Source organism: Gossypium hirsutum, chromosome A01 (genome assembly GCF_007990345.1).
Source record: "Gossypium hirsutum isolate 1008001.06 chromosome A01, Gossypium_hirsutum_v2.1, whole genome shotgun sequence".
NCBI lineage: Eukaryota > Viridiplantae > Streptophyta > Magnoliopsida > Malvales > Malvaceae > Gossypium > Gossypium hirsutum.
The window spans coordinates 25,286,116-25,430,294 of record NC_053424.1 but is presented as its reverse complement, the minus strand read 5'-3'; the positions used below and the strand labels follow the sequence as shown (position 1 = coordinate 25,430,294).

The 144,179-nt window shown below is 34.3% G+C and overlaps 2 protein-coding genes, 1 long non-coding RNA gene and 2 pseudogenes across 4 annotated transcripts; all 5 read right to left on the bottom strand.

Moving 5' to 3' along the window:
• Nucleotides 1–53,035: 53,035 nt before the first annotated feature.
• On the bottom strand, nt 53,036–86,448 carry LOC121211319 (protein LIKE COV 1-like; annotated as a pseudogene).
• A 3,089-nt stretch (nt 86,449–89,537) lies between these two features.
• Nucleotides 89,538–93,317, bottom strand: LOC107917596 (respiratory burst oxidase homolog protein D-like; annotated as a pseudogene).
• A 9,252-nt stretch (nt 93,318–102,569) lies between these two features.
• Nucleotides 102,570–104,914, bottom strand: LOC107917615 (uncharacterized). Its single transcript, XR_001689767.2, has 3 exons — nt 104,707–104,914; nt 103,557–103,677; nt 102,570–102,912 (listed from the first exon to the last, which is right to left on the bottom strand). It is a non-coding gene; the product is annotated as an uncharacterized lncRNA (long non-coding RNA).
• Nucleotides 104,915–105,906: 992 nt separating this feature from the next.
• On the bottom strand, nt 105,907–109,913 carry LOC107917904 (S-adenosyl-L-methionine-dependent tRNA 4-demethylwyosine synthase). The gene is made up of 8 exons (XM_016847313.2): nt 108,887–109,913; nt 108,643–108,758; nt 107,969–108,144; nt 107,511–107,701; nt 107,331–107,417; nt 106,762–106,919; nt 106,461–106,671; nt 105,907–106,371 (listed from the first exon to the last, which is right to left on the bottom strand). Exons 1-8 carry the CDS (start codon nt 109,721–109,723, stop codon nt 106,231–106,233), a joined length of 1,917 nt encoding a protein of 638 aa, XP_016702802.1. The 5' UTR covers nt 109,724–109,913; the 3' UTR covers nt 105,907–106,230.
• A 23,114-nt stretch (nt 109,914–133,027) lies between these two features.
• On the bottom strand, nt 133,028–135,145 carry LOC107916922 (uncharacterized). Of its 2 annotated transcripts, XR_005908965.1 has the most exons (7): nt 134,826–135,145; nt 134,627–134,734; nt 134,386–134,516; nt 134,076–134,176; nt 133,646–133,705; nt 133,179–133,362; nt 133,028–133,088 (listed from the first exon to the last, which is right to left on the bottom strand). XR_005908965.1 is itself a non-coding variant. In XM_016846297.2 (6 exons), exons 1-6 carry the CDS (start codon nt 135,133–135,135, stop codon nt 133,278–133,280), a joined length of 795 nt encoding a protein of 264 aa, XP_016701786.2. In that variant the 5' UTR covers nt 135,136–135,145; the 3' UTR covers nt 133,028–133,277. The 2 variants fall into 2 exon arrangements, 1 of the variants encoding a protein (XP_016701786.2); XM_016846297.2 differs by having other exon boundaries at nt 133,028–133,362.
• Between the last annotated feature and the right edge of the window lie 9,034 nt (nt 135,146–144,179).

Here is a 144,179-nt window from a genome sequence, read left to right as displayed (position 1 = left end):
TTCTATTTATTTGAACAATGAATAAATAAATAATTTTTATTTCACAATTCTCTGTTATGTCTTTTGTATTTTTTTCATATTTTAGATGCATGAAGAAATTGTGACAAGAAATATTAGCTCATTAATTGTCTAAGTTCAAACTGATGATAAGTGATATTGTAAGAACATTTACATTGTGAGAAAGACAACTTACTTCAATAGATAATCTAAACGAGTCCATAATCCCGTAAAAGAATCAAAATGATAATTTGATTCAAATATTGAGAAAGATTATTATGTTTTCTACAATTCCAATTGAGGAGATGACTAGTCTTGGCTATCGGAGCAGTTGACTCCACATGTAGAGGCATAGATGTATTCATTGGCAGAAGGATACATTGGACTGGACCCAAGATGAATTAATTCTGAATACGTTTGTGAATTAATTCACTTGTAACATTCATGGTGTGATTTGCCTAAATCCTAAGTTAGTCATTGTCCATGTGTATATAAATCATGTGTTTTGAGATAAGAGAAGGCTTGTGCTCTGAAGATGATCGAGTTGATAGTCGGTATGTGGGTATATGACTTGTGTATGGCATGACTTTACTAGCAATAGTGGAATTCATGGCTCAATTAAAGAGTTAATGATATCCTTTAATTAGCATTACGTGGATTGATAAATATGGAACGTTGCCATGAGTTACTTGTTCTCAGATTAACAATTTATCACAGTCATTTTTTTACAATGATCATATTAATTATCAAGAAGACATAATAGTGACAATGAGATAAAATAGGATTGTATTGAGTGAACAGATTTAACTCAAAGGAATCAATGATATTTTACGAGGGTAACACACACATGACGAGATCATGAGACAAAACAATAGGATGATTTGCTTTTGTAAAGAGTATACAATAAGGAGTTTTCAGTCATGGTACTTCTTGTGGACTGACTCCATGATTAAGTAATTGCAAATTATCGAAACGATACTTTTGGACATAATTGAAATTACTAGAGCCTAATTGTATATGTCCAATTGGTTCCTTCGCTAGCTCAACAAAAACTCGATCGGACAGCATGGGAATCAGAAGAAAATTCTACGACTTTAGAAATAATTTAATTGAGCCGATTTGTTTGATGTGGAATTAAATTGAGAGGTAGTAAGAATTGTTCAACTAGAGAATTTGATTGACAAATTTTCTTGAAAAATTAATTTGGAAAATTTAAATGATTTTTGGGAAAATTAATTTTGATAAAGTAAAATTAAATTAATCAAATTAATTAAAATTAATATAATATTTTTGAAAACTAATTTTCAAGTCAAACAATTGGCCTAATGGGTAATTGAACTTGAAAGTTGGACCTGAGATCGTAAATTAGGCTCGAGAGCCCAAAATCGAGACCAATGCCCCAAAACTGGTTGAATTGGGCTTGGTATATGAAACTGGACCGATGGTCCAGCCGGTGGTTGGATCGAACTGGTTGGACCTTCATTGGCTCGGACCGGACCGACAGCAACCGAACCAGCTCAGGGTGTAGGTGGCTACGATAGCGGTATTCCGGTGGTCGACAAATTGTCGGCGATGGCGGGTCTTCGACGGGTATTCCTGTAGCTGCCAAAAATAATATTATTTTAATAGATTTAATATTAAATTAAATTTAATACTTATCTTAATAGTATTTTATTAATTTAATATTAAAGTGATTCTCTTAATATTAAATTAATTTTAATATTTATCTTGTAAATAAATATTCTATTAATTTAATATTAAAATGATTAAGTTTAATTATAGTTGATATCTCTAAACTCTCCCTATATAAAGAGAGTTTTAGGTCATTACTTTTTATACACTTGAATTTAAGAGAAAGTTGTAGAGAGAAAATTCTCTGAAGAAATTATTTCAGAAAATTTCTAAAGATAATTTTCATATTTACAACTTGGTCCAAAAGTTTAATGAAATTACAAAATTACCCCACTAGTAATTTTTGTGAAAAATTTTCTGATTCGAAGCAAGTCCACACTCGGCAGATGTAAGCTTAAGGATATCGGAAGATACTTCTCGATCGAAGCGTTCATCCTAGACAAATTGAAAAGATATGATTTTGATTAAGTGTTTATTACTTTAAATATCACAATCAAGTTTTTTTGGAAAATTTTTTTAAAACTTTGGTTTTTCTCTAAATTTATTTTTCGAGACGTTTTTTAAAATTGATTTTCCAACAGATAGTGACAGATGAAATCTAGATGGATTCTTTCTTGGGTATTGTTTCGTTTCTTAGTTGTTAATTGGTTATTTTTGTGATTTGTTATTTGTCGTGTTCATTAGTTAATGAATTTAGTTAATTTTAGTTTTAATTAATCACTTGAATTATTTAGTTAAATAATAAAAAGACGGTAATTACTATTACTTTTAATCTTTGTGGGAACGATATCTTTGCTTACAGTAGCTATACTATTAATTGATAGGTACACCTGCCTTAGTCAAATTTTTAGTTAGTTCCGTGGACATCAGCGACATTACCTTCGGTTTTCTAACAGTTTGCTGATTTACTATTGCGATTGTCATTTTTATGGTCTGCTGATTTAGTATCGCGACCTTCAGTTTTCTAACAGTTTGTTAATTTACTATTATGACTGTCATTTTTACGGTCTGCTAATTTACTATCGCGACCTTCATTTTTCTAACAGTTCGTTGATTTACTATTGCGACTGTCATTTTTATGGTTCGTTGATTTATTATCGCCACCTTACATTCGATTTTCTAATCGTTCGTTAATTTATTATTGCGACTGTCAATTTTACAGTTTGCTGATTTAATATTGCAACTATTATTTTTATAGTCCGCTAATTTTCGATGATGACCTTCGATTTTCTAACAGTTCGCTGATTTATTATCGCGACTATCATTTTTACAATTCGTTAATATTTTATCACGACCTTCAGTTTTCTAACAGTTCGCTGATTTACTATCGCGACTGTCATTTTTGCAATCCGTTGATTTACTATCGCGACCTTTGATTTTCTAACAGTTAGTTGATTTCCTATTGCGATTGTCATTTTTATAGTTCGCTAATTTACTATCGTGACTTTCATTTTTACAATTCGTTGATTTACAATCGCGGCTGTCATTTTTACGGTCTGCTGATTTACTATCGCGACCTTCAGTTTTCTAACAGTTCATTGATTTACTATTGCAATTGCCATTTTTAAAGTTCGCTAATTTACTGTTGTGACTTTCATTTTACAATTCGCTGATTTACTATCACGACTGTTATTTTTACGGTCTGCTGATTTACCATCGCGACCTTTGGTTTTCTAACAATTTTATACCTATTAATTTTCGATCGCGACCTTCAAGTTTCTATCAGTTCATTGATTTACTATCGCAACTTTCATTTTTACGGTCCGCTAATTTACTATTGCAACCTTCGGTTTTCTAGCAGTTCACTGATTTATTATCGCGACTGTCATTTTTACAGTTCGCTAATTTAGTATTGCAATGGTCATTTTTACAATTCTCTGATTTACAAATTTCTATTTACGGGAAATATAGTTTGAAATATTTTGTAATACAATTCTTGACTTCTGTACCACACTATCTGATAACAAAATTTGCTTAGTAAAAACGTATATAGTAAGCCACAAATTACACACTTCATATGTGTAAGCATGTCTCGGAAGTCATTTTATAACTCTTCTTTGACAAGATAGGGGACAAATTATTATAGGTTTAAGGGTGTAAAAAGCCCTTAAAATTTTTCAAAAAAAAAGAAATTAAGGCCTTACTTTTTTTTTGCACTCATTTGGGTACTTAAACTTTCACAATGCATCAAAAAGATCCTCAAACTTTTTTAAAAAGAGCAATTAAACCTTTTTCTCTTTTTTTTGTGCTTAATTGGGTACTTGAACTTTCAAAATGAATTAAAAAGACTCTCAAACTTTTTCAAAAAGCAAGTAAGCCCCCTTTTTTTTTCACTCAATTGGGTATTTGAACCACCCCTAAATTTTTTCAGTTAAAGCCACCACGTGCCATAACTATAGCGTGATATGTGGTAAAAAATGATAAAAAATAAAAATCAATAAAAGTTATAAAAATGATTAAATTTTAATAAAAATATATAAAAAATTATAAAAATAGTAAAAGAAAATTTATAAAATATATAGAAATATAGAAAAAATTTATAAAATTTTATAAAGTCCTAAGAAAATTATAAAAAATGTAAAGAAATATAAAATTCATAAAAAAATTATAAAAATTATCGTACTAAAAGAAGCATTTTATAATTTTTATATAACTTTCATTGATTTTCATTTCTTTATATTTTTTGCCATATATCATATTGTGTTGTGACACATGATGGCTTTAACTGAAAAAATTTGGGGTCGTTAACTTTAACGGTCAACGATTAAAGTTAATGATTAAAGAGTCTTTTTGATATTAAAGAGTCTTTTTGATGTATTTTATAATTTTTTAATGATTTTTATAAAATTTTACAATATTTTATTTTTTTCTAATTATATATATTTTAAAAGTTAATAACTTTTATAAATTTTAATGATTTATTATTTTTTATAATTTTTATCACATGTCACGTCATGATTGTGACACATGGTGGCTTTAACTAAAAAAAATTAGAGGTAGTTAACTTTAATGGTAAACTGTTAAAGTTAACGGTTAAATAGCCTTTTTGATGCATTTTACAATTCAAATACCTAATTGAGTGCAAAAAAAATCATGGGCTTAATTGCTTTTTTTGAAAAAAATTGAGAGTCTTTTTAATGCATTTTGAAAGTTCAAGTTCCTAATTGAGTGAAAAAAAAAAAATGAACTTAATTGCTTTTTTGAAAAAAGTTTGAGGGGTTTCTTTATGTACTATAAAAGTTTAAGTACACAAGTAAGTGAAAAAAATTAACTTAATTACTTTTTTTGAAAAAGTTTAAAAGTTTTTTATACCCTTAAATCAATTGTTATACAATTATAATAAAAATAACCTAACCTAATAAAACCTTTTATTTATATATTTCTAAAGATTCCTCTCAGAAGGGGGCACTCAAGACTCTATTTTCTTTATCTTCTTTTCTTAACTTTTTCATCATTTCATTTCTTTTTCACTTCCGTTAATATTGCGTATCAATAAAATATATATTGAATTTTGATATTAAAGATTATAGATTATATATTTTTTGAAAAAAAACACGAAAGATTGGAGGAAGTTAGGTTTTGGGCGGATTGGTAGGGCTCAAGAGACGAAATTTCGGGCAGAGTTGCAGAGAAGTTTCCCCGCTACCATCTCCATAACCATAATTATGACAACCAAGTACCATGAAGTGCCGTGGGGTTTGGGTTCTTACACTTTTTCCAAACAAAATACAACAGAATCATATATAAAAACGACACCATTTTTTCCCAAAAATATTATTTACAATACAAAATTTAAAAGCCTTCAAAATCACGTGGTATTGATATATTTATCACTAGTTTATAGATGTCATTATGTTTTTTGTGTTTTTAATTTATTAAATAATAATATATTTTTATTTCAAGTAAAATAAGATTATTTTTAAATTATTGAATAAAATTAAAATATATTAATTATTTTGATAATTTAAAATTATTACAACAATAAAAAAAATTCTAACATATAATTAAAGTAGATATTTCAACATTTACTTTGGTATTTTAACTACCAATTCAATAAAAATATTTAATAGTTAAATGTTAATACATTTATTTTATAGTGGTAACTCTTATATATATATATATATAATGAAAATCCTCGGTGACTTGAACTTTATCAAGAGAAGGATGCGAATTGGTAATTAAAAATTTTCGCGCTAATGTGAGAAATAATAAAAAAATATTGACACAATAATTTATTGTGGTTTGGGCTTATTGATCTATTTCCACTATTTAGCTTCACTTGTTAAGAATTTTCCTAATTTATTCTCTTATATTGATAACTTTCAAGGATAATGTATAAATTTTTACAATCTTTATCTTTTTCTTAAAGCTAAAATTGAAACACCTTCACCTAATTTTCCAAGCTAAACTTGAGCCTCTAAATCCCCTTTGAGGTTTTCTACTAAAAAAAAACTTTAAGTACCTTAGGTTCACTCTTTAATATAAAAAAAGAAAAGAAAAAGACTTGAACAAACAAATGTTGAATCTCTAATAATGAGTGTTTGTAACTTAAGCTCTCAAAATTGTAATAAAACCTTTACAACCATTTTCAGTAAAGCTCAATAAATTATTTACATGAAAACAAAAAACATGCATTTTAAACATCAAAAACTTAAAAACTTTACAAGTTTTCCAAATTCATTTATTTAAGCAAATGAGAAAATGTTCAAAATATTTTACAATAATTATGTTGTAAAATAAATTTTCACAATTTAAAATTTCATTTTAAAAAACTATCTTAATGAAAAACTTTGGAATTTTAAAATCATTAAGGTTTTTTTATGCTCCACAAGAACGTGCATAAATGCAACTTAAACGTGCGATATATTAAAAAATACATTTAAGCATGATTCTATAAAAATCAATTAATTAAACCATAAATCATGTTTTAGCTAATGCTCCAATATCTTCGATCCAAACATATTATTAAGCACTAACATCACAATAATTAACTTAATGTCAACTGCATAAAATGTATTCTATTAAGCTCATTATTCTTGCACTAAAAAAATAAAATAAAAATATAACACCCCATACTCGATTCCATCACTGGATTCAAATTATAAGATGTTATATTTCATATTTCAATTTAACTAACACATTCTTTAATAAAATCTGCAATTTTTAAAACAGTACAAGAAAATAATATTTATAACAACGTTACTAACTGACTTCACAAAACTCAAGACTCCATTTCACTGATGAAAATAATCTTATTGATGAAGTATTCACATCACTCGATCTGGCTCACTTGTATTTGGCTCATTGTCTTCAATAACACCATTGCTTATTTACTTGCACATCTTGGAGAATAATTCATCTTATTTGATTGCATTTGATTTACTATTGACAATGCAATGACAGAAGATTACACCTTCGACTATATGTAAACTTAAAATTGTATAGGTTTTTTTCTAACAGTTTTTACAACCTTTTACTTAAAAATAATACTAATCCTGAGTATTTGTTAATTAATTAAGTGAATTTTGTTTGTATTCCGTTGATGGGCCTGAATTTATAAAAAGTGTAAATATGAGCTTTATTGTATTATTTTGGTGCATAAATTATATTATTTCATGTTATTTATTAATGTGTTATATTTTATTATGTAGGGGACTAGGAAATTGATTTGATAAAGAGCCTATCATAATGTTGCATGAACATGAGCTATTTTCTTCCTATGTTCGACGACAAAATCATGTTAAATGGGTCATCAAGATGTTACTTTGACCCAGGAAAAAAAAAGATGGTAAATGATGGATAAGTTTGACAAGTTTAGTGGGTCGTGAAACTGTCCCACCTAAAAGAAGAGAGGCCCAAATTCAGCATAGGTAATTAGGCAGCCAAAAATCAATTTTTGGGACAATTATTTGGAGGTCCCTGCATTTGGAGAATTATTGGAAATTAGCACACAAAGGTTGCCCTTGAAACGTTCCAACCCATGCCTAAATTTAGCATGATTCTATGCTCAAATAAAAGGAACCATCATCCACAAAATGTGGCTAGCCAAGCAATGGAGAAAATTGAGGGATTCCAATCCCTATTTTTAGTAAACCCTACCGTCTAATTCAAGTATAAATACCCCACTCATTCCCAATATCCAACATCCCTTACTCATTTCCCTCATCTTTCATTTCATTAGCATTCTTCCTCTCACGCATAACACCCCATATTTCCATTCTCCCTTAGCCAACAAAACCTTGAGAAGATCATCTCTTGGTCAGCCACCTTGAGGAGCCATAAGTAAAGAGGCAACACAAGGATCGAAGGAGAACATCTTCAATCAGAGTAACAAGACTGCTGATTCGATAGAGTTTATTCTTCCTTTACTTTGTTATTTTAATTTAATCATGTTTGCAATGTGCTTTGTTATCTTGTAATCAAAAAATGGTAGCTTAAATTTGTTTAGCTAGGATGATTGCATTAATTCAATGAAGTTTGTTTAAATCATGTTTATCCTGTTTGTACCTTAGTCGACCATGTTTTCAATTAAACTCAAGTATGTATATCATTCATATCATTCATACGTGATTGGTTGCATTAAAATTATTTTAGCTGTCCGAACTAGACGATGGCTAATAGACACAATAATTAAAATGTGCATGCTTAATTTATGTCTAACCCATAATAAATTAAGGTTCGTAATAACTTGATTGAGCACTATTACCTTGCATGGCTTTTAGGTTTATGTGATTAAATTGTTTCAAATTGACCCAGTCCCTGTTACTTCACATAAATACTAATAAACCCTTAGTTTAATATGATCAATAAAATGCATGTTTTACTAAGTAAAAGATTTCAAAAGAATTTAATTTGGTTTCAAGCCCATGAAAGATCGAGTTGCAATGGAGTATTTTCCAAACGCTGTTCAGCATGAGAAATATTAATTAAGTTGAATGATGTAATTATTCTAGCCTATTCATGTTATCGATTGTTGAATTTTGTATTTTTGCTGCTAAACTCATTTCATACATTTCATATCATACTTCGTATTTAGATTAAAATTGCATTAGGGATCATATTACATTTAGAAATTATTTCTACATCACACCACTTAGAAATATTATGTTTTTATCACCAGATTGTTAACTCTAATTTTACAATTAATTGATTAACATACATAGTCCCTGTGGAAGTGATAACTTTTTTACTTATTATTGAAACGACTGTGTACACTTGCACAAACCAAGCGTAAACTATACAAGCCTAGCACTAGAGCTGATCATGGGCAGAGTTCGGGTCGGGCCTAATTAAAATTCTAGGCCCATTTTCTAGGCTCAAGCCTGGCCTAGCCTAGCCCGAAATATGGGCTTAAAAATTGTCCAAGCCCAGCCCAAAATAAAATTGCTAAGGCCGAGCCTGACCCGGCCCAGCCCATATTAATTTTTTAGCTTATTTTATTAAATAAATTTTTTAAAATATAATAAATTAAATACATTTAGAAACATAAATGAGACTAAAACAATTCTTAAAATAATACACAAATTAAAAGTGAAAGTGAAAGTCAAATTAGAAAAGTAAAGTTAAAAATTTAAAATGATTAAAAATAAAATAAAATATTTATTATATAATTCGGGCTGGGCCGAGCTAGGCCCAGGCCAAAAAAAGCTTGCCCGAGGCCCGGCCTGTTTTCTAAACGGGCTTCTTTTTTTTCTAAGCCCATTTATTGAGCCTATATTTTTGCCCGAACCCTTCCATTTTTCGGGGAGCCCATGATCAGGTCTACCTTGCACACATAAGGCTTCCACTGATAAAATTTCATAGATGTAATATTAAAATGCCGATTCATATACATCTACTTCCTTGATAGAGATTTCTTGCTGATTCTCACTTGTGGAATTATTAAAGAAAACCTATAGATATTTCCCCTTACATATCTTGTACCGATAAATCCAAATAACCAAATAAGATAGACTTTGGCGAATAGTTCCTGTTGCGGACTTCTATTAGCAACTTGTTCTATGGACTCAAATTTGTAGTAAAATAAAATTCATGTTTTAGATCCACATATGCAGATTCACACTTTGCAAAACATATCGATGGATTCATAAAGAAGAACCCCATTATGGATTAATGAAGATCCACTAATCTCAATCAGATGATGAATCTAGCGGATCATCGTCACCTGCCTCTGTTCGCAACAACAGGTAACCCATTCATAGTGATCCACTTTAAGTAACAAAAAACTTGTAAGTGGGATTCTTAAGAGTGAATTCCCTTATTTTCAGAATCATACATATGAGATAGTCTTGAAGGACTGTCATATCTTTCATATATGGACTTGCATAAAAAGATAGCTTACAAGAGAATCCACTCATTCTTGGCGGAATTATCATGTAGGTTCCATAATTGCGTAGATACAATATATATATATATAGATTCGTATACTCGATTTTATCTTGCGGACCATCATTGGATTATGCCATCTAGGTGTAACAGCCCATTTTTAGTAAAATCAAAATAGTGGTTTCAAGACCACAAATTTGACATGATAATATTTTATTATTATTTTAATGTCTACAACATGTTATTAATATTTTATAAAAAATTCGTTAAGAAATTTTGTCGTTTGCATGCTTAATTTGATAAAAAGAACTAAATTGCAAAAGATGCAAAAGTAGAGTTCTAGTAGCCAAAGGTATCAAATGGCTATAGAACTTTAATATAAGAGTCCTTATGTGGTAATTATACCATTAATAAAGTTAGTGGATGTTTATGGCCTGGTGTTAAAGAAAATTTTAATGTATTAAAAGGTTAAATAAGTAATTTAGTAAATAAATGTTAAAATCATAAAAACAAAAAAAAGAAAAAAGGATATCATCTTCTAAAATTTATCTTCTTCAATCGAAATTATAAAACACCATAGCTAGGAAATTGCATTTGATTACATTGTATGTATTTCAATCCCGTTTTTAATGATTTCTATGTTTTTGAAGTCGTTGTAGCTTAATCTAGGTAGCCCAGGGACTAATTTGCAGAACTGTTAAAAGATTAAAGTTTTTCCATGAATGTATATTTGTTTTTTGTGAAGTTTTGTGATAGAAAATGAATCCTTGTTGTTAAATAAACCTTTTTTGTAAAGTGATTTTTGATGAATTTGTCAATTAGGAATTAAATTGAAAATTGAGAAATATTCATGGTGTAATTTCTGAAATAATGAAATGTATGCATTGCTACGAGCTTATATGAAATTTGGCTAGGCTTGGGTATGGATGAAATTGCTTGAATTTCGTTTTACTAGCTTAAGGACTAAATTGTAAAAAAATAAACATTAGAGGCAAAAGTGTAATTTTGTAAAAATATGAATTTGGATTGAATTGAATAGAATGGATATTAAATTGATTGAATTTATTCATTTAGATTAAGATAGACCCCGTACGGCTTTAGATCAAGACAAAGAAAAAGCTTCAAATTAATCGACTCTGTTTTTAGATTTTATCATCAAGGTAGGTTTTTACGTTTAAATTGTGTGCTAAATTATGTTTTAAATGCTATCATTTTAAAATATTAAATTATCTCTCGATGGAAAAATCCAACGGCGTATCGACAGTAAGAGCCCAAATTCGCCCGGGCCTTAAACTAAAATAAAAAAATAAAGTCCATTTATTTTATAAACCGTCCGTTTACAGTGCTAAAGCCCAAATCCAAACAGCCTAAACCTATTGGACTCATTTACACCCCAAAAATAACCCAACACCTTGACCCAGGCTTACACGGGGCCCAAAAGGCCCAAAAGGCCCAAAGCTGTAAAAACAGACAAGGAAACCCTAGGGTTTCCTGAGAATTCAGCACCGCAATGAAGTTTTGGAAGCTTCGGGCACTTTAACCGACGCGACCTTTCATCTCGCGCAGATTCAATAGCCCAATCGTCGCCACCAAGCGCGCCGTGATTTCTCGACTCTGCCATCGTACATCGCGCCACCATCGACGAGCAAATCACGCCAGAATCGTCAGATCTCCTCGCGCTACGATCTGACTTTGGCTCTATCAGCGTGCAGACATCAGTGATCGAGCGAGATCCTCGCGGTTTACCTGCGAACAAAAGAGGAAACAATGACAGAAAACCAAGGCAAACATGGAAAAAAATCTTAGATTTCATTCCTAAACCATAACAGCCTAAGGTTATAAGGCCTTTCTTCAAATTTGTAAAAAGGGACAGAGAGATTTTTTTTACACACAGAAGACACCCACAAAAACACTTACGATTTTGCACACGAACGCAGAGAGCAAAACACACGAAGGATAGAGAGAAACTTCAAACTTGTACACAAAGATTCTACGAACAATTGTAAAAGTTTACCACAGATATATACAAAAAATAGTTTTCTTTCTGAAAAAGGTGATTTTCCTCTTCAGTTTCGCTTTATTATTTATGGTTTTTACATGTAGTTTGCTTAGTTTACAGATAAAAATAAAGAAAGAGAGAAGATATACCGAAATCTGCATCGAAAAGGGCGAGGGTTTTAACCCTCCGACCACCGTGTATGATGGCGCGTAAGGCGCGTGAGCCTGAGTTGCTTGGAGGCCGAAGGCCGAGACCGGAACCCCTCTCTTCCCTTCTGCAGAGAGTTTCAAACTTTTTTTTAAAACCCAGTGTAAAATGAATTTTGGGCTTAAGTTTTAGTTTATATAGCCCTAATGAAACGGTGCCGTTTTGGTTTAATCCAATAAGCTTAAAACGACGTCGTTTCAAGGCTCAAGATCCTCGTGTTGACCCGATTACCCAGGGTGGATCCGCGTGTTTTCGTAAAGTGGGGTAATTTCCCAATTGGTCTTCTCGCAATTTTAATTTTTATAATTTCATTTTATTTATTTTTTAATTTAGCCCTAGTATTTTAATTGTGATTCAATTTGGTCCTCACAGTGGCTTTAAAACTGAATTCGTGGAAACGATGTCGTTTTGGGATTAGGGCAAATTGCCCCATGAGTCCCTCGGTTTTAATGCATTTTTTAAATAGGCCTAAAATTTTCTTTTATTTTTTAATTTTGCCCTAAAATTTTTAATTACTTTTAATTTTAGTCCCCTTTCACTTATAAATTTATTTATTTTGAATTTTATTATTTATTTAATATATATTATTATTTTATATTAAAATTGTATGTTATTATTATTAAATATGGAAAATCCATTATATTATATATTATTATATTGTTTTATATGGCATATGTATTATTTATATTGTATTAATTAAAATATTTTTAAACATATGTATTATATATTTTTTAAAATGTTAATTATGTATAAAAATAATAAATTTTTTATGAATATTATATTATTATATATGTTTCTTATAAATCTTATATACATTTTATATATTTCACTATATTTATATATTATTTGTTTTCATATTATTTTATTACATATTATATTTTACTCCATATGATATTTTTTATATATTATATTTATACATTTTATTATATATATATTATTTTGTTTATCATATGATTTGTATTGCTTGTAAATAATATTATACACTAAATATTTTATCATATTTCTTTACATTATCTTTATTTTATTATGAAATATACACTATTTTATTATTTATTAATTATGTACATTCTTAAATTATTTTTTATAAGTGTAATAGCAATATTTAGTACATTATTTTTCTTACATATTGAGTTATTATATTTTATAGTATAATTTATATATGTATATATCATTTTTTTTAAAAAAGGGCCTCTCTTTTATTATCCTTATATTATTTAGTATATTTCTAAATAGCTTATTTTTATTCAACTTATATTTTATACATTTTAATTTGCTTAGCTTTTGGTTTTCTTTCGTTGCTTAATAGGTTAAATTTTACATATCATTTATCTTTAATTGAATATTTTATATTGTTATATTTGCATGAAATATTATTATGTATGTTTAATTTGTATTAATTTATTTTGCCATTTTTGCGTATATTGCATGTAACGATAATGCATGTATATATATGTCATATATGACCATGCATAAGGTGATAACGTATATTGTGTAATTTATGTTATTATGTATTATTCTCTATACTATAAAATGATAAAGCATGCATTATGTAGCTAGGCTTATTTAATGTTAATTTTTTGTAAAATACATCATCATTTTCAAAACAAAAAATATCTCATTTCAAAAGGATTTTTTTTAAAAATAAGGCAATATTTTGATATTTAGGAATTCGAGAAGTAGTGCCCTAACATGCTGGGTTGCGATTTCTCATTTGTCTAAATATATAAAATATCCTTCTAAACGATTTTTTTTACGAATCACAAGATGATTTTAGTTACGAAAGTTTAAAGATATCGTGTCCAATCATGCTGGATGTGATGTTTGTACTCTTTTGAAACGAATGAATCTTGATACTTTTAATTTAAAATATTACGGTTTTAAGGAAATCTCATTTCTAAATTCTTTCAAATTTCTGACATTAAGACAAAATTATTCAATTTGGTACCAATTTTGGGCGTTACGAGGGTGCTAATCCTTCCTCGAACGTAACTGACTCCCGAACCTATTTTCTCGTAATTTCGTAGACCAAAACATTTTATAAAGTGATCCAATCACACTTTAAAAGATTGGTGGCGACTCCCATTTTCGTTAAAAAAATTCGTTTTAAGGAAGTTTCGACAGCTTGGCGACTCCACTAGGGAGTTAAGAGAGACAAGCCAAGAAATTGAGTATTTTCTGTCTTAATGTCGGAAGTTTGGAAAATTTAAAATTAGATCCTTTTTACATGTGTTTGCTGCATATGTTTGTTACATTATTGCTGTATATTGCATTTGCATAACCGTTGTGGTCACACCCTTAAGTGGGAGTGAGAAGCTACGCTTTCGTAAGGTTTTCACCTTCGTATGAGCTAGTGGATTGCTTCCTGGATACTGTACCTATGTCTTCATGAGATTTTCATCTCCGCATGGCCATAGGGAAATGTGTCCCCCTGAACTGAACTTGGTCTATATGAGCCTATAATGGGTGAGGACCAAGGAATCTACCGGTTCAGGTACCCTTACTTTAGAACTGAAACTCATATAGTGAACTTTAAGAGCTTACCCTAGGAAAGATAGTGATAGCCTTAGTAAGATACCCATATAAGTACTTGTTTATCATTTTTTTATATAATACTAACCTATCTTTATTTTGCTGTCATTGCATGTCATTTGGCATTTAAAGGTGTCGATTCAAGGCTCGATTTCTATATTAGAAAGTTTTGTAATGAGGAATGAATACCTTAATAAAGTGGAGGACAATGCTTCTGTCTGTACTTGGTCAGAGAAAACCCAGTTAGAGAAAGGAGATAGTGTCACCGAGGGGTATGCGTCAGAGTTATGGGACTTCACCCGTGTTAATTCAATGCAAAATGAGTTACAAGAGCTGAGGAACATTTGGGCCCAATAGAATGATGAGGCTAAGCAGCTCTTCTATCAGAATTACGGAGATCTTCCCTATCTGCTAGACGTTAAAGTAGATAGGCATTTGTTGTGAGCCATGGTACAGTTCTGGAACCCTGTTTATAGTTGCTTTACATTTGGTGATGTTGACCTGGTACCTACTTTGGAGGAGTATACGACTTTACTACGTTGCCCAAGGATTCAGGGTTACAAAGCTTATGTTAGGCCTGTTAGCTTACCAACTTTTACGAAAAAGTTTATAATGATTACTGGGATGAGTGAGCAGTGGGCTTTAGATCGTGTACAGCAAAAGGGTGACAGTAAGTGCATTCCAAGGGCTATTTTGAGGGATTTGATATCTACGCATCCAGACGTGAAGAAAAGGGTCGACGTCCTGGTTTTAAGTATTTACGGCATGGTGATTTTCCCAAAGGCGTTGGGGCATATAGATGAGGCGGTTGCAGATTTATTCGATTGACTTGGTAAACAGAACACACCTGTGCCCCAATTCTAGTTGAGACGATAAGATCCTTGAGTGCATGTCCAAGAGCTGGTGAAGGAAGGTTCATTGGATGTGCACAGTTGCTGTTGGTTTGGTTTCATAGCCACTTCTGGAAACTTGATAAGGTTCCTTGCTGAGTTTTCTTTGAGGGTTATTCTCTCTTAAGAGAAGTAGTGGACAAGCCTAGGAGAGATGACATTTCAGAAGAGAGGTGGATAGATATTCTGCAAAACCTTCGAGAGGAAGATGTTATGTGGAAGGCTCCTTGGTTGGTTCCTAGTGAAGTCCTTTACCGATGTGGCAGTTTTGATTGGGTCTCTTTGCCAGGAATTTGGGGAGTTGTTGGATATACACCATTGCTTGTTCTAAGGTAGTATCGATCGAGGTAGTTTATACTGGCTACACAGGGTTTAGCTCAGAGCGATTTCTCTTATAAGGGAGATCACTATAAGAAGAGGATGCGAGAAATTTCTGAGGCTTGGGAGAAGCCTTTCTGTATGAAGACCTTAGCTGAGGGCTCAATGTCAACCATTGAGTATAAAGGGTGGTTCAGTAGAAGAATCAATGATAATGTCCCTAGGCCAACCTTGGGAGTGACTCGATCAATAGAGGAGAGCTTACGAGTGATTCCATCAGAGTTGGAAGTTAAGAAACAAGAGTTTGAAAGAAAGAATTCAGAGCTTGAAAAAAGGATGGAGAGGCTCGAAGAGGAAAAATGTGTTTGAGTCTCGATGTCGATGTTTAAAAGATGAAAGTCGAGAAGGTGAAAAAGAAAAAGAGGAAGATCGAGATGACTTGAAGACACATTACAAGAAAGCCCAAGTAACGTTGAAAAGGGTTGGATTAGGGAGATCTTTAGAGCAGTGGCAACATGAGATCCAAGAGGAAAGAGCCAAGGCCGAGTATTGGGAGAAAAAGTTCCAAGAGATCCAGTCACATAATCAGGCCCTAGAAAAAGAAAATCAAGGATTAAAGGTTAAGGTGATAGAGCTTGGACGATCTCTTCATCATCATCAAAGTCGTAATTCCGTAGCCGAGTTACAAGCAAGTCTAAACAAGATCGAGGAAATGAAGCACAATATTGGAGGGTTAGAGGTAGCACTACAGGACTGTGAGCTACGAATTGAGCAGCTCGAGGTGAGAAAAGAACAGTGGAAGGGAGAACTTCACCATCTTCGGGATCAAGTGAGAAATAGAGATCATGCCATGGAACAGGCCCTAGTTTATATTCGAGAGGTTGCTGAACACTTGCAAGATTTGGCAATACAAGCTAGAACGCTGAGTATAATGTATGAGTCATCATCAGACAAAGGACGAGAGTTAGCACTATTACTGGATAGGGTTAAGACTCTAGGCCTATGGGCAAAAGTGTATTTGTAATCCGTTTTATGAAAAGATTTTTGTTCCTTAAATAACGTTTTCTAAAATGAAACTGAAGCTGAATCAACATCTTTTTGCATTCATGCATTTGCATCTCATCACATCATATGCATTCAAGTTTTTAGAAAGACCCTAATTAGTTAAAATTATTAGGGAGAAAGAGAGTGAGAGAAAGGAAATCTGGAAGCAACACGTCCTTACGGTACACGCGCTAAGTCAAAAAATATGGACCAAAGATTTGAACAGCTACAGAAAAACATGTAGGACCAATTGCAAGAGTAATTGGCAAAAATGTAAAATGATATGAGGGAGCAAATGATGGAGGCTCAAAGGAACATGATGGCTGAGATGGCTTAATTACTAAGAGCCACTGATAAGAGAAAGGCTCCCATGGTAATCACTGAAGAGGAGAATGAGGGTTACCCTCCTGGTTTTACACCACCTCACGTACAAACCCAACTTGAGGCATATGCCCGAAGGCCATCTGTCACTATAAGGCCTCAACAAGGGCCGACCGATGCTGGGATCCCCATAAACTTCCCAACTGGCTCGGGATTCAATTTGGGCTACAATCCTGCAAATCTTGTCATTCCTGACTTAGACATAGCTGAAAAAGAGGTTTAAGAACTGAGGCTGCAAGACATTTGGAAGAACGCTGCAAATGGTTGGAGGAAAAATTTAAAGCTTTAGAGAATGCTGATGGACATCATGGAGTTGATGCCAAAGATCTAAGCTTGGTCCCAGACTTGGTGCTTCCTCACAAATTCAAGATGCCGGAGTTCGAAAAGTACAATGGTACTACTTGCCCAGAGGCCCACATCATGATGTTCTGTAGAAGGATGACCGGGTACGTAAACAATGATTAGCTGTTAATCTATTGTTTCCAAGACAGTTTAGTGGGAGCGGCAGCTAGGTGGTATAATCAGTTGAGCCGGGCTAGAATAAATTCATGGAGGGATCTTGCGCAAGCCTTCATGCGGCAGTACAATCATATGATTGGCATGACTCCTGATAGGATTACTATGCAAAATATGGAGAAGAAGCCTAATGAGAATTTTAGGCAATATGCGCAGAGGTGGAGAGAGGTGGCAATGCAGGTTCAACCACCACTGCTAGAGAAGGAGACTACCATGTTATTCATCAACACTCTGAAAGATCCATTCATTACTCACATGATTGGAAGCACTACCAAAAGTTTTACGGACATTGTCATGGCGGGAGAGATGATTGAGAACGCCATAAGAGGTGGCAAAATTGAAAGTGAAAGGACCAAAATATCGGCCCCAAGGAGAAAGGATAATGAAGTGAATAACACAAGCACTTTCAATACAAGGGCAATCACAGTTGGTCAACCAAAAACAGTCGCGGTCGAGCAATAGAATTCTCAAAGGAAGGTGTCGAATGCAAGGCAGAATTCTGAAAGGATGCTATTCACACCTATCCCCGTGACGTATCGTGAGCTTTATCAAAGCTTATACGATGCGCATGCTATTGCTCCTTTCCACTTGAAACCACTAGAAATCCCATTAGAAATCGGGCCGAATATATACGAAGTAGATTTCTTGGTGATGGACATCAAACCTTCCTACAATTACTTATTGGGCAGGCCATGGATACATTCGGCAAGAGCGGTACCCTCATCGTTGTACCAGAAACTGAAGTTAGTGACGGATAGACGGTTAGTAACTATCAATGCGGGGGAGGATATTATAGCCGCAGTTACTAGCAATGGCCCTTATGTCGAGACAAATGAAGAATCTATTGAGTGTTCCTTTCGCTCTTTAGAATTCGTAAATGCAACCTTCATTTCAGAAGGGAGTGATGGCTCTACAAATGATGGCGGAAAAGGGAGCCTTACCAAGGAAAGGGTTAGGAAAATACCTACAAGGAGAGACTCAAATCCTAAAACTTAAAGAGAAGAGAGATCGCTTTGGTTTAGGTTTCAAACCAGATTATAAGCAAAGGAGGAAGGAAATTGAGAAGTGCCAAGAGGGGAGAAGGGCACGCCTTAATAGAAGAGAGGTGGAGTGGGAGCCGATGACATTCCCTCTAATATCCCAAACCTTCATATCAAGAGGGTTACTCATAGATGGAAGTCATCAGGTTAATGCTATACAAGAAGAAGGATCAAAGCAAGGAAACCTTGAGGGCATTCGTCATTATGAACCGGGAAGCTCTCTGAACAATTGGACTGTGGAGGAACTTCCTGTAGTCTTTAGGAATTTTTCAGAGTAATGTTCGAAACATTCTTGTTACTCTAGAGCCTAGGAGTAATAGAATTACATTTGTGAAATAGGCTTATGATCATCTATCATCTTTTTAATAAAACATAACTTTTATCAATTCAACGAGTATTGTTTCATTTTTATCAACTAATATTCCGTTAAAATTTTGACCATTCTTATTCTTTCATTCATAGTACATAAATAATCATTCTTAAATTCATTCATTCTTTGTATATTCTTTATACTTCACAGATCTCTAGATATCAATGACATGAGCACTGATATTACAAATCCTGATTTCTCTCGTGAGCAAGACATGTGTTTGGAGGAATCTCAAGATTTTGAAGATGTCCAGGATTGTGATGTGCCTCTAGATCTTTTGAGGATGGTGAAACAGGAGGAGAAACAAATCATGCCTCATGAGAAAGAGGCAATAGAGAATATAGCCCTAGAGGAGGGGAAAGAAGTGAAAATTGGCACGCATATTGCCGAAGACACAAGGCAAAGACTGATTGAGTTGTTACGTGAGTTCAAGGATATTTTTGCATGGTCCTATCAGGATATGCCAGGGTTAAATACTGATATTGTGGTGCATCGCCTCTCAATAAGACAGGATTGTAAGCCAGTCCAACAGAAGTTGCGAAGAATGAGGCCAGATATCGTGTTGAAAATAAAGGACGAAGTCAAGAAGCAGTTTGATGCAGGATTCTTACAGAAGGTGAAGTACACTGAATGGTTATCTAACATTGTACCAGTTCCTAAGAAAGATGGGAAGGTACGAATGTGTGTGATTATAGAGATCTGAACAAAGCTAGCCCGAAAGATAATTTCCCTTTGCCACACATAGACACTTTGGTAGATAATACAACGGGGTATTCGTTGTTCTCCTTTATGGATGGTTTCTCGGGGTACAACCAGATAAAGATGCATCCTGAAGACATGGATAAAACCACTTTCATAACATTGTGGGGTACCTTCTGTTATAAGGTAATGCCTTTTGGGTTGAAGAACGCAGGGGCAACATACCAGAGGGCTATGGTGACCTTATTTCACGATATGATGCACAAGGAAATTGAGGTGTATGTTGATGATATGATTGCCAAATCTTGAACAGAGGGGGAACATATTGAATTTTTAAGGAAATTATTCTTAAGATTAAGGAAGTTTCAGTTAAAACTTAATCCGGTAAAATGTACCTTTGGAGCTAGATCGGGAAAGTTATTAGGCTTCGTAGTCAGTGAAAAGGGAATTGAAGTTGACTTAGACAAGATCAGAGCCATACGAGAATTACCTCCACCCCAAACTTAGAAGGAAGTTCGAGGATTTTTAGGAAGACTGAATTACATTGCTCGATTTATTTCATAACTAACAGAGAAGTGTGATCCCATCTTTTGCCTCCTTAGAAAGCACAATCAAGGTACTTGGGATGAGGAATGCCAGAATGCTTTTGAAAAGGTCAAACAGTACTTGTTGAATGCTCCGGTGTTATCTCCGCCCAGTCTAAATAGACCACTAATACTGTACTTATCAATATTCAGCAATTCCATGGGATGTGTGCTTGGCCAACATGATGAGTCAGGAAGAAAGGAGAATGTGATATATTACCTCAGTAAGAAATTCACCGAATGTGAAATGAGATACTCGCCTATCGAAAAATTGTTTTACGCTCTGATTTGGACAACTTGGAGGTTAAGACAGTACATGCTATATCATACTACTTGGCTTATTTCAAAACTTGACCCTTTGAAGTATATGATGGAGTCAACAGAGTTGAATGGGAGAATGGCGAGATGGCAAATTTTGCTTTCAGAGTTTGACATAGTCTATGTGAGTTAGAAGGCTATAAAAGGAAGTGCGATAGCGGAATTTCTGGCTAGTAGAGCTCTAGAAGACTACGAGCTGTTGAATTTTGACTTCCCAAATGAGGAGTTGATGTGTGTAGCAGCTACAGAGGATCATCCTTGGAAGTTGAGCTTTGATGGGGCATCCAATGCAGTGGGAAATGGAATTGGGGCAGTCCTAATATCCCCAAATGGCGATTACGATCCATTCATGTGCAAGTTAGATTTTGATTGCACAAACAATATGGCCGAGTATGAGGCATGTATCATGGGACTCCGAGCGGCAATAGCGCGAGGAATAAGAACCTTGGAAGTATATGGAGACTCTACATTGGTAATTTACCAGCTTAGAGGTGAATGGGAGACAAGGGATCCTAAATTGATCAATTATCGAAAGATAGTTTTGGGGTTACTTGAGGAGTTCGATGACATCACTTTCAATTATATCCCGCAAGATGAAAACCAGATGACAGACGCTATAGCAACCTTGGCTTCAATGTTAGAGCTAATAAAGAGGAGGAGATGAGACCCATTCAGATGAGTATCTTTGAGGCTCCAGCTCACTGTTGTAACATTGAGGAATAAGAAAAGGATGATAACCCTTGGTATCAGGATATATTGCGATATGTGAGAGATCGTAAGTACTCAGAACAAGCAACTAAAAACGATAAGCTGAGATTAGCCTGTGATTACGTTTTAGACGGGGACATCTTGTATAAAAGAAGAAATGACCAAGTACTATTAAGATGTGTTGACGCTGTAGAAGCTAAGTTAATCTTAGAAGAAGTTCACGAGGGTGTTTGTGGGACACACGCCAACGGTTTCACGATGACTAGACAAATCATGAGGTTTGGATATTATTGGTCTATTATGGAAATGGATTGTATCAACTACGCCAAGAAATGCCATAAATGTCAGATCTATGGAGATAAGATTCATGTACCACCTTCACCTCTACATGTTATGACTTCTCCATGGCCTTTTTCCATGTGGGGCATGGATGTTATTGGGCCAATATCACCAAAAGCTTCAAATGGGAATCACTTTATTTTTGTGGTCATTGATTACTTCACGAAGTGGGTAGAGGCTGCTTCTTATGCGAATGTTACTAAGTCGGCTGTAAGTCATTTCTTGAAGAAAGAGATCATTTGTCGGTATGGGATGCCTGAGAGGATCATATCAGACAATGCACTGAACTTGAACAACAAAACGATAGCAGAAGTTTGCAGTCAGTTCAAGATTAAACATCATAATTCATCGCCGTATCGCCCAAAGATGAATGAGGCAGTGGAAGCTGCTAACAAAAACATCAAGAAGATAGTGGGGAAAATGACTGAAACTTACAAAGATTGGCATGAGAAGTTACCATTTGCACTTTTAGCCTATAGAACGTCTGTCAGAACCTCTACTGGGGCAACTCCTTTCTCGCTAGTTTATGGGATGGAAGCAATGTTACCCATTGAAGTTGAAATACCTTCTCTTTGAATTTTTTCAGAGATAAAGCTTGATGAGGCAGAGTGGATTCAATCGCGGTATGACCAGTTGAACTTGATCGAAGAAAAGAGGCTAAAAGCTATTTGCCATGGTCAGATGTATCAGAAGCGAATGATGCAAGCTTACGACAAGAAGGTTCGTCCAAGAGAGTTCCATGAGGGGGACCTTGTGCTAAAAAAGATCCTTCCCATTTAGAAGGACTTTAGAGGAAAATGGATGCCAAATTGGGAAGGGCCGTATGTCGTGAAGAAGGCTTTCTCTAGAGGTGCATTGATTTTGACAGAAATGGATGGGAAGAGTTTACCCAATCCAGTGAATTCAGACTCAGTCAAAAAGTATTTTGTCCAAAGGAGAGGAGAATCCAAGGTTAAAACCCGCAAAGGGCGTCTTGAGTTTTCGAAAAAAAAAAATTGGGAGACCAAGGTGAAAACCTGCAAAGGGTGCCTTGTGACCAAAGGGGTTTGGAATTGAAATCTCGAAAAGGCAGCTCAAATTTTGAAGAGCACACGGTAATCTTGCTATATCTAATTCAACGAAGAGTGAAGTGCATTGCATATCGGGGCATCAACAAAGTACTTTGGATCTTTTAAACACATGTTGAATTCAAGAAAGTCTTCATGGAGCTGGCATATAAACGATCAAGCGGCGATATCTAGGGCATCTAACTTTTGTCCTGTTTGTTATCTTTAGATTCTTTTTCTTCTCAAAGATAGGCTTTCAGATTAATTTCCTTTGTATTTTTGACAAATTTATTCAAATCTAATTATTCTCAAGATTAAATTCATCTTCCATTATTCTTAAAGTGTGTTGCATTAAATAATGATAGATGAACTAAATGATTTTTACAAATGAAATTTTTCTCATTACTCTGGAATTTTCTAAATAATACAAGAAACTAAAATAGAACAATTATTCGAGGAATTCATGTAAGTAAGGTTTGAAAGAACTCGAGGAAATTCCTTCTTTGGTCCAAAATGATAATTGGAGAAATCAAACGATTCGATCCTAAGAGAAGATCATCTTATAAACATTTTGATGGGTCATAGCATTTGAAGAAAGGTACAAACCCACGGGCTGAGTAAGAGTGATATTGCGTGAAAAATAAGGACGAGCTTTGACGAAGGAATGAGTAGTGACGTCTGGAATAGGGGTCATATTCATAAACATTTTGCATTATAATAGGTTAAATTAGGAGCATTTGACTCATTTCGATCATAGCATCCTAACCATTAGGCATGAACTCATACACATTTATACAGGTCATGTCCTTCAAGGGAAAATAAAGATTGGTACGCCTTAACCCCCTAAGCAGTAGGGTAATAGGCTAAAGCATAGCAGATCTGACCTTCAAGTATTTACACTGAAGTAGATCCAAGAAGATTTGGCATCTCTGTATTGTCAGAGAACAAATTGGAGAAACAGATTTGGCATCTCTGTATTCGACAGGGAGCAGATCGGAGATATAGCTGATTTGGCTTTCACGTGTTTATGTTGAAGCAAATCTAAGATGATTTGGCGTCTCTGTATTGTCAAAGAGCAGATCGATGATATAGCTGATTTGGCTTTCACGTGTTTACGTTGAAGCAAATCTAAGATGATTTGGCGTCTCTGTATTGTCAGATAGCAGATCGAAGACATAGCTGATTTAGCTTTCACGTGTTTACGTTGAAGCAAATCTAAGATGATTTGGCGTCTCTGTATTGTCAGAGAGCAGATCGAAGACATAGCTGATTTGGCTTTCACGTGTTTACGTTGAAGCAAATCTAAGATGATTTGGTGTCTCTATATTGTCAAAGAGCAGATCGAAGAATTAGCTGATTTGGCTTTCACGTGTTTATGTTGAAGCAAATTTAAGATGATTTGGCGTCTCTGTATCGTCAGAGAGCAGATCGAAGATATAGCTGATTTGGCTATCACGTATTTACGTTGAAGCAAATCTAAGATGATTTGGTGTCTCTGTATTGTCAGAGAGCAGATCGAAACATAGCTGATTTGGCGTCTCTGTATTGTCAGAGAGCAGATCGAAGATAGATGATTTGGCGTCTCTGTATTGTTAGAGAGCAGATCGAAGATAGTAGATTTGGTGTCTCTGCATTGTCAGAGAGTAGATCGAAGATAGTAGATTTGGCATCTTTGTGTTCGACAGAGAGCAGATAGAAGTATCAGCATGGCGGTCTTAAGTTTGCAAAGAGCAAATTGAAGATGAAGATCTGATAGGACCGGGAAAATTTGGTCTGTCTATAAGTCTTTGCTCGATTCCCGTTACACAACAATGAGCAAAGAGGGGCAGCTGTAAGAGCCCAAATTCGCCCGGGCCTTAAACTAAAATAAAAAAATAAAGTCCATTTATTTTATAAACCATCCATTTACAGTGCTAAAGCCCATATCTAAATAGCCTAAACCTATTGGACTCATTTACACCCCAAAAAATAACCCAACACCTTGACCCAGGCTTACACGGGGCCCAAAAGGCCCAAAGCTATAAAAACAGACAAGGAAACCCTAGGGTTTCCTGAGAAATCAGCGCCGCAATGAAGTTCTGAAAGCTTCAGGCACTCTAAGCAGATTCAATGGCCTGATCGTCGCCACCAAGCACGCTGTGATTTCTCGACTCTGCCATCGTACATCGCGCCACCATCGACGAGCAAATCACGCCAGAATCGTCAGATCTCCTCGCGCTACGATCCGACTTTGGCTCTATCAGCGTGCAGACATCAGTGATCGAGCGAGATCCTCGCGGTTTACCTGCGAACAAAAGAGGAAACAATGACAGAAAACCAAGGCAAACATGGAAAGAAATCTTAGATTTCATTCCTAAACCATAACAGCCTAAGGCTATAAGGCCTTTCTTCAAATTTGTAAAAAGGGACAGAGAGATTTTTTTTACACACAGAAGACACCCACAAAAACACTTACGATTTTGCACACGAACGCAGAGAGCAAAACACACGAAGGATAGAGAGAAACTTCAAACTTGTACACAAAGATTCTACGAACAATTGTAAAATTTTACCACAGATATATACAAAAAGTAGTTTTCTTTCTGAAAAAGGTGATTTTCCTCTTCAGTTTCGCTTTATTATTTATGGTTTTTACATGTAGTTTGCTTAGTTTACAGATAAAAATAAAGAAAGAGAGAAGATATACCGAAATCTGCATCGAAAAGGGCGAGGGTTTTAACCCTCCGACAACCGTGTATGGTGGTGCGTGAGGTGCGTGAGCCTGAGTTGCTCGAAGGCCGAAGGCCGAGACTGGAACCCCTCTCTTCCCCTTTGCAGAGAGTTTCAAACTTTTTTTTTAAAACCCAGTGTAAAATGAATTTTGGGCTTAAGTTTTGGTTTATATAGCCCTAACGAAACGGTGCCGTTTTGGTTTAATCCAATAAGCTTAAAACGACATCGTTTCAAGGCTCAGGATCCACGTGTTGACCCGATTACCCGGGGAGGATCCGCGTGTTTACGTAAAGTGGGATAATTTCCCAATTGGTCCTCTCGTAATTTTAATTTTTATAATTTCATTTTATTTATTTTTTAATTTAGCCCTAGTATTTTAATTGTGATTCAATTTGGTCCTCACAGTGGCTTTAAAACTGAATTCGTGGAAACGGTGTCATTCTGGGATAAAGGCAAATTGCCCCATGAGTCCCTCGGTTTTAATGCATTTTTTAAATAGGCCTAAAATTTTCTTTTATTTTTTAATTTTGCCCCAAAATTTTTAATTACTTTTAATTTTAGTCCCCTTTCACTTATAAATTTATTTATTTTGAATTTTATTATTTATTTAATATATATTATTATTTTATATTAAAATTGTATGTTATTTTTATTAAATATGGAAAATCCATTATATTATATATTATTATATTGTTTTATATGGCATATGTATTATTTATATTGTATTAATTAAAATATTTTTAAACATATGTATTATATATTTTTTAAAATGTTAATTATGTATAAAAATAATATTTTTTATGAATATTATATTATTATATATGTTTCTTATAAATCTTATATACATTTTATATATTTCACTATATTTATATATTATTTGTTTTTATAAGTGTAATAGCAATATTTAGTACATTATTTTTCTTACATATTAAGTTATTATATTTTATAGTATAATTTATATATGTATATATCATTTTTTTTAAAAAAAGGGGCTCTCTTTTATTATCCTTATATTATTTAGTATATTTCTAAATAGCTTATTTTTATTCAACTTATATTTTATACATTTTAATTTGCTTAGCTTTTGGTTTTCTTTCGTTGCTTAATAGGTTAAATTTTACATATCATTTATCTTTAATTGAATATTTTATATTGTTATATTTGCAAGAAATATTATTATGTATGTTTAATTTGTATTAATTTATTTTGCCATTTTTGCGTATATTGCATGTAACAATAATGCATGTATATATATGTCATATATGGCCATGCATAAGGTGATAACGTATATTGTGTAATTTATGTTATTATGTATTATTCTCTATACTATAAAATGATAAAGCATGCATTATGTAGCTAGGCTTATTTAATGTTAATTTTTTTGTAAAATACATCATCATTTTCAAAACAAAAAATATCTCATTTCAAAAGGATTTTTTTTTAAAAATATGGCAATATTTTGATATTTAGGAATTCGAGAAGTAGTGCCCTAACATGCTGGGTTGCGATTTCTCGTTTGTCTAAATATCTAAAATATCCTTCTAAACGATTTTTTTTACCAATCATAAGATGATTTCAGTTACGAATGTTTAAAGATATCGTGTCCAATCATGCTGGATGTGATGTTTGTACTCTTTTGAAACGAATGAATCTTGATACTTTTAATTTAAAATATTACGGTTTTAAGGAAATCTCATTTCTAAATTCTTTCAAATTTCTGACATTAAGACAAAATTATTCAATTTGGTACCAATTTTGAGCGTTACGAGGGTGCTAATCCTTCCTCGAACGTAACCGACTCTCGAACCTGTTTTCTTGTAATTTCTTAGACCAAAACATTTTATAAAGTGATCCAATCACACTTTAAAAGATTGGTGGCGACTCCCATTTTCGTTAAAAAAATTCGTTTTAAGGAGGTTTCGACATCGACTATCATTGACCAATGAATAGTGATAGCTTCTGTTCTCGATTATGAAAAGGGATGGTGACGACCATCAACTATGAAAAGGGATGGTGACGACCATCAACTATGAAAAAGGATTGTGATGACCATCAAATTATGAAAAAGGGATAGCTTCAGCTATCGATTATGAAAAGGGATGATGACGACCATCGTGATTCCACTTCGTCTGAGCTTCGGTAAGGGTTTTCGATGCAATTTACTTTGTTACTATGAAATGTAGGAAGCATGTTTATTCATGATTGTGGATTGTATGAATTCAAATGATTTAAACTTATGAAAGTGATTTTATCATGTGTTAATATTGAATTTAAGTGATTAAGCACTAATTTGGGTTGTTGGTGATGATTAGGCTTGTGCCAATCTTGTGTTGGATTGATCCATATTATTTTAAGCTTATGCATTATATTGGTAAGCATCTTTTATGTATTAAGAACTTACTAAGCATTATATGCTTCCTTGGTGTTCTCTTTCCATGTTTTGTAGTTAACCGGAAGCTCATTCTGGTTGGAAGATTGTAAGAGACCTATCACACTATCCATCGGCTATATAGGTAGATTTTGATATTTCAAGTCATGGTTATAATGACATGTATAGGTGTTTTGTGCTTGCTGAAATAGCCATTATGTTTGGCTTGTAAATGTTGTATTTTGGTTAAAGAATTTGTTGTCATTTTGCCTTCTATATATGTGGCTTTATGATCGTTAACAAATTGGCATTTTGGTTCTTTTATGGTTGATGTTGGAATAGTCCAGTTGATGTATGTTTTAATGACCATTTTGTTATATTTGAATGTGATTTTGGTAAGGTCATTATGATAAAATTTGGTTGCAATTGTTGAGTTGTTAAATGGCTAGGTCATGCTTATGTTTGAGTATATTTAATGTCATGTGAATTGAGGTGCCTTTTGGCATATTGATTGTATGAATGGGTACCATATTGTTCTAGCTTGATTATGCATATTTTAGGTACACTTTAGATATTTGAAATGGGTGCGAATGGGTTATGTGTGAGTGCATAAGTTTACAATTAAGTGCTTCGTGTTCTGGAATTGATTTAAAGGCTTTTGTAAGTCCGTTTGAGACCTGGTTTGACTATGAATGGTATGAAACATGATTTTATGAAATGTTTGCATGTAATCTTTTAAGTTTAAACATATTTACGAATGTTTTATGTTTCGTTTCTATTGTGGCATCTTGTAGCTCAGGTCCGACACTTGGACTGAGTTAAGGGGTGTTACACTCAACGTCATTTTTCACTATGATTGGTAATTCACTAAATAAAACAACCTCAGATTTTATTCATCCACATCCAAATACAAAGCCATACATAGTTTGCATTTTATTCAATTTAGTCATTAAACTCGAGATGAGCATATCTTTTGATATTTAGTTTCGGATCAAAATTTAATTTCACGTTCTTTCATTAGGGACCCTATAATTTCTATTCCTAGCATAATTTCATGATAGGTTTTCACTTTATTCAGTTTGGTCCCTAATGTAATAATATTAACTATCAAGCTTATTAAGCTTTACAACTGAGTCATTATCATAATCTAAGCTTAATTTCTATCAATTTCAAGACTAGTTCATAAATTTCTCAACCATGAAAACTTGTTAAAAATTTAACAATTGATCAAATTGGTACATGAACTAGCTAAATCAAGCTCCCATGACCATAAATCCATAAAAAATTTTAAAAAACCTTAAATTACCTTAGATATTAGCTTGGCCGAATGCAAGTTTCAATGAGAGTTTTCTCTTCTCTTTTTATCCTAAATAGTGGATGAAGATGATGAAAAATCATATTTCTTTCCACTATCACACTTTATATATTATAATTAACATTTACTAATCTTAATTAATTAGGTTAATTAAGGTTTTATTTATTATTTTAATTATTAATTCAACTAAATGGCAACATCATTGTCATCCACCAACTGTATGAAAAAAATGATTTATTAACCATTTAGGCCCTTTGAATAATTATTGTCTAGGTCCCCAAGATTTTTCTTAATTAAAATTCTATAGTAATTGGACTTTTATAATTTAGTCTCTGAGCTTGAATTAACTACTTTTTTAGTTAAATTACTTAATTGAACTTTATTATATTTTCATATTAATTTTGTAAATACTCCTATTCTATATTTACTTTCACATCCATAATTTGGAGTTAGAAGTATTAAGGTCAGTTGGTTGGGTCAGTGGCTTGGATGGACTTTTAACTTAGTTTTTGTGTTTTAGAAAAAGAATGAGTTTGTTGGTTCAGTGGTAAGATGTTTTTTAGCTTACGCCATGGTCTTGTGTTCGAATCCTGCTTGCACAAATTGAGAATATTATTTTTGTTATTTTTTTCCATTGTGCCATTTATTTTGTGGAAATTGGGTAAATTTACAACTTTAGAATCTAATATGTGGTTAGTTTGGGTAATGGGAATTCTAATTTTAGAAAATTTACCTAAAAATCCTCTCTTGCTGTACCCCACACTCTCTTTCACATCAGTTTCTTTCTTTCTCTCTCTCTCTCCCCCAATTTCATATTTTGATTCTTTTTGCGTTGGATTTTTTTTTCGCCACCGTTTTTTTTGTTCTTAATTTTCCTTATTTGTTCTATTGTTACCTTAAGCAAAGCTCTAGTAATCTAGTATTGTCTATCTAGTCTCAGTTGTAACACTTCCTAACCCTTATCCGTCGCCGAAATCGAGTTATGGAGTATTACCAGACTTTTTAGATCAAATACAAACAGTTACATAATTAACCACACAAAAATATCATAACTCAATCATATGGTCCCTTTTATAAGCCCTCGAAGCCCAAAACACGTGTTAGAAACAAATCAAGACTTAATCCGGTACTTTAGAAATTTTTCATGAAATTTCAAAATTTTTTTCTAGATACAGGGCATACACACCTGTGTGGTCAAGGGACACGCTCGTGTGACCATTGGACACAGCCGTGCCGTAGGCCGTGTCCAACCCCGTGTAACTTTCTGACTTAAGTGACACGGCCAGCCACATGCCCGGAACTAGGCCGTGTGTCTCACACGACTGAGACATACGCATGTCTCTGCCCGTGTGTAATTACCTGAGCATTCTTTTTAGAAAATTTAAAGTTGCAGGGGACACACAGCCAAACCACACACTCATGTGTTAGCTGTGTGTCTCACACGATCTAGTCACATGCCTGTGTGTCTGGCCGTGTGGGCTCAAAATGAACCTTATACATTAAGTTTTCCCTTCCCTGCAAACTTAAACCCTAAGCAATTCAGAAACCAATCATTCAACCACTTCAAAACACATTCAAATATATCTAAAACATGTCAAGACTACCAACCTAGTTTGCCTAACCAAATGTATCCTCAAGGATACCCCAATATTTTATCAAATCATTTTGATAAGACACCGTCTAAACCAATCTCAAAATCATGCCAAATTTCAATCCCAACTTACTTATACCATATTCATATATACCTTAACTTAACATACCATATCATAATATCATCACAACACATATAATCTATCATTATCAACTTAGAAAATCATTTACAACCATTCCAAAAAGTGATACACTTAGACATCCTAAGTACATACCATTACCAAAAAGAAACATACTTCACCACGTTTGAGTTCGGGAGCTCAGATGGATGCTGAATCGGTAATTAACTTTAACACCTAACCTGCGCACGGAAAACAAATCGTACGCTGAGTATAAACTCAGTGGTATTTCTATAATTCGAATGCTTAAAAGTAGATTAATATAATATTCACATTTAAACATACATTAATAATAATCAATCAATTGATCAGTTTATTCATAATACATTCAATTCTCATCAATTGCTATCCCAGATAGCTTTTCACATTATCAACACATTTTACTTGAACCATAATATTGATCATCCATATTCAATTTACAAATACTCGTTTCATGTGTCTCTATCCATTTCTCATTTCACAATTCAATATCAATCATAACACTGTTTATTTCAATAACCACTATTAACATGACTTGGACTCGGACAGATACACAGATCTAACCAAAACACACAGGTTTGGCACCCAATGCCTCATTGGATAATTCGAAGTAATAATTTGACACCTAGTGTCTTATCAGCTAAACTGAAGTAAATTGGCACCTAGTGCCTCATTGAATTAATCCGAAGTAATCATGTGACACCTAGTGTCTCATCGACTCGAAGTAGAAATATCCCTGAACTCTTCCAATCCTATGGCATGCCATCTATATCCGACTTAGCCTGATACCGTTAATAGGGTTTTAATTCACTTTTCATATACAATCAATATTTACATCAATCACAAATTCACATAATCTCAATTCAATATCAAGATAATAACAAATAACACTCACCTCATTTACTTATCATAAACATTAAATTAAAATACAACAAATAATAATTACAAGATTCGGATAATAGAAATACGAATCATAATTTTCGAGCTACTCCTCGTTAACTTGACCTTTTCCTTTCTTAGCCGAGGTCTCCAGCACAATGTTAGCTACGGAATTGAAACAATTGAAATTCATCAATACAATACAATTTCACATTGAATATTCCAATTCGAATTCAGATTTTACCTAAATTACAATTTAGTCTCTAAACCGAGACTAACTTTATATCTTTACAACTAAATCCATATTATCATTCAATTTCCACTTTAAACTAAATTCAACTCTCTAATTTTATTTAAATCCCTAAATTTTGAATTTTTCACAATTTAGTCCCTATTACTCAAAACTTATAATTTATTTTACAATTCAATCCCTTTTTCATTTTAACTTAAAATTCTATTAATTTAGTCCCAAATACTTAAATTATTCAACATGAACAACATCTAAAAATTTAATGATTGCTAAAATTTCAACATAAATCAAGTAATATTTTATACTAAAATTCTAAAAACATAAAAATTACAAGAAAATGGACTAAATTGACTTACCAATTGAGCTTTGAACCTTAAAACCCTAATTTTCTCCTTCTTTTTCTTTTTCTTTTTCTTTCTCCCTTTTCTTCTCTGTTCTTTCTTCGTATTTGTTTTTCTATTCACTTTTTTCTTTATTTTGTTTAATTATAATAATATAATATAATATAATAATATAATATATTTACTTAAATAATAAGTAAGTTTAATTTATTATTAAATATATGTATATTATTTACACACATGGAATTATTTTACCACACACTTGTTATATAAGGATTAATTACTTATTTAATCCTTCTCTTTTTCTTTAATCAATAATTAAACTTTCACCCTTTATTCAATTTAATCCTTACACCTAATTACCCTTAATTCAAGCTAATTTACCTAGCCAAAACCTAATTAACCACACAATTAGCTTCCTAAATATTTTTAATAAATAGTTACGAACATGTTTTACGAAAATAGAGACCCGAAAGTACACTTTCTGGTACCCGTGACTACCGGGTCATTACAATTCTCCCCTTTAATAAATTTCGGCTACAAAATTTACCTGTAAAGAGATGGGGGTACTGAGATCTCGTAGTCTTTTCTGGTTCCCAAGTTGCTTCCTTAACACTATGACTACGCCACAACACCTTTACTAACGGAACCCGTTTATTACGTAATTCTTTTACTACCCGTGCTAAAATCTCAATTAGCTCTTTTTCATATGACAAATTAGGTCGAATTCCAATATTTGTAATTGAAATAACAGTGAGAAGGGTCTGATCTGTATTTTCGAAGCATAGAAACATGAAAAACATCATGAATTTTCTATAATTCACGAGGCAAGGCTAGATGGAATACAACTGGTCCTACTTTTTTTGTAATCTCATATAGCCTAATGAAACGAGGACTCAATTTTCCCTTTTGACCAAATTTCAAAATTTTCTTCCAAGGTGAAACTTTAAGAAATGCCTTATCGTTGACAAAATACTCAATATCTCGACGTTTTAAGTCCGCATAAGATTTCTGCCTGTCGAAAGCTGCCTTCAATCTATCTCGAATCTTCTTAACAGTATCCTCCATTTCTTGAAGTAATTCTGGCCCAATCATTTTTCTTTCATTCAACTCCATCCAACATACAGGTGATCTATATCTACGGCTATATAAAACTTCATATGAAGCCATTTGAATACTCGATTGGAAACTATTATTGTATACAAATTCAGCTAAAGGTAAATAACGTTTCCAACCTGATTCAAAATCAATAACACAAGCACGAAGCATGTCTTCCAAAATCTGAATAACTTTGTTCAGATTGTCCATCAGTCTGTGGATGAAATGTTGTGCTAAAGTTGAGTTGAGTACCAAGAGATTCATGCAACTATCTCCAGAACCTCAAAGTAAATCGTGGATCCCGATAAGAGATTATCGATATAGGAATACCATGCAATCTCACAATTTCCTGAATGTAAACTTCAACAAGTTTTTGAAGTGGCCAATCAGTTCTGACTACTATGAAATAAGCATATTTCGTGAACTGATCAACAGTCACCCAAAATAACATTTTTCTTACTTGTTGACATTGGTAACCCCGTTTCAAAATCCATCATAATACAATCCCATTTCCATTCAGGAATATTAATAGGCTGAAGGAATCTAGTAGGAACTTGGCTATACCTTAACTCGCTGACAACTCTTTCAATTCAGAAACATTTGGAACATAAATTCGATTATGAAATCTCAAGAAATCATGTTCATCAATGTTGAAATTCTCTAACGTGCCATTCTGAACCATTTCACTTTTCTTTATCAACTTATCATCTTCTAATTGTGCCAACTTGATCTGATCAAACATCATCGGTTTAGCTCTTAATTCAGCTAACAAGCTTGCATCATCATTCATATTAAGCTGAGAAAACATTACTCGTAATTCGATTGCTACTTTTCTACTCAATGCATCAGCTACAACATTAGCTTTACCAGGATGATAATCAATAACACAATCATAATCTTTTAAAAGCTTTATCCAATGACGCTGTCCCATATTTAACTTTTTTTGAGATAGTAGATATTTGAGACTCTTATGATGAGTATAAATATAAAATTTCTCACCATACAAATAATGTTTCCATATTTTTAGAGTAAATACTACAACAACTAACTCCGAATCGTGTATCGAATAATTACGTTAATATGGTTTCAGCTGACGAGATGCATAAGCAATTACTTTTCCATCTAGCATCAATACACAACCCAAACCACTCAAGGAAACATCACTATAAATGACAAAATCTTTTCTCGATTCAGGTAATGTTAAAACCAATAACAGCCCGGTTTAGGCCCTAGTCAGAATAGTAGTTTTGAGACCACAAATCTGAGTTAGAAAAATATTTTTATATTATTTTCTATTTTTATAATATGTGAATTAGCATGTGTGAAAGTTTCGTAGGAAAATTCGATCATTTGTGTGCTTAATATGTGAAAATGACCTAATTGTGTAAAATGTAAAAGTTGCTTGCTAATTATTAAAAGTGCCTATTTGCTATGTCTTTATAATTGAGAGATTATTATGTTGTAAATGGGCCATTAACATGGTTAATGGACTTTTATGGACAACCATTATAAGCTTTTATTATTATTTCATTAAGGTTAAAAATGGTATTTGATAATTTATGTTAATATTAATAAAAGAAAATATGTTAATGGATGATTCATTCATCCTTATTGTCGAAAATCACAAGAAAAAGAAAGAAAATAAGCTTCTTAGGCCTCAGCCAAGCAAATTGTTGATTGAGGTATGAGTTTTGTTCCGTTTTTTATAATTTCTACGTTTTTTTAATTGTTGCTTTATATACTATCAAGCCCATGTCTCAATTTCTGATTTTGTTGATGATTTTGAGTTGAGCCATTGATGAAATTACAAGCTTTGTGAAGTTAGTTGTTGGTAGATGAAAGATATGTTTTGGGTTAACATATTTTGTATTTGAATTTTTGAAGAATTTTAGTAATTTGGGCTAAAATGTGAAATAAATGAAATATATGAACTTGTATGAATACTATGAGAATTCGGCCTAACATGGGTATATGCAAATTTTGTGTATTTTGTGATTTTTGTGATTAGGGACTAAATTGTAAAATTTGAAAATGTGAGGACTAATTTATAAAATTCCCTAAATGTATGTTTTTGGATTGATTTGAATGATTTGGTGAATAAAAGAGTTAAATTTGAATTCATATAGATCTAGAACTAAAGAAAATGGAATTAGATCGGGGAAAGTCAAAAGTCGTCAGTAGCCAATTCCGTCTATCCAAATCTGTACGAGGTAAGTTTATATACAAATAAATGTGTTATAAATTGAATTATTATCAATTATATGCTATTGAACTATGATGAATGAATATATGAGTTGAGAAAAATGAGACATTCGAGAAAGTATCGACAAAGTTCTGACGTCCGAAAAGCCCCTATGAACCTTAGGAATAGTTAGGATACATATGTCATGACATATGATCTGATATGTGTTATTGTGTAAGACTACGTCTGGGACGTTGGCATCATATTTGATTTCATGTAAGACCCTGTCTGGGACAGTGGCATCAATGTTTGATTACATGTAAGACCACGTCTGGGATGTTGGCATTGTACGAGATTTTCGAGTTATCTACGTATCCTTATGATTCCAAATAGTTTAACGGGCATTTCGAGAAAATAGATTATTATGTGAATTTGTATCTGACTCAGGTACGTTTGAATTGTATACTATGTTTGAGAATGAAAGGTAAGTATATGTACCTTGGTGAATATATGATATAAGTATGAGTTGCTATGAGAATGAGTTATGATATGTATATGTGAATCATGTTCAAATGAAATATAAGAGATATTGGCTATGTGAATGTATTTACCTTAAATTATATGAATAAATTGATGTTATTTGTTAAGTTTATTTGTATATGGCTTACTAAGCTTTTGAAAGCTTACTTTGTGTGTTTTTTCAATTGTTTTATAGATATCGAAGCTACTGAGAGCTCAGGGATTGTCGAGGATCATTACCGCACTATCGAACTCTATTTTGGTACCTTTTGAAAATGTATATATTGAAGTATGGCATGTATAGGTTAAAATATTTTGGATATGTTTTTGTGATTTTTGTATCTAGCCATGTGATATGGCTTGGTTATAGATGAGATAATGAATGAATTTGGGATATGCTTATGTTCATAAATAGTATGTTTTGATGTGCTTCTATGGCTTAGTGAAATGGTCAAATTTGGTAAGTTTTGGTATGTGCAAAATTGTGAAATTGGTAAATTTATAGCATGTGAATGAATGAGGTGAATTGGAGTTATGAAATATATGTTTCAATATGACTTTGGCTTATGATTTGATATGATTGAGTATAATTTATGGGCTTGAATTTGGTTGATAATAATATAGCATGAATGATGTATGTTTTGGTACTGAAATTGGCTGAAATTATAGTGTAAATGTGCTTGGTTTAATGCTTGTAGGTTTGACCCAAATTGGGCGGAAAATTGGCTTTTCAAGTGGCCTATTTTTGTCCATATGGGCAGAGACACGGGCATGTGTCTCAGCCGTGTGCGACACACGGTCATGTTGCACAGCCATGTGTCCCTTGGGGTACCCTACGATTTTAATTTAGTCTTGAGCACGGCCAAGGCACATGAGCGTATGGTTAGCCGTGTGACCCAAGTCAGTTTCGACCACTGCCAAGACACACAGGCATGTCTTGTGGCCGTGTGATTAAGTCAGTATGTATGCCCTGTTTTGACATGGCCTTGACACACGAGCGTGTCTAAAGCCTTTTGAAGCACACGACCTATTCACACGGGCGTGTGACCTGTACAACTTTGAAAAATGTTTAAGATTTGAAAATTTTTGTATGACCTCGGTTTAGTCTCGACCCCTTTCTAAAGCATTTTTAAGGTTTTGATGACCTAAATAAGGGACACTATATTGATGTTTGACCTTTGGTGCTATGATGTTTGTGAAATGAATGCTAAATGTTTCCATTTTTTCGGTAACACCTTTAACCCTAGTCTGGCGATGGATACAGGTTAAGGGTGTTACTTTTGGTTAGTATCAGAGCTACGATTTAGTTGATTCTAGGACTAACGTAGCATATGTGAGTCTAGTTATATATGCTATATTTATGAATTGCGATAGTGTGATGAATCCTGACAATGAAAATGTGTTTTTATATAGCAAATGGATCCGAACGAGCCGTAGCTGACGATGTCGAGAGTAATGCACCTGCTCCCGCACAAGGGACAACGCCATCTGACTCTAGACTGGCTACTGCTAGGCAAGCCTTCTATCAAATGATGAATGATTGGTTCAGTTAGTACATTACCCCTAATCCCGCCTAATCCTCCACAAGCCTCCGCTATGCCACAAGCAAATCCGATTCAGTTAAGCAAGCCACCGATTGATAAAATTATAAAATATGAGGCCGAAGAATTCTAAGCTACTACAAATGATGACGCTGAGAGAGCTGAGTTTTGGTTAGAGAATACGATAAGAGTATTTGATGAATTGTCATTGACTCTCGATGAATGCCTAAAGTATGTCGTTTCGCTTCTAAGAGATACAACCTATCACTGGTGGAAGACTTTAATATCCGTGGTTCCGAGGGAACGAGTCACTTGGGATTTCTTCCAAGCTAAATTTTGGAAGAAATACATCAGTCAGAGATTCATCGATAAGAAACGTAAAGAGTTTCTTGAGCTTAAAAAAGGCCGTATGTCTGTTACAGAATACTAGTGAGAATTTGTGAGACTGAGCCAATATGCACGAGAATGAGTCTCGATTGAAGCAATTATGTGTAAAAGATTCGAGGATGGTTTGACTGAATATATCCATTTGTTAGTTGGGATTCTAGAGATAAAAGAATTTGTTGTGCTTGTTGAATGAGCCTGTAAAGCTGAAGAACTCGGGAAAGAAAAAAGAAAAGTTGATTTTGAAGCTAAAGATATGAGAAAGAGATCTGCAAGTAAATCATTTCAGTCTATGTGAAAGAAATTTTGAGATGATTTTAGTTGTTTAAAGGCTAATGTGGGACATTTGAGTGAGATCATGCCAGATCACATTCGAGCTTCAGAGCTCCAGCTACATCTGTTACCAGTGTTGGAAATGTTTGATCTGATCGACCCGAGTGTAAACACTGTGGTAAAAAACATCTAGGCAATTGTATACTAAACGATCGGGCTTGTTTCAAATGTGGATCATTAGACCATTTCATCCGTGATTACCCTGAATCTGTTGAGCAAGAAATTGTGCAAAATCCGAGGCCAAGTGGCAATGCATCTCGTGGTAGACCTTCCAGAAACACGGGTAATATGAATGGCAGTCAGAGGGGAACTAAAGACACTGCTGTTAGATCCGAGGCTCGTGTACCTGCCAGAGCCTACGCCATTTGAGCTCGTGTGGAAGCTTCGTCTCCTGATGTTATAACGGGTAGATTTACTTTTTACGATACTTCTGTGATTACTTTGATAGATCCTGGATCAACGCATTTTTATATATGCATGAACTTAGTGAACAGTAAGACTTTGCCTGTAGAGTTTACTGAGTTCGTAATTAAAGTATTGAACCCCCTAGGTAGATGTGTTTTGGTTGATGAAGTCTGTAAGAATTGTCCGTTGATGCTTCGAGACAATTGTTTTCCGGCTGATCTGATGCTATTACCTTTCGATGATTTTGATATAATTCTTGGTATGGATTGGCCAACTTTGCAAAATGCTATTGTGAATTGCAAATGGAAAACTATTGATTTGAGATGCAAGAATGATGAAATAGTTTGAATTGAATCCAGTGATTTGAATGGGTTACCAACTGTGATTTCGTCAATCAAAGCTCTGAGTATTGTGAGAAAAGGTTGTGAAGCTTACTTTGCCTATGTGATCGATTCGAAAGTGTCAGAAAAGAAAGTTGAATCAGTGCCTGTTGTCTGTGAATTCCCTAATGTGTTTCCTGAAGAAGTTTCGGGATTACTTCCGATTTGAGAAGTTGAATTTGGCATTGAATTAGTGCCTGGGACTAATCCGATATCGATAGCTCCATATAGAATGGCTCCGACCAAGTTAAAAGAAGTAAAATCTCAACTGCAAGAGTTGACCGATAGAGGGTTTGCTAGACCGAGTTTCTCACCCTGGGGTGCACAAGTTCTGTTTGTGAAAAAGAAAGACGGTACAATAAGAATGTGCATTGATTATCGTTAGTTGAACAAAGTGACTATTAAGAATAAATACCGTTTGCCTCGAATTGATATTTGTTTGATCAATTGAAAGGAGCTACTATGTTTTTGAAGATAGATTTGAGATCATGCTATTATCAGTTGCGAGTAAAAGACTCAGTGTAACAGTCCAATTTTGACCCTAATTAGAACTGTGGTTTTGGGACCATGAATCCGAGTTAGAATAATATTTTAATATTATTTTCTATGTTTAAAATGTGTGAATTTGCTTTTATGAAAGCTTCGTTTAAAAATTTTAGTGTTTGGAGGTCGATTGATGAAAAAGGGTTTAATCGCGTAAAATGGAAATTTTAAGGGTTAATGTATAAGGGCCAAATTATGATTGTTTTTATATTATGGAATATTAAGGTTTCAATTTGTCCATAAATAGGAATTAGTGGCCGGCCAATATGCAGGAATTAATGACTTGAATGTTTATTATATTTTATGGCATTATGGTATATTTTAATACATGTTAATATATTATATTTGATAAAAGATATTTTTGGCCGAAACTAAGAGAAAGAAAAGAAAGTTTAAGCTTTGATATTTTTGGTCCTTGCAAATTCAATTAGGTAAGTGATTTGAGTTCGGTTTTTATTAATTTTTAAGCTTTTAAGATCGTTGCTTTGAATACTATAAAGCCCATACCTGAAATTTTGAAATTTGATTATGTATTCATGAAGTGTCATTGTTGATAGTTTGATGAAATTTATGTTTGATGTTAGAAAATAAAATAAATGTGTTAGATTAACATTTTTGGTATTGGAATTTTTGGTAATTTTGAGCATTTAGGGTTAAATTGTGAAACTACTAAATTGAAGGACTAGATTGTGAAATTATTGAAATGGGAGGACTTATATAAGCCTAGTGAACATTCGGCCCTAGCATTGTATATGCAAATTCTTCATATTTTGTGTTTTGTGAAAATTGGATTAAATTGTAAAAGTGCATAATGTTAGGGGTAAATTGGTAAATTGCTCAATTATTTGTATTTGGACTTAAATGAATGAAATTCTATTTGAATGAGCTTAATTTGGAACTTTTTAGATCAAGAACCAAAAAGATTGGACGTGGATCGGGGAAAATAAAAAATCGTTGAGTAGTCGAATTTAATTGTCCATCGATATCCGAGGTAAGTTATTAAGCAAATTTTTTATTGTGTTGTTGATTAAATTTAAATCAATTTAAGTATATGAGCCGAATTGAATTACATGAAATATTGATGTTGCCGAATTCAAAGGGAATTGATGAATTTGAATTGATGTGTATTGAGTAATGAAATTTAGGCACTAAGTGTGCGAGTATAAACGATTACGGATGTGAATCTTGCACTAAGTGTGTGAATGTGGTTTTTGAGCACTAAGTGCGCGAGTTTAAATATCGAGCACTAAGTGTGCAAACTCGATATATATTTTTGAGTAAACATTAGCATTAGGTGTGCGATTTATTTGAGTAGATCAGGAATGGTTGAATGAATTAAAGCTTCAAATTTCTTGATGAAAAACTATGATGTATAGCTCAAGTTTGTGCAAGTGAGTATCGATTCTATGTGATGGATATTATAAATTGAAAGTATATATAATGATAGATTGGTTTTAATGGCTTTGTGCTCGAATATATTAATGTTATACGATGATGGAATGCTAAATGCATTCGGTTTTGTGTTTGAGAGTAATGTAGTATATTGTGGTTGAGCAGATGCATATTGGACTTAGTTGAAATTGACTATATGATTAATAAATTGCCTTGAATGTGGGAAGATATTGACTAAATGATCTAGTAGCATGACTTAGTTAGATGATACTAGACTATTAAATTGAATTTGGAGTTTTTGATGCTTATAACTTACTAAGCTATGTAGCTTACTTCGGATGTGTTTTTCGTGTCTCTATTTTATAGATTTTGGAGATCGTTACGCGCTCGGGGATCGTTAGTAAAGTCATCCACACTATCTTCAATATTTTGGTACTTTTAAAAGTTGGTTTGGTACTTATGGCATGTATAAGCTAATAACTCTTTTGGAGATTTTTAAATTTCATATATGTATAATGGTTAAGTCATGCGAAAATGACTTAATTTACATGTTAAAGTTTGGTTATGTTTGGTTGTGGTTTGAGTTTGCCTTTATTTGTGATATCTAAACTATGCGTATTTGATTATCGTAACGATCAATATGGGTTATAATATTAGTTTGGTAAAATTTGAATATGATGGAATAATGAGCATTAATCGATTTTAAGTATTATATGCTATGGTGGTGTAAGTTTAATCGTGATATGTATATGTTGTGATAAGTGAGTTGTTTTATATGTTATTGGTTGATGATTGAATATTTATACTTATAATTTGATCAATTGTGGGTTGGTTATTGATATTCATTGGTAATGGCAAGCATGAGTATGTTTTAAGCTTATTAATTGGTATTTATATTTGATTTATTATATATATATGATTTTGGTATGCACATTGAGCATATATGGTTTTATATAGACGTTCAAAATGGTTGACATGGGCATGGTCATTTTCCTTAAACATTGATGAGAAATGATGCACATTTGGTCTTGTTATAACGTTACTTCAGGGCATAATTTTTGTTAAGCATATATATATATCTTATTTTGTTGAGTAAATATCAAGCATTGATGGCATTCAGTTTAACCTATTAATTGTTTTTAAATGAATTCGTAAAATGGTCAATTGACTTTGTAAGTAAGTATAAGCAAATGAGTTGGTAACTAACCAGATTCAAAAGAGACCAAAGAAACCATGACACTGATTTATGTTAGTTTTATTAATGAATTCTTTTCATATTTTCTTGTTATGCGCATACATTATACTATGTTTGCATATACATGTTGAATTTACTGTGTAGTTTTATATTGGCATGAGTTTTTATAACATATTTTTTTTATAAGCTTAAAATTTTGATTAGAAATATATTTATTTATAAATTCGGCTTGGTAGCATAGTATTGTATAGTCTAATTTTGCTATATAAGTGTTCAAATGTTGTTGTGATTGTTAGGTAATACCTCATAACCCTCTAACGACAGAATTGGGTTAGGGGGTGTTACTCAGACATTCTGAAAACTGCATTCAGAACGAGGTACGGTCACTATGAATTCTTAGTTATGCCTTTTAGATTAACAAATGCACCTGCTGTCTTTATGGATTTGATGAACAAAATTTTAAGACTCTATTTAGATCGATTTGTCGTTGTATTCATTGATGACATATTGATTTATTCGCGTGATGAATCCGAGCATGTTGAGCATCTAAGAATAGTATTATAGACTTTGCGTGATAAGCAATTATGTGCGAAGTTTAGTAAATGTGAATTTTGGTTACGAGAAGTTGGTTTTCTGGGCCATATTGTATCAGCATCAGGTATCTGAGTCGATCCGAGCAAAATTTTAGCTATTTTTGATTTGAAGCCTCCAAGAAATGTCTCCAAAGTTTTGCAGTTTTTTGGGATTTGTTGGTTATTATAGATGGTTCGTAAAAGGGTTTTCGATGATTGCAACTCCGTTGACAAAATCGCTTCAGAAAGATGTGAAGTTTTAATGGTCTGAAAACTATCAGAAAAGCTTTGATCAGTTGAAAGCCCTATTGACTGAAGCTCTAGTGTTAGTACAACCAGAATCGGGTAAACAATTTGTAATCTATAGTGATGCTTAGTTAAACGGTCTGCGATGTGTTTTTATGTAGGAAGGAAAAGTCATTGCTTATGCTTCAAGACAGTTAAAGCCACACGAAAAGAACTATCCGACTCCTGACCTTGAGTTAGCTGTGATCGTATTTGCATTAAAGATTTGGCGTCACTATCCGTTTGGTGAGAAATGTCATGTATATTCTGACCATAAGAGTTTGAAATATCTGATGACTCAGAAAGATTTGAATTTGCGACAGAGAAGATGGCTAGAATTGCTAAAAAACGATGAGCTTGTGATTGATTATCATCCGAGAAAAGCAAATGTTATTGCTCATGTTTTGAGTCAAAAATCACTGTTTGCTCTACGTGCGATGAATGCTCATTTGGTTGTGTCCGATGATGGTTTAGTTTTAGCCGAATTAAAGGCAAGACCGTTATTCATTCAACAGATTATCGAAGCTCAGAAGATTTGATAATAAGATTTTAGCAAAACGAGCTTAGTGTAATTTAGATTCTGATTTAAAATTTAGAGTTGATAAAGATGATTGTCTGAGATTTCGAGATCGAATTTGTGTTTCGAGAAATCCAGAGTTGGTTCAGATGATTTTGAACGAAGCTCACAATAGTCGGTTATATGTACATTTGGGTAATACGAAAATGTATAATGATTTGAAACAACATTACTGGTGGACTGGAATGAAAAGAGATATCTTCGAATTTGTTTCGAAATGTTTGATCTGTCAGCAAGTTAAAGCTGAACAAGTGTCGTTAGGTTTGTTACAGCCGATTATGGTTCCGGAATAGAAATGGGATAGAGTGACAATGGACTTTGTTTCGGGTTTACCCTTATCTCCAAGAAAGAAAGATGTAATCTGGGTTATAGTTGATCGATTGACGAAAGCAGCTCATTTTATTCCGGTATGATCCGATTACTCGCTTGATAAGTTAGCTAAGTTATAAATTTTTGATGTTGTAAGATTGCATGGAGTACCTTTGTCTATTGTGCCAAATAGAGATCCGAGATTCACTTCGCAATTCTGGAAGAAGTTGCAAGAGGCTTTAGGTACGAAATTTCATTTCAGTACTGCTTTTCACCCGCAGACGGATGGTCAATCTGAGTGGATTATTCAAATACTCGAGGATATGTTGAGATGTTGTATTCTTGGGTTTGAAGGTACGTAAGAATAGTATTTGCCTTTGATTGAATTTGCTTATGATAATAGTTTTCAATCCAGCATTAAAATGGCACCGTACGAAGCTTATATGGTTACAAATGCCGTAAACCTTTGTGTTGGACTAAGCTCAGTGAAAATAAGATACGCGAGGTTGATTTGATTAAAGAGACTGAACAGAAAGTAAAAGTGATTCGAGATAGTTTGAAAGTAGCTTCTGATCATTAGAAATCTTACGCAGATTTAAAAAGACATTGAATTTGAGATCGGTGACTAAGTGTTTTTGAAAGTCTCACCGTGGAAGAAAGTACTATGATTTGGCAGAAAAGGAAAATTGAGTTGGAGGTTTATTGGGCTGTATGAGATTATCGAGTGTATAGGACCGGTTGCATATAGATTGTTGTTTCCACCAGAGTTAGAAAAGATTCATGATGTGTTTCATGTATCGATGCTTCTACAATACAGATCTGATCCTTCGCATGTAATTTCTCAGTCTGAGATTGAGATTCAGTTTGATATGACCTACGAAGAAAAACCGGTCTGTGTCTTAGCTCGTGAGGTTAAAGAACTGCGAAATAAGAAAATTACGTTAGTAAAAGTAATGTGGCATCGACGTGGTGTTGAAGAGGCTACGTGGTAGCCTAAAGATGTTATAAGACAACAATATCTGAATCTGGTCAATGGTAAGATTTTCAGGGATGAAAATCCCTAAAGGCGAAGAATTGTAGCAGTCTGGTTTAAACCCTATTGGAATAGTGGTTTTGGGACCAAAAATTCGAGTCAAAAAATTATTTTAATATTATTTTCTGTGTTTATAAAATTTAAATTAGCATGTGTGAAAGTTTTGTATGAAAATTCGATCATTTGTGTGCTTAATTTGTGAAAAGGACCTAATCGCGTAAAATGTAAAAGTTGCTTGCTAATTGTTAAAAGTGTCTATTTGCTATGTCTTTATACTTGAGAGATCCTTATGTTGTAAATGGACCATTAACATTGTTAATGGACTTTTATGGACAACAATTATAAGCTTTTATTATTATTTCATTAAGGTTAAAAATGGTATTTGATAATTTATGTTAATATTAATAAAAGAAAATATGTTAATGGATGATTCATTCATCCTTATTGCCGAAAATCACAAGAAAAAGAAAGAAAATAAGCTTTTTAGGGTTCGGCCAAGCAAATTTTTGATTGAGGTATGTGTTTTGTTCTGTTTTTGATAATTTCTACGTTTTTGTAATCGTTGCTTTGTATACTATCAAGCCCATGTCTCAATTTTTGATTTTTTTTGATGATTTTGAGTTGAGCCATTAATGAAATTATAAGGTTTGTGAAGTTAGTTGTTGGTAAATGAAAGATATGTTTTGGGTTAACATATTTTGTATTTGAATTTTTGAAGAATTTGAGTAATTTGGGCTAAATTGTGAAATTTGTAAATTAAGGGACTAAAATGTGAAATAAATGAAAATATGAACATGTATGAATACTATGAGAATTTGGCCTAACGTGGGTATATGCAAATTTTGTGTATTTTTTAATTTTTGTGATTAGGGACTAAATTGTCAAAATGTGAAAATGTGAGGGCTAATTTGTAAGATGCTCTAAATGTGTGTTTGTGGATTGATTTGAATGATTTGGTGAATAAAAGAGTTAAATTTGAATTTATATAGATTAAGAACTAAAGAAAACGAAATTAGATCAAGGAAAGTCGAAATTCGTCGAGTAACCAATTCCATCTATCCAAATCCGTACGAGGTAAGTCTATATACAGATAAATATGTTATAAATTGAATTATTATCTATTATATGCTATTCAACTATGATGAATGAATATATGAGTTGAGAAGAATGAGACATTAGAGAAAGTATCGACAAAGTTGCGACGTCCGAAAAGCTCCATACGAACCTTAGGAATAGCTAGGATACATATATCATGACATAGGATCCGATATGTGTTATCGTGTAAGACCATGTCTAGGACGTTGGCATTGACTTATGATTTACGTGTAAGACCACGTTTGGGACGTTGACATCATATTTGATTTCGTGTAAGACCTTGTCTGGGACAGTGGCATCGATGTTTGATTACATGTAAGACCACGTCTGGGACGTTAGCATTGTACGAGATTTCTGAGTTATCCGTGTATCCTTATGATTTCAAACAGTTCAACGGGCATTCCGAGAAAATAATTGATTATGTGAATTTGCATTCGACTCAGGTACGTTTGAATTGTATACTATGTTTTAGAATGAAAGGTAAGTATATGTACCTTGGTGAATATATGATATAAGTATGAGTTGCTATGAGAATGAGTTATGATATGTATATGTAAATCATGTTCGAATGAAATGTAAGAGATATATGGCTATGTGAATGTGTTTACCTTAAATTATATGAATGAATTGATGTTATTTGTTAAGTTTATTTGTATATGGCTTATTGAGATTTTGAAAGCTTACTCTGTGTGCTTTTCAACTATTTCATAGATATTGAAGCTACTGAGAGCTCGGGGATTGTTGAGGATCATTACCACACTACCGAACTCTATTTTGGTACCTTGTGAAAATGTATATATTGAAGTATGGCATGTATAGGTTAAAATATTTTGGTTATGTTTTGTGATTTTTATATCTAGCCATGTGATATGGCTTGGTTATAGATGAGATTATGAATGAATTTAGTATATGCTTGTGTTCATAAATGGTATGTTTTGATATGCTTCTATGGCCTAGTGAAATGGTCAATTTTGGTAAGTTTGGTATGTGCAAAATTGTGAAATTGGTAAGTTTATAGCATGTGAATGAATGAGGTGAATTGGAGTTATGAAATATATGTTTCAATATGACTTTGGCTTATGATTTGATATAATTGAGTATAGTTTATGGGCTTGAATTTGGTTGATAATAATATAGCATGAATGATGTATGTTTTGGTACTAAAATTGGCTGAAATTATAGTGCAAATGTGATTGGTTTAATGCTTGTAGGTTTGACCCAAATTGGGCGGCAAATTGGCTTTTCAAATGGCCTATTTTTGTCCACACGGGCAGAGACACGGGCATATGTCTCAGTCGTGTGCGACACAGGGTCATGTTGCATGACTCTGTGTCCCTTGGGGTACCCTGCGATTTTAAGTCAGTCTTGAGCACAGCCAAGGTACACGAGCGTGTGGTTAGCCGTGTGACCCAAGTCAGTTTCGACCACTGCCAAGACAGACGGGCATGTCTTGTGGCCATGTGATTAAGTCAGTATGTATGCCCTATTTTGACATGGCCTAGACACACGGGCGTGTCTAAAACCGTTTTAGGCACACTACCTGTTCACATGGACGTGTGACCTGTACAACTTTGAAAAATGTTTAAGATTTGAAAAATTTTGTATGAGCTCGGTTTAGTCCCAACCCCTTTCTAAAGAATGTTTCAGGTTCGATGACCTAAATAAGGGACATTATGTTGATGTTTGACTTTTGATGCTATGATGTTTGTGAAATGAATGCTAAATGTTCTGATTTGTCTAGTAACACCTTTAACCCTAGTCTGGCGACGGATACGGGTTAGGGGTGTTACAAAACTGGAGCTTCAGTCAACATTTTCTTCAATTTTTCAAAACTTTTTTGATACTGATCATCCCAGACAAACTCAGCATTCTTTTGCAACAACTTCGTCATTAGTAAAACTATCTTCGAAAATTCATTTACAAATCTTCGATAATAGCCAGCCAATCCAAGGACACTACGAACCTCTGACACATTCTTTTGTGTTTTCCACTGAACAATTGCTTCAATCTTCTTTGGATCAACTCTTATCCCATCTGCTCAAACAACATGCCCTAAGAATACAACCTCTGATAAACATAAATCACATTTACTAAGCTTCTCGTATAACTGTTTCTCCTATAATATTTTCAAAACAATTCTGAGATGTTGCTCATGTTCAGATTCGGACTTCGAATAGACCAGAATATCATCAATGAAAACTACCACAAACTAATCCAAATACGGTTGGAAAATACGGTTCATAAGATCCATAAATGCGGCTGGAGCATTTCTCAATCCAAATAGCATCATTAAAAATTCAGAATGTCCATACCATGTTCGGAATGTTGTCTTCGGTACATTACTTTCTTTCACCTTCAGCTGATAATAACCCGATCTCAAATCAATCTTTGAAAAGACTGAAACTCCTTTTAACTGGTCAAATAAATCATCAATTAGAGGGTATCAATTCTTAATCGTCACCTTTTTCAATTACTGACATAAATACATAGTCGCATTGAATCGTCCTTCTTTCTGACAAAAAGTATTGGAGCTCCCCAAGATGAAATACTAGGACATATAAAGTCACGATCCAATAAGTCTTGTAATTGCACCTTCAATTCCTTTAACTTTGTAGGTGACATACGATACGAGGGTATAGATACCGGAGTTGTACCAGGATATACTTCATTTACAAATTCAACCTCCTAATCTGGTGGTAATCCCAGTAATTCTTCAGGAAATACATCAGGAAATTCACAAATAGTTCGAATTTTACTGCATTGACTTTCACAGAATCTGAATTAATAACATAAATCAAAAAAGCTGCACAACCCTGATGATGAAGTTTATTAGCCTGAATTGTTGAAATAACACGGGTTGATTCACTAGTTCGAATGCCATTCACCTCAATCTTATCCCCATTTTCACTCTGAACAATAAACTTCTTTTTACGACAATCTAATATCATATTGTGCTCTGAAAGCCAATCCATTCCCAGAATCATATCAAAATCACCAAATGGCATTATTAAAAAATCAACAGGGAAGATTATGTTTTGTATCATTAATGGACATCTCCTACACACCTGATCCACTAGCAAAGATTGCCCCAATGGACTGGACACCACTATTGATACTCTAGACATCTCATATTTTAAATTCTCTGACTCAACCAATTTTGTGTTAACATATGAGTGTGAAGATCCTGGATCTAGTAAAGCATAAATAGGTTTTGAATGCAATAAAAATATACCTGTCACCACATCATTTGCATCATCCTCTTCACGAGTCCGTACAATATCTACTCTGTAACACCTTAAACCCGGCCTAGACGTTATGGCCGAATCTGGCATGTCACATCGAAGTGTTTTTCGAAAATTGATAAATCAATATCATATATGTGGCTAAGCCACCAGTATCAGTAAATATGGCATAGCCTCCAGTAACAGTAAATGTGACATAGTCACCAGTACAGAACTTCCTTCGTATCAAAATCCCTACCCATGCAGTATGTCGTGTCATAAATATTATGTGTACGCAAAGTCATACTCAATACAATCATATATGTAAATCATAAGCATATCATTCATACGGAACATAAGGGCATAACTGACATTTTACCATACAGGGGTATTATGGTCATTTTACCCTACAGGGGCATTACAGTCATTTTACCCTACAGGGGCATTACGGTCATTTTACCCTACAGGGGCATTACAGTCATTTTACCCTACAGGGGCATTACGGTCATTTTACTCTACAGGGCCATTATGGTTATTTTACTCTACAGGGGCATTACGGTTATATAACGACCTCTCTGAAGGTCTACAGTCGCCTCGAGCGACACAGACAACCTAAATGATCATATCGGTGCAAGTGGGCCTAAGACCCAATACTCGGCCCAAGTGGGCCCACACGCTCATGTGGCCCATTTAGCCCAAATTTAGATACGACTATGTGTACACCATAGCCTGGTTCATTAATAGTCAATTACCGCAGATTTTATCCGTGTGGGCCCACGAGCCCATTGGGCCCACACGGCCCATTTCGGCCCATTGAGGCCCAAAATAACCTAAGTCATGTGCGCGACATGACAAGTCCAACTACTTCTCGCTTAACAGCGAAATTTATCCACGTGCGCCCACGAGCCCATTGGGCCCATTTCGTGGCTCAAGTGGCCCACTACGGCCTAAGCCCATGAATTCGTTCATGGTGGCCTTACTCGTCGTACGCCCACGTTTTGTGAGCTCGGTTCACCACACGTGCGATCACACGCTCGTGTGGCGTCATACGCTATATTTCCAGCTTTTCGACATTTTTCCGATCTACAGTCATAGTAGAGTAAACAACACACACATTTTCGGCTTTTCAGCCGGTTATCAAAACAAGGCATACGGTTACACACTTTCTTACAAAAACGTGTGAAGGATCCGCAAGTACTCCAACCTACATTCATCCCAAACATTCAATCAATCATTCACTTATTAGGGTTCATAGGCTCTTAATCCCCAAATCAATAATACTATCTACCTCAATTGAAAAAATCACGACCTGTTCTACAAAATCATAGTAGACTAAAACCGATCTCACTTTACTTGCCGATAATCTGCGATATTAAAAGATCTTACTAGGTGAGATTTCTTAGGATTACGACATAAATCTCACAGAGATATAGGGGCATTCAGTCTATGCTCAAATAATAAGAAAGGTAATGCTCTTACCTTAATAAAATAATGGATGAAAGGGGTTTGACGACCTGAGTACTTCTGCACTTCACCACTCCTTAGGAATACCTAAAACCCCACGATCATGTCTTGTTGAGAACTCTTGTAGAACTGGAATAGAGAGGGAGAGATGGGACAAGGAATGTTCGACCAACTCAAAACAAGAAGAAATCAAAATATCGAGAGGAAAGGAGAATAGAAAATGGAGAAAAAGATAGGGAGAAAAGAGACTAAAATCGGTTAAGAAAATGAAAGGTAAGAAAGGTGAAAGAAGGAGAGCAGTCAACAGAGGTTAAGAGAGGTATTCGGCAATACACATGACTTTACCCAAATGGTCCACTCGACAATGCCAGCAACCAAAATGGAAACCAAAATAAGAGACTACTTTCGGCACTTCAGTTCATAACAAAATCGGAAAAAAGGAAGGATTCCCTAAAAAAAGTGACCAAAACTGAACAAAAGAGAGTGGCAAAACTAGCTTAGCCGAATTTCTACACCCCTAATGCCCATTTCGGCACATTTCCCTCTACTCATCAAACTCCTAACTTTTCTCCACAAAACCCTCCCCAATCTTCTCTTTGAATCTCTCCCCTTATCGCTCCACAAATCACTCCAACCACTCCTCCATGACCATTTCAACTTAGAGTCCCAAACCAACTCCAATACTAGCCGTCCATTTAGCAAAATAAACATCCATCATAATACTATGGCGACACTCGAACCGCTAACCACATGCACACTCCTAACGCCTCATTGCCACTTGACCACATGCTTCTTTGTGCCATTTTTTAACCTTAATTAATTAAAAGGCTTACTACCTAACATTCATGGTTTTATTCACTTAAAACCAAAAATTTTGCTAAAGCCCAAGTTTGAACCCAAGACTTCTCCAACACTTCTCAAGACCTTTAACCACTGAAGCAAGCCTTCATTTATGTCACTTCATGTACAACAATTATTCACATGCCGACTTCCAAACGCTCCCCAAGTCCAAGGCCCATTTCTTCTAGGCCCAAAATTCAGGGCGTTACATGCTCGAGCTGGTACTCTGGCTTCTGATTGTTGAGTAGCAACATCACTTTCTTTTCTAGCACCACCCCTAGAAAATGAACCATTTCGACTTGCTCCACGACCTCTAGAAGTAGGAACAGATCTCTGAGAAATACTAGGTGTAAAATTCTCATTCTTCAGACAATCTCTAATAAAATGCTCTGTAAACCCACAACAAAAATAGCCTCGAGTTAATCTCCAACATTTACTTTGATACTTTTACCCACAATGTTCACAATTCAGAATTTCAATATTTTGAGATGGACCTCTTACACTACCAGTAGAGACTGTCAACTATCTTTCACGATTTCTATCACATTTGTCTGATTTAAAGCTTGATCTCCAACTACCACGAGATTCTTTTGATGTTTTAGGTTGCGGGTTTGAACTAGTAGCTCCAATACATTTTCCATTCAGACGATTATTCTCAGTCTTTTTATTAAAACCCAATACTTGCTCAACCATTTTTACCCTCTCAACTAAATCTACAAATTTAGTGATTCTGTGCGATACCAATTACACTTGTAGTTCATCATGTAAACCCTATAAAAATCGCTTGCAACTGTCAGCTTCTATTGGCACAAATTCAACTGCATATCTACTGAGTCGTGAAAATTCCCGTTCATAAACAACTACCGACATCTCACCTTGTTTTAACATCAAAAACTCCTATTTTCGGTCTTCTATATACAACTCACCCACATACTTCTTTTGAAATTCTCTTTGAAAGAAATCCCAATTTACCTGTTCTATTCTGCATGTACATGTCGTGCAACTAATTCCTACCAAACATATACTTCTCCTTGCAGTAGAGAAACAACACATAATAAACTTTCTTATAGAGTACATTCAAGTTGCTGCAGAATTCTTTTTGTAGCTTCAATCTAATTTTCAGCTGTAGAAAGATCGACTCCTTTCAAACCCAGAAATTCAGTTGCACCATACTTATGTAATTCTTCAATTGGAGCCCGACAGATAGTAGGAGTAGATGTCGTAGCAGATGCAGTTTCTGCTAATCGCTAAAGAGCATCAGCAATAACTTTAAGTAGTTATGAATTATCCCTTTCTCTAACATTACCTCGCTCGACATTAGGTGGTTGACTACCTACTGGGTTAACACTCAATATTGCCGACTCAATTTTATCTAATTCACAAGACTCTTCATCACCAGTATCCATTTCTTGATCAATATCATCAATATATTCATCTGACATTTTCAACTATAAAACGAAAATAAACAATATATATAGCAGCATCCAAATCCCGACTTAATTTGACTCAATTATGACATGCACCTTTAGACTCAATTTCAAGCTTGACTTAGTTCGAGAAAAGGCTAAACCTGTAAAGCTCTGATACCACTAAATGTAACACTCCTTAACTCTTATCCGTCACTGGAATCGGGTTACGGAGCATTACCGGACTTTTCAGATCAAATACAGACTTTTACATAATTAACCATACAAAAATATCATAACTCAATCGTATCGTCCCTTTTATGAGCCCTCGAAGCCCAAAACACATGTTACAAAAAAATTGGGACTTAATCGTGTATGTTAGAAATTTTTCGTGAAATTTCAAAAATTTTTCTAGATATAGGGCATACATGCCCATGTGGTCAAGGGACACGCCTGTGTGTCTCCCATGCCACAAGTCATGTCCGACCCCGTGTAACTCTATGACTTATGTCATACGGCCAGCCACACGCCCTTGTGCTAGGCCGTGTGTCTCACACGGCTGAGACACATGACCGTGTCTTTGCTAGTGTGTAATTACCTGAGCATTCTGTTTTGAAAGTTTAAAGTTGTAGAGGACACACGACCAAACCACACACCCATGTGTTAGCCGTGTGTCTCACACGGTCCAGTCCCATGCCCGTGTGTCTCGCTGTGTGGACTCAAATTGAACCTTATACATTAAGTTGTCCCTTCCCTGCAAACTTAAACCCCAAGCAATTCAAAAATCAATCATTCAACCACTTCAAAACACATTCAAATACATCTAAAACATGTCAAGACAACCAACCTAGTTGCCTAATCAAATGTATCCTCCAGGATACCTTAATATTTTATCAAAGAATTTCAATAAGACACTATCTAAACCAATCTCAAATTCATGCCAAATTTCAATCGCAACTTACTTATACCATATTCATATATACCTTAACTTAACATACCATATCATAATATCATCACAACACATATAATCTATCATTATCAACTTAGAAAATCATTTACAACTATTCCACAAAGTGATATACACTTAGACATCCTAAGTACATGCCATTACCGAAAAGAAACATACTACACCACGTTTGAGTTTGGGATCTCGGATAGATACTGAATCGGCAATTAACTTTAACACCTAACCTTCGTACGAAAAAAAACCTACGCTTAGTATGAATTCAGTGGTATTTCTATAATTCAAATGCTTAAAAGTAGAGTAATATAATATTCACATTTAAACATACATTAATAATAATCAATCAATTGATCAATTTATTCATAATACATTTAATTCTCATCAATTGCTATCCCAGATAGCTTTTCACATTATCAACACATTTTACTTAAACCATAATATCGATCATTCATATTCAATTCACAAATATTTGTTCCATGTGTCTCTATCCATTTCTCATTTCACAATTCAATATCAATCATAACACTATTTATTTCAATAACCCCTATTAACATGACTCGGACTCGGACGGATACACGGATCCAACCAAAACACACTAGTTTGGCACCTAGTGCCTCATCGGATAATTCGAAGTAATAATTTGACACTCAGTGTCTCATCGGCTAAACCAAAGTAAATTGGCACCAGTGCCTCATCGAATTAATTCGAAGTAATAATGTGACACCCAGTGCCTCATCGACTCGAAGTTGAAGTATCCTTGAACTCTTCCAATACTATGGCATGCCATCTATATCCGGCTCATCCCGATACCATTAATAGGGTGTCAATTCACTTTTCATATACAATCAATATTTACATCAATCACAAATTCACATAATCTCAATTCCATATCAAGATAATAACAAATAACACTCACCTCAATTACTTACCATAAACATTAAATTAAAATACAACAAATAATAATTACTAGATTCAGATTATAGAAATACGAATCGTAATTTTCGAGCTACTCCTCGTTAACTTTATCTTTTCCTTTCTTAACCGAGGTCTCCGGCACAACGTTAGCTACGTAATTGAAACAATTGAAATTCATCAATACAATACAACTTCACATTGAATATTCCAATTTGTATTCAAATTTTACCTAAATTCCAATTTAGTCCCTAAACCAAGACTAACTCTATTTCTTTACAACTAATTCCATATTTTCATTCAATTTTTACTTTAAACAAAATTCAACTCTCTAATTTCATTTAAATCCCTAAATTTTAAAATTTTCACAATTTAGCCCCTATTACTCAAAACTTATAATTTATTTTACAATTCAATCCCTTTTTCATTTTTAACTTAAAATTCTATTAATTTAGTCCCAAACCGAATTATCCAATGAGGCATTGGGTGCCAAACCGAATTAACTAAATTCAATAATTTCTAAAATTTTAACATAAATCAAGTAGTATTTTATACTAGAATTCTAAAAACATAAAAATTACAAGAAAATGGACTAAATTGACTTACCAATTGAGCTTTGAACCTTAAAACCCTAATTTTCTCATTCTTTTTCTTTTTCTTTTTCTTTCTCCCTTTTCTTCTCTGTCCGTTCTTCTTATTTCTTTTTCTATTCACTTTATTCTTTATTTTGTTTAATTATAATAATATAATATAATAATATTAATATATTTACTTAAATAATAAGTAAGTTTTAATTTATTATTAAATATATGTATATTATTTACAAAAATGGAATTATTTCACCACACACTTGTTATATAAGGATTAATTGCTTATTTAATCCTTCCCTTTTCCTTTAATCAATAATTAAACTTTCACCCTTTATTCAATTTAATCCTTAGACCTAATTACCCTTAATTTAAGTTAATTCACCTAACTAAAACCTAATTAACCACACAATTAGCTTTGTAAATATTTTTAATAAATAATTATGAATCTGTTTTATGAAAACGGAGACCCAAAAGTACACTTCCCGGTACTCGTGACTATCGGGTCGTTACATCAGTTGATTGTTCACATTTTCATTTTGCAAGGTTTCAAAACAGGCATAGTGTAAGTATTGCTTTCTTGAGTTTTGGATCAATTTTTATTCGATTCTTGCGATGTCGTTATGATTGAATCCTTATAGGTTTTGTGTGTATGTGATATTGAGTTTCAGATCGGTATAGTGGTGGTGAATCGGTCGTTCAGTGGTTCTTTGAAATTGTATATAAGGTGTGATTTCTTAAACACTTGTAATTGAGGGTGAATTTTTGTGACTTTGTATCGGGTTTGGGGGTGGTTTTTGAACCACACAAACGTGTGCCGCACACAGGAGGTGCATACGGTTGTGTGTCTCTATAAAAGTTAGGTTAGTTTTGTTGTTACATGATCTGAGCTGGGTCACACGGGCTGGCCATATGGCTGTGTGACCTCTGCTGGAAAATTTTTTGATCGCACACGAGCGTGTCTCTCAGCCACATGACCGTGTATAGCAGTCACACAAGCATGTCGTTCAGCCACATGACCATGTCTTCTCTGCACCTGAATTGATAGTAAGTTACACAGTCCGTTCATATGGTCGTGTACCTCAGTCACACGGGTGTGTCTCTCAACCACACGGCTATGTATCTCAGTTACACGGGCGTGTTTTTCAGTCACATAACCGTGTATCCTGTCACATGGTCTGGACTTTCCCATATTGCTGGCCATACTGCCGTTTCGTCCTATCGTAAAGTTTTTATCACCTATTTTCAAATTGACTCATTTTGGCTCCCAAGTAATCCTTTGCTTATTTAGGCCTCCGTAGGAGTGTTTTGGGACACTTCTTCTGTTTGGAGAAAGTCTATAAAGGGAGTTTTAAAGGTTGAAATTATTATTGTATGTGTATTCATAAGTATAATTTTGTTAGACACATAAATGTTTAGATGATGAGTTATGTTAATGTGGAATATGGTATGATTGGATGTGATAAATGAAAATGGTGTACATTATTGTTTCCGTTATTTTATATATAAATATGAGTATGTCAGATTCTGATTCTTCATATCTGAATTGCTTACCAATATGTCATTGATTATGGAAATTGAGGACAAGCATATCCAAATCTTTAATTCTGTATTCATGAGATAGTTTGTGTCTGCATTTGGGGTTGGGATTTGTTTTTGAAAAGAAGGAAGTATGATTTGGTAGTTTTACTACATTCTTATATTTTAGCGACTTCAAGTGGCAAAAGACCACATTAAGGTGTGTTCTGGTTGGATGAGTCCACCATAACCCAATATTGGTGTGTAGAGGTTGGAAAGGGACTAGCGTACCCTATTTGGTGTGTGTGTGATGTTTGGAGATGGTGTGTAGTGGTTGGATATGCATAATATTGTCTGCATTTGTTTTGCATTCGAGTATGTACTACATATTTGACTGTTTGTGGTATTAGTGTATTGAATCTCTTATTCAATGTGTATGGTTATCATGAATTACTTGAGATTTTTGTGTGTTTGGACATTTGTTTAACATTGCCTATTTACGATTGTTTTAGACTCACATTAAGCTTTCATAGCTCATTCTCTTAATTTTCCCTTCTTAGGTAATTCGCGAGGTTAGGTTCTGGACTTAGCGAATCGGAGGTCTCGGAGTTTTACATTTTTCTTAGTTTCGTTTAACAAGCTTTCCTTAAGATTCAGTAAATTATTTTTAATTGGTTTGTAAGTAAGATTATATAAATTGTGTTATGGGTTTTGATTTTAGACTCGTAAAATTATAGGTATTTTTTTTTTGAACTAAAATTGTGATTCCACGCATGGATTTTAGTTAACCGATATGTTTCTGTTATTAATAATCACATGGTTTTTTTTAAAAAAAATGTAATAACTTGTGGTTTTTCGATTAAAAGTAAAATGAAAAATTTTCCACTGATATGTTGATTTTGATATTTCAGCTTACAATATTCTTGAATCCGATTTGTTTGTCAAGGAAATATACAAATCTTAAAATTTGACTTTAAGCTATTTTTTACGACAATCAAATTTTTGTTTGTTAAACATAAGTTGAGCTCACTATGTGTTTCAATAAAATATGAGTAAAAGTGGTTTTCGAAATACATTTAAGAAATTTGATTAATATTTTTGTTGTGAGTCATTCTGGTAGCCAATGTGATGTTCAGGATCCTGTTGAAACTTCTGGTTTGGGTTTTGAGGTGTTACATTTACGAACTTAGTTTATGAAAATGAGATTCCAAAACCGCATTTTTTGACACCACTGGAAATCAGGTTATTACATGAATGATCTAGATATTTTAGTACAAGAGCAAGGTTGCCATACTGAGGTGTGATTGGACTTAAATCAGTTTTTGTATTGGGTTTAAATATAGTGGATTACCTCACTTAGTTAGGCTCCGTAAATGTAGGGAAATCGAACTACTAAACAACTTGTTTGTATTCTTCTCTTTTTGTTCTTGTCGCAGTACAAACTGCAGTTGCAGTTGGCATTGTAGCTAAATGGGGTTAGAAAAACTCGATTCGACTTGAAAAATCGAAAAAAATTGAATTTTGAGTTAAATAAATCGAGTGATTCGAGTCAACTTGAATTTTTTTTCAAATTTCAAAGTTCAAATCGAGTTTAATTTTTGAATTCGAATAACTCGAATAAACTAAATATCAAACTATAATATTTTACATTTTTACCTCAAACTCTCCAACCTTTTTACTTTCTCCCAATACTTTTACTCCCTCCTCCTTTCCCAGAAAAACTTTTACTCCCCTCCCATCCCACCCTCATCTACCCTAAACCCACCCCCCAAATTTTTTTAATATTTTCTCCCTATTTACTTTCCCCCCAAAATTTTACTCTCCCAACCCTCAAAATTTTTTATTTCCCCCCTAAATATTTACTTTTCACCTTTTACCCCCAAATAAAAAATCATCTTAAAAAATTCCTAAACCTAAATAGTAATAATTTTATTTATATCTTTGATCAAAATTTTTATTTATTCATATCTACTATTATATTATTAAATTAAATTTCACATCTTGTACTATTTATATTATTGAATTGTTTAATCATATTAAATTTTTATAAATTTTTTTTAAAATTGAATTATTAATGATGCCATAAAATATTCGTGTTAAAATTTTAGGTTGGTATCAATTTCACGTTTTATCTTTAGGATAAATTTTATTAAAAAATCACATTTTTTATATTTAATATATTTTTATTTTAAAAATACATAGGGACAAAATCAGAAGATAATTGAAGCAACTAATGAAGCAAAAAAGTTAACCCGTATATAAAGATTAATAAATAAATTATGAGGAGATGAAAGTTAATAACAAATTTGATTACGGTGGGTGATAGTGGTTATAAGGACCCAAATTCATGTTTTTTAATTTAACTCAAACAAATATATTTAATTTGAATTCTATCTCACTCAACTCGATTTGAGAAAATTTCAAATCGAGTTAGAATGTAAAATAGGATTTATCAACTCGATTAACTCGAATTTTTTTCATTCGATCCGATTCGACCGAATGCTGACCCCTAATAGTTAACACTTCACTTAATATTGTCTATTTTCTATAAAATTTCGATTTTAGGTTCGTACATTATGGGTAAAACACTTAACTGATTTGAGTTGTAGAAACTTTGTAAGTGTGGAATGATTAGGAAAGAGAGGATTTTGATAAAGTTGTTTTTGAACCATTTTTTTACCATTCTTTTTGAATGAAACTGCATAACTTATAGGAGGGGGAAGGGGATTAGGTAAGGTTAAGTTTGCCAAAGGTGTTGACTTATGTAATAAAAGAATCCTAAATATTAGAATTCTAATCAAAAGTTCAAAAGTCATTTTTCCTACCTTCTCAAAAGTTGGATTTCTTGAATGATTAAACATATATCTATACACGTATATATACATAAATGGAATTCACTCTAATCATTGTAATTCATTTTCATACTAATGCTTCGAAGTTGACAATTCTTGTTGTTGGATTGCCCAGTGGATCGGTTGTGGTAAATATTTTAGGCACAGACATGCCCCCAGAAATTACAATTTTTGCAAAAAAAAGAAAGCAAACCCCCCCCCCCAAAAAAATTAAATCACCAAAAATATATAAAGGATTTGTTAGATCGTAATTTTGAGTTTTGGAGTTTCGAATAACGATCCCTTCTCGAATTGATAAAGTAGACCTCAAAATATCCTTTGAACTAATCAGAAACAAATCAACCAAATAGAGATGATTTGTGGGAACATAAACACAACACAGTTCTTCTTCACCAACGCCCTTCTGAAGAACAACTGTAGAAGTAATAAATCCAAACATATATTGAAACCATAAGTGGGTGTATTATGATTGCCACTTCTTTGAAAGCATTAGATTTTTTTATCTGCAAAAGTGGTTTTCATGCTGGTAATTTAGCCATGTTAATCGAAAGTCTAGAAATTTAAAGACTTTACCTGGTGATATTGCAACACTAATTTGCTTTGAGGCAGAATAAATATAGCTCACTAGTGGCATTTTCTTGATAAACCATTCACCAAGTGTAAGAACTGAAGCTCCCAACCAAGATGACATGAAAATACCAATTAAAAAGATGAAAGTGATGGAGGTAGCAAATCTTAGACTTGTATCATTGTTAAAATCGCTTGTTTTTATTTCCTTTGATATTATATTCAAACTGAGTCTCTTCAGCATCAATTGGAATGTGCAATTACATCTGTTGAAGTTGGCTTGCATGTAGCACATGAAGCAGCCAAGGAGCAGACAATGCCATTTAAGTTATGCGGATGAAGTACATGCAGTCCAAGTTATGTGGATGAAGTATGAAGATCAAGCTGCTGTAGTATTTCCAGATAAAGTACATGCAGCTGCTGAAGTTGATGCTACTATTCAATTTCGGTTTCATTTTGTTACTTTAAGTAATATTTTGTAACTTAGTTAAATTAGAACTAAGTATGTAATGTATTTAATACATTCAGTGCTGATAAGATTGATAGATCAGCTTGCCTAATTGTGCAAGTTGTGATTTGCAAGTTGTAATGTGCAAGCGGTGCAAGTTACAATAAAGTCTAAAAATAGTAAATATGTTAAAGCTGTCCATCTTATGACTGGTATATGTATTGGCATTATGCCATCTTTTTGATTAATGAATTTCAATAGAAATCATTCAAGAAAATACTCTCTCAATTTTTGCTTTCATAGTTCAAGCCAGATTCTATTTGTTTGCTCAAAAACCTCCATACTTGAATATCAAAGTTTTTGTTATTCTTTATCCAGATTTATTACGTTGTTGCTCAAGTTTCACACTGAGCTTCATACTTCCTCCTTATAAATTGTTCAAAAAACCCAACAATTGGAATCTAGAGCCCTATTCTTAATGGACTTGTCATTTTCAATCCTTAAAAACCATGTCTTCCTCAAGTTTTTCACCAGTTGCACCACCAGTCTTCAATGGAGAAGGCTACCACATTTGGGTAGTAAAAATGAAGACTTACCTATAGGCATTTGACCTATGGGAGGTTGTCAACTCAAATGTTGAACCAGCACCTCTTAGAGCCAATCCAACAGTGGCTCAAATTAGATGACATTCAAATGAAAGAACCAAAAGGCACAAAGCCACGTCTTGCATCCAAAATAATGTGTCTGATGTGATTTTCACAAGAATCATGGCTTGTGAGTCACCAAAGCAGGCTTGGGATAAGATGAAGGAGGAGTTCCAAGGGACTGAAAGAACAAGGCAGTAATAGCTACTGAATTTAAGAAGGGACTTTGAAAACTTGAAGATGAAGGAAGAAGAAACAGTGAAGCAATACTCAGACAGAATCATGGCTGTAGTAAACAGCATAAGGCTACTTGAAGAACAATTTAGTGAAGCAAGAATTGTGGAGAAGGTGATCTCAACCTTACTTGAAAGGTATGAGGCAAAGATCTCATCTCTTAAAGACTCAAGAGACCTGACCAGCATATCATTGATAGAGTTGATCAATGCTCTTTAAGCTCAAGAGCAAAGGAGAGCAAGTAGACTGGAGGAGCATCAAGAAGGTGCCTTCCAAGCCAAAGCTAGGCCAGCCTCAAACTCCTCTGCCTACAAAGGGAAGAAAACCTGGAAAGACAAGCCTAGAACAAATGGTGAAAGAAGATATCCACCTTGCCCACACTGCAGAAGGGTAAGTCATATGGGTGAAGTATGTTGGTTTAGGCCTGATGTGCAGTGCAAAATCTGCAAAAAGATGGGCCATGCAGACGAAGTTTGCAAAAACAAAGGCAAACAGAGGCCAAATCAACCTCAACAGCCAAGAGCTAAAGCTCAAGTAGTAGAAGAAGGTAGTGACCAAGAAGAGCAAGTCTTTGTAGTTTCTAGCTCAGCTTCCAAAAGAAAAGCCACAAAAAGATGGCTAATTGACAATGGTTGCACAAACCACATGACTCCTAATACTGCTATCTTCAAGACAATTGACAGAAGCTTCAAAACAAGGGTGAAGGTTTCATCAAAGTAGAAGGCAAAGGAAATGTGCTGATTGACACTCCTACAGGTACCAAACTTGTTTCAAATGTACTTTTGGTGCCTGAAATAGATAAAAACCTGCTCAGTATAGCTCAGTTGTTAGAAAAAGGCTACTCTGTGGTGTTCAAAGGCAAGAAGTGCCTAATCAATGACCCAAATGGATCCAAACTCATGACAGTGACCATGGCTGACAAGAGTTTGTTGTGGATTGGAATAAGAGCTCAGACAGTGCCTACACAGCTGTTCAAGATGAATCCAAGCTGTGGCACAAAAGACTTGGCCATGTCAACTACAACGTTGAAAACTTCACTAACTCAATTGAAAAGGTAGAAGTTTGTGAAGTATGTTAGCTAGGAAAACAAGCTAAACTACCATTTCCTACAAACAAAGCCTAGAGAGTTCTGAAATACTGCAACTTGTACACACTGATGTGTGTGGTCCAATAAAGATTCAATCTCTGAATGGCAGTAGGTATTTCATCTTATTCATTGATGATTACTCAAGATATTGCTGGATTTATTTTTTGAAACAGAAATCAGAAGTGCCCCAGTATTTTTAAAGTTTAAAGTTGTAGCAGAGACTGAAACAGGTTGCAAGTTGAAGACATTGAGGTCTGATAATGGGACTAAGTATACTTCATCCGGGTTACATATGTTTTGTGATGAAGCAGGCATCAAACACTAGCTTACCAACACTTATACACCTCAACAAAATGGTGTAAGTGAAAGAAAGAACAGAAGCTTAATGGATATGGTCAGGTGCCTAATGTTTGAAAGAAATTTACCTAAGACATTTTGGACAGAAGCAGTTAACACTACTATTTACCTCGAAAACAGGCTCCCAACCAAGGCTTTGGCTCAGAAAACTCCATTCGAGGCTTGGTTCAAATTCAAACCATCACTAGCTCACCTAAGAGTCTTTGGATGTGTATGTTATGCTCATGTTCCAATAGCAAAAAGAGACAAGCTTGCTAAGAAAGCTCAACCTGGTATTCTAGTGGGCTACAGTAGTATCAAGAAAGGTTATAGAATACTTGATCCTTCAACAAACAAAGTTTCTGTAAGCAAAGATGTAGTATTCAATGACAAGTCAAGCTGGAATTGGGATAAAAATGAACCAGAAACTGCTGCTAAAGATTTGGTGACAGATCAGACTGAAGCTGATCAAAATGGTCCTGAAATGGACATTGATGATGAACCAGTCAAAGGCACTAGACTATTGGCTGAGATTTATGAAAGAGCTCATGTGGCTGCAGTTGAACCAAGCTACTTTGAAGAAGCTGAAGCTCATCAAGGCTGGAAACAGGCAACGGCTGATGAAATCAGTATGATTGAGAAGAATTAGACCTGGAAGCTAGTTGAAAGACCACTCAACAGAAAATTCATTGGAGTGAAATTGTAACACCCTGTACCCGAGACCGTTGCCGGAGTCGGACATGAGGGGTTCACAGACTAAATTCGCTTACTATCGCAGTCCATTTTAAAAATTTCCAGGCAGTTGGCTAACTGCGTCACTGTCACCTTAAAAATCATATCTTGAGTTTTACAACTCGAAAATCAGTTTCGTAATTTTTCCCTGAAACTAGACTCATATTCCCATCTACATATTCTTTTCTAGAATTTTTGGTTGAGCCAATTAGTACAGTTTATTAGTCAAAGTCTCCCATGTTACAGGGATCGACTACACTGACCTTTGCGCATTACGACTTGGATATCTCCCTGTACAGGGCTTCAATACTGATGTCGTTTGTTTCTATAGAAACTATACTCAAAAAGAAATCTATGCATATATGGCATGACTTATAATTATCTCTGGTTAATTTATAATGAATTTCCAAAGTCGGAACAGGGAATCCAGAAACCGTTCTGGCCCTGTCTCACAAGAACCTGAATATCTCTTAACATACTATCCATATGATCGTTTCGTTACTTTCCTATGAAAATAGATTCATCAAGATTTGTTTACATAATTTATTCACTATTTAATTCCATTCCTACTATTTTTAGTGATTTTTCACATCCACATCACTGCTGCTGCCAGCATCTGTTTTTAAGGTAAACTTTACCTATTTCATGATCCTCCATGGATCAACTAGAGTTTGTCATACATATTCCAAAGGTGATCAAGAATAACCCTTCCCATGGCTAACCGTTACCAACATTTCCATACCTCTCGACGGACAACATACAAAACAATTATAATGCTATGATCAAAGTATATTTAAGTCATTTTCGCATGGCTATCCAAATTTACACAAAACCGAAGGGTACATGACCAACAACAAAAGGGTAGTCCTATACATGCCATTTTCAGAGTTCAACCAAAAGTGTACCAAAAGGGCTTTGATAGTGTGGGCGACTTCGACTTCAAAATCCCGAGTCCGATAGCTGAAGAACCAAAATCTATAAAACAGAGAATCAAAGAAACGGAGTAAGCATTAAATGCTTAGTAAGTTTTGAGCAAAGAGTTTAGACACAACCAAAGTATAGCATTCATGTAGCTAAACGGATAATTTCATATGCACAAATTTTCAATATCATACTTACTTCACATTACCAACCCTTATGTTCATACACAAAAGATCAACTTAGCCAAAGGCCGGTAGCTCATTTATCAACTGAGCGAATACTTATTTGTAAGGGCTCAACTAATTCAAAGCACATACAAAACATACCTCAATGTTGGGATGTTACAAGCGTATTAACTGAAATTTTTACAGCAAGATCGTTCATTCCCGAATCACGTACCTTCGGAATTTAACCGGATATAGCTACTCATTCAAATGCCTTCGGGACATAGCCCGGTTATAGTAACTCGCACAAATGCCTTCGATACTTAACCCGGATTTAGTAACTCGCACCAATGCCTTCGGGCTTAGCCCGGAATTAGTAACTCGCACAAATGCCTTTGGATCTTAGTCTGGATATGGTCACTTAGCACAAAGCCTTCGGGACTTAGCCCGGACATCATTCGAATAACCATGCACATTTAACAATAAATCATGACACATTCGTATTTCATTTTCATTAGCAAAACTCAAACACAAGACACTTATCACTCTTGCAATTTCGGCTCAATAGCCACACACAAAGAGCATGATTTTGATTTGCTTAAAACATGATCTAATCAAATCATAATTTAAGCTCTATTACTCAAGAACTTACCTCGGATGTGGTCGAGCGATTTCGACAGCTATTCGATCACTTTTTCCTTTCCCTTATCCAACTGTGGTCCTCTAAGCTCTTGAGCTAATTCAAACAAATTTAACTCATTAAAGTCTCATTTTGCTAGCTTATGGCCGAATATGACAAGGAGTTTGATAGGTCATATGGCCACCTTTTAGCTCAAATACACAATGGTCATACGCATTTTTAATCACATCAAGCAATTTAATACAATTCATTCGAACATCAAAAGAGAAGCTCAAGGTACTTAGCCCATATATACATTAGACATTAGAGTCACATATGTACGAAATCACGAATCGAATTCAACATACTAGCTAATATTTCCCCTTAGCCGAATTTTCTAAGTCAAGCTAAAGCCATCAATAGGCTACCTATGGCCGAACATACACATAACTTATGTACTTATTCATGTGGCCGAACATACATGTCTATGTTGGGGCCGATTGCAACACTTAATACATTCTACAAGTATGGTCACTTGTATTGACTAAACACCATTTTGTTTCAAGTTCAAAACTTGGCTAATACACACATATATACACTAGTAAAGCATCCTCTCCCTTTCCATCAATTTAACACATGCATTACTCATTAATATACAAAAATTATATTCGGCCTTAGCACACAACTTGCTAGCCGATTCTTCTCCATCTAGCAACCAATGCACATATGTGCTCATTCGTTAGACTCTACTTCATCTAACAACAACCATATTTTTCCCTTCTACTTCCTACCATGGCCGAATGCATCACAACACCATACCATTTCAATTTTTGGTCATGGTTAAACAAAGAACTTAATGTCTCACTCAAAATGCTAAAAAGAAGATTCAAGAATCATCAATCCACCATCACATGCACCATTACAAAGCTTCACTTTTAGCATGCAAATGATATCAACACAAATCCACCTTAGCCGAATATCATCTCCATGACATAGTAAAGATTTGAACCATGGGCTAGTTAGAACTCAAGCTAACTACTAAAATATACATGAATCTCATGGAGCAACCTCAAACATACCTTAGCCTAGTTACATGCATGGCCGAACCTCTTCAACATTTCCTCCTTTCTTTCCTTTTGAATTTCGGTCAAGGATGTTCAAGGATGAACACACATTTTTTTTTCTTTGTTTTCTTTCTTCCATTCACGGCACAGGGGGGCATGGATGAGACCATTTTTTATTTCATCACTCCTCCCTTTCATTATTTAATTACCATGCTCATTATTTTATTGTTTCCTCCCATGATGCACCAACACAACATGTCTATGACATGTTTTGCCCATCACCCTTTGTCCATCCTAATGTCATGGCCGGCCACTACTAGATGGGGGGAAAATTGACATGCAAGTCCCCCCTTTTTCAACATGCACTAATAGGTCCTTATGTTTTGATCTATCACATTTCAAAAATGTCACACATAAGTCCTATTGACTAAATTCACATGCAACTTACTAAATAGAAGCTTAAAATTTTCACACATTTATTTTAGACAATAAATATCATATTCAAACAATTTGGTGACTCGGTTTAGCGGTCCCGAAACTGCTTTCCTACTAAGGTCACTTTAGGGCTGTCACAACTCTCCCCCACTTAAGAAATTTTCGTCCCCAAAAATCTTACCGGTAAATAGGTTTGGGTATCGTTCTTTCATCGAGCTCTCGGTTTCCCAAGTAGCTTCCTCGATCCCGTGTTTGAGCCATAACACCTTTACTAACGGAACCCTTTTGTTTCGCAACTCCTTCACTTCACGAGCTAGGATACGCATCGGTTCTTTTTCATAACTCATATCGGCTTGAATTTCAACCTCTGATGGGCTAATTATGTGCGATGGATCAGATCTATAGCGTCGAAGCATCGAAACATGAAAGACGTCGTGAATCTTTACAAGTTCAGGGGGCAAAATCAATCGATACGCAACTGGACCAACTCGTTCGGAGATTTCGTACGGCCCAATGAATCTCGGACTCAACTTGCCCTTACGGCCAAATCTGAGTACCTTTTTCCAAGGCGAAACATTAAGAAACACTTTATCTCCCACCTGATATTCAATGTCTTTTCGTTTCAAATCCGCATACGATTTCTGACGATCTGTGGCTGCCTTCAGACTTTCACGGATTACCTTTACTTTCTGTTCGGCATCTTTAATCAAATCAACTCCGAAAATTTTACTTTCACCGAGCTCGGTCCAAAACAATGGTGTGCGGCATTTACGCCCGTACAAAGCCTCGTAAGGTGCCATCTTAATACTTGATTGAAAACTATTGTTGTAAGCGAATTCAATCAAAGGTAAGTACCGATCCCATGAACCACTAAACTCAAGGATGCAGCATCTCAGCATATCCTCGAGTATCTGAATTATCCGCTCGGATTGACCATCGGTTTGGGGATGAAAAGCGGTGCTAAAATGCAACTTGGTACCCAAAGCTTCTTGCAATTTCTTCCAAAATCGTGAGGTGAATCTCGAATCTCTATCCGACACGATAGAAATAGGTACCCCGTGTAATCTCACAATCTGAGAAACGTACAATTCAGCTAGTTTATCCAATGAAAAATCCGTACGCACGGGGATAAAGTGAGCCGACTTAGTCAGTCTATCAACAACAACCCAAATCGCATCCTTCTTACTTGCTGACAATGGCAGTTCGGACACAAAGTCCATTGTGACTCGATCCCATTTCCACTCAGGTATCATGATCGGCTGAAGTAATCCTGAAGGCACTTGATGTTCCGCTTTCACTTGTTGACATATTAAACATCTTGAAACAAAGTCGGAGATGTCTCGTTTCATACCATGCCACCAAAACCGACGTTTCAAATCGTTGTACATTTTTGTACTCCCCGGGTGAATTGACATTCGGCTACAATGGGCTTCGTTCAGAATCATCGAAATGAGTTTCGAATTCCTTGGAACACACAAACGACTTCTGAACCTCAAACAATCATCATCATCAATTTGAAACTCCGATTCCTTGTTCGGAACACACTCAGCCCGTTTTGCAACCAATTCATCGTCGACTTTCTGAGCTTCACGAATTTGATGAATCAATAATGGTTCGGCCTTTAATTCAGCTACTAACACATTGTCGGGTAGAACAGACAAGTGCACATTCATCGCTCGTAAAGCAAACAGTGATTTCCGGCTTAAGGCGTCCGCAACCACATTAGCCTTTCCCGGGTGGTAATCAATGACAAGCTCGTAATCTTTCAACAACTCAAGCCAACGTCTTTGTCGCAGATTTAAGTCTCTTTGAGTCATCAAATATTTGAGACTTTTGTGATCCGAAAATACATGGCACTTTTCACCAAATAAGTAATGTCGCCATATTTTTAAAGCGAATACGATGGCAGCTAGTTCGAGATCATGGGTCGGATAATTTTTCTCATGTGGCTTTAATTGTCTCGACGCATAGGCCACCACTCGACCTTCTTGCATCAATATGCAACCCAACCCAAGTAGGGATGCGTCACTATAAATGACAAACTCTTTGCCTGATTCGGGTTGCATTAAAATTGGAGCTTCAGTCAAATAAGTTTTCAGTTGATCGAAACTTTTCTGACATTCCTCCGTCCATTCGAACTTAACATCCTTTTGAAGTAGCTTCGTCATTGGTGTGGCTATCATCGAGAAACCTTTGACAAATCGTCGGTAATAACCAGCGAGCCCCAGGAAGCTCCAAACTTCGGTAATATTTCTTGGAGGCTTCCAGTTAAGTATGGCTGAAATTTTGCTCGGGTCAACTCGAATACTCGATGCGGATACCACATGACCCAAGAAGCTAACCTCTCTTAACCAGAACTCACAATTACTGAACTTAGCATATAACTGCTTATCCCGCAAAATTTGCAACACTAGTCTCAGGTGCTCAGCATGTTTGGTCTCATCTCTTGAATAGACCAAGATGTCATCAATGAACACAACTACGAACCGATCCAAATATGGTCTGAAGATCCGATTCATCAAATCCATAAATACCGCAGGGGCATTAGTGAGCCCAAACGGCATCACTAAGAACTCGTAGTGACCATATCTCGTTTTGAAGGCAGTTTTGGGTATGTCCGAATCTCGAATTCGCAACTGATAATAGCCCGATCTCAAATCTATTTTTGAGAACACTGAGGCTCCCTTCAGTTGGTCGAACAAATCATCCATACACGGTAACGGATATTTGTTCTTTATTGTCACTTTATTCAGCTGACGATAGTCAATGCACAACCTCATGGTTCCGTCCTTCTTTTTCACGAACAATACTGGTGCACCCCAAGGTGAGAAACTTGGTCGAGCGAAACCTCTATCCGTCAATTCTTGCAACTGAGCTTTCAACTCTTTTAACTCGGTTGGTGCCATACGATACGGAGCTATCGAAATCGGCGTAGTCCCAGGTACAAGCTCAATACCAAACTCTATCTCCCGAACAGGTGGTAAACCCGGTAATTCTTCAGGAAAAACATCCGGGTATTCACAAACCACCGGCACAGATTCGGGTTTCTTTTCTAATTCTTTGTCATCAAGTACATACGCAAGGTATGCTTCGCACCCTTTTCTTACATATTTCTGGGCCAACATTGAGGATATTACAGCTGGCAACCCATCTAAGTCCGTAGACTCAACTCGGATTACTTCGTTATTTGCGCACCTCAAATCAATAGTCTTGCTTTTGCAATTCACAACCGCATCATGCACGGTCAATCAATCCAACCCGAGAATAACATCAAATTCATCAAACGGCAAAAGCATCAAGTCTGCCGGAAAACAGGAACCTCGAATTACTAGGGGACATTTCTTACACACTTTGTCGACAAGCACGTAACGACCCAAGGGATTTGACACCCGAATTACGAACTCAGTAGACTCAATAGGTAAAGTCTTACTGGATGCTAAGGTTTCACATATGTAAGAATGAGTAGAACCGGGGTCAATCAAAGCAATTACATTAGTATCAAAGAGAGTAAAAGTACCGGTAATAACATCAGGTGAAGAAGCATCCTCGCGGGCACGTATAGCATAAGCTCTAGCAGGCGCACGAGCCTCGGATCTGGTCGTAGCATCTCTAGATCCTCTCTGACCACCACTAGCATTGCCCGTATTTCTAGATGGTCTACCTCGAGCAGTGGTAGCACCCGGTTTCCCACTCTGATTTACATTCTGTTCAGACAACCTCGGGCAATCTTTAATGAAGTGGTCAACTGATCTGCACCTGTAACAGGAGCGGTCATGGAATCTACAAGTCCCCGAATGCCATTTACCGCAATATCGACATTCCGTTCTGTCTCGACGTTCATTCCCAACACTGGCGACCGAAGTGCCTCTAGACCGGCCCACATCATCTCGAAATTTCTTCGATGCCTGTTCAAGAGGATCTTTTACGAAACTCTCCAGTTCCCACATCAACTTTTTGTTTTTCTTTTCTAAGCTCTTCGGCTTTACAAGCTCGCTCGACAAGTACTACGAACTCTCGTATTTCAAGAATACCAACGAACATTTTTATATCTTCATTCAGCCCATCCTCGAAGCGTTTACACATGATGCCTCGGACGAAACACATTCCCGAGCGTATCTACTAAGTCTAACAAATTTTCGCTCGTAATCAGTAACTGACATAGAACCTTGCTTAAGCTCAAGAAATTCCTTCCGTTTTTTATCAACAAATCTCTGACTGATATACTTTTTCCGAAACTCAATTTGGAAAAACTCCCAAGTTACTTGCTCTCGGGGCACAACAGAAGTCAGAGTACTCCACCAATAGTAGGCAGAATCACGTAGCAAGGAGATAGTACACTTTAGGCACTCATCGAGTGTGCAAGATAGCTCGTCGAGTACCCGGATAGTGTTGTCCAACCAAAATTCAGCTTGCTCGGCATCATCGCTGTCCGTAGCTTTAAATTTAGTAGCCCCATGTTTTCGGATCCTGTCAACTGGGGGCTTATTTGACCCTATTTGGTCAGTTACCGGAGGTATGGTAGGTGCAGGGGTGGTATTTGTCGGGAATGGAGGTTGTCGAACAGTCGTATTAGTTCGAATGTATTGGTTGAACCAATCATTCATCACGCTATAGAAAGCTTGTCTAGCTTCATCATTCGGGTTACTAGCATTAGGTTGAGAGTCCGCCGGCGCTGTCCCTTGCGCGGGAGCAGGCGCTACACTCTCAAGATCATCAGCTACCGCTCGGTCGGGATCAGGATCCATTACTATAAATAAACACATTTGCAAATGTCAGAAATCACCACACTATCAAATAATCACATAAAATGGCATGTATAGCTAGACCCAACGCATTACGGTAGTCCTAGAATCGACTAAACCGTGCTCTGATACCAATAAAATTGTAACACCCCGTACCCGAGACCGTTGCCGGAGTCGGACACGAGGGGTTCACAGACTAAATTCGCTTACTATCGCAGTCCATTTTAAAAATTTCCAGGCAGTTGGCTAACTGCGTCACTGTCACCTTAAAAATCATATCTTGAGTTTCACAACTCGAAAATCAGTTTCGTAATTTTTCCCTGAAACTAGACTCATATTCCCATCTACATATTTTTTTCTAAAATTTTTGGTCAGGCCAATTAGTACAGTTTATTAGTCAAAGTCTCCCATGTTACAGGGATCGACTACACTGACCTTTGCGCATTACGACTTGGATATCGCCCTGTACAGGGCTTCAATACTGATGTCGTTTGTTTCTATAGAAACTAGACTCAAAAGGAAATCTATGCATATATGGCATGACTTCTAATTATCTCTAGTTAATTTATAATGAATTTCCAAAGTCGGAACAGGGAATCCAGAAACTGTTCTGGCCCTGTCTCACGAGAACCTGAATATCTCTTAACATACTGTCCATATGATCGTTTCGTTACTTTCCTATGAAAATAGATTCATCAACGTTCGTTTACATAATTTATTCACTATTTAATTCCATTCGTACTATTTTTAGTGATTTTTCACATCCACATCACTGCTGCTGCCAGCATCTGTTTTTAAGGTAAACTTTACCTATTTCATGATCCTCCATGGATCAACTAGAGTTTGTCATACATATTCCAAAGGTGATCAAGAATAACCCTTCCCATGGCTAACCGTTACCAACATTTCCATACCTCTCGACGGACAACATACAAAACGATTATAATGCTATGATCAAAGTATATTTAAGCATTTTCGCATGGCTATCCAATTTTACACAAAACCGAAGGGTACATGACCAACAACAAAAGGGTAGTCCTATACATGCCATTTTCAGAGTTCAACCAAAAGTGTACCAAAAGGGCTTTGATAGTGTGGGCGACTTCGACTTCAAAATCCCGAGTCCGATAGCTGAAGAGCCAAAATCTATAAAACAGAGAATCAAAGAAACGGAGTAAGCATTAAATGCTTAGTAAGTTTTGAGCAAAGAGTTTAGACACAACCAAAGTATAGCATTCATGTAGCTAAACGGATAATTTCATATGCACAAATTTTCAATATCATACTTACTTCACATTACCAACCCTTATGTTCATACACAAAAGATCAACTTAGCCAAAGGCCGGTAGCTCATTTATCAACTAAGCGAATACTTATTTGTAAGGGCTCAACTAATTCAAAGCACATACGAAACATACCTCAATGCTGGGATGTTACAAGCGTATTAACTGAAATTTTTACAGCAAGATCGTTCATTCCTGAATCACGTACCTTCGGAATTTAACCGGATATAGCTACTCGTTCAAATGCCTTCGGGACATAGCCCGGTTATAGTAACTCGCACAAATGCCTTCGGGACTTAACCCGGATTTAGTAACTCGCACCAATGCCTTCGAGCTTAGCCCGGAATTAGTAACTCGCACAAATGCCTTCGGATCTTAGTCCGGATATGGTCACTTAGCACAAAGCCTTCGGGACTTAGCCCGGACATCATTCGAATAACCATGCACATTTAACAATAAATCATGACACATTCGTATTTCATTTTCATTAGCAAAACTCAAACACAAGACACTTATCACTCTTGCAATTTCGGCTCAATAGCCACACACAAAGAGCATGATTTTGATTTGCTTAAAACATGATCTAATCAAATCATAATTTAAGCTCTATTACTCAAGAACTTACCTCGGATGTGGTCGAGCGATTTCGACAGCTATTCGATCACTTTTTCCTTTCCCTTATCCAACTGTGGTCCTCTAAGCTCTTGAGCTAATTCAAACAAATTTAACTCATTAAAGTCTCATTTTGCTAGCTTATGGCCGAATATGACAAGGAGTTTGATAGGTCATATGGCCACCTTTTAGCTCAAATACACAATGGTCATACGCATTTTTAATCACATCAAGCAATTTAATACAATTCATTCGAACATCAAAAGAGAAGCTCAAGGTACTTAGCCCATATATACATTAGACATTAGAGTCACATATGTACGAAATCACGAATCGAATTCAACATACTAGCTAATATTTCCCCTTAGCCGAATTTTCTAAGTCAAGCTAAAGCCATCAATAGGCTACCTATGGCCGAACATACACATAACTTATGTACTTATTCATGTGGCCGAACATACATGTCTATGTTGGGGCCGATTGCAACACTTAATACATTCTACAAGTATGGTCACTTGTATTGACTAAACACCATTTTGTTTCAAGTTCAAAACTTGGCTAATACACACATATATACACTAGTAAAGCATCCTCTCCCTTTCCATCAATTTAACACATGCATTACTCATTAATATACAAAAATTATATTCGGCCTTAGCACACAACTTGCTAGCCGATTCTTCTCCATCTAGCAACCAATGCACATATGTGCTCATTCGTTAGACTCTACTTCATCTAACAACAACCATATTTTTCCCTTCTACTTCCTACCATGGCCGAATGCATCACAACACCATACCATTTCAATTTTTGGTCATGGTTAAACAAAGAACTTAATGTCTCACTCAAAAATGCTAAAAAGAAGATTCAAGAATCATCAATCCACCATCACATGCACCATTACAAAGCTTCACTTTTAGCATGCAAATGATATCAACACAAATCCACCTTAGCCGAATATCATCTCCATGACATAGTAAAGATTTGAACCATGGGCTAGTTAGAACTCAAGCTAACTACTAAAATATACATGAATCTCATGGAGCAACCTCAAACATACCTTAGCCTAGTTACATGCATGGCCGAACCTCTTCAACATTTCCTCCTTTCTTTCCTTTTGAATTTCGGTCAAGGATGTTCAAGGATGAACACACATTTTTTTTCTTTGTTTTCTTTCTTCCATTCACGGCAAAGGGGGGTATGGATGAGACCTTTTTTTTTTCATCACTCCTCCCTTTCATTATTTAATTACCATGCTCATTATTTTATTGTTTCCTCCCATGATGCACCAACACAACATGTCTATGACATGTTTTGCCCATCACCCTTTGTCCATCCTAATATCATGGCCGGCCACTACTAGATGGGGGGAAAATTGACATGCAACTCCCCCCTTTTTCAACATGCACTAATAGGTCCTTATGTTTTGATCTATCACATTTCAAAAATGCCACACATAAGTCCTATTGACTAAATTCACATGCAACTTACTAAATAGAAGCTTAAAATTTTCACACATTTATTTTAGACAATAAATATCATATTCAAACAATTTGGTGACTCGGTTTAGTGGTCCCGAAACCGCTTTCCTACTAGGGTCACTTTAGGGCTGTCACAGAAATGGGTGTTTCGAGCCAAGAAAAATGCTAATGGTAGCTTAAACAAATTCAAAACAAAATTGGTTGTAAAAGGGTTCAGTCAAAACTATGCAGCATGCAAGCCAAAGAGGAGTGTTGAAGTTGGCCTGCATGCAACACATGAAGCAGCCAAGGAGCGGACAATGCCACATAAGTTATGCGGATGAAGTACATGCAATCCAAGTTATGTGGATGAAGTATGAAGATCAAGCTGATGTAGTATTTCCAGAAAAAATACATGCAACTACTGAAGTTGATGCTACTATTCAATTTTGGTTTCATTTTTTTACTTTAAGTAATATTTTGTAACTTAGTTAAATTAGAATTAAGTAGGTAATGTATTTAATGCATTCGGTGCTAATAAGATTGATAGATCAGCTTGCCTAATTGTGCAAGTTGTGATTTACAAGTTGTAATGTGTAAGCGATGCAAGTTACAATGAAGTCTAAAAATAGTAAATATGTTAAAGCTGACCAGCTTATGACTAGTATATGTATTGGCATTATGCCATCTTTTTGATCAATGAATTTCAATAGAAATCATTCAAGAGAAATACTCTCTCTCTCAATTTTTTCTTTCATAGTTCAAGCCAGATTCTGTTCGTTTGCTCAAAACCTCCAGACTTGAATATCAAAGTTTTTGTTATTCTTTATCCAGATTTATTACGTTGTTGCTCAAGTTTTACACTGAGCTTCATACTTCCTCCAGATAAATTGTTCAAAAACCCAAAAACATCTTCCAAATAAGTTAAAAGAGGATTCGAGAAAAAATGCTTTACCAAAAACATTGATACCTAGCTGATTATAGATTGGGGAGAAGAAACCATCTATAAAATGAATGAAACCCCAAGTAATATAGAACGTAATCGCCAATGGAAAAAGTATGACACTACAAAGTAGTAATTTAATACTATCACATTTCATCACAAGACAACCCAAAGTATCTAAATTTTATTTCAAGCTTGATGGTTGTAATCAAAACCATGTATAAATATTTATGATAGACATTTGGACTTACGAGCCTGTCATAAACTTTTTCCCAGCCCAGCTGCGGATTACTTTTAAAAATGCCTATGTCAGAAGAAAAACACCAGTTTCAAGCAAGAATAGATATGAATAGAAAGCATAAAAAGATAGATGAAAAGAATGAAAGAAAGGAAAGAGGAACCTCATGGCCATGGGAAGAAGGCGTGGCAGGAGTAGCAGTAGGGGTTGAGGATTTGGGATAAGTAGTTCTTGATCTCTTTCCCTCTATCTCGTTTCCATTTTCTCATCCTTCTTTGTATATCTCTTTTATTTTCCTTTGCTAAGTTCCTTAATTAGTGACTATAACTAACTATCTCAAATAAAGCTTTGTCTGGATTTTTAGGAGATATATTAATTAAATTGAACCAAATTCTTCCAATATTTTTATTCTCATTGAACGACCTAGTTCAAACTCAACATGCAATATTATTAAGTCAAAAGCCTCCCACGTATACCAACACTTTTCTCAAAACTTTAAAAGGATAAGAAAAATATCTTATATTTTAGGATGTATGCATCATGCTGCGAGTGGTATTGTTAAATCCATACCTACTTTACTATAGTGATATACTTTCTATTGCCCCTCCCTCATTTCATTCATAATCACCTTGCCTCATCTTCTCTTACCTCATTTGATATTTATTAATCATTTTTATCAATTTCATTATGCATTTAACATACAAAATAAAAAGAATCTAATGCATATCTTTTTTGAATATGTTAGGGTTTATTGTATAATGTATAATTGTAATTTTATCGATTTAAAAAGTTGAAAGATTTAATCTATAAATTAGTACTTAAATTATATTTTTTATTTTATTACTTAATTTTTTTTGTTAGAAGCTATACTTAAATTACTTATTTTTTAAAAAAATTGATACTTTTGTTAACCAATTACCAATAAAATCAATAAATCTATTAAAAAAACAAAACAACTTATTAAGAGTTGCTACAAGACAAAAAAAAATCAAAATTATTTTATCTTTTACATATATTTACTTTACATTTCCTCTTTCTTCTTCCTTTTATTTTTCTCTCACCTTTCTCTAAAAAACTTAGCAGCCACCATAGAACCCGTTATCATCGCCAACCACCATCATCGATCACTGATAGGAAAAGGTTAGAAATTGATCTTTCTTAAAAGGCAAGTTCAAGGATAAATCCAAGAATTTTAAGCTGGGATCAAGATAAAATTAATTAATTTTGGGGAGAAATTTTCGTTTAAAATGGCTTAAATTAAATTATCAAAATTTTGAAAGAGCGAAAAAAGCAAATTTTCTATTAAATTAAGCTATTAAAAGAAATTAATTGATTTAAAGTCAATTTACCATCAAGGTTAAAAGTTTCCAAAAATGTTTTCCAAGAGTATGAATTAGACAGTTTGTAGGCATCAATAATTTCACGCAACAATCACAATTTATCTCTCATGCATACCAAGCATCATATTGTTTCAAACATACTTAAACAATTTGGGGACTTACCTCAATGTCCGACGAGCTCTTCCTACTGCATTTACATGTTACTCAAACAATCAAACGTACAAGTTATCACGCCTTCACAATTTAAGCATTCAAACATTCGTCCAGCAGTTTATAAAAGCTCCCAAAAAAACCCAAAATTTAAATAGCTTGTAATGTCCATTTACAAGCCATCAAATTTATTTAAAATCTAGTTCTAAATCTAATCTAATACCTTGGAATAGTCCCACATTGCCTTCACTATTTGGGGTTGAAAAACACGTCAACATACTCAAAAAATTGCCTTGCAATGGGTCACTTGGAAGGTTCACTTCGCCACTTTTCTCGCAAGCTATTTTTCTACAAAGTATATATAAGGAGCGTGAGCTCATTGAAACTCAGTGAATTCTCACAATATACCACAATTGAACGTACTAACCTAACACACATTATTAAACAATTCACTTACATTCTCATATGGTCATAGCATGTAAATAAGTAGTTCACATAACCTTTAGGAAACCTAATAGTATACTGTGACTTAGAAGAATGTATATAGTATCGTACATATCATACTCATAACACATTATATTGATATATTGGCAATTTGTGACGGTGAAACGTAATCATAAATCATATGCATTGAATAAACAAATCTCTAAACACAAAAAATGACTCAAAGAGTCCTGCACTATCTCCAATAAGTGTAGCACGAGTGCTAACACTCTCCAAACACACCACACTATCTTTGGTGAATGGAGCTTAGCTCTACATTCCCTTGTCTCTCCAACACTACCTTCAGGCCAAAATGCCCTATCACAATAATAAAGGTGAGTATTCACAATCCTATGGCATGCCAATGATATCCAACGATTTCAAGGGTTCATAATGCCAACATATCACCTTTAACACATTCACAGTTTGCAATTAATATAGCTTGCAACTTAGCAAAGCTCGCAAAATAGCATAGTTTATAGTGTAGCTCGAATTATACATAGTTCACAATAAGGCATAATTTGTAATACACATAGCTTACATATAATGGTTCGCACATAGCATAAATTGCACAATAACATAGCTCGCATAAATAAAACACAGTTCGCATAATTGTAGCAAAGCTCGCATAGTATAGTTCGCATGTTATCATAGCTCGCAGAGACAGAAACACTTACTCTAAGAACTTAGGATAAGTGTTTAGACTACCTAAGCTCCCCTTATCACGCGAACTAGTGCTTAATTGTAGCACTCATGACCACTCACCTCTGTTATTTCTCTGCTCGTTGTCAAACCTAGGTAAGCTTTTGCTTGCCTCTATCTTTGCTCGATAAGGTTCTCCTTGACTTGTCACTTCGCACACATCAAACATAGTACACATGTATTAGTAATAGTAGTAACATAATGAAAACACTCTCTTTTGCTATTACTATTAAGCCCCGCGAGCTCTATAACACAAAAACTAATTTTGCCAATTTTATAATTTCACCACTTAGATCTCATTTCTAAACATTAATTCTACCTCTAATCATTCGAATTAACATCTAATTAAATATCTTCACCACTAATTTCACTCAATTTCCCGAATCTTTAATTTCCAAAAAATCAAGCTCAACAAGAACACTTTGAGTAAAAAAACTCGTTGATCCATCAAGATTCATTGGAGATTTGTTAAATTAAGATTAAAGACCTCTTAATTACATCAAATGAGTTGAAAATAATTTTTAAATAGTCACTTAGCTCACAAGTACGATACCATTTTCAAGTAAAAACAAGCTTTAAATCATGAGATCTATTAAAACTCGAATTAAAACATCTAATTTATTTTAACCATGAGAAAATAGATTATTACCTTAATTTGAAGAATTCCATGAGATTAGGACCGATTTGAGCAAAAATGTGTTAAGAAATTATAGAAAATTGAAAGAGAAAAGATGAGTTTCTTTTGAAATTGGAGAAAACTTTTAATTTGGATCTAATGAAAATTGTCAAATGAGTAGAAATGTAGAGGGAAGGGATGGTGGGTGTTCTTATATAGCCAACAAATTTTCAAAAATTGGTTTATTTCCCTTAAGGCCCCATCCTATTCTTTCCCTTTTACTATTAAATCTCATTTCAATTAAAACTCATTATTTTCACATTTGACCTCTAATTTAAACTTCATTTCAATTTAATCCCTACTAATATATATATATATATTTAACCCGATTATTATTTTAATTAATTACTATAACCCTAATTTTGATATCTAACTCAAGGCCAATACTTAATTACTTGATTCTACTAACCCGGTTTTTGGGGTGTGACAATCCACATTATAAAATTTGACATGTAACAAGAAAAGAAAAAAAAAAGCATTTGTGGAGGAAAAATTGCAACATAAATCCTTCCCTCTATTTTATATATTTTTATTAATTATGTCTAGCACATTATATTTTTTATAATAAATTCTTTCAATTTTCTTATATATAATAATTCAACTTAAAATTTTACATAACAAGCCATTATAAAATTTAATAAAGTTTAAAAGAATCTTTTTAAGTTTATCATATTTTTACAAATTAAATACACTATTAAAATTAAAATATATATTTAAAAATATAAACAATGTTACAATAAATTATTTAGTGCTGACAATATTCAGGGTCTATTTGTTTACATGTAAAAGGTTTTACGAAAAATATTTCCTACATTTTCTTATGTTTGTTTCACAGAAAATAGTTTGGTCAACGGAAAATAACTTACAGATCAAGGTAAAATAAGCCATTTTTCCTGTAAAATGACTTACCATTTTAAAAAGCGTAAGTCATTTTTCGAAAAAGAACTATCTATAGATAATTTTATTTTTATATAAAAATTAACTTAAATCAAGCTTAATATTATTATATTGATAATAAATTTTATTTTTATTTTAAAAAATATTTAAAATATTATATTTCAATATTATTAAACATACATGTTTAATTATTTATATTTAGTCATATAATAAATTATTAATATAATAAATATAATTTATTATTTTAATAAAATTATTTAATATTCCAATTTTATTTTAATAATAAATTTTAAATAATATTATTCACATATTATTGAAAATATTCAATATTAATATTTTAATAATAAATATTTATTAAAATTATAAATATATTAGTAATAAATGTTTTGTAGTATAAAGGTTAAAACATGTCATAAGTCTATGTACAATTCATAGATTTGTAATTTAGTCTTTGTACTTTTATTTTCAAGAATTTAGTCCCTTTACTTTTCAAATTTGAAAATCAAGTCCAATTGTTGACGTCGTTATTTTTTTATTAATTTTATTGATATCACATTTTTAAATAAAAAATACTCACTTAGTAGCCATGTACTTAAAAAATGACATTGTAATGAATCTGAATTTAACATAATATTTTTAATATATGCAAAAACAATGTAAAATATAAAATTATAGATAAAAATAAATTCAATTAAACAATGAAAAAATAAGAAAATCTCAAATGTATGTTTGTTTAAATGAAAACAACTTTTATGAAATATTTTTAAGAAATCTACTAAACAACAGAAAATATTTTACACAGATTCCTCCAAACACCAGAAAATATTAGCTTTTCCAGAAAAGTAAACATTTTCTAGAAATCATTTTCGGTGAAACAAACGGAGCTTCAAATTTAATTAACAATCAACATGGACTAATTAATAATTAAAATTAAGTTAGAAACAATATAAGAATAGACTTTCTATTGGCAATCATCCATACTTTGGAAAGACAAAGATATGGGTATCAAATTACGATAGAGGGATATTCTGGCTGAAAAAGACCTAGTACTTAAGCGATCCTTGTGATCCACCTCTCTTTCCTGAGAATTGAACTTAGTGTATTTTTTTAGTACAAGAATTTTACTCTTTTACACGCTTCCGTACAACAATTGGTATCCGAGCTAGATTCGTACTTGGGAAATACGATCATTTACGATACTATTTGTGTATACGGTATTATTCATCCACGGCACTATTCACATTAACAGTACTGTTCACATATTCAGTAGTTGGGATTGAGGAGAAAAATGGCAAAGGCATTATCATCAGTAAAGACTACCGTGAACAATGCAAACTTTAAAGTTGAGAAATTTGATGGTACTAATAATTTTGGTATGTGGCAATGTGAGATCCTGGATGTCTTATGTCAGCAAGAGCTGGATATAGCCCTTGAAGAAAAACCTGACAAGATGGATGATAAGGAGTAGGCTAAGATAAATAGACAAGCATGTGGTACAATTCGCCTATGTTTGGCCAAAGAGCAGAAGTACTCTGTCATGAGGGAGACATCAGTGAAGAAGTTGTGGGATACACTGGAAGAAAAGTTTCTAACGAAAAGTCTTAAAAATAGTTTTATATGAAAAAGAAACTTTATCGATTCACATATGCACCCGGTATGTCGATGAATGACCATGTGAACTCATTTAATAAAATTTTAGTAGACTTACTAAATTTGGATGAGAAATTTGAAGATGAAAATAAGGCATTATTGTTGTTGAATTCCCTTCCTAATGAATAAGATCATCTTACCACCACATTGGTTCATGGGAAGGATACGATCACATTTGATGCAGTCTGTAGTGTATTGTATAGATCTGAGACTCGAAAGAAAGATAAAAAGGATCACCGAGAAACAACTATAGAAGTTTTAACAGTAAGAGGTCGTTCACACAACATTAAACCTGGTAGAAGGGGAAAGTCCAAAGAGAGACTTGCCAAAGATGAATCTGCTTTTTGTCGTGAGAAGGGGCATTGGAAAAAGAATTGTCCTAAGTTACAAAAAGGGCAAGGCTATTTCTAATGCATGTGTAGCGGAGCATGATGAGGAGTCAGACTTTAGCTTGGTTGGCATGGCAATGGCATATCATACAGATGAGTGGATTTTTTATTCAGGATGTACTTACCATAAGTGTCCTAATAAGGACTGGTTTTCTAGTCTTAAAGAACTAGAAGGTGGAGTTGTTTTTATGGGCAATGACAGCACTTGTAAGACAATAGGAGTGAGTACAATCCAATTGAAGAATCACAATGGCTCAATCCAAGTCTTGACAGATGTTCGCTACATACCTAGCTTGAAGAAAAATCTTATCTCATTAGGGGTCCTAGAATCTAAAGGGCTCACAATCACTTTGAGAGATGGATTACTAAAGGTAGTAGTTGGGGTATTGACAGTGATAAAAGTACAAGAAGGAATAACCTGTACTATTTAAATAGAAGTACAGTTATTGAATTAATATCAACAGTTTCTGCGAAAGATGTAGATTCAGAGGCTACCAGGTTATGGCATATGCGATTGGGACATGCTGGTGAAAAAGCTTTGCAGAATTTGGCGAAGCAAGGCTTGCTGAAAGGTGTAAATTCTTGCAAATTGGAATACTTTGAACATTGTATTCTGGGCAAGTAGACGAGGGTAAAATTTAGTTCAGCAATTCACAATACGAAAGGAATTCTAGACTATGTTCACAGTGATGTGTGGGGACCTACCAAAGTTGCTTCTTTAGGAGGTATGCACTATTTTGTTACTTTTGTTGATGATTATTCAAAAAAAGTATGTGTATATCTAATGAAAAGAAAAAGTGAAGTTTTGGATGCATTTCTGAAATGGAAGAAGATGATGGAGACTCAGCTAGACTGGTCGAGAGGTCAAACGACTTCAATTAGATAATGGTATGGAGTACACGAATGATCCATTTCTACAAGTATGTCAAGATGAGGGCATTATGCGACACTTCACTGTGCGGGATACACCACAGCAGAATGTGATGGCAGAACGTATGAATCGGACTATACTGGAAAAAGTTCGATGTATGTTGTCCAATGCTGGATTGGGCAAGGAATTTTGGGCTGAGATAGTTACATATGCGTGCCATCTAATTAACCGTTTGCCATTAGCTGCAATAAATGGAAAAACTCCTATGGAGATATGGACTGGTAAATCTATTACTGATTATTATTCTTTACATGTTTTTGGTTCCACTGCATATTATCATGTAGAAGAATCTAAGCTAGACCCAAGAGCAATGAAAGTGTTATTCTTGGGTATAACTGGTAGAGTAAAAGGATATCGTCTCTGGTGTCTTGATACAAGGAAGATTATTTTCAGTAGAGATGTAACTTTTGATGAATCAACCATGATGAAGAACAATGATTCACAAAAGGATGACAAAACCAGTAGTACTTTGCAGTAGGTGGATCTTGAAAAGGTTAACGATGATACAGCTAATATTAAAGTAAAAATGATGAAGAAGTTTCGACCCAAGAACTTCTACAGCAACAAGATTCAATTGCATATAGAAGGCCAAGAAGAGAGATTAGTATGCCTGCTCGCTTTGATGATATGGTGGCTTATACACTTCCAATTGCAGATGATGATGTTCCTTCTACTTACACAGAAGCAAGAAGTAACCTTGATGGTGTAAAGTGGAAGTAAGCTATGAATGAAGAAATGTAGTCTCTTCATAAAAATAGGACTTGGGAGTTGGTGACACTGCCCAAAGGAATGAAGGCAATTGGATGCAAATAGGTATATGCAAAGAAGGAAGGATTTCCTGGTAAAAATAAAATTCGATATAAGGCTAGATTGGTAGCAAAGGGTTACACTCAGAAAGAAGGAATAGACTACAATGAAGTGTTTTCTCTAGTTGTGAAGCATTCGTCTATTCGGATTTTGCTAACCTTGGTTGTGCAATATGATCTTGAACTAGTTCAGCTCGATGTGAATACCGCATTTTTACACGATGATTTGGAAGAGGAAATTTATATGACTCAACCAGATGGATTCAAGGTTGCTGATAAAGAAAATTGGGTTTGCAAACTGATAAAGTTGCTTTATGGATTGAAACAATCTCCAATGCAGTGGTACAAGCGATTTGATCAGTTCATGAAAGGGCAAAGGTACACAAGAAGTAAATTTGATCATTGCGTGTATTTTCAGAAGCTACAAGAAGGAATTTTCATATACTTGCTCTTATATGTTGACGATATGTTGATAGCATCTAAGAGTAAAGTTGAAATTGAGAGATTGAAGACTCAACTCAACCTTGAGTTTGAGATGAAAGATCTAGGTGAAGCTAAGAAGATTCTTGGCATGGAAATATGTAGAGATAGAGCTCATGGCAGAGTTAGCCTGTCTCAGAAGCAATATTTGAAGAAAGTACTACAATGGTTTGGCATGAACGAGCAGAAAAAACCTGTAAGTACCCTGTTAGCTTCTCATTTCAAGCTTTCTGCAATGAATACGGAATAAGAATACATTTTACAAGTTACATATTCTAATACAGTAGGTAGCTTGATGTATGCAATGGTGTGTACAAGACCCGACATTTCACAGACAGTTAATATAGTGAGTAGGTATATGCATAATCTTGAAAAAGGACATTGGCAAGCTGTGAAATGGATTCTACGGTATATTCAGAAGACCATGGATGTTGGATTACTGTTCAAGCAGGATACTACACTTGGTAAAGGTGTTATTGGGTACGTTGATTCTGACTATGCGGTGATTTGGATAAACGAAGATCAACCATCGGTTATGTATTTACACTTGCTGGAGGACCAATAAGTTGAAAGTCTACACTGCAGTCTACAGTTGCGTTGTCAACCACATAAGCCGAATACATGGCTATAATAGAGGCTATAAAGGAAGCTATTTGGTTACAAGGTATGGTTAAAACCTTGGGATTGGTTTAGGAGCACATTAATGTGTACTGTGATAGTCAAAGTGCTATTCATTTAGCAAAGAATCAAGTCTATCACGCACGTACAAAGCATATCGACGTACAATTCCATTTTGTGCGGGAAATTATTGATGAGGGAAAAATTCATCTTCAGAAGATTAAGACGGTAGATAATCCTGCAGATATGATGGCCAAGGTGGTAACAACAACCAAGTTCGAACATTGTTTGAACTTGATCAATATCCTGTAAGTTTAACAGTTGAAGAAGGCACTATCAAGTATTGTTGACAAAGGCAGAAATAATTGAGTGAAGATAAGATTATCCTAATCAAATCTTCAAGGTGGAGATTATTGGCAATCATCCATACTTTGGAAAGACAAAAATATTGGTATCAAAATGTTGGCACTATAAATCTGAGATTTAAGGCACCAAGAGTGGGATTGAGATTTGGCATGAGATAATTACAACTTTTGGTCCGTAATTGTATAGTGATTTTGCTAGTTGATCCCTGAACCTCCATTATAAATAGGTCTAACCATTTCTCATTTTTTTCATCAACCCACATTTGCCATTCTCTACTTAAGGCATTTTCCTCTATCTTTGTAAAACTTCACTTGTATTTTCGAGTGAAATATATTTGGTAGTGCCCGAGGACGTAGACAAAATTTGCTGAACCTCGTTAAAATTCTAGTGTTCTTTATTGTATTATTTTACATATTTTGTGAGTGTGATTGTAGTGATTTATTGTGCTATTAAATTATGATAGAGGGATATTCTGGCTAGGAAAGACTTGGTACTTAAGCGATCCTTGTGATCCACCTCTCTTTCCTGAAAATTGAACTTAGGGTGATTTTTTAGTAAAATAATTTTACTCTTTTACACGCTTCCGCACAACACTTTCACACAATCTACTATTATAATATTTATATTTTAAAGTAATTTCAAAATATTATTTATTTAAATTCAATTTAATATAAATTATCATATTTTTAAAATTAAACTTATATACTATTATATTTTATTTTCGTAACCATATTATCAATGAAATGTTATAAAATTTATGAATTTTTAAAAAAATAATTAAATGTAATTTAATTAATGCATACAATCAATCCATGTAAAACTAATTAATTATCTATAATATATATATATATATATAAAAGCACGAGTTTGGAAATGTTTTTGAATTGATGAGAATACCCTTTATTTTTTATCATATTACTAAATGCATATTTTAAAGAAATAATAATATTTAATTTAGAATTATTATTTTAAAATTTTGAAATAAAATAAAAGTTGTGATAATTACACATTTAAAAATAATTAGAATTTAAATTACAATTACTAGTTAAAAAGAGTTGTGCTAATTTTAAAATAGAGTTGTTACTTAAATAGAACTCTAAACAAAAAATATAGAAAAAAATTCTAATATTTATAATTATAATTTACAAGTATTAGTTTAAAAGATTTTGATGTAAACCAAAGTTGTACTAATTTTATTGATGTAAAATATAACTATTACTTGAATAGAATTCTAAACATCTTTATCACATAATTAATATTAAACCTAATTATTTTAATTAGTTATTATTTTGAAAAATTTTACTTTGCATTAATTATATATATATAGTAAAACTTATTTTATGTTGAATATGTTGAAAATACTTTAATTATTATTTGAAAAAAATATTATAACATTTGAATTGATAAATTAATATATTTTAATGATTTAAATAAAAAATATTATTTTATAAAATTAAATACTTAAAATCACATTCTAACACAAATCATATTAAAAAGTAGTATAAAGAAAGAAGAGAGAAATCATTGTATAAAGAAGGATGAGATAAGGCTCGTTATTTGTCAAACTCTTTTGACTTGTTTATTAATCAATACTATTTTCCTAATTAATTATGAAATAGTCAACTCCATTATTCCTAATATATATATAATGATTAAATTTTTTTTTCTTTATTTACATTTTTAAATTCTTAAAAAATTATCAACCACATTACATGGGGATCATAGACAAGTATAAGATTCTCAATCAAACCACTTGTAATTCTTGTTTGTATACATAATTTATAGCATGTTTAAGATCTTAAGGTTTCACCTTACCTTAAAGATTTTTTAAAAAAAAATTCAAATTGAATTTATTTTTTTATTTTTTTTCTGACTGAACTAAAATTTAATTCTTTTCTTCATTGTTTTTTAATTTTGATTGGTTCGATTGATTGAGTGTCAATTTAAACAATTGATTTATGAATTAGTTGAATCGATTGATCAAATTGATTGAACTGGTGGTTAGACTAGTTGAATCAGTATTATCTATTTTTTTAATACTTTTTATAAAAAATAATTAAATCGAAAATTGATGAGGTAATCTAGTTCCAAAAACTTTATTTTTCCTTGCTATTTTTTGAAATGGTATAATATAGAGGCAATTCAACTATATATATATAAATGTAGTCGGTTAAAGCAAACAGGGGTTGCTTTATTCTTAGGCAATCTGTAAATTGTTAACTAATACTTAAATTTACTTTAATAAAAATATGATGTAGAAATGCTTGGAAAATATTAAAGTTCTTGTAAATTGCTTAAAGGAATTGTGCTATAAACTAACATCACAAGCATTGAGGTTGACATATTTTATCCTTACTCTAAAAGTTGTTTATTACTAGCAAGGTGATTACAAATGTATTGTGATAACTCTTATTCGGTAATTTTTTGAAATTAAGTATCTTGCTACTAAATATCATGTAAACAAAAAAAGTTGATACTACACACTTAAAAGATATTATGGATCTCATAACTAAGGTATTGTCGACAATTAATTTAAGATTAGTTATTTGAACAATTTAAATTTTATGAACATATATTAGGTCTGTACACATAAAGTTTATATCTTTAGTTAAACTTTAAATGATTGCAAAAATTTCATTTACAGGAGATATTCTGACTAGAATGTATCATATCAATTTGAAACAAATTAATGATGATGTAGTAACAAATAATTTGCATCACTAATTCTTTATTCACATTAAATTTCATATTCAAATCTGGAATTGTCCTTCAATAACAAAAAGTAAACTATTGATTAATGTAATAGTTGAATTCGTTGGTTGAATTCTTTTTTGGATTTTAAAGAATTTTAATAATTAGTTATAACAAAAAAAACATCTACTCTTTCCAATTAAGATCCATTCAATTACACCGTGTTTGGTTCATTCCCTTGTTTAATTGGATGTAATACCCATTCAATGGAATGACCATTATTTTTTTATTACTTGTCTTCCTGTAATAGCTATTAATAATAAAAAAATTTTAATTTTCAATCCAGTCTTTTAAAACTTGGATTTAAAAAATATAAAAATAAAATATTTAAAATATTTTAATATAATTTAAAATAAAATATTTTAAACATTTTAATATAATTTAATATAAAAATAATTATATTAAATTATATTTAATAATAATTATATTAAAATATGGTTAAATTATTTATTTTTATTAAATTATTTTTAATAATAATCCTACTAAAATTTAATAAAATAACAATAATCATCTACCTACGAAAAAATCTACTAAGGTAGTCTAGACATTTCAGTTTTTTTCCTTATATTATTACAACACCATTCCACTCAACTATATAAAAAAATACTATTACAATTTTATTTTTATTCCATTCAATTATAAATAATTGAAATTACAATTTTATTTCATTACACTTGTATTGCATTAGTGCTATCGATTCGTAGCGTTAGAATCTACCGAAAATGAGATCGGAAAACAGGAGTTGGGATTTTTGTTAAAAGTTCTCTTTATGAAATTCGAACTTTGTGGTTGTCTTGTGCGAAAAATCCGAAGCTAGATGACGTAGTTCTTTGGTTAATGCAGGTGCCCCACAGTAGAAAACCCCTGCATCATTGAATTCATTATACATAATACAAGTAAATTAATGATTAAAAAATGGGGTTGATAAAAGTGAAAAAGAACTGACCAATTCTGGCGTTTGGATGACGAAGAGCAATGTTTTTGTAAACTTGACGCCAATTAGGCTTCGCAAAGTGGGATTTGACTCGAGTTCCGGAGACGACATCGACGCCATTTTTGGCATGGTGAAGCGATTGAAGCATGGTGATGAGTGCTGATCGAGCATCTCCTTCTTCGTACACGCTGGTGCAGTAGTTGTGAAGCTCTATCACCTTCTTCTCATCCATCTCTGCAACTTCGTTCATTATTCCTTTGAACCACTCGAAGGAGCCTTGCTCCCTCGTCACCCAGTAAAAGTAGGCTTTTCTTGTTTTGAACCCTTTGTTGTTCTTGTTACTGTAATTCCCATTCTCCATTGCTGATCCTTCCGGAGTCGAATCCTCTTCCATTTTCATGTTGTTGATAATGTCCTTGACGATGCTTATCATTGGGGTGGCACCGATTCCTAACCCCACCAATAGAACCACATCGTATTTCTTGTGGTCCTGTGCTGGTGCTCCATATGGACCATCGATCAAAATCTTGGGAAAACTGTTAACCAATTAATGCCAAAAAAAAAAATCAACAAACCCAATCCCATGTGGGTGTGGGTTGACCAAAAACGGAAAATACCTAGTGTTAGTTCCTTCGGCCCTGAGCAGTCCGCTCTTGCCGGCAGCTGGTGGTTGACAGACCTGTTTAGTATCCGTACAAGCAAAACCTGATCCTAAGCTATCTGGTTTTGATTTCAAGCTTTAAACTTCAATAAAAAGAAAAGAGAACATAAATCAACCTGAGAGAAAACAGTTTTGAGCTGCCTTGTCCAATCACCCAGAGTTCTAATATGAACGCTGAGGTAGTCGACTCCTGGTGATGAAGTGATGGAGAATGGATGCCTGCAGCAATTGTCAATGGTTGGTTTGGGTTAGACTTAATTAATAAAAGAATCAAAGCCAAAGCTCGAGGACGGAAAATTTGCATACCACTCAAATGGGGAGACAGCAGAGTAGTTGACAAACATGTATTGCCCACTTTTATATTTGAATCCTTGGGGCTTTGACATATGCAGTGACAATACATTTCCAGGATACACAGCAACCTTGAGAATTTTAACAGCCTTGATGCTCGATCTGAAAGCTCGAATCAACCTTTCGCATGCATAAAGGGTAATCGGCACTGCTAGATACATCCATGTCTGCAATGCATTTAATATTGAACTGATGATAGATATACAATGAACAAAGGGGAATTGAAAGAAGAAGAAGAAGAAGAAGCTTACTGTTTTCTGATACCATTTCTTGGTGAGGTAAAGGTAAATGCCATGAACAATGAGGAGAACGTAGACGATATCGAAAAGGTGATGGGAATACCAAAATGCGTTGAATCCGGTGAGCTTCTTAAGGAATTTGGGAAGGTTAAGCTTGTTGCGCCTGAACCAAGGAGTGGCTAACGTGAAGGCTATGGCCATTAACACCACCATTATAATTCCTGTTACACCTTCAACACCCCTCACAAACCACCAGTAGTTTTCAGGTTGCTCTTCCCCAAAGAAGGGTTCCATAGGCTCATATTCTTCTTCCGTTGCATGAAGAAGCCGGGGGAAATCGCAGGTTAAATGTGCACCACCGTGTAGGATCACCCCAACAGTGATTCCGACCGCAATAACCTGAAGATTAAAAGACTTTCATTATAACATGTTAAGCATTATATTGGAGTTGATTGTTGATGGTATCACTTACCTTGTGGAAATTCAAGTTATCGTCTAAAGGAACCACAACGCCCAATTTAGTCTTGTTCCGAAGCCAAGTGATGGTGTTCCGGCACACAGGTAGCAATATCAAAGCCATGTTGAACTTAAGAGTCTCTGCACCGCCTTTGGCAATGCAAACACAGTAGCCCATCACACCGTACACGGCCTTGTTACGGTACTGCACGAACTTATAAGCAAATAAACCGCTCACAATTGCGAGCCACAACATCATGACCCAGACCCTTCCATTATAAAGTACTTCATCTTCTGATACAACCGTTTAAATGGGTTTCTCTCTTGAGTAGGTTTGAGTTTCTGGCTTAACATTTGACTCAAAACTCGACTATCTCCTACCCTGACAGATTGAGTTGGAGCTTGCAACAGGAGAGTTTCCAGGTTGTAAACCTGTAAAAAAAACAGTAACATTAGGAAATAAAAGACAACATAGGACAAAACAAAACATGACAAAGATTTGTATTTGGGGTGATTTAATTTACCATGATGTATCCAACATTATCAGGATCCAATTCTTCCATGATCAAAGCTGCATATTCTTCAGCCTGTTTCTGAATAGTAGCAAGTTTGTTTGCAGAAGCACTGAGACTGATGATCTACAATATGTATAGAAGGCCATATTATTTGGAAATTTTATTCATTTCTAGTTGATTAAACTTGAATGAGATTGGATAATCAATGTGTGTGTGGGATCTTAATTCTTACCTCCTTGACTTCTTCCTCAGTGATCCTTCCATCAGCGTCTTTGTCAACCCTTCATTATTACAAATTATACTCAGAAAACAAACACTGAGATTAAAAAATATATGCTTTTTCGATTGATCAAAATTGATACGAAAAACTTTTACATGTCAAAGAAAGTTTGGAGTCTAGAGTCAAAGCTTTCATCAGAAATCTGATCCCAGAAGCGTTTGAGTTGTATTTTATGGATTGAGTCTCCGTTTACATTATGCCGTCGAGCCAGTGCTTGAAACAGCTCGTCGGCAAACTCTTTAGACTGGTTCATCCCTACACATCATAAACGAAGAAAATTCGTAAAGTAAAACCACAAAACAGTACTTCGCCATTTTGGTTTGATTTTTGGATGAGGAAAGAAATACCAATGCATTCGGCGAATTGGGAACGATGAAGAAGGCCATTCGTGGAAGAAGTTAAATCATTGAACCGTTTCTCGACAAAGGACCATCCAATATTTCCACAGGCCCCAGTTTTGGAAGTGATAAACTTGAGCCCTTTCAATGCATGAGCTGCTGCAGATTTAGTCCTATCGATTTTCCTGTTAGAAGATCGTCTCGAAACCACACGTTTCAGTTCTTGAGAAACCTGTTTGATTCGAGCCGACGTGTTGGAAAACAAAGACGAACGAAGGGACGTTGATTTGTTTTCCATAGTTCTCAAAGACAGCAACGCTAACTCAGGGTCTTCATTTCCTCCCTGAAAGCTGTAAACCGCCACGGAATCGTCTCGGATATCCAGGGTGATTTCCACATACCCCTCATCTTCGTCGTCCTCAGCAGCAGAGTTGGGCATGGTGGTGATTTCAGGTGGAAGATTGAATGTTGCACTCTTTTTAGAGCCTCTTTTGTTGGAAAATGGAGCAGCATTAAGGGGTAATGGTTCACTAAAAGTTGTCCTTTCACTTGCTATACTTTCTGTATCGGAATTGTTCTCTGAATATGCTCCTCTCCATTCATGTTTCCTCATTTTTGTGTCAGCTTAAGTTTGTAGTTGTTTCCTTTACCTGTAAATTGACTAATTAAAAGTGCAGGAAAAAGAGTTGGGTGCTGGAAAGAAACGAGTTCCCCTTTATATACGAGTCAGAGGGGCAAATGCAGAAACTTACAGGGAGCAACGTTCATGCTGCAGGTCAAATACCCCCTTATTTACTTTTTTTATTTAAATATAAATTTTCATGTTTGTTTCAAAGCACGGAAAATCTAATTCAATGGAGAAGCTTCGGTTGGAATTTGTATTACTGATTAATTAATTATTCTCTATATAAAAAAAATTATAGTAAAGTTATGCAATTTTAGTATATATTATATCATCTCAAACATAGGTGAAATTTTCATTTTATTAAATTTTAAATTTTATATAAAAAAAAGAAAACTCTCAAAATATAATTTTTTATTTTATAAAATAATTAAATATTAAATAATTTTCTAATTGAATACATATAAATTAGGTCTCTTTCCTTACTGTTTCACCTAAACTTCATGTTTTACATGAATCCTTGAAATTAAACAAAGCATAAAGGAAGATAGTAAATGTCAATATTTAAGGATCCAAATTGATTTGGAGTTAAAAATTTGTATGTTAAGGTCAAGCTATATTTGTATATAAAAAGAAAATTTTAAGGTTTGAATGAGGTGGACAAGATATAAAATTTTAAGGTTTTAAGGATCCAACAAAATATTTTTCTTTTATTTTCACTGGACAGCTGACCAGATCAACATGGTATTATTCTTATTATTAGTTTCAAAATATAAACCTGTATATACCATCTCAGATCTCAAAACTTATTATGTTGAAAATGTCTTGTTGGGCATTAAGGAATCGAAAAGGAAGAAAGTGAAGAATAGATACATGCATGCAGCACATGAACGGCCAAGGAGCAGACCATACAGTCCAAGTTAAGTAGATGAAATATGAAGATCAAGCTACTGTAGTATTTTCGGATGAAATGCATTGAGCTACTAAAGTTGATGTTACTGTTCAATTTCGGTTTTATTTTGTTACTTTAAGTAATATTTTGTAACTTAGTTTAATTAGAACTAAGGAGGTAATGTATGTAATGCATTTGGTGCTGAAAAGATTGATAGGCCATGAGCTTACCTAATTATGGAAGTTGTGCTTTGCAAGTTGCAATGTGCAAGCGGTGCAAGTTACAATGAAGTCTAAAAATAGTAAATATGTTAAAGCTGACCGGCTTATGACTAGTATATGTATTGGCATTATGCCATCTTTTTTATCAATGAATTTCAATAGAAATCATTCAAGAAAAATACTCTCTCAATTTTTGCTTTCATAGTTCAAGCCAAATTCTGTTCGTTTGCTCAAAAACCTCCAGACTTGAATTTCAAAGTTTTTGTCATTCTTTATCCAGATTTATTACGTTGTTGCTCAAGTTTTACACGGAACTTCATACTTCCTCCGGATAAATTGTTCAAAAAGAGATGGGGATACCCTAATCTCTAGAGCCAGGTTGCAAAACTACATTCAACTAAGAGTCGGAATCACGTGCTTGAAAAGCAGCGAAGAAGCCATTCATCGAACCCAATTATGAAACAGTGGATTGCAGCGCATTAAATATTTTGAATGAGGAAAGACTAGTTAAATGAGATGACTTACAACCACATGAAATTTTAATGGGAATTGATGGAGGAAAGGAAGGATACTAACAAAGATAAGTTGGACTTAACAGAAATAGGACAATCTAGTGGCCATAGAAAGGGATCTTGTAAGGCTTTGTCAGTTCTAACGCTTTAATTCAACTAGAGGACGATATTGGGAGATGGAGGCCGATTGTGTTAAACTTTCCTTAGAGACTAAGCTCGAGAGATGAGGAACATGTTTTTTTGTCTATTCAAAATCCTATAATGGAGGAAAAGGTAGAAAACCAATAGAAGGGAAGAAGGAAGGGGATTAAAAGTTTGTTGCATATCAAAAAACGGCTAGGTTTAAAGCCATGAGAGAAAAATATGTGATGGGAAAGTCAAAGAAAGATTGAGTTATTCAAACAAAAATTAAGCTTTTTAAGAAACGATGGTGGATTATGATTGATAGAACTACCAACAAAGAAGGAAGAACTCAAGAAGGTTAGAGAAGCAGAGGTGAGCACATTTTCTACCACCACATTAAACTAGCATGATTGGTAGCTTCAATCAAAGTGAGGAATAGGGCCTTTGCTGAAGTAATGGATTGGTGGCTAGTTTTAAGTTGTAGGGGTTCCAAAGTAGTCTAACAAGGGAGATGATGTTTGATATGTTGTTTTAAGTGTAGCATTTTTGTCTATGTACACTTGTATTTTTTGAAAAAATTGATTTAATAATAATATTGATTAATTACATTAATATCATTTGTATATTGTCATCAATATTTTGCAAAAAAAAGTAAAATAGAAGTAAATATTGACTCACTGGTTATCTAACTTCTAACTAATACTAAGCGGTACTATGTGGTGGTTGAATCGTAATAAGAAAAGACAATTTGTATTAGTAGATAAACCTAAACATGTCCTTAGCCTAATCAAAAATGAGCAAACCAATTGAAAGACTAATATGATGTCTATCAAGTCCAATTGGGGAGGTGATTTTTCTTGAACACCGGAATGGATGACTCACAGAAGATAAATAAATAGATGTGACTAACTAGACTTACAGTACATCGGACAGAACCCAAGTAGAATAAATCCTAGATTTGTTTATGGATTTATTCGCTTATGGGGTTATAGTGTGGATACCTAAATCTTAAATGGATGATGTACCATGTAAGCATGATCCATATGATGTAAATAAAAGCCTGAGTTCAAATAAATTAGAAACCGAAAGTTGGTGTGTTACGTATATGATTTCTGCACTAGGTAGCATCATTCACAATAGTGGAATTCATAGTCTGACTAAAGGGAAAATGATATCCTCACATTAATATTACATGATAGATGAAAGTAAATGTGGCCACTGGTCATTTTTCTTTGTGATAAATGACTTAATTACTATTTTATAGTAATTGACTTTTCATGAAGGAATATGTAATAGTTATCATAAGATAAAATAGGATAATATTGGGAGAACAGATTTATCCCAAAGAGGATATCCTTTGTGGATAACACACTTATGGCAAGATCATTAGAAAAACACTAAGTAAGTAGCTTTCGTAATGGTATGTAATTAGGGAAAACAAAGTCACAATACTATAGTGGATGAATTGCATGTAAAACCAAATGAACAAAAATAAATAGAAATGATGGAATTAGAAAAATGAGTCGCATTCACAAATGAATGTGTTTTCTCGCTGAGTATAGAAATGACTTAAAAATTAGTTTAAGGTTTTCAAATTATTTTTTAATTAATTATAATTAAATAATTGAAATTTGAAAATGGAATTAAATTAATTAGTCATTATAGATTCGTTGAATATGGAAATTAAATATATTTTCTCATAGATTCTTTTACAATAAAGTTACCATGACTTTAACAGAATTAGAATTGGATTGAGAAAATTATTTAGTTAAGAAATTAATTTAATTAATTTGATTAATTAAATAAATTATCTTTATTTTGATAATAGAATACAAATATTGAGTTGAATTAAATTATTAAGTGTTGAGCTAAAAATCCAAGAAGCTCATATAATTTAATATAATACATAATAGGCTCAATACTACCCCTTATGAATATAGAAGGGTGGAGGAAGCACATATAATTGTATACAATACATAAGAGGCTCAATACTAGTATTATTTACTAGGGTGTGCCATCCACCCCTCTCAATTAAACTGGGAGAGTGTTTTCTACTAAATAAATATTATTTGTGTTATATTTATTTATTCAATATTCTTATGGGTTTCCCTATAAATAGATGGCACTAGTAGAGTTACATAAGTTTTTGCGGCACTAGTAGAGTTACGTAAGTTTTTGCGCATACATTTCATATATTGTCATACTGTCAAAGAGTAATAGGAATTTATTTTCTAAGAATAATTTTATTTTTGGAATTGCAATTTCTATCGGTTTCTATTAATAGAGTTACTTTCTTACTGAAAGTAATTAAATCGTTTCTTATTCTGTGTTTGGTTCATGTTGCTCGAGGCCACACTTTACGCAATTTGAGGTACAATAATAGAGGAGAAGGTCGTTCGATTGAAAGCTGGAACTAATATATATCCATCTCACTCAAAGCACAAGTACTTTGTGAGAAAAAAATTTATTATTATAAATATCACAAATCAATTCAGTTTTTAAATTTTTAAATTTTTACTATGACTAAATATCATTTTCTAAACTGGATTTTTCCAACAAATGATTCTAAAGTCCAAAGTAGGAGATTATATCTACTATTAATATGTGTTTGCTTGTACAATATCTTGTCCAAGGAATAGGGATGGTACTTCTTCTTTAGCAGTGTTTGAGCAATTATTGTTTATTGTCCCTAAGGAATTGTGTAACACCCCAAACCCGGCCCAGACGTTATGACCGGATCTGACATGCCACATCGAAGCGTTCAAAATATTTTATATTGTTGATCCAGAAAAACTTACTTAGTGTTTTAAAAGATAATTTCATTATAGGTTAAAGTGAATGGAAGCTATGCACCAAGTAGGAAACCGGAAAAGAGGTGGTGAGTCCATCGGACTGCTTAAGTACCAAGCTCCCTTCGGATTCAATCCTAGACATGCATACCACCATTGCCACACTTTAACGTCATGGATATTTCTAGGAAACCGATTTGATTAAGTCATTTTTAGGAAAATTGATTAATTTTGGAAAATACTTTCATTGCGGAAGCTTTGCTTGTTGTCGTGTTATTTTGAAATCAATTGTTGTTTTTGAAAACGCGCCCTAAAGCTATCAAATTTCAACAGTTAAAATAAATAATACCTATCTTAGTAATACATATTAAAACCATCAAAAATAATTAAGCGGCCTTATTACATTTAAAAACCCAAAACTTCAAACATAAATAAAAGGATGTCCAGTTCACCAGAAGAAAATCAAACTTTCAGAATGGGTGGCCACTCCAAATTCCCTCACAGCTCCAAGCCCACTATGGTTGGGGATTACCTGCGTGGATGAAAATAAAAGGGGTGAGTTTGGGGAAACTCAGTGTGTAAATTAACCCAACCATAGCTTATATCAGCTCAAACCACAGAAATAGAATAAGTTGGCCTTAGCCCAGAACAAGATTCAGAATAAAGCCCATAGGCCCATAACAGAACAGAACAGATATTACATGTTTATGCAGAAACCCAACCCAGATTCATCCATAACACCCCCGTACCAGCCTTACACCATGTGAGGAGACTACTCGACCCACCCAACCGCTGCACACCACAGAAATCGCAGAGAGGCTGCCAGATATTGTGACGAAGTCACCAGATACAGATATTGTGGCAGAGCCACCAGATCAGATAATTGTGGCATGCCACCAGGATAGATATATGTGGTAGAGCCACCAGATCAGATAATTTGTGGCATATCCACCAGGACGCTTCCTCCATGGTATAACCCAAGTCCCCATGCAACAGATATATAATCATGGCATACATCATACAGAATCAGATCGTCATGCTTTTCAGTCAAAAGTAACCCTAGGGGTATAACGGTAATTTTGCACCTAGGGATATAACAGTAATTTTCCATACAAAGGGGTATTATAGTAATTTAGCTACTTTTAGGGTTTTCATGCATATCCTAACTATTTACGTACTATCAGAATACTTATCGCGCATACTTACCGAATTGGGCCCGTTGGCCCATGAACCCGATCTTTGGCCCATTAAGCCCAAATTATCAAAATGTATGAAATCGCGCGTACTGCAGTTTATTACTTTAGATTACCAAATATACAAACCCAACTATCTTACGAGCATTCGCACACTCGCAAATTTCCAAAATACCGACTTTTCGGCATTTTAGCTTTTCGACTTTTGCCAATCTAGTCTATGAGAGGGTGTCAGTTACACACCTGTTTGCGACGATATGCTGACGAGATCCACACACGAGCCGCCTACAATTGGATTACTAACACGTTAATCTAACTATTCAAATACAAACTACGTATTAACCCCTTACAATATTCGGCCAACCATACCTACAGATCAGAGTAAGCTTATAAGAAATCAATAAGCAACTCATTAACAAATTTTTGTCAGTGTTTACCACAATCATAATTTCACTGCAAGCTGTCTTCCTGAGCAACAGTCACTAAATCATTTATAACTGGAGATACGAAACTCCAAATCAAGTGCCGTTAATTTTCCCTGAAAATAGACTCATATATCTTCTATACATAAAATTTTCAGAATTTTTGGTTTATCCAATTAATACCAGATTTTTCTCAAAGTTTCCCATGTTTCACTGTTTGACTAATCTGACCACTCTTCATTACGAATCAAATTTCTCATTGTACAGAATTCAAAATATGTTCTTGTTTATTTCATTTGAAATTAGACTCAATAAGCTTTAATTACATAATTTATTCAGCTTCTAATTCATCTCCCACAATTTATGGTGATTTTCCAAAGTCACGTTACTGCTGCTGTCCCAAGCAGATTTATTACCAAATCACTCTTTCACACATAACTTGCATGCATTTTATTTAAACATGTATATCACCAATCAATCATCACATATCTATGAGTTTACTTAAGTATAGTCTCCATTTCATCATTTTAAAGCACAACATGTTAGCCGATTTTTCCCCTTAGCATCTAAGACACATACATGCTCATTTGTTTGGCTCAACTTCACCTATCTTCCATTTTTCATCAAAAGAACATGAAACAACAACCATTTCCTTCATTTTAATTCATGACCAAATGCTCACAATACAACCAAAAACCAAAATATGCTTCAAGAGTTAAGGTAGAATTAAGAAGAACTCATGTACCTCAAAATAAAAGCAAACTACCATGAACTTACCTTCAATTTTCTTCCCCAAGTGACCAAACATTCAAGAGCTTTCTCCTCTCCTTTCTCTTCTCTAACTTTAGGCTATGATGAACAAAGATGGACAAAACTTGTTCTTTTCACCCCTTTTTTTTAATAAAATTTCATATTTCATCCATTTAATTCTTTAATACAAAAGACATGAAATTCCCATCATGGAACATTTACCTAACCCATTATCATGAAACATTTACCTAACTCATTATCATGGAACATTTACCTAACCCATTACCAATTTGTATCAATTTGTACCATAAATTATGGATATCAAGTGCACATTTTGTCTACAACAACATGATGACTGGCCACTTCATGTAAAATGGGAGGTTTGTCATGCAAATCTTCCTATTTTGCACTCATATTTATTTGGCCACTTCAATTTAGCCTATAGCATTTTCAAACATTTTCACATAGGTCCTATTTCATAATTTCACCCCCTTTTTCTTATGGAACAAAAAAATTAACTAAAATTGCCGGGTTCTATCTTAAGCTTGGGCCTTCTAGAGGCCCACTAACATAATTAAACCTATGCCAACATTCACAGAATTCCCGAAAATTGGGGCGTTACAAATTGTCTAGATGTTTTTTTTATGTTGTTTCATTTACATATTCAACTTGGTGTTTCATCTTATTTTTAAGTAAATCTAGGTACTATCAATGTATCTACAAGCTATAAATGAGTAAGGACTAGTTTAGCATTACTGTTGAGAAGTGTTTTTAAAAAATATTGTGAAAAAGTCTTATCAAAAGTGATTTTGAAAATTTTGGTTTAAGATTTAAGTGTTTAGTATTACTATGGAACATATTTTTAAAAAGATAAAATGTCTATTTTGGACATAATGTTAAGGAAGAAAAGATGTATTTAAATGATATTAAAATTCGTTAGTGTTATTATATATGAAATATATCAAATTAGATTATAATAAAATATAAAAAATTGTTATAACATATTAATAATATTTTAATACATGAATTAGAAATTTTAGATATATTTAAAATAACTTGTATTATTTTATTTTTTTAAAATGTAATTTGAATATATAAATCATATTAGATATTAACATAACATAGAAAATATAAATCTAATAAATTCAAATATTCTATGTATTTGAATTAAGTTTTAAAAAGGGGTAATAATTGTATACCCAATATAAAAATTAAAAATTTTAGATTAGCATTGACAATTTAAAGTGAATTCATTAAACTATAAGTTATGGCATCTTTCGTTAATTTCATTTCATAACCACTTGAATTGTTTGATTTACCATCATCATCAACATCAATTTCTCCATCATGCACATCTTCTGAATCAATAATATTCTCATATGCCTTGTCAATATTTTCGTGTTCTATACAATCGACATCATTTCGACTGACATGTTTTCGGATAAAATTGTGTATTGTCATTGTAACAACGACGATCATTGTTTTCTTTTCAAAACTATAACTTGGCATATCCCTTAAAATGATCCATTTTTTTTTTCAAAACACTAAAAGTTTGTTCAGTCATACTACGTAATGATGAATGCGAATGATTGAATATCTCTTATTTACCAGATATAGGTATACCTCTATGAAAGGTAAATGATATTGTTGTCCTCTATATGATTCAAGATAACCTTTCGTTTGAAGATATCCAGAATAAACAAGATAATATTTTCCTCCATGTCATAATATGATAAATAATTAATTCAAGAGTTGTTTATTTTTTTAAAATTATCAATTTAAAGAATTTATACTTTATTATTTAGAAAAAAGAAATAAATGAAATATCTTACCATTTGGTGGGTGCGGAAATTTGTATTTTGGATCTCGAATTGCATCAAGAAATATTCAAATGTCATGCGTCGATCCTTCCTATTCAGCCATAACAAATGTGAAACACATTAAAATCACATACTGCCATAATATTCTGAGTCGGGACACATTTTCTTCCAATGTAGGGAATTTGTTCATTTGGTGAAAGAATAGCGACAATATGTGTACCATCATTGCACATATGCAATCCTATATAAATAATCATATTAGTCTCGTACATGTTTTTAGTTAAAAATATTAAAATATAATAATATAATTTTAAATTTTTACCTTAAAATGTGGCATACATTTAGAATCATTACGTATTTGTTTGAGTATTGAGTTAAAATAACGACCATCGGGTGCAATTATATCAATGGACATCCTTGAAACTTTCTCAAGCACATTTGCAAAGTATCGACTTATTGTTGCTCCAGACCTTTGAAATCTTTCTCGAAATTGAGAAACTTTTGCACCAGTACCCAAGATTGACAAAAAAATTCCCAACATTTCATGAGAAGATATGTTTTGAAGTTTGTAAATTGTATCTTGTCTCCAAAACTCTCAACAAACTTGTGAATACAATTTTTTATATCTTAAAATTAATCAGGCAACATGATTCATGACCGTTAAGGATCTCTTAGTTTCATGTCTCGCCTGACTATTTTGAATCCATACATGGTTGCTTCAATATACTTCTCATAATATAATTACACAGAAGAATATGCAACATGAAATAATCGATTAAAACTTTCCATGTGTTGTAAAATCTCATTCTTTTCCCTTTCATCATCACTTCCATCACCACTAGAATTGCCAACCATACTCATCACCTATTAACAAATTCTATATTCAAAAACCAAATATAAACAACTATTGATAAAACTAGATTATACATAAATTAATAGAACATAAATAAATAGCCAAACAAAGATTACACATGGATGACATTTATAAGTCACATAGTAGATATTTCAAGACCTTAGAAGACTAGAAAATTTTGAACTCTCATCAATTTCCGTCTTAAGCTACCAAGCTCTAATCTTGGGATTAATTTATAAAAACATAGTTCGTTTGTCCTTATTTATTAATAATTTTAGTGAGAAAAAGTACAGTAGACTAGCTCTTGGAACTTCCTCCGACAAGTTATCAAGCACTTGAATTGCTTGTGGAATACTATATGGATCCATAATAAGAGTCAAACTAGATGTGGCTTGACTTATATTATTAGTTACACTACATAATTTTTCAATTTGACTAGACAATCTTATAGCCCCTTTAATTTGCTTTGAGAATTTCTTCCTTCCAATTTTAAAATGTAAAGTTCCTACCTGAAGTGTTTTTCTTTTTTTATTGTTTCTATCAAAGTCACATCCCACTTGACTTGAAATGTAGACATCATTTATCGCATTTTCTTCCTCATTCTCTTCAAGAATGTCATTGTCAACATTTTCAAAAAATTCACTAGGGAGTGTACCTAAAGAAGGCGCTCATGCTTTATCACCAGTGGTAGCCATCCCTATGAGCATCTGGTCCAACTTCCCTTCAAATTCAGGATCAATGCCCGAAGTTCTAAAATTTTGAGCTTCAAGCACAACCTAGATATAAATTGATAGTTTAATAAGAAATTATCAACAACCTCATAAATAAGAAAAAAAAAACAAAAATGGTAAGAATTATTAATGTGCCTTTAGCCTACTCTCCCACCAACCATCTGATGCATCAACGGCTTCCTTTGTAGGATTCCACCCTAGATCAGTATCTTCGCCTTTAAGCTTTTTTCAAGCATTCTATTCTTTTTTCAAGGCATCCCACCTATTTTTAAATTGTCTTTTTGAATTAATCTTGTCTGTTTCATTCTCGAAGTTGGCCAATATTGTCAACCATCCCTCCTTTGTGAAATGAGTACTAGGTCCTTTGCCTTTCAATATCTCTTTAATACAAAGATCACAAAATATTTCTGTTAATCTCTTATCCCACATTTTTTTGTCCTTTTCACCACTAACTTCAACAATCGAAGTACTTTTCATCTATTATATAAATATATATGATCACATATAAAAATTAAAAATCAATATTACAAAAAATTATTTAAATATAAATAAATAATTTTTAAATGTAGTTTGTATATATCAATTATCCCTTGCATACAACAATACTATTTACGTCATTCCTTAATTTCACAAAATTTTTTAGATAAGTATTTTACTAGTTAAATATTATCTATACAAACATGCATCTAAAAGCATATAAGTGAAAGTTTAGTTGGGCTCGTGCTTTTGGTAGATGTGCTTTTTTAGCCAGTGAAGCAAACAAGCAAATCATAGAAATTTGACAGGGAATTCTCAAATAGCTCAGGTAAATTCACTACTAATATTTATTTATAGATCGTAATCAATAGTAAAGCCAAGCATTCAACAAGGAATTTGACAGAAAATCATCAACAACTTACTGTACATTACACTATCAATGAACACAAAAGCAAATCCTATACAACTTAAGAGTTAAAAACAACAAAGTGAATAGAAGGAGACTAAACAAAACCCATTTTTAGATGGAGACCAAAGCCATTTACCTTTCTTGGAGAAAGTAAAATAGGAAAAAGATGCTAATAATAATAAATATACCTTGAAGGAACAAAGATAAAAAAAAATGTATCTTTGAAGAAGAAGGCCAAGTCCTCTTCCACTGCTACTTCACAAATCAGACTTATATTCGAAGAAAATGAAAGAAGGAAAAGTAGTTCAAAAAACTGAGGAAGGGAAAGTTAGGAAAGTAGGAAAAGTAGTTCAAGGAACTGTTGCAAAAGTTGAAAGAACCAGAGAAAATATGATTTTAGTTGGTTTGTAGTAATAAAAAAATATTGTTAGTGTGTTTAAATGAGGGCAAAAAAGTAATTTGGCACCCAAAAGTGATTTTGGTTGCAGCAAAAGCTCAAATTTTTTACTTTTGCATTTGGTCAATTTTTGGCATTTAAAAAACATTTTCTCTCAAAAATGTATTGTTTAGAAATTTTTTTTATTTCAAAAGCACTTTTTGTTCCAAAAATATTTTTTAAAAGTATTGCTCAACTAGCCCTAAAACTTTTCTTGGCATGCCCTTAAGCCAGGACTATTACTTAACAATCTTGAAATATTTGTATAATTAAGTGTTGCATCGGGATGTGATGCTACCACATACATGTCATATCATTTTTGTATTTTACACTTTACTCCTACATAAAATTTGAGTAAATTAGTCTTTTCAGTTAAAATTTTAATCTATTTCTACTATTAAAAAATGACATGATTGACAAAATAATTAAATAATTACACATAATATGTACCTCATGTCAACGTACATGAATTAACTTTTAATAGTTAAAATGGATGAATTTTTTTAACAAAATAACTAATTTATTTTTTTAACATACAAAGACTAATTTACTCATTTTTTTTAGTAGAAAAGACAAAATAAAATCTCAATGTTAATACAATGATCTACTCTTACCATGCAGTTGCCTCAAAAGCCTCGCGTCAATTGATGAGCTTGGAATCTCTCTCGAAGAGACTAGCTTGTAGGGACTATGGGAATGCAGCAATGGCATAAACTTCTCCAATCCACTCCACTATAAGATTATTCTTGGAGTTGCCAACAACAATACCAAATTTGTTTTAGCTGTAATCAAACTGATTCTACATTGGATGCATGCATTTTAGAGTTTGCTTTAAACTTGCATGTCATGATGAATGTCTTGAAAACTGCACAACTTTTGATGTTAGCTGATAATATTGACAGTTGCGGAATCATTTTAGCTCGAGAAAAAGTTCCCTTTTTATGATCATCAATTTTCCTTCACAATGGTTATATGTAGGTGCATAAATTAGAGAAATCAATAGAGCCACTTGCATGACCCCTACATGGGCAACGTTTGAAATCAAAATTGTTTTTAAGATAATATGAATACAACAAAGAGAAAGGCAGTACACTATCATTTAACTATTTTATCCCCCCCCAAAAAAAAAAAAAAAACTCCTCGCCCCACCAAAAAAAAAACAAAACCCACTATCATTTAAATCAGATATTATGGCCAACTAAACCAAAACTGTTTAAATGATTAACCATCTTTCCCAAGTAAAATGGCTATATTTGCTCATACCAATACAAACTGCTCAGCGCTTTGACTTGTGATGTCGCTCCTTCTTGTACCGAGACTGATCAGGATCAAATCCACCTTCCTCAGCTCCATAGACGGCCCATGACGGAGTGAGAGCCATATAATCCTCACTGTCAAAAGGTCTTCCTGAAGCCACCTGCACCATTGGCAATAAACAAAATATTTCAAACATAAGTTTATAGTCTAGAGACTCTTCCCACAATGAAATTGATTCTTATCACTAACCAGGTCATGAAACTTTTCATAGTCAATCCATGTATGCCATTGACCATTGACCTTGAACTTTTCAGTTTTTGCCAAGAGGACACAACATGAGTGTGCATGTTCACATGCAACCTCATACTCCCCTTCACTTTTCAAAGCCAATGCCTCCGAGAAAGCCCTAACATCAGAATGCCATGGCACATTCTCCATTGTCAACTTTGATGTGGCAGAACTGTAAGAAATATCAACGTGGCTGAGAAAGGGCAGGCAGTTTTGCTTATAAAAGTAAAACAACAAATAACAGTATGACCAATAGACTTACGATCCACAGTATGTCACGCCTTTGATTTCAACAAAATCAGGCTTCCCAAGGACGAAGAGTTTAGAATAAGCCTCTACATCTTCTGTATTCCATCCTTTCACAAGTGTCAAGCGATATACAGTTCGTTGATGTTTCTCTTTGAGAGCTTTCAAGGAATCCTGAATAAAAGATATTGCCAATAAGAAAAGTACAAAGATGAAGCAGCAGTTCGCTTTTACAGAAGTTAAAAAACCAGAACATGTTCGGGACTTTTAACATTGCTGTTAAGTAAATAGCATTTCAGATTAATGCAAACAGAAAGCTATTCTAATTGGGATATAAGGAATCTGCCAATATGCTTATCCATAGCAAGGTAAGGGCAGCTATAAAGCTTTCAGATCAACAGTAATTCAAAACTCCAGATGTACACTGCTAGTCTCTAGCTTCAAGAATTTGATGCCTGCCATATTTCTGCTTTGCATTATCTCTCTTCTCCAACAATCATTCTTTTCATTTAAAGAAACTTGACTTCTTTTTTCTTTCTTAATGTTTTAGCTCAGTTATTTAGATTTCGAGAATAAAACACTTACAATGAATCTTTCCCAGAAATCCCCAAAGAGTGGCCTATCAATTGCCTTCAAGTTATCCTTTGTTGCAGCATCTACACTCACGTATAACTGCATGAGCAAAAGAAATTAACTAGGTTAATAAGGAATAGAAGACTCTGTTGGACATCTATGCATTGTTAAGATAGATTCACAGCCACAGACCTGCGTTACAGGCTTCAGCATTTTAATTTTTTCAGGGAACTGTGCATTAGTTACTAGAAATGTAGAGATTCGCCTTCGGTGCAGCTCATCCACAAGCGCATTAATTTCGGGATACATAATTGGTTCACCAACAAGTGATAGGGCACAGTGCCGAGGGGATAGACCCTCCATCAATCGCTCTTGTGTAACACCTGCAACAATAGGACGAGTAAACTCTCCTGTTAAATTCAAAGGGAAGATCTTTGTTGCAATCCTATGTCTAAGAGTTTAATTTGTAACAGAAAATCTTACGAAGTTCTAATCCTTCCATATATTACTCAATTATGAAATGATTATGACATAATTGAGGTGCATTGACTAAATTGTCTGAGGCAGAACTTAGTAGAAGAGAAGTCAACTATAGGAAACCCCATGATAAAGGGAAAATATAATTAGAAGAAAAAATTTATGAAAATTACCCGGAACTCCTTTCGTTTGCTTAATCATCTTTGTATGAAGATCTATGGCAGTATTGACAATCTCTAAGGGATCATCCATCTTCCACTGCCAACTCTTCCCTACTGGATTCGTATGATGCCTCCAGCAGAAAACACATTTATTGGCACATGCCAAACTAGGTGTAGCCTCCATGCATCTGTCAAATTCAGAAGTTAAAGGAATTTAAATAGCAGGACAATAGCTGCAACCAAGAAGCGAAGATAGGACAAAAAAAGATTGTACAATGTATTAAGTAAATTACAAAATGAGGTTTCATTGCTATGAAATACATAAAATGATCAAACTCAATGTAGACAGATGTACATGAGATCAACTACAGCCACTTATAGACCAACATGATGCATACTTCCTTGTTTCCAGACTCCTTTTATGTTAGTTGAGGGTGCAAAAGGCAAGATAATCTTTCTGGAAGTATAAACGTGATATCGAATTCTCCTCATATTATAAATCAAGGATCACCATAAAAATGGCAAGACACTAATGACTTATGAGATGAAAAGCGTAACTAAACCTTAAAGCAGGAAGAAATATGAAAAAAGAACTAGTAAAACGATATCAGTCCCACAACATTGAAATGAGACAGAACTAAATAATCATCGAAAGCTTAATAGGTGCATAAGAAAGTCGCAATCACCTATGACTCTCTATTCCATAAAATGAGTGCTTGTAACAACCTCCTCGTCCTCTAAGTTGAGACTTGGTCCATCTACAGATCTTAACACCACTATGTGAACCAATAATTTTATATCCCTGAAAATTCCCAGCAGTAAAAGGATGTCAATTAGACCAAAAAGTGCAATGGCATACTAAGATTAAGCAATCACCAACTTAAAATGCTTTCATCAGCAAAAGATGCATATCCACTTAAACAAAGTTACCTGTTTCTCCAAGTTGGCTCTTATAACTGGAGTTACCATCTCTCTTTTCCCATCCAATTTCCCATTAGTTTCAGCCACATTAACAGACTTTTTCCTCGATGGCCCTTTACCTGCAATATCTTCAAGATCAACAATGTCTTCCCCTCCTCCTTCTCCATCATCGTCATCATCACTTTCAAGGCTTTCAACATCACTCTCATAAACAATGCCATTCTCATTCTCCATCACCAATCCCCCTTTCAAAACAGTGACCACCTTTTCACTCCACCCTTCAAAGACACTCTCCAATTCACCTCCATCCACATCACCTTCCCCAACTGGCAACATCTCCGTCGCTCCCAACCCTCTCAACCTCTTTCCCAAATCCCTCGCCACCGCATTAAAGGTGTCCCCGTAAAGCCGGCTACCGACTCCAAAGACGGCGAATTTACAATCAGAAAGCAGCAAATTCCCGGCGCGAAAATCAGTGCTGATTTCGGCGAGCCAATTGACGAAGAATTTAGAATTTTGGGGAGGATTTCCATCTTCCCAGGTGGAAGCGATGATAATGATTAGGGATTCCTTAGGGAGATCCTCCGGTTCGTAGGTCTGGGGATCAACGAGGTCGAAAGGAATGTTATTCTTGGAGGAGAGGAGGTCAAGGAGGCGTTGAGATAGGGCTTTGGATGTTCCGGTTTGGCTGAGGAAGAAGAGCTTACCTGGTCTAGGGTTAGGGTTTAGAGGGAGATGTTTGAGGGGTTTTAGGCAGCGGCGGCGGAATTTGTAAAGAAAGTAAAAGGTAGTAGCGGAGAGGAGAGCGAAGAGGGTGAGGCGGGTGGAAAGTGAGGAAGGGGTCATGTTTGGGATCTATTATTTCCTTTTTCTCTGTTCAGGGTTTTGGCGGAAATGAGGGAGTAGAGGCGCTCATCGTGGTGGTGAAGTGGAGGGAGTAGGCGGCATAAAGACGAAGAGATGGTGACCTGAAATCAGAATCAGAGTTTATTTATTTATTGGGCTTAGAAATTTAGAAATCGAGCCCGTATCGTATACTACTTCAACAGTGATCCAATTATCTATCTATATTTCAAATTTTGCAAAACCTTTAAACACATAAAATTTCACCATTTAAGTTTGTAGAGATAATATTTGTTTTTTTTACCTAACCCATAAATTAGAAAATAATGTCTTCTTGTATAGACAATAATATTTATACCAATTGAGTTAAGACTCAATTATTATTAAATTAATATTAGAAATAATTTATTAATGTATTAATAATTATTATATTATAATAAAAATAATGTTAATTAATTAGTTTACATCCATGCACGAGTTGATTGATAGCCTACGTTATTTAAAATTTTAATTATTTATAATGTGAAATATTTAGCATGTAAATTATTATACGGTTCAATATAAAAATTGCCTTCTAAATTATTTCTTTTTATCATATTTAAGTATATTTTTGATGAATTTAGACACTTAAATTATATTTTTTTCCCAAAACTGTTAGTGCACTCTAATCAATGAAGATGTGATGAAAATGCTACATCATCATTGAAACATCATTATTTATATAAAATAAATTCAAATATATATAATTATAGAATTAAAATATAAAATTATAAAATTATAAATTTATGTAATATATTTAAATATATATATAAAAAGAAAAGGCAACCAACCATTTTATGACACCTTTATTTATTTTTAATTTATTAATTTTCTTTTTAATTTTGTTTTCTTTTTCATCTTCATTGTTTTTCATAAATTTGCTGCCCTTTCAATAATTAATCAGTTAAACTATTAAGTGTTTTTGCTGTGTATCCTTTTAGTGTGGAGGATCAGATATTTATATGATATAGTTAATGTTCATGAAATTAATATTGTAGGTAGGCTCTATGCATGTTGACACATATGCTACCCTAAACTCAACACATATTCGCTGGTCCAAGTGCTCGTCGGTTCATTCGTTTGGCCTCATATCCTATGCTCATGGACATCTAGGGATGTGCAAACTGGGCTCGCGAGCCCTCTAATGACTCCACCTGGTGGGGTCCAAACTCGGGTCGCATGTTAGTAGTCCAGATTATATTCAGGTTTTAAGTTGGCAATTGGATATCTCATAACACAAACATAACTCTCATATCTACTTCCTCCATTATTCCAATCTAAATATATGAAGATGGTGGCAGATCATGTTAGCTCAATTTCCATTTTTTTTTTTTTTGCTCTCTTTTTGAAACAAAATGACTAAACATAAGATTTGGCTTTGGGGTTTTTAGCGATGAAAAAAGCAACGGGGGTTTTCAAAATTTGAAGAACTTTCATCTTCATCTAGTATGGTGTTTGAGACTCTTTATTTCCATGTTTTCATTCTTTTCCTCATTGTTGTTCTCGCTTTATTTGCAGTTGTTGTCCTGTTAGGATATTATTATTAAATATTATCTTTTAGAAATATCTAAATATATTGTATATCTTTTAGGTATATATTTAGGAATATATTATATATTTTTCATATTTTTGCATGATTATTGCCGTATAAATATTATGAATAAGATTGAAAGCGATTACCTTATTATTGTCATGGATCAAGAGCTTGTGTTCCCCTTTTATTTATTTTTTTTCTTCTCCAAGTCCCTTGCTTCTTATCTTTTATTTTACCTGGCGGCATAGTGCTTTCAACCTCCAGGTTGGCTATTACCCGCTTTTTAACACAATTTTGTTTAATCGTTCTCAATGGCTAATGGCAATTCTATGCCATTGGTTCAAACCTAAGCAATGGTTTAAGTGGCTTAATCTTACCGTCGTCAAAGAGCTCGTTAGTCGACAAAGAATTTCTCTCAAATTGGCCATAGAAATTAAACTTGATTCTTAACACCCATTACCATCATCATTGTTGTTGCTTTAATATTCTTTGTCGAGCGACCCTGCCATTAAAGCTTTTTCTCTGTTTTATCTTCGAGTCAAAAGAGACTTTCGGTGAAGAACCAGTAATGTGAGAGATGTCATTAAGCTCATTGTGCAAAGAAGAATCACATGAAGTTGGAGTGTTGAGGGCTTGAAGGAGTGGTGATGTACGACGATGAACATGAGCTATTGTAGTTGAAGTCCGTCGTAGGGAGCAACCCACCACTTCGACCTCTATTGAATCCTTGTGATTGAAGATTTCAAGTATAAGAGTCAAAGATAAAGATAGGAATGGAAAGGGTTGGTGACAACAATAGCGGTGGCGATGAAGTTCGGGAGAAGAGCAAAGGAAGGAGAGAAGAAAAAAATATAAAAACAGAAGAATAAGGATGGGAGAGAGAGGGAGAAAGAGAGGAAGGAAAGGAAAGAAGGAAAAAAATGAAAGAAGAAAAAATAAAAAAAATAATTATGTGGCAATGATGATATAGTTTTTGCCACGTGTCACTGCATGGTTGGGCCACTTCCTTATTGGCCATGGTTGATTAACGGTTGGCTTGCTTTTGCTTAATGGAAGTATTAAGGTAGAAAAAGATATAGTTTAGAAACCCAAATTGATGAATAAAATTTAATACGAATATAATTTAAGGGTAATTTTCAATTAAAAAATTGTGTTTACTATTTTAATATAAAAACAGAATCAACAATCTAAAATGATTTAACAACATTTTGAGAGTATTATCTTATATATAAAAAATTTCTTTTGTTTTTTTATCAATAGAAACATTATGTAATATAAATTTAATTATAATAATTTTGTATATTTACTAAAATAATTAAATATTAGCCAATAATTGGAAAAATAAATTGGACAAATATGTGCATACATGTTTTTTAAGATAAAATATTCATTTTATAATAGTTTAATGCATTTAATTTTTCCAAAAAAAATTAATGTATTTAAGGTCTCAAATTGTCTAAATTGAAATTAATTAAAGGTATAATGATATTTTTTATTTTAAATAATTCTATTTTAAAAGATTAAGATTTAATAAAACTTTTTTTCATATTAAGATGAAATAAATTTCTTTAAAATAGTAATAATTAATAAGATTCAATTTTGATATATATAAAATAAAGAAGACTAAGAGTGTAAATTAAAAAAACAAATAAACCTATTATATAAATTGATTTGGGTGGAGGGACATATTATGAAACATACCATCAACAAATGGTATAAATGTTATATCTCTAGCCCTTAGCCTATCACAATGTATTTGATGAAATTCGATTGTGGCATAAAGATCAACAATAGCTCTAGCCCTTATGCGTTTAGATATGCAATTGACGCCTACGAGAGTGGGCACTTCTTGTCCACTAGTCTCATATTCAGGAGTACCAAACTTAGATGCATGCATTTCTTCTAGCTCATTAATGGCATGTTTTCCCTCTAACCATTATGGGAAAACTTCGACTCTAGAACTGGTTTCTCATAGGTCTCATTAGAACGAACAATCTTAAAATCTTGGGAGAAAAGAACTCTAAAGATAAGTAATAGATAAGGCAATACGTAATTCTCATTAACCTTTTCAGTAAATTTAGTAATCTCATAATTAATAAGCTGCTCTAGATCAAATACTACCATATCCACAACTTTTCTAAGCACTACAACCACTCTTTTGGTTATTAAATTTCTTTGGCTATTAGGAAGCCAATTTACGCATGGCAACTGCATATAAGGCAACATACAAATGGTCCAAAAAGGAAGCTCAAAGAGTACCTTTTACCGGGCCAAAGGGATGTAGGCGGTTGGTTAAAGCAACAATAGTCTCATCAATAGATTCATCCAGCTCAAGATTGTTGGTGGTGGGGCAATTCAGAAACTTCCTGATTTGCTCAGGACCAAATCTGAACCATCTACCATGGATGAATACTTTTTGGTAGTATTTACTTAATGAATCAAAAACGCCACGGTTGAGATTGGCATAGAATTCATAAACTATCCTTTTTACGGAGGGTGAGCATAGTATACAGACCCGAAAACTCCATCATTTTGAAAAATGTGATCAATGTAACACCCCGAACCCGAGACCGTCGCCGGAGTCGAACACGAGGTGTTAACAGACTTCAAACCACTTTTTTTTTGACATTTCCCAGACAAGCTGCCAATCTGCGTACTAGTCGCCTTAAAAATCATATCTTGAGTTCTGAAGCTCGAAATCCAGTTCCGTAAATTTTCCCTGGAACTAGACTCATATACCTATATGGTAGAATTTTTGTAGAATTTTTGGTCGGGCCAATTAGTACAATTTATTAGTCAAAGTCTCCCATGTTACAGGGACCGACTACACTGACCTTTGCGCATTACGACTTGGATATCTCCCTGCACAGAGCTTCAATACTGATGTCGTTTGTTTCTATAGAAACTATACCCAGAGAGGAATCTGTACATATATGGAATGACTCCTAATTATCTCTGGTGAATTTATAATGAATTTCCAAAGTCGGAACAGGGAATCCAGAAACCGTTCTGGCCCTGTCTCACGAGAACCTGAATATCTCTTAACATACTGTTCATATGATCATTTCGTTACTTCTATATGAAAATAGACTCATCGAGCTTCGATTACATAATTTATTCATTAATTAATTCCACTTCTACTATTTTTAGTGATTTTTCAATCTCACGTCACTGCTACTGCCAGCATCTGTTACGAAAGCAACTATGCCTATTTCGTGATTTCTCCTTGATCTAACTAGTAATTCATCATACATATCACAAATTATGATCATGACTAGCCATGCCAAAGGCTAATCATTGTCATACATCTCCCTACTACACTATTTCCATATCATAAATTTTAACACCAAAAATAATCAACCATGACATATGGCATAAAAAAAAAAGTCGAATTACCAAGACTTACGACCTAACGTTATAAAACCAAACCCAACCGAACATTTATGCCATTTTCGCATGGCTAAAAGTTTACATACCAAAGTTCAAACACAACATAATAGCCTATACATGCCGAAACGTTCTCCTAGACCGACTAAAAAGAAGATACCAAAAGTTGCTAGCCGGTGTGATGACTCCGATGACGGCCCGATCACGCAAAAAGAGACGAGTCCAAGAAACCTAAAATAGGTGACAAGGAAACACCGAGTGAGTATATAACTCAGTAAGTCATAAGCAATGCACTACCATCCATTAATAACATTATCACAAGAGGAAGCAAAATGGAACGAGGCTAGTTACTCCATCCATACCGAACCATACCATAGTTCCTCAAACCTATCGGTTCAATCTCATACCAAGTCATGCATTCACATTCCATATACTAATCAATAGGATATTCGAGGCATTTTCATACATCTTTTTATTTTCGTTACAATCATACAACTAAACGACCTTTCACCTATTCCACGATAAATCATATGTACGTGACTTCAATTATAATTGTCACATAGGTTCAAACTTACCAAGCTCAACTTCAAATATAAACATAACGCCTATTAGTCACGAACTCAAGGTACTTACCCGATCCGCTGTCCGTGATCGACTCAATAATGTCGCACACTTAGTGTCCATAATGATTCAAAAGTATATATTAAGTCCGCACACTCAGTGCTATATAATCAACTCGCACACTTAGTGCTAATTAATCAAACTCGCACACTTAGTGCTACATAATCAAACTCGCACACTTAGTGCTACATAATCAAGCTCGCACACTTAGTGCTACATAATCAAACTCGCACACTTAGTGCTGTACAATTTAAACCCGCACACTTAGCGCCAATCTCATGATCATAAATGTTTATACCCGCACTCTTAGTGCCGAGATCAACAACTCAATACATCTCACCTCTTTTCTCTTCATTCAACACTTTCATCACCACATACATACATGTATATATATATTTATCATTCTATTCAGCATCATTACATAGACGTTATGATCATTTAAATTAATACAAACTATATGCTTAATGACTTACTTTGTGTTGGGTAAGACGGTTCCAACTCGGCTACTCGATGATCTTTTCTTTGCCTTTGCTTGATTCTCCTCCTTTAACTCCTTGAGCTTAATCAATAAATCAACTAGTTTAACCATCTTGCTAAACATTTATAATTCAATTACACATGCATATGTATGTCTGTATATTCGGCAACCATCCTCACTAATTACCCATTTAGTCGATTATACACATAATTAAAGGTAACATCACGAATGGGCATACTTATGTATATATATATGTATATATATACTTCGGAATAGGCATCACAATTAGATTTAACACCACCTTCATACTCAATTAGATGGCCGAATGCATGTATATATGCACAATGTCAACTATAACATAATTTAAACACCTAATTTCATCTCATGAACACTCGACCCATTTTTACCCCATATGGCCGAATGTGTAAGATTACATTCAACACCACCGATGTGCTTAGTTAGGTGGCCAAATATACCAAGTTAGACTTGACATTATACGTCACAAGAATTCGAATTTAATTTGTCAATTGCTTGGCCAAGAACTCACAAGTGCCTTATCTACAACCTATTCGGCCTTACTACTTAAACTTAGCCTTTCATACACTTATCTCTATTGTTTTAGAAGGCCGAATCCTTATGTGTTCCAACATCTAGCTTACTCAATTCAACACATCAAAACGACATTTAGGCCAATTTTGCTAGCACACAAGCCTTTGACCGAATGTCCTTGACCTCTAGTCACCTAAATTTTTATTCTTTAAAACTCATCCAACTCATATTTTTCATTGACAACCTCCTTAACTTCAATTTATTCACATCTTTAATCATGCTACATTCGACCATTATTTAACAATAATTCATGTATCCTTTTTATTAAACACTCAAAATCAACCATCTTCATACCTCATCACCAAAGACATCAAAATACCAACCAAGAATGTAACATTCATGGCCAAATATCATCTCCATCAATTAACAAAATTTGAACCATGGCTAGGTAGATTTCAAACTTACAACTTAAAATATACATGAATCTCAAAGAATAATATCAAACATACCTCAATCTAGTTACATGCATGGCCAAACTTCTTAGAAACTTTTCCCCTAGGCACCGAATATTCAAGAGCTTCTTAATCAACTTGAAGATGACCAAATGCCTTAACTTCACTTTCTTCTTTTTCTTTCTTTAGGTACGGCAATTGTGATAAGGAAAAGGATGAACACTCCTTCTTCCTCCCTTATTTTATTCATCTTTTTTTCTTTTTAATTCCTTTCTTTTATTTATTCTAATTTACTTACCAATATTAAATAATAAACAACATAAACTTGGAGGAATGGAACCATGCTTGGCCGGCCACTTATCAAGAATTGGGCACTTTGACATGCAAACCCAAACTTTCCTATTTTAATACTATTTGGTCCTTACTTATTTACCTATCATAATTTTCTAAGTCTCTCAACTAGATCCTTTCAAGCAAAATTCACATTCCTAATACAAAATTAAAACATCAAATTTTTATACAAGTACTATCACACATATAAGATATGCAAATAAAATTTTAACTAAATTTTATGACTCGGTTTTGTGGTCCTGAAACCACTTCCCGACTAGGGTCAATTTTGGGCTGTCACAACTCTCCCCACTCAAGAAATTTTCGTCCCCGAAAATCTTACCGGTAAATAGGTTTGGGTATCGTTCTTTCATCGAGCTCTCAGTTTCCCAAGTAGCTTCCTCGATCCCGTGTTTGAGCCATAACAACTTTACTAACGGAACCCTTTTGTTTCGCAACCCCTTCACTTCACGAGCTAGGATACGCATCAGCTCTTCTTCATAACTCATATCGGCTTGAATTTCAACCTCCGACGGACTAATTATGTGCGAAGGATCAGATCTATAGCGTCGAAGCATCGAAACATGAAAGACGTCGTGAATCTTTTCAAGTTCAGGGGGGTAAAATCAATCGATACGCAACTGGACCGACTCATTCGGATATTTCGTATGGCCCAATGAATCTCGGACTCAACTTGCCCTTTCGGCCAAATCTGAGTACCTTTTTCCAAGGTGAAACTTTAAGAAACACTTTATCTCCCACCCGATATTCAATGTCTTTTCGTTTCAAATCCGCATACGATTTCTGACGATCCGTGGCTGCCTTTAGACTTTCACGGATTACCCTTACTTTCTGTTCGGCATCTTTAATCAAATCGACTCCGAAAATTTTACTTTCACCGAGCTCGGTCCAAAACAATGGTGTACGGCATTTACGACCGTACAAAGCCTCGTAAGGTGCCATCTTAATACTTGATTGAAAACTATTGTTGTAAGCGAATTCAATCAAAGGTAAATACCGTTCCCATGAACCACTAAACTCGAGGATGCAACATCTCAACATATCCTCAAGTATCTGAATTATCCGCTCAGATTGACCATCGGTTTGTGGATGAAAAGCGGTGCTAAAATGCAGCTTGGTACCCAAAGCTTCTTGCAATTTCTTCGAAAATCGCGAGGTGAATCTCGGATCTCTATCCGACACGATAGAAATAGGTACTCTATGTAATCTCACAATCTGAGAAACATACAATTCGGCTAGTTTATCCAATGAAAAATCCGTACGCACGGGGATAAAGTGAGCCGACTTAGTCAGTCTATCAACAACAACCCAAATCGCGTCCTTCTTACTTGCTGACAATGGCAGTCTGGACACAAAGTCCATTGTGACTCGATCCCATTTCCACTCGGGTATCATGATCGACTGAAGTAATCCTGAAGGCACTTGATGTTCCGCTTTCACTTGTTGACATATTAAACATCTCGAAACAAAGTCGGAGATGTCTCGTTTCATACCATGCCATCAAAACCAACGTTTCAAATCGTTGTACATTTTCGTACTCCCCGGGTGAATTGACATTCGGCTACAATGGGCTTCGTTCAGAATCATCGAAATGAGTTCTGAATTTCTTGGAACACACAACCGACTTCTGAACCTCAAACAATCGTCATCATCAATTTGAAATTCGGATTCCATATTCGGAATACATTCAGCCCGTTTTGCAACCAATTCATCGTCGACTTTCTGAGCTTCACGAATTTGATGAATCAATGATGGTTTGGCCTTTAATTCAGCTACTAACACATTGTCGGGTAGAACAGACAAGTGCACATTCATCGCTCGTAAAGCAAACAGCGATTTCCGGCTTAAGGCGTCCGCAACCACATTAGCCTTTCTCGGGTGGTAATCAATGACAAGCTCGTAATCTTTCAACAACTCAAGCCAACGTCTTTGTCGCAGATTTAAGTCTCTTTGAGTCATCAAATATTTGAGACTTTTGTGATCCGAAAATACATGGCACTTTTCGCCAAACAAATAATGTCGCCATATTTTCAAAGCAAATACGATGGCGGCTAGTTCGAGATCATGGGTTGGATAATTTCTCTCGTGTGGCTTCAATTGTCTCGACGCATAGGCCACAACTCGACCTTCTTGCATCAATACGCAACCCAACCCGAGTAGGGATGCGTCACTATAAATGACAAACTCTTTGCCTGATTCGGGTTGCACTAAAATTGGAGCTTCAGTCAAATGAGTTTTCAATTGATCGAAGCTTTTCTGACATTTCTCCGTCCATTCGAACTTAGCATCCTTTTGAAGTAGCTTCGTAATTGGTGTGGCTATCATCGAGAAACCTTTTACAAATCGTCGGTAATAACCGGCGAGCCCCAGGAAGCTCCGAACTTCGGTAACATTTCTTGGAGGCTTCCAGTTAAGTATGGCTGAAATTTTGCTCGGGTCAACTCGAATACCCGATGCGGATACCACATGACCCAAGAAACTAACCTCTCTTAACCAGAACTCACACTTACTGAACTTAGCATATAACTTCTTATCCCGCAAAATTTGCAACACTAATCTCAGGTGCTCAGCATGTTCGGTCTCATCTCCTGAATAGACTAAGATGTCATCAATGAACACAACTACGAACCGGTCCAAATACTGTCTGAAGATCCTATTCATCAAATCCATAAATACCGTAGGGGCATTAGTGAGCCCGAACGGCATCACTAAGAACTCGTAGTGACCGTACCTCGTTCTGAAAGCAGTTTTGGGTACGTCTGAATCTCGAATCCGCAACTGATAATAACCCGATCTCAAATCTATCTTTGAAAACACTGAGGCTCCCTTTAGTTGATCAAACAAATCATCAATATGCGGTAATGGATATTTATTCTTTATCGTCACTTTATTCAGTTGACGATAGTCAATGCACAACCTCATGGTTCCGTCATTCTTTTTCACGAACAATACTGGTGCACCCCAAGGTGAGAAACTTGGTCGAGCGAAACCTCTATCCGTCAACTCTTGCAATTGAGCTTTCAATTCCTTTAACTCGGTTGGTGCCATACGATACAGAGCTATCGAAATTGGCGTAGTTCCAGGTACAAGCTCAATACCAAACTCTACCTCCCGAACAGGTGGTAAACCCGGTAATTCTTCAGGAAAAACATCCGGGTATTCACAAACCACCGGTACAGATTCGGGTTTCTTTTCTAATTCTTTGTCATCAAGTACATACGCAAGGTATGCTTCGCACCCTTTTCTTACATATTTCTGGGCCAACATTGCTGATATTACAGCTGGCAACCCCCTTAAGTCCGTAGACTCAACTCGGATTATCTCGTTATTTGCGCACCTCAAATCGATGGTTTTTCTTTTGCAGTTCACCACTGCATCATGTACGGTCAACCAATCCATACCAAGAATAACATCAAATTCGTCAAACGGCAAAAGCATCAAATCGGCCGGAAAATAAGATTCTCGGATTTTTAGAGGGCATCTCTTACACACTTTATCAACAAGTACGTATTGACCCAAAGGGTTTGACACTCGAATTACGAACTCAGTAGACTCAACAGGTAGAGTCTTACTGGATGCTAAGGTTTCACATACATATGAATGAGTAGAGCCAGGGTCAATCAATGCAATCACATTAGTATCAAAGAGAGTGAAGGTACCAGTGATGACGTCAGGGGAGGATGCCTCCTCTCGTTCGCGAATGGCATATGCTCTAGCAAGAGTACGGTTCTCGGCTCGAACAGCCGTATCAGAGGCCCCTCTCTGACTACCACCCCTACCTCCTAAAATTCTCGGTGGTCTACCTCTAGTTGTCACTCCACTAGGTCTTGCACCTTGAATCTTATTCTTCTCATCAAGCTCCGTGCAATCTCTAATGAAGTGGTCCTTCGAACCGCATCCGTAACAGGCCCTGTTAGCAGACTTACCCCAACATTCACCTAGGTGTCGTCTTCCACATTGGGGACATTCAGGTTTCTCTTGACGATTATTGCCCACACTAGCTACCGAAGTAGCTCGGAAGTCCGTCGATGGTCGTGCTCTGATGGAAATTCCCGCAGTCGTCCTCGACTTATTAGTGTCCTCCCTGAACTTCTTTACAGCTGAGAACGGAGCTTTACCCGTCGATCTTTTACGATAGTCTCTAGCTTCAAATTCAGCCTTCTTCTTTTCCTTTCCAAGTTCTTCCGCCTTGCAGGCTCGTTCGACTAGTGTTACAAATTCTTTTATCTCCAAAATACCCACTAGTAGCTTTAAATCTTCATTCAATCCTTCTTCGAATCTTTTGCACATAGCAACCTCATCAGCTACACACTCCCGGGCATACCTACTGAGTCTTACGAATTCATGTTCGTATTCAGATACTGTCATACGGCCTTGCTTGAGTTCCAAGAATTCCTTACGCTTTTGATCAATGAACCGTTGACTAATATATTTCTTTCGAAATTCCGTCTGAAAGAAGTCCCAAGTTACTCGTTCATTTGGGACTATGAAAATCAGGGTCCTCCACCAATAGTAGGCTGAGTCCCGCAACAAGGATATAGCACACTTTAGACATTCATCGGGCGTGCATGATAGTTCATCAAACACCCGAATGGTGTTATCAAGCCAGAACTCGGCCCTTTCAGCATCATCAGTAACTATGGCCCTGAACTCCTCGGCCCCGCGCTTCCTAATCAAGTCTACAGGTGGCTTACTCAGCCTTACAGGATCAGTAACTGATGGCATTACGGGCTCTTGGGGTGGATTATTCAAATTTGGGAATTGTTGGACAGCCGGATTGGTTCGGGCATATTGCGCGACCCACTCATTCATCATGGTAAAGAAGGCTTGTTTAGCCCCCTCACCTTGATTATCCGCAGATGACTGAGGTTCAACAGGCGGTGTCCCTTGTGCAGGAGCAGCCGCTGCACTTTCAACATCATCCGCCAAGGTTCTCTCTACACCGGGATCCATTTACTAATCAAAACATAAATTTTAACCGTTAGAAGTCATCACACATTTAAACATTGACATTCGGCATGTATAGCCAAACTCATACGTGCTATGGTAGTCCTAGAACCGACTAAACCATAGCTCTGATACCAATTAAAATGTAACACCCCGAACCCGAGACCGTCGCCGGAGTCGAACACGAGGTGTTAACAGACTTCAAACCACTTTTTTTTTTGACATTTCCCAGACAAGCTGCCAATCTGCGTACTAGTCGCCTTAAAAATCATATCTTGAGTTCTGAAGCTCAAAATCCAGTTCTGTAAATTTTCCCTGTAACTAGACTCATATACCTATATGGTAGAATTTTTGTAGAATTTTTGGTTGTGCCAATTAGTACAGTTTATTAGTCAAAGTCTCCCATGTTACAGGGACCGACTACACTGACCTTTGCACATTACGACTTGGATATCTACCTGCACAGAGCTTCAATACTGATGCCGTTTGTTTCTATAGAAACTAGACCCAGAGAGGAATCTGTACATATATGGCATGACTCCTAATTATCTCTGGTGAATTTATAATGAATTTCCAAAGTCGGAACAGGGAATCCAGAAACCGTTCTGGCCCTGTCTCACGAGAACCTGAATATCTCTTAACATACTGTTCATATGATCATTTCGTTACTTCTATATGAAAATAGACTCATCGAGCTTCGATTACATAATTTATTCATTAATTAATTCCACTCCTACTATTTTTAGTGATTTTTAATTCTCACGTCACTGCTGCTGCCAGCATCTGTTACGAAAGCAACTATGCCTATTTCGTGATTTCTCCTTGATCTAACTAGTAATTCATCATACATATCACAAATTATGATCATGACTAGCCATGCCAAAGGCTAATCATTGTCATACATCTCCCTACTACACTATTTCCATATCATAAATTTTAACACCAAAAATAATCAACCATGACATATGGCATAAAAAAAAAAGTCGAATTACCAAGACTTACGACCTAACGTTATAAAACCAAACCCAACCGAACATTTATGCCACTTTCGCATGGCTAAAAGTTTACATACCAAATTTCAAACACAACATAATAGCCTATACATGCCGAAACGTTCTCCTAGACCGACTAAAAAGAAGATACCAAAAGTTGCTAGCCGGTGTGAGGACTCCGATGACGGCCCGATCACGCAAAAAGAGACGAGTCCAAGAAACCTAAAATAGGTGACAAGGAAACACCGAGTGAGTATATAACTCAGTAAGTCATAAGCAATGCACTACCATCCATTAATAACATTATCACAAGAGGAAGCAAAATGGAACGAGGCTAGTTACTCCATCCATACCGAACCATACCATAGTTCCTCAAACCTATCGGTTCAATCTCATACCAAGTCATGCATTCACATTCCATATACTAATCAATAGGATATTCGAGGCATTTTCATACATCATTTTATTTTCGTTACAATCATACAACTAAACGACCTTTCACCTATTCCACGATAAATCATATGTATGTGACTTCAATTATAATTGTCACATAGGTTCAAACTTACCAAGCTCAACTTCAAATATAAACATAACGCCTATTAGTCACGAACTCAAGGTACTGACCCGATCCGTTGTCCGTGATCGACTCAATAATGTCGCACACTTAGTGTCCATAATGATTCAAAAGTATATATTAAGTCCACACACTCAGTGCTATATAATCAACTCGCACACTTAGTGCTATATAATCAAACTCGCACACTTAGTGCTACATAATCAAACTCGCACACTTAGTGCTACATAATCAAGCTCGCACACTTAGTGCTACATAATCAAACTCGCACACTTAGTGCTGTACAATTTAAACCCGCACACTTAGCGCCAATCTCATGATCATAAATGTTTATACCCACACTCTTAGTGCCGAGATCAACAACTCAATACATCTCACCTCTTTTCTCTTCATTCAACACTTTCATCACCACATACATACATGTATATATATATTTATCATTCCATTCAGCATCATTACATAGACGTTATGATCATTTAAATTAATACAAACTATATGCTTAATGACTTACTTTGTGTTGGGTAAGACGGTTCCAACTCGGCTACTCGATGATCTTTTCTTTGCCTTTGCTTGATTCTCCTCCTTTAACTCCTTGAGCTTAATCAACAAATCAACTAGTTTAACCATCTTGCTAAACATTTATAATTCAATTACACATGCATATGTATGTCTGTATATTCGGCAACCATCCTCACTAATTACCCATTTAGTCGATTATACACATAATTAAAGGTAACATCACGAATGGGCATACTTATGTATATATATGTATATATATATATATACTTCGGAATGGGCATCACAATTAGATTTAACACCACCTTCATACTCAATTAGATGGCCGAATGCATGTATATAAGCACAATGTCAACTATAACATCATTTAAACACCTAATTTCATCTCATGAACACTCGACCCATTTTTACCCCATATGGCCGAATGTGTAAGATTACATTCAACACCACCGATGTACTTAGTTAGGTGGCCAAATATACCAAGTTAGACTTGACATTATACGTCACAAGAATTCTAATTTAATTTGTCAATTGCTTGGCCAAGAACTCACAAGTGCCTTATCTACAACCTATTCGGCCTTACTACTTAAACTTAGCCTTTCATACACTTATCTCTATTGTTTTAAAAGGCCGAATCCTTATGTGTTCCAACATCTAGCTTACTCAATTCAACACATCAAAACGACATTTAGGCCGATTTTGCTAGCACACAAGCCTTTGACCGAATGTCCTTGACCTCTAGTCACCTAAATTTTTATTCTTTAAAACTCATCCAACTCATATTTTTCATTGACAACCTCCTTAACTTCAATTTATTCACATCTTTAATCATGCTACATTCGACCATTATTTAACAATAATTCATGTATCTTTTTTATTAAACACTCAAAATCAACCATCTTCATACCTCATCACCAAAGACATCAAAATACCAACCAAGAATGTAACATTCATGGCCGAATATCATCTCCATCAATTAACAAAATTTGAACCATGGCTAGGTAGATTTCAAACTTACAACTTAAAATATACATGAATCTCAAAGAATAATATCAAACATACCTCAATCTAGTTACATGCATGGCCAAACTTCTTAGAAACTTTTCCCCTAGGCACCGAATATTCAAGAGCTTCTTAATCAACTTGAAGATGACCAAATGCCTTAACTTCACTTTCTTCTTTTTCTTTCTTCAGGTACGACAATTGTGATAAGGAAAAGGATGAACACTCCTTCTTCCTCCCTTATTTTATTCATCTTTTTTTTCTTTTTAATTCCTTTCTTTTATTTATTCTAATTTACTTACCAATATTAAATAATAAACAACATAAACTTGGAGGAATGGAACCATGCTTGGCCGGCCACTTATCAAGAATTGGGCACTTTGACATGCAAACTCAAACTTTCCTATTTTAATACTATTTGGTCCTTACTTATTTACCTATCATAATTTTCTAAGTCTCTCAACTAGATCCTTTCAAGCAAAATTCACATTCCTAATACAAAATTAAAACATCAAATTTTTATACAAGTACTATCACACATATAAGATATGCAAATAAAATTTTAACTAAATTTTATGACTCGGTTTTGTGGTCCCGAAACCACTTCCCGACTAGGGTCAATTTTGGGCTGTCACAATCAATCCCATAATCAACAAAAGAATTATCATCAATATTCTAGTCATAGATAAATCCCTTAAGAATAAGCCTATAAAACCTCTTAGAACAATTAGGATCCTAGGACACTTTCTTTCTCTGGGCAAGTATCATTTCTTGTTATTTCTTACCAATTTAAGTAGCATCTGCTAAAATTTTTGGTACCTTTACATTTTTCACTCTCATTTTTTCTTCTAGAAGTCGAATTATTCTTTTTTTTTTCTAGTTGAATAATTTTTAGTACCGTAGCAATATGGCTAGTTTTAGCTAACTGTTAAAATTAGTCCATCTACTTTTGAAATTTAAAAATGTAGGTTCAATTATGGGCATCATTAAAATTCTTTTGCTAACTAGTGTGATATTTTGAAGTAGAAAAATAAAATACTTAATTGGTTCTACAATCCTTTTCCTATCTCAATGTTTAGAATTCCATCTTTTGGTGCACTGGTAATAAGATTAAGTTCAGAGTCTGGATGGATAAATGAGGCAAGAAAGATCTTGATGGAAAGGATCTTTTGGTTAATGATGCTCTTATCCATAATGTTATGGTTTTGTACCTCATTGTGAAAAGTGGTACTAGATAGAATGAATCTTGAACATATCTTCCCTTAATGTTGACTTAATGAATAAAATACTTGCTATCCTCACTTGAAATAATGAAAAGGAACAGTGGCAAATCTAAAAAGGGCTGGCATGGGCCCCGACCCCCTAATGTAACATCCCAAAAATAGAGCCTAGTCGGAACAGTGGTTTCGGGACCACAAATTCGACGTTGAAATTTTATTATATGATTATTGTAAAGTCTAGAATATGAAAATATGCATGTGTTAAAGTTTCATGAAGAAATTCTATGAATAAGGTGTCCAATTGGAAAATAAGGACCAAATTGAATAAATTGCAAAACTTGGATTCTAGAAGTAATTTGCATGAAGTTGCTTTAGATTATTAATTAAAAGATCTTAAAGAGCAATTTTCCCAATTTCTAAGTTTTGGACAAAAATGGGCATGTATGGATAAAATTTCAAAGAAAGGGCTTAAGGGCATTTTGGTCATTTGGCTAATTAATGAAATAAAATGGGAAAATGAAGACAAAAACCAGCTCATCTTTTCCACCTAGCTTCCAAAATTTGAGAGCCACCATAGCTAGGGTTTCTTCATTTTTCAAGCTCAATAGTAAGTGCTCCCTAGCCCTGTTTTTAATGTTCTTCGTATTTTTGAAATCCCGGTAGCTTACTCTCTCCATTTTTACCCATATTTTGAGTTAAGGTTCATGTTTTCAAAGTAACCCATGTGTGACATGCTTATTCTTTGATGTTTTATGGAGGAATATGAAAGTTGGATGTGTGATAAACATCTTTTCCTAGGTGATTTTCATGAAAAACCCCTAAAAAGACCTTTTTGCAAAAGGTGTAAAAATATGTGGTAGAAATGTGAAATAAGGGAAAAATATGAGCTGCCATAAGAGGAAAGAACATTCGACTAGGCTTGGGTAATGTATAAAATTCATGCATTTCATCATGAAGAAATTCTATGAATAAGGTGTCCAATTGGAAAATAAGGACCAAATTGAATAAATTGCAAAACTTGGATTCTAGAAGTAATTTGCATGAAGTTGCTTTAGATTATTAATTAAAAGATCTTAAAGAGCAATTTTCCCAATTTCTAAGTTTTGGACAAAAATGGGCATGTATGGATAAAATTTCAAAGAAAGGGCTTAAGGGCATTTTGGTCATTTGGCTAATTAATGAAATAAAATGAGAAAATGAAGACAAAAACCAGCTCATCTTTTCCACCTAGCTTCCAAAATTTGAGAGCCACCATAGCTAGGGTTTCTTCATTTTTCAAGCTCAATAGTAAGTGCTCCCTAGCCCCGTTTTTAATGTTCTTCGTATTTTTGAAATCCCGGTAGCTTACTCTCTCCATTTCTACCCATATTTTGAGTTAAGGTTCATGTTTTCAAAGTAACCCATGTGTGACATGCTTATTCTTTGATGTTTTATGGAGGAATATGAAAGTTGGATGTGTGATAAACATCTTGTCCTAGGTGATTTTCATGAAAAACCCCTAAAAAGACCTTTTTGCAAAAGGTGTAAAAATATGTGGTAGAAATGTGAAATAAGGGAAAAATATGAGCTGCCATAAGAGGAAAGAACATTCGACTAGGCTTGGGTAATGTATAAAATTCATGCATTTCATCATACGAGCCTAGGGACTAAATCGTAAATAATGTGAAAGGTTAGGGGCAAAATGATCATTTTGTCCAAGGTGAAATTTAGACTCGAAAAGAATAATGTGAGGTATTAATGATTCATTTTTATTGTTATAGACCCCAAGGAACAAATTCTGGAGGTCGATCGAAGAAAACGAAAAGTTTCAGAATAACCGAGACGCAAAACCGAAACGAGTACCAAGTAAGTTCGAATAACTTTAAGTAAACTATTAATATGTCTAATTGCATGTTTTATGAATTTATGATAATTGGTTATAATAACGGCATGAAAATCCATGAAATATGTTAATAATAATGACATGATGATAAATGTCCTGGTTGAAGTAAAAAGGAAAATTCGATGGATGAACCATGGCTTATATGACTTGAAATCCTGCATGTGTTGTAGAAAAGGATTTAGCTCGGACGGGTAATCCGTTGATCTCAAATATAGAAAGGATCTAGCCCAGACGGGTGTTCCTTAAGTGATCGAGCCTCCCGAATAATATGTGCGCATTGTAGATTTTGCTCGGACGGGTAATCCAATTATGGTCTGAATTTAGCCTGGACTGGTAATTCAGATTCGAGCTCTTTAGGGTGTTTGTCGCTATAAGGGATTTAGCCTGGACTGGTAATCCCGACATCAACCTATGAGTTGATATTACGGAGGGTTTAGCCTGGACTGGTAATCCCGCCGTATGATGTGAGGTTCGCGGGAGTGCGCACTTGAGATGATCACTCTTATGACTTGACGGTAAATGGATAATCCATCGAGATTTTTGAGAAACTCAACGAGATCAACATGAGATATGAAAATGAAAATGTTGAATGATGAGCTCATCTAAGACAAATTACATGGTGTATTGTTCTGAGACTAACTTGTTGATTGAGTGTATATGATAAGGAAACCATTCCATGCTTGTTGGTTTTATTGCCTAATATGGTTGTATGCTAATTAATCGGTAAGTTTACTTTCCAGTTGTTCGGGCTTACTAAGTATGTAAATGCTTACCCCTCTCTTTTCCCTGTCTTACAGAACTCATGGACTCGTGAAGATTGAGAGACGGTTGGAGAATCAACACACTATCATCTTGTCTAGCTTTGGTATATAGATACTCTTATTTTGTTCAATGACATTTATAGGGCTTTTGTTATTTTGTTATATGTGTCATTTGATTAGCCACTATGAAGGCTTGTAAAAGTATACATATTCACTTGTATGTGGCTATGGAATTGGCTCATATTAGTGTAGGTTATGACTTAAAAATTTTATGCATGCTTGTGTTCAGTTGTGCTAATGAGGATGAAATATGGTATATCACATTTAAACACATGTAATGTGACCAAATCACATGGGGTGGTTAGGCCACAATTTGGCAATGAGTTAAGATAACGAGCCAAGCTTAATTGAGTTACAAGTCATCAAAATCCTTAATATAAAGGGGATAACCTAGCATGTATAAAAACCGATGAGACGAGGTTTACATGCAATGAGGCATACTAAGGTCATTTAAGAGTATAATTAAACCATGTCAAGTGTTATTGAAAATTATAAGTGGATATGGTTATTAGAGGGTGACCTAAGGCTTGGAAAATAGCCTAACAAAGTCCACACGAGTAGACACACGGGCGTGTGTCTACGCCGTGTGTGACACATGGATCGCCTTATGGGCGTGTGATATGGCTGTGTGTCCCCTGCACCTAAAAATTTTAAGTTAGAATGCATGGTAGTAAATACACGGGCAGAGACACGGCCGTGTGTCTCAACCGTATGGAGGGCACGGCCTAGCATACGGGCATGTGTCTTGGCCGTGTGCCCCTAAATGCGTGCTGATGCCATAAACAGAATGCTCAAGTTTTTGGACACGGGCGACCACACAAGCGTGTCTAGGCCGTGTGAAGGATACGGGCCAGGGACACGGGCGTGTGTTTAGCCGTTTGAAAACCCCTGTAGGTTCAAAATGAGAAATAAATTCAATTAATTCCACATGGGTAGGGGACACGGGCGTGTTCCAAAGCACACGAGCGTGTGCATTGCCTCTACATGGGCGTGTAATGCTTAACTTAGCAAATTTTCCAAGAAGTTTCTTAAGTTCTCGGTTTGATTCCGGACCATTTTCAATGTATGTTTTGGGCCCGTAGGCCCATAATAGGGACACTAAGATATTGTTTGATTGGGTTCAAATTGGAACGAAATTTTATAACCCGTATTTCTAAAAATGTTCGAGTACATGTCTGGTAACGCCTTATACCTGGTCCCTGTCTCGGGTACGGGTAAGGGTAAAGGGTGTTACACCTAAAATGTAAAATTATTATTTAAGCCCTTAATTTTTTTAAAAACTTTAAATTAGTAAAGGAAAAATTGTACTTTGACCCCCCTAAAATTATAAAAATTTGATTTAATCCTTTAAAAATTATAAAGATATAGACTATAAAAAATTAAAATTTCATTCGGCCCCCCTTAAAAGATTGTTCTGGCTTCGCCCCTAAAAAGGAAAACATTTTGGTTTAAAGATATACATCAAATGGGGTTTATGCTACTAGATTCGGTTACAAATTACTCTTCCTTGTTCAGGCATAGTCTACATAGAGCTTCTTTGAAGGAAATTTGGAAGTTAAAGACTCTTCCTAAGATCAAGTTATTCGAGCGGAGGCTCGGCCATGAGATTCTTCTTATTGCAATAAAGTATGCCCATTTTTTCTCAACCAATGACCCTCGGTGTAGGTGATGCGATGGTTCGAGAGAGGATGTTATGCATGTCATCTAAGATTATCTCTTGTTCAAAGAGGTATTGATTTTGTGTAGTGTTGATAATATCATATTAGGTTCCTCTTTTTGTAGAGTTGTTGATTGGTTGGAGTTTGCTATGAGGAAGCTTGATAAAGAGGCTTTTACTAGCCTTTTAGTGATTCTTTGGTAGCTTTTGGATGTAAGCAATTTGGAGGCAAGGAAAGATGATTGTCCCTCAATATGCTCTTATTCAGGCTTGTACTATTCAAAGGACTTCCAGGTCTATAACTTACTATATGCAACCATGCTGCCTAGGAGTTTGAGAGTTGAGCAATAGGAAGCCCTGAATGTACAGATGCTTAAATTCAATGTTGATGCAACTTAGACTGCGAAGGAGCATAAGGCAGTCTTTGGAGTTGTGGTTTGTGATTTTGAAGGAATGGTTCATGTAGGCTACATAAGACAACTTGAAGGTCCCTTTGATGCTCTTTCAACTGATGCCCTTACTATTATTGGTGTCTTGATAAGGCAACTGGCCAAGATCGTATTCAAATTGTTGGGCACAAGAAGAACTAAACCAAAATCTGGAAAAGAAAGAAAGAAAGAAAGAAGTAAACATATTAGAAACAATAAAAATAAAAAGAAAAACAAGACATAAAATCAAGAAAGAGAGATGGAAAAAGATTGAATAGAAGAAGACAAAAATAAGACGGATGACGGAAAGATTGTCCCTCTTGAAGAACAAAACTTCAATAAAAACAATCAATGGTGATGAAAAGTTAATGTCTTATGAAACCCTTTGAAGAAGAAACTTTAACAAGCTTCACAAAATGGCTCTAACCAACCCCTTAAAGCCGAACCCTAGGAAAATGGAGGGTGAAGCGTGCTTCCCATGGCTTTAAGAAGAAAACCAAGAAGAAAACTATTTCTAAAATACATAAGAAATATATCTTTTAAAGGTATAAACTCAAAAGAGTTGTATAAATCAAATAATTAATGTGCCCTTAATGAATAATGAAGAAGCCTTTATATAGACTATCTAATTACATCACAATAAAACTCTTTAAGTAGAATGAAACTTTTATTAATCTAAACAAAAAGTATTTATAGTGGAACTAACTTTCTTATTGATTAAGAAACATAAAACTTTTAAACAACTTAAAATATTTTAAAATATCCTAAAATTCTTAATAAATAAATAATAAATATAAAACCTAATAGATACAACATCAAACTCATATATAATCAAAATTAAGCTTTAAAATTGAACCCAATATGCTTTAAACTCGAATTAAAGTCCGAAACTCATAATTTGCCGTAATAATCCTGTCCAAAAATTTTACTTGTGCATTCTTCACTAAAATAGTCATAGTTTGAACTCTTGGACTCGAAATCAAATAATTTAAAGTGCATTTCGACGATAAGAGATAACTCTTTAAATAGTATGGATGCATATCAACTCAGAAATGCTTGGATTCCGTCCAAAAACTTGTCACAAGTAGACTGATCTTTTGAGCTTGAAAAACAACCACCTCGATGAAATTAAGTTAATAAAATTTATCCCATCCACACATGTATCACATCCGAAGTTAAGCTTCAATTTTCGTGATCTTTTGAGCTTGTCAAATGAGTTTTGTAAAAGGTTAAGCGCAACATGTTTTTGGACTAAAAGTTGGGCCATACTCGGATCATGTCCTCAAGATGGCTAGAGAGCTTGATCTTCACTACAGTGTAGTTGAGTTTGATTGCCTAACTACTGTTAATAAACTCAATTGCAGTTTGGATTTTTCTTTTTACAACCCTTTTGTTGAGGAAGCCCATAGACTTTGTGCTTGGTTTGATTGTGTTTCTTTTCGTTTTGCTCATTGAGCAACCAATGGCATTGCGCATAAACTTGCCCATTGGTTCATTGATAAGAATGTTGATCATTCATTTGGTTCGGATTTTCCAAATATCATCCACCTACTTGGTTTAGATGATATTTTAGTCTAATTTATGATATTTTACCTTTATGGGCCCTTTGTTTTCAGAAAAGAAAAAAGAAAAAAGAAAAAGGAAGTCCATCTTCTATTCCCAGCCGATAAAATATCCAAACACTTAACAAATAAACCAGCACGTGTCTTTGGCTATCATTTGCAACATTTGCATTTCATCTAAAAATGATTTTGACAAATAAAAATATATATACACACACACACTTTTTCTGCATTCTACTTGCTAATTCTCTTAAAAAGAAGAGTAAACATTTTCTAGTTGTAAAGCCAATGTAAATGACAAGAATTCGGAGGATTTGCTCATATAATTTATTCCAGCAAAGACTGGTCAATAAATTCTGTAACAATGAAACCAACAAACACATTAGAAATGGGAAAATAAAACAAAATTTACAACAAAGATAAAGTCAAACAACATGCTTATGTACTTTTACAATCTTCCAGTCTCCACCAAGTCCCAACTACAAAAGCATCTGCCATCTCTCACCATAAATTTATAGTTGCTAAAGGAAGCCAAGCCACCATTGTCATACTTCCAGGCAGTCCTTAACCGCCTGCTCAAATTTGTCAAGCGAAGTTATGGTATCCTTCAGTGCATCTGCAACCCTGTGTCTGTGCAAAACAAGAATTAAATAACTTATTGCTTTGCAAATGCAAAAACTCAACAACTGTTATTTGGTACGGTAAAATAAATACAACATGACATAAAACACAACTCTACATGAAAATAGTAATATGAATGGTACATGAAATACATGGTAATTTATCAATATATGATTACAATACGAATCCATGAATTGTTAGGTTCATTTAAAAGTTGCCAATATTGCTGCATATTACTAGAAATGAACTCCATCTGCATTGGGTACATTGAGTTGAAACTGAAAAACCATACCTACTGGAAGCAACTTGGATATCACTTTCATTTGCCAAAGTATTAAGCGAGGTAAATGAGCTGCCAAGAAAGAAAAATAACACTAAACATTATTAACAAACTAAGCTGTTAAACAAGTTATGATGGCAATAAAACGAATTAGCACTCAACAGAAAACGAATGAAGGATTATTCCGAATCCGACAGGCATTGGATCTTAGGGAGACTAAAGGAAAATAACCCAAAATGCTTTAAAATGATCTGGATATCGAGTTCTACCTACAAACACCTCAGGAACAAAACATGCTTGATTAAGAACAAAACTTCATTGCCATTTCCTTATACATTATAACAAAACAACACCCAGAATTTAAAATGTTTAGGTCTCAAGCAATGAAGATAAGTATAACACGATCACAAAAAGGGATTAATAGCAACTATAACACGGATACCTTATAAGATCATCTAGCATAGCTTCAGCTTCCAGCTTAACAGGATTCTTATTCTCAAGCAAAGAAGAAGCATTTTTCACAATCAAACGAAATGTGCAAACCTGTGAATTAAAGAAAATCAAACTACAAAATTATAACCCAAAATTAGGAATTCCTCTCAGATTTTGTTTTGAGTTTAAATTTAGTGAATATAACAACGGCAGTATCTATATATTAACTTTGAAGGAATCAAAAGCCTAAACAGTTTTCACTTAGAATTAAAGAAACCATGCGCAACAAATTTCGATTTCATTCAAGGACAAGAACAAACCTCGACTCCGGTGTTGGCTTGAAATGCAACAAAGGAATTCCTCTCCTGTACAACACAATCCCTAGCGGCAGATTTCAAGAGCTTTTGCACTTCCTCTAAATCAGTATTCGAAATAGTTGATTCCTTGTCCACTATTCCAAAAAGAAAAGTATCAAATAACCAAATTTAAGCAAAGAAACACAACAAACAGATCAGCGTAATTACAGAAGAAAAAGGGAAGAGAAATAAAAATGTAATTTACTGAGCAAAAGATAAACAGAGCGAAGGCTTTGTCGAGAAGCATCGATTGGTGCCAATAGGAATTTCGAAGACTTCCTCTTTTGCTCTTTAAGCCAATCCTTTGGTCCTGCTGCGAACAGCAACAGACACTCAAACAGAAGTCAATAAAAGAAAAAGGAAATCAATAAAAAGAAAAATGATAGACAGCGAGAATTGCGCACAAATTCCAATGGAGAAGGCAGAAGCATGAGGGGTATGGAGTAGGGAAGGAAAGAGGGAGATTAAGGAGAGAAAAGCAGCGTCTCTGCGAGAGATAAGGCGGAGCACTTTCTGTCGATTCTCTTCACTGGGGGTGATGGAAAGGTTTTGATTTGAAATGGGAGGTTTCGTAAGGATTGGCGGGAGGCCAGCTACGGTGGACACGGAGGTGGTTGAGATAAGGCGGAGCATTGGTGGCGGCATGGCTGATAAACTTGCAAGTAAACGAACCGTTTTAACGGCCGTGCTGTAGAGTATAAAATAATAAACCATTTTTTAATTATTCACAAATATTTTTAAAATTAAAAGCCATTATATTATTTTTTCTTTGTACTTATTTTTTTAATCATTTTTCGCATCAACTTTTTAAATTTAATCAAATTATTTACTTTTAATGAAAAGATTTTGCCCATCAGTTTTTCAAATTTATTTAAATTATAATTCATAAAAATTTTTAAAAAATAAAATATATTTTAAAATCAACAAATTTTAAAGAGCTTCATAAAAACTTTTAGAAAAATTTATCTATATTAACAGTGAAGTTTAGTAAAATACACATGAGCTGCCACGTCAATGCCATCAAAATTTTAACAATTAAGTCAATTTTCTTTTCTAAAAATAAATAATTTGATTAAAATTTAAAGGTTGAGACTTGAAAGCCAAAATGACCCTCGGAAAAAAGATGAAAAATGACAAAATGAATAAACATTAAAACCTAAATTTATCATTATCCGAAGAGGTATCCATACCTAGGAATCGCGAACATCCCCAGCATCATTGTTCTACCGAGGTGGTTTATCCTCGCAACTGCCGACTCAAACAATGGGGATGTACGATGGGCGACTAGGACACGATCGCAATCGACGACGGAGGAATGAGATGATTGTAGCGATCAACCCTAACATGCACGTGAAGATGAAGACGAAGTCAAAGTCGATGAGGAGCCACCAACCCAACTAGTGCGACAGAACCTTAGGCGTGCCTGACGCCCACCCAACTATGGCATATATTTGGGACGTCGATAATTATGTTATTTGTAATTTTCCGCAATTGTATACTTTGTTTTACATCCCAAATGTACACTTATTTGCAATATACGAAACAAATTTATTAAATTGGTTTGCTTTGTACAATATCATATTGTGAGTTTAACATTTACAATTATTTATGTTAGTTTTCCATTTAAGTTTCTTTCCGTTAATTTGTTAAGCATAATATTTTGAAAAAGTAAAAAATTGCTTAAAAGGTTCAGAAAAAGATTAAATCTTTGGCTTGCGTATTGTAATATATCTTACTTCAATAATTAATATTAACTTACACTTTACAGAAAAAAATTAATGAATAAATAAATAAGTTAGTGTTTTCACTGCATGAGTTAGTGCTTTAATTAGCTATTCTTCTCCTTGAAGCGTCCAGGTTGTGTAGACACACTGAAGTCATTGAGTTCGCGATTTCTACATTTTCCCCAATCAAGTTTATCCTAGGAATCCAGGGTTGCAGAGGCTCAAAAGGAATCAAGTTTGGTGGTTGAAACGCCTCGAGAAAAAACATCCTCTGTAGGGAGTATTTTCTTTCTGGCCATTTCAACACCCTAGCCAACTTAATTGCTTCTGCAGGGAGTATTTTCTTTCTGGCCATTTCAACACCCTAGCCAACTTAATTGCCTTTGAGCCCTTTCAACCTAAGATTCTCCAGATAATTTTTTTCCATTTTTTACCTCGCCCCATCCCTTATATAAGTACACGCTTTCATCCCCTACTCATCCATATCTCAGTCTCCTTTAAATTATTTTTTTTCTTTCTCTTGCGTGTTGAAAATTTCAGGTTTCAAGATTTATTTCTCTCTCGCTTTGAGGGAGACATAGTAATAGTTTTAAGTTGTGTTTGGGTTCACAATGATATCATGGAGCTCAGTAAGCTACAAATTTCACCTGCCATGTGAGTATGGTGCCATCATTTGAGAAACTGAGAACGCTTTGCAACTTAAGGTCCAAGTTGACAGTGATTATAATGTCATGGGTTGAAATGTAATTAAGGCTTCAACTTTACAAAAGTTATGTTGTCAAAGGATGGAGTATAATTGGGGCTATAGTTGATGGTGATTATGCGGGCACGACAACCAGTTTCTTCTCGTTAGAGGAGAATGCTTTATAAAACCCACATGGAAGTGCGAGGAAGAAAAACGCAAGGGCCTTCCAGTATAATCAAGTAATTTGTTTTATCCATGTCACCAAAGGCATTGACCCTATTAGTAAAACTTGTTACACCAAAATTATGTCACAAGTTATAATAACAGGGTCACCACTTTTAGTGGACATGGATAAAATGAAATACTTGATTATACTAAAACGTCACTGTGTTTTTCTTCCTCGTACGTCTGTTTGGGTTTTTTAAAGCATCCCCTTTAATGAAGAAAAATTGGTTGTCATGTCCGCATAACTACTATCAGTCGGGGCCCTATTTATGCTCCATCATTTGACAAGATAACATTTGTAAACTTGAAGCTTTAGTTTCACTTCAACTCGGGACCGTCTAATCACCATCAACTTGAACCTTGAGTTGCAATACGATCTGGTTTCCTTAGTGATGGCTTCATACTCACATGTCAGATGAATTTTGTAAGTCACCTAGCTTCATGACAAGATCATAAATTCAAACATTCATTAAAACTATAACCATGTTTATCTCAAACACGAACAAAAATAAATCTACAAACTTTTAATTTCCAACCGCAAGAAAAAAAAAGAAAAAAATAATTTTTTTAGCAAAGTGAAAATGCGTCCTACAGGGCGTGTTTTCACTACCACATCAGTGGAAATATACCTTGTAGGACACATTTATCTTTCTTTAAAAACAGTATAGATCGATAAATTAAAAAAAAACTTAATTTCTTACATAACTTCTTTTTCCAACATATTTATAAATTTTAACCCATATTTTTACTACCTTTACATATGCATTCTTTTATTAAAATTTTAGCTTTCAAAACCGTTTAAAAAATAGGTCAAAATTGACCTTCAATCAAGTTATACCCAACATGTTTTTTTTTCTTTAGCTCAAGGTAAAACAATCCTTAATAAAAAAATGAAAAAAAAATCAATTGAAACCTTAGTAAAAATATAATTTATTATGCAATTGAAACCTTAGTAAAAATATACTCTATTAAGTCTTTAATAATAAAAATAATAATTAATTAAGTCTTTCTGTTAAGGTTAATTAATCAATTTAATTGGATGCTTAAATGACAAACAATATAGACATGAGGCTTTTTTACTTGAATATTATGAAAAAAAAACTAAATAGTATCTCAGAGGGATTACGCACCGAAATAGTACATTCATACAAGTGGAGAGTGGTGCATAGGCGGTAACACCCTAAAAATCAGACATCCTTGGCCAAAAAAATATATATTATTTTAATAGTGGTGTCTACTTGATAGGCGGCACCACATTTGTACCGGACTAGTATGAAACTGGTATTTATATGCGGATACAGTGCAGGGGTGTGGTGCCTATCTGATAGGCGGCACTAGTATTAAATTTTCCCTACTTAACCGCCCGGCTCAATAATAAAGCTCAGTTTAAAAAAAATAGCAGAACATAAGGAAGAAGAGAGGGAGAAGAAAGAAATAAAGGAAAGGTATTTTTATTTTTACTTTTAAATAGAATATATTATTATGAGAATAAATTATTTTGTTAGTATTATATAGTTTGTCTAGTGTTATTTTTATGTTTTGTTTTAAAGTTATTTTGTTTATTGTGATTTGTTAGATTATAAATGTAAATTTATATTAATTTTTAAGTTATTTTGTTAGTAAGTTTTGTGTTTAGGTTAATGATTTGTTTAAAGTTTATTGTGATTTATTAGGTAATGAATGTTTTTTTTAAATATTTTTTAATATATTTGAAAGTTATTTTGTTAGTAACTATTATAAAGTAATTATTAATTAGTGATAACAACAGAAAAAATAGATAGATATTGAAAATCAAAAAAAAAATATTTTTTGTCATAGATATTGGTAGAAATGGCAACAAATCTGATATTGCCTGATGAAATAATAACTTTAGCACAAAGGGAGAAAGTTGATAAGATGATGAGAGAATTGCAAGATTACAGAATGAAACCAGAAGAAGACTGTAACACCCCTAACCCGTATCTGTCGTCGAAACAGGGTTACAGAGCATTACCGAAATTTACAAAACATGTAACATGTATTTCATATCATTTGGCATTCATATCAGAAATCAATCATAATGTCCCTTAAATGAGCTCTCGAGACCCAAAACATACATTATAAACAAGTCGGGACTAAACCGAAAACTTAGAGAATTTTTCGTGAAACTTCAAAAATTTTTCTAGGTGCAGGGGACACACGCCCGTATGGTCAGGCCGTGTGGGCATTCGAAATAGGGCACATGGCCATGTCCTAGCTCGTGTCTGTGCCCGTGTGTCTATCTGACTTAGGTCACACGCCAGTATGCTAGGCCGTGTGAACATAAAAATTTACATTAAATAGGTGCAGGGGTCACACGGCCAATTCACACACTCGTGTTCCAGGCCGTGTGATCAATTTTGAGCATTCTGTTTTGAAATTTTTAACATGCAGGGGACACACGGCCAAGTAACACGCCCATGTGCTAGGTCGTGTGTCACACATGGCTGAGACACACGCCCGTGTCCCTGCCCGTGTGGACGAAATAGGGCTATTTCCAAGCCATTTTTCTAACCCAAATTTTGCCTTCCACCTACATAAATACTTAAACATATTCTCAAGCCAATATAATACATCCAAATCAAGCCAATACCAAGTATCATATATGACATATTAATTCATATAACCAAGTCTCCATTTTTATCAAGTTAATCTAATACATAGAAGAACATCTTTGTACTAAATATGTCATTTCAACCATTCATCAATTTATCCATATGATATCCATCACTCATCCATTCCAAACACATATCAACCATGTGTAGGCTCTTCAATACTCTTCAAATCATATCTATCACAAGCCATTCCAATGGCTAGTTACAACCAAAATCACATAAATGTCATTAATGGCCTAAATTAACCTATACATGCCATTATACCAAAGTTGATTTAATAAATATACCGAAAAAAGGTGATTGATAGTGTGATGTGGCTCCGACCAGCTTCCAACCTTAACGAGCTTCTGGGTTACTATAAAACAGAAGAAATAAAACAGACATTTAATGCTTAGTAAATTCGTATATCGGGAAATTAACTTACCATTCTTTTACATTTAAAGTAAGCAAATAAACATGTTCAAGCCAATTTGGCCATTTGCCTAAACACATATCCTCATCAAGCATGTTAGTCATGTAACAACCCGATAGTCATAGGTGTTGGAAAATACATTTTCGAGGTTCCGTTTTCATAAATTAGACTCATAAATATTTATTAAAAATATTTACAAAGTTAGTTGTGTGGTTAATTAGGTCTTGGTTAGGTGAATTTTCATGAATTAAAAATAATTAGGTAAAATGACTAAATTGCATAAATGGTGAAAGTTGAATTATAGATCAAAGAAAAATTAAAGGGACTAAAGAAGCAATTATGCCATTACTCATAAATGAGGCTGCATAAGTATATTATTATAAAATTTAAAGTAAATATATATATCATTAATGATCGTTTTATGAAAGACTAAACTAGACTACAATCACGACGTAGGTAACCGCACCTATCGAATGGTAGTATAGTTATGTTGAGTCTAGAATATCGTATCCAGAAGGACTAAAAGTACTAGTATTAACTATCTTTTTATTATTTAGCCTAAAATATAAGGGATTTGTTTTAATCTAAAATTAACTTAACGAATTAACTACTGAACGTGACAGTGAACAAATTGGGAAAAATACTTGAAGAAAACTTATAAAGAAGACAATACCTAGGAAAGAATCCTCCTAGTCTTCACTTATTATTCTGACTCTGAATCAAATGATTTATTTACTTGTCTTGATCCTTAGAAATCCCTAAATTATATTAATATCTCTTTCGAGACTAAGAACAACTGACTCTAGGTTGATTAATTGAAATCTCTTTCTAATTAAAACCCTTATTATCGCATTAACTCGATTTATCGATTTCCTTCTTAGATTTGACTCTAATCTGGTAGATTTATGTCGTCCTATCTCTAGGATTGCATGCAACTCCGCTTAATTATGGTATATCTACAATTAAACAAGGACTTTTGCTCCACTGAATAAGCACATCAACTTGAATTAATATCCTGAAAATATTAAAACAAGTATTAAGAATAAGAAAAAAGTATTTATCATTAAATTCAGAACATTAAATAATAAGATCCGTCTTAGGTTTCATCTTCCCTAGGTATCTAAGAAATTTAGTTCATAATATAAAAGGAAGACATCTCAAATTTAGAAAAACAACAAGACATGAAAAACCCAAATAAACTTCGAGAGAAATTTGAATGGAGATCTTCAATCTTGACGTGGATCTACTTTTGAGACGATTCCAACGACTTCCTTTGAGTAATATCTGTTTTCTACTTTGCGTGCCCCTTTAGGTCTGCTTCTAGTGTGTTTATATAGATTTTAGAATGCTCAGAAACCCTAAAATTTGGCTTTTTCTACGTATTTGGGAAATAGGGAGCGATATCGACACGGGCTACCACATGGATATGTGGCCAGCTCGTGTGGCTCACACGGGCGTGTGATCAGCCCGTGTGGAATTAGTCTTGGCCGTGTGGATCTTTTGTTCCCCTATGATCTCCTAAGTATAAAACATGAAATTAAAGGATTCGGAGCATCTAATTTACTAAATTAAGTAACAAATCATCCAAAAATATGGTAAGTATGGGATTAAAATGTGTTACTTTTATGGTTTATCAATTATAATATTATATAATATTAAAACTTAATGTTTAAGCATATATATTATGTATTATATTGTAATATAAAACAAAGAAATAAAAGAAATAGAAATAGAAATAGAAAAGAAAGAAAGAAAACGAAACAGAGGGGAAAAAGAAAGAAGGAGAAAGATAAGCTAGGGTTTTCAATTATTCAAAACTCAATTGGTTAGTCAATTTAATCTGTATTAAATACTACCCGACCCATGTCAAAATTTTAGAAATTATTGAGTTTTTAAGTGTTGTCTATGTTGAAAAATTTTAGTATTAGGGATTAAATTGATAGATTTTTAAGTTAGAAATGAAAAAGCATTGAATTGTAGAATAAATAGTAAATTTTGAGTAATAGGGATTAAATTGTGAAATTTTGAAATTTAGGGATTTAAGTGAAATTAGGGAGTTAAATTTAGTTTAAAGGGGAAATTGTATGAAAATATATGATTAATTGTAAATAAATACAATTAGTCTCAGTTTAGGGACTAAATTGGAATTTAAGTAAATATTGAGTAAAAATTTAAAATATTAAATATGAGATTGAATTGTGTTGTATTGATGAATTTTAATTGTTTTAATTCTGTAGCTAACATCGTACCGGAACCCTCGACTAAAAGGGAAAAGATAAAGTCGACGAGGAATAGCTTGGAATTTCTGATTTGTATTTCTATAATCCGAATCTAGTTATTAATTGTTAAAATTTTTATTTAAGGTATATGGTAAGTGTTGAGGTGAGTAGTTGATAGTTTGATAATTGATTGAATGAATTGAATTAGTAGATATATATTGAATAGATTGATTTTTGAATTGAAATGAATATATGTGTAATTATGTGATTATATGAAAAATCAGTATTGGATATTGATTATATCAGAAACGTGAAATTAAACCTTATTAACTAGTATCAAGCTGAGTTGGATATAGATGGCATGCCATAGGATTGGAAGAGTTTAGGGATTTCTTCGACTTCGAGTCGATGAGACACTGGGTGTCAATTTATTGCTTCGGATATATTCGATGAGGCACTGGGTGTCAATTTATTACTTCGAATTATCCAATAAGGCACTGGATGCCAAACTGGTGTGTTTGGTTGGATCCGAGTATCCATCCGAGTCAGAGTCGTGTTAATAGGGGTAATTAATTGAAATTGCGTTATGATTGATGTTAGACAATATTGCATGTGAAATGAAAATGAGACAGTGAATTGAAATATGGATTGACACACATGAATTGTGTATTCATGAATAGGATATGGAATGAACAAAAATTATTGTTTAAATGATATGTGTATTATATTGTGAAAAAATATTTATATAGCAAATATGAGAACTGAGATATTTTGAAACAAATGAAATGTGATATGTTTATTGAAATATTTAGATTGTATATCTGTGATTTCATTTTTTTTTATATTCGGATTATAGAAATACCATTGAGTTTATACTTAGCGTACGATTTTGTTTTCCATGCGTAGGTTAGGTACTTAATTTGATCGTTGATTCACCATCCAACAACGGTCCCGAACTCAAACGTGGTGATGTTTTATCCTTTTGTGTCGGCATGTACCTAGGGTGTCTAAATATTAATCATTTTTTTGGATTGATTGTAAATATGATTATAAACTAAAATTGGTTGGTTATATACATATAAATCTGTGTTTATGTTTGAGGCTATATTATGGCATGTTTAAGTTAATATTTAAATGAACATGAAATAGGCAAAATAGATTGAATTTGGCATGTTTATAATTTGGACTTGAATTGTAACAGCCCGATTTAGGGCCTAGTCGAAACAGTGGTCTCGGGGACCACAAATCCAAAGTTAGAAAATTTATTTTATTACAATTATGAGGTTGTAACATGATTATAATAGTGCATGAAAATTTTGGTGAGTCAGTTTTAACGTTTGTGAGCCCGATTCGAAAAAGGACTAAATCGCATAAACGGTAAAAGTTGCTTTTTAGTACCAAAATATGTTAAATAGCTAGAGAACTAAAATTAGGGGATTTTAAAGAGTAATTTGACCCCTAGAAGCAAGGTGGCCGGCCATAGGAAGCAAAATTGGTCAAATAGTCAAAGTTTAGGTGAATGATGTCATGAGTTGGTGATAAAATAATGCCTAAAAAGCCTAGCTATTATTTTCTTCTTCTCCATGTCTTCTCCCCACCGAAAATATCAGCAAAAGAGGGGTTTTTGAAGTTTTGAAATTTCAGCAACTTATTACCTCAACAAGTAAGTGATTCTCATGTCCCTAGTTAATAATTTTTGCACTTTTGAGACCCTTGAAGCATGAGCTTTCAAATGAGAGGTCTATTTTGCAAAATGATTGAGAGTTTAGGGTTTTTCCATGAAAGGATTTGTGATGTTTTCTAAGTTTTTATGGAAGAATATGAGTCCTAGTTGTGACATAAACAACTTTTGTGAAAGGT

What these genes read in the sequence shown, in the direction of transcription:
- LOC107917904 (XM_016847313.2), bottom strand. Translation starts at nt 109,723, where the DNA reads ATGACCCCTTCCTCACTTTCCACCCGCCTCACCCTCTTCGCTCTCCTC. An exon ending in TGCTGAAGCCTGTAACGCAG is followed by an intron (nt 107,418 to 107,510) that starts GTCTGTGGCTGT and finishes TTGCTCATGCAG; the next exon opens with TTATACGTGAGTGTAGATGC. An exon ending in ATTTCTGGGAAAGATTCATT is followed by an intron (nt 106,920 to 107,330) that starts GTAAGTGTTTTA and finishes TCTTTTATTCAG; the next exon opens with GATTCCTTGAAAGCTCTCAA.
- LOC107916922 (XM_016846297.2), bottom strand. Translation starts at nt 135,135, where the DNA reads ATGGTTTATTATTTTATACTCTACAGCACGGCCGTTAAAACGGTTCGT. An exon ending in TGCCTTCTCCATTGGAATTT is followed by an intron (nt 134,735 to 134,825) that starts GTGCGCAATTCT and finishes TGCTGTTCGCAG; the next exon opens with CAGGACCAAAGGATTGGCTT. An exon ending in AAGCCAACACCGGAGTCGAG is followed by an intron (nt 134,177 to 134,385) that starts GTTTGTTCTTGT and finishes TTTAATTCACAG; the next exon opens with GTTTGCACATTTCGTTTGAT.